Genomic DNA, 103344 nt, shown 5'->3' with positions numbered 1-103344 from the left:
TGTGGTTTCTTGGATTTGAACTCAGGACCTTCGGAAGAGCAGTCATTGCTCTTAACCGCTAAGCCATTTCTCTAGCCCCCACCAGGCTGCTTTCTATGTAGTGTGACTTTTTGTCTTCATCTGGTTCTAGTGTTTGTTTTTGTTTGGGGGGGAGTCATTGTTAGTGGTGGTGGTTTGTTTGTTTTTTTTTTTTTTTTCAAGACAGGGTTTCTCTGTATAGCCCTGGCTGTCCTGGAACTCACTCTGTAGACCAGGCTGGTCTCGAACTCAGAAATCTGCCTGCCTCTGCCTCCCAAGTGCTGGGATTAAAGGCATGTGCCACCATGCCTGGCAGATTTTATTTTTTAAATGTTATGTGTATAAATGTTTGCAGTATGCATGTATCTACAACACATGAGTGCCTGGTGCCAGAAGGCATTGGATCACCTAGGACTGGGGTTTACATGGTTGTAAGCCAGCATGTGGGTGTTGAAAACATGCTTGAGTCGCAAGCAAGACCAGCCAGTACTCTTAACTGATGTGTCATCTCTGCAGACCCTTTTAATTATTTTTTTTAAAAAAAAGATTGCATGTGTGCATGCACAGGCATGCACATATGTATGTGCACATGCACTTATTAGAGTGTATCTATGCCAAGTGCACGCAGGTAACCTTGGAGGCCAGAAGACTGCATCAGCTCACCTGGAACTGGAGCCACAGGCCCTTGTGAGTAGCCATAGAGTGCTGGCAATCAGACTCAGATCCTCTGCAAGAACAGTTTGTGCTCTCAACCACTGAGTCATCTCTCAAGCTAACACTTAATAATTTTTTTTAAAGTTTTATTTATTTATTATATGTAAGTACACTGTAGCTGTCTTCAGACACACCAGAAGAGGAAGTCAGATCTTGTTACGGATGGTTGTGAGCCACCATGTGGTTGCTGGGATTTGAACTCAGGACCTTTGGAAGAGCAGTGGGGTGCTCTTACCTGCTGAGCCATCTCACCAGCCCCCATGATTTTTTTTTTTTTTTTTAGTTAGCAACATTTTAAAAATCAAACAGTTCAACACATTACGATCCAAAGATAAAGTAATTTGATGCTTACGTGATGAGGAGTGATGGCAGAAAAATATTAAAGTTTTTTGTTCTGTGATAAATGTGTTATGTTCCTAAAAGATCAGAAAATTTGTTTATGATGTAAAATAGTCTCAGATTTAAGCTGAGATGTTTCAGGTACCATTCATTACCTTTGCATGGTGTAACAGCATGTACCATGCAAAAGTGCACTGTCTTAGTCAGGGTTTCTATTCCTGCACAAACATCATGACCAAGAAGCAAGTTGGGGAGGAAAGGATTTATTCAGCTTACACTTCCACATTGCTGTTCATTCTTGCCTGCGCCGACTCGACCAGCAAGAACAACGCTGCAACAGGATCTGTCTGCACACGTTAATTGGGAGAGCTTGATTGCAGAGGCAAAGAGACCCTGAGCCAGAACTGGTGCTGCTTATATAGGCCTAGGAGAGGCGTGTCTCACACCCGGATTGGTTATGCACTAAGCCTTATTTGCATGTTCCTCATCTGATTGGCTACTCTCTCTGTACCTCACAGAGCCTCATTATCATACCTTATTTGCATGTCTCACATCTGATTGGTTATACTCTCAAAGCCTTATTATCATGCCTGGGCCAGGCAGTGTCTTTGCAAAAAACTTTATTGCATATGTACACATTGGTTGTTTGTCCAAGCTTATGCGTGGTGGCCAGCAGTAGTCAGCGCCACTCTGCAATGGCACATGTGGCTTCCCACAGTTCATCACCAAAGGAAGTCAGGACTGGAACTCAAGCAGGTCAGGAAGCAGGAGCTGATGCAGAGGCTATGGAGGGATGTTACTTACTGGCTTGCTTCCCCTGGCTTACTCAGCTTGCTTTCTTATAGGACCCAAGACTACCAGCCCAGGGATGCCACCACCCACAAAGTGCCCTCCCCCCTTAATCACTAATTGAGAAAATGCCTTACAGCTGGATCTCATGGAGGCATTTCCCTAACTGAAGCTCCTTTCTCTGTGATAACTCCAGCCTGTGTCAAATTGACACACAAAACCAGCTGGCAGTACATACACATGTGCACAGAACCACAACTGGAGTGAAGTCCTGCGATGCAGCACAGGCAAGTCGGGCCAGAAACACCTTGGATGCATTTCGCATTTGATAATTTATGAATCTGCAGTTGTCTGTTCAAAACCCTTTTACTGTTGCCGAAGTTTCCATAACCTCAATCCAGTTATGAAACACTGTGTAGACTTACAATCCACAATTGAAGAAGTTGAGATTTAAGAATCATGGGCTGGGATTGCAGCCCTAGGAAGGCTGAGACAGGCAAGTCAGAAGGCCAAGGCCAGCAGAAGCAAGGCTCTGTCTAAAAGAGAGAGACGAAAAGGGTATATGAGAGGATATGCGTGAGTATATGCATGTGGATATGCATGCAGATATGTGTGAGGATATGCGTGAGGATATTCGTGAGGATATGCATGGGTTCTATGCAAACACTGCACCATTGGTACAAGGGACTTTGGCATCATCAGCTGGTGGGTGGTGTTCACAGGGTCCTGGGATGTGGAGAGCTCTTGGGACCGCTTCTAGAAATTTGGCAAGAATTTGACATTGAACTAGGACATGGAAGAAGGCTCAAGGTGAATACAGCTACGGAATGTGTTCTTTGTTTCTTGATGGCTTTTTGTTTGTTTGGTTGGTTGGTTTGGGGTTTTTTTGGGGGGGTGGAGGGGTTCAAGACAGGGTTTCTCTGTGTAGCCCTGGCTGTCCTGGAACTCACTCTGTAGACCAGGCTGGCCTCAAACTCAGAAATCTGCTTGCCTCTGCCTCCCAAGTGCTGGGATTAAAGGCATTCGCCACCACTGCCTGACTTGATGCCTCTTGTTAAGACCCTGAATGCAGTAATCATGGGACCTTTGTTTATGCCTTGTTTGTTCCTTGACTACTTTGTTTATGCCTTGGGACTGACCATATTTTTTGTATGTACCTAGAATGATATAAAAGCAGACTGGAAAAAATAAACCTGCTGCAGCCTCTGAACTGGCTGGAGTCCTGTTATAGTGTTGTCTAATTGCCTTTTCTTTTCAATCCTCGCTCCCTCCCTTGAGACCCGTTTGACTGACTGAGCTGGCTTGGTCACTGGGACCAATCTTTATTCACACCATACAGACACCAAAGAATGTCTGCATATGACACAGACTTGTAGACGTCTCTCTCCAGCCCAGAGCGTCTTCTGCAACTCATACTCATACACCTGCCTGCCCACTTCACATCTCCGTGCTGATGATTACTAAGCATTTCAAACTCAACATACCCCAAACTAAACTAGCCATCTCCCCTAGAAGCTTCACCACCCACTTCTCCATTACAGAGAAACCTTTGTTGCTCAGGCCCCAAACCTGAGTCACTGTTACTTCTCCATTTCTCTCAAACCTCCAACTGAAACTTGAAACCAGGAGGAATCCTGTTGTGCCTCTCTACCTTCAACACGTACCCACAATGCAACTTCTTTTATTTGTATGTGTGCATGCCACAGGACCTATGTGGAGATCAGAGAAGAACCTTTTGGCTCTCTCCTTCCACCTTTACCTGGACTCACACAGCAAGCACTTTTACCAGAGCCATCTTGACGACCCACAATGCTACTTATGACCCATCTACTGATAGCTGCTTGGCTGAGCCACGATCTCTTTAGTTATTTGATCTCATACTTGTATATCATGAGATTTAGTGGCTTTCCCCTCTCTTCCCTTCCTTGATTCTTTCCCTCTCTCCTCTAAAATGCTCCTCCTGACAAGTCACTCCCCACTCTCCTGTCTCCTCTACTGTTTTGTTTTTTGTTACCCATGGAGTTTAATTATAGTTGTTTGATGAACATGAGTGGAGGGGTGTTTTGTTGGTATTGGTTTTTGAGACAGCGTCTCATGTAGCACAGGCTAGCCCTCCTGCATCTACCATGTACTATGGAGCCAACGCTATCCTTGACCTCCTGATCTTCCCATCTCTACCTCTCAGGTATTAGAATAACAAGTGTAAACCAGTTCTAATCTCTTGTCTTAATTACTATAAATTAATTACTATGGTTTATGTATTACTATAAATTACTTACTATAAAAGGCCTTCAACATGGTATCTAAAATGATCTTTGGATGGGATGCAGCTTAGTTGGTAGATGCTTGCTTAGTACAAAGGAAGCCCTGGGTTTGACCTCCCCCCAAACCCAGCATTACATCAACCAGGGCTTGTTCACCTGTAACCCCAACACCCTAGAGTTGGATGAAGGATGATTAGAAGTTCAAGATCGTCCTCATTGGCATTGGGAGTTCAAGGACAGCCTTGTCCAGACAACTTGTTCAAAAATAGCACAATAATGTGACCTTTCCACCTTATACAGACTGTCACTTTTTTTGCCCAAAATACTGCATAACATCATTTTTATTTTTGGTTTTATGTGCATGTATGCAGATATGTTCACATGTGTATACATGTGTGGTGCATATTTATGTACCTATGGGAAGTAGAAACTTAAGGATTCTTTGGAAAGTCAGTTGCATGGTGTTTTGCTGGGGCAAACACATGAAGGAACGTTTTGCTGAAGTGGACACAGGTGAAAGGCTAAGGCAGACTTGCGAAGGAACATTTGGCTGAAGCAGGCACAGGAAAGAGGATGTTCTGCTAAAGCAAGCATGTGAAAGGACACGTGATGAAGGATTCTTTACTGACAAAGCACACATACTGGTCCACCTTACATTGTATAGCTGAGCTGCATTTGTCAGGGCTCCATAAAGACAAACACACCAAAAAACTTCAGTATTGTGCTGCAGTTTCTTGCTGTTTCTCTGGACTTGGGCTATTTGGCAGAGTGATGTCAGCTGAGACAGACACACACGCTGAGGCAAGACCCATGGAGGGCACATGATGTTTGAAGGGTATAAATAGGACTCGATGGACAATGGCAGAGGCTGAGCTAAGCTTACTTATAGAGCAAGCTGTGCAATGTTTGTGGGTCTCGAAACTTCTCTGATCTTCGCTTCCCTGAGAGAGGCACAGCTGAGAATTCTTCTGGCATCCCTCCTGGTCCTTCTTGCTGACTTGAGCCAAGGCTGAGGCCTGGATGACTCTGCTAGGCTGTGCCATTGCTGCTGATTTGTGTTTGCTATCCTGACTCTACTGATCTGGATTGCTGGTGTATCTGTGACGTTTTTGAGAGTGAAGCATGAGCTGGTACTGCTGCCCGTGAATGGAACTGCTGATTTCCAGACAACACAGACAGGAGACAAAAAAAATAAAATAATGACTTAAAACTATAAATCCTTGAAGAATGCATTGCACACTTTCTATTCTGGATTATATAAATCCTGATTTACTTTGGAGAGTGCTGGGCTTCCTGGGGCTCATCAGAACGGTGTCCTGGTATACTTGGGATGTGTTCAGATTCTACTGGACCCCCTCAGATGCACCCCAGATGGCTCTGCTTTTTTTTTTTGGTTTCATTTCTAGTTCAGCTGAATCCCAGGAAAATGGAGTGCTAGCCAGAGGAGAGTCAGCACCTCCTCTCCAACCTGTCTGTCTCCTCTGCTTATTTTTCTGTTTTCTGATGTCTGTGTCAGCATCTTCTGCCTACCCCTCAGTTTCCCTGAGGACACGGTTTGGCATTTTGACACAAGAACTCTGCCAAAATTTGATCCAACGGGGAGGGCACCTTCTGGAGGTCCTGGACTGGGGAAACAGAGAGCCACTTCCTCTCCCTGTAGTAGACTTCTCCCTCTGGGTTTGGAAACTAGGACTGCCCGAGCTGTACCAGCGCTCATAGGCTGTCAGATAAGGCTCGCCTTACCCACTGTGCCAAATGCTGGCGAGCCTCCGTTGGTATTAAAGCTTCACAAAGCCAAAAGACAAACAAACAAAAACAAAAACAAACAGAAGAAAGCACGGGGTTCTTACCTTTTCGCTCTGTAGGCAACTCAATAAAATAGACATGGAAAGGACCTCAGATTTCAAATAGCTCATCACCTACACAATGCAGAAGCTCTCTTCCTGTCTCCAGCTCTCCCCCCCCCCAACACCTCACATCTCCAGTGTTTGAGAAAAAGGAATAACACCAGAGTGAAAACCCTTCTCATATCCTCCTGAGTCGACCCGCCAGGCACCCTAAGACCATGGTCTCAACCTGCTTGTTTCCTTTTTCTACGATAGGTGCCTCTTCGGGGAGTGATGGATTCTTGCTTCATTTTCCTGATCTCATGCTCTCTGATTACAGATCTAACACTTCTGCTTGCCTCACCTATTAGTGTGCCTGTGTATGGTGTCTTAGTGTGCACGTGAGTGTGTAGCTGTGTGCACACAGTAGCACTCATGCAGAGGCCAGAGGAGTGCATTGCTCCCCACCTTATTCTTTGAGACAGGGTCTCTCACTAAACTGGAAGACCATTGTTTGGGTTAGAGTGGCTAGCCAGCAAGCTTTTGTGGTCTGTTTGTCTGTCTGTACCTCAGCAATGATGGGATTGCAGGCACATGCAGTCATGCCTAGCTTTTTGTGTGAGCCATCATTTAGCTTCAGATCTTAGGACAAAGAAGTGTGGAAATGCCAGAGAAGAAAAAAAATCAAAATGCAGTGTTGCACACATACAATCCCAGCACTCAGAAGATGAAGGCAAAGTGGACCAGGAAACAGAGGCCAGCCTGGGCTACATGAGACTCTATCTATCTATCTATCTATCACCTATTTATCTCATTAGGCTTTCTTTGTCACAGACAGATATAGAGTTTCTTTCTCTCTTGCGTGTGTGAGTGTGTGTGTGTGTGTGTGTGTGTGTGTGTGTGTGTGTGCGCGTGTGTGTATGTGTGATTTTCCCTCAGGAAACAGCAGAATGAGAACTATCCCTTTAGTGTATTGGAATTCCCTGTATTAGTTCCTTTCCTGCTGCTGTGATGAAATACCCTGGCACTCGCACAACTTAAGAGAGAAGGTTTCTTTTGGCTCTGAGCTCCAGGATACAGCCCTTTGTCCTTTGTGGTGGGGAAGATGTAGCAAGAGGCCAAGGCAGCTGGTCACACTGCATCCACTGCCAGGAAGCAGGGAGAGATACATGAAGCCTTTCAGCTGCCTTCCTCCTTCTCAGCAAGTCAGACCCCGAGACAAGAAGAACTTTTTTTTTTTGTTTTGTTTTGTTATCCGAGACAGGGTTTCTCTGTATAGCCCTGGCTGTCCTAGAACTCACTTTGTAGACCAGGCTGGCCTCGAACTCAGAAATCTGCCTGCCTCTGCCTCCCGAGTGCTGGAATTAAAGGCGTGTGCCACCACGCCCGGCAGAAAAGAACTCTTGAGTTTAAAGCCAGCCTGGTCCACATATCAAGTTCTAGGACAGTCAGGTCTACATAGAGAGACCCCGTCAAACAAACAAGCAAGCAAACAAAAACAAAACAGAAAATGCTAATCCTTTATAATCATATCCAGGGTCCTAACCTACGGAACCGCTCACAGACAAGCCCAGAGGCTAGCCTAACCTACAGAACCCCTCACAGACAAGCCCAGGGGCTAGCCTAACCTACGGAACCCCTCTCAGACAAGCCCAAAGGCTAGTCTAGGTGGTTCTAGGTTCTGTGAGGTTGACAATCCATAGAAACTACCACATTCCCACACAACTTTTGTTCTTTTGAGATAGGAGTCCCCTCTAACTCTAGCTAGCCTATAGCTCACTACATAGTACAAGATGGCTTCAGATTTTCTAACAGTCTTCCTGCCTCAGCATCTCCAGTGACAGGTTGCAGGGAGAACCATTACATCGGGCTTTATGAAGGGCTGGGGGTGGAACCCAGTGCCCTTTGCATGCTAGGTGAGGACTCTGACAGTCGAGCTACATGCCCCGCTTAGTGGTGACATTTTAATGTCGCTTCGTAAATCCCCAGAACTCATACTCTGCTACCATTTCTGCTTCCTAGAGGAAGATATTTCTATTCAGAGTTCTGTAGCTGAAGGTCTGCTGACTTTGGTCACAGAGGTTACTAATCAAGTCTTTTTGCTTTGCAAGTTCTGTGTTAGGCATAATGGGAAAAATATGAAATCTGTTATTTTTACCTTTTGTAGCTGTAGGTGATGTAATATTCGTACTAATTTAGTTTAGTCTAAAGCTAATTATGACTCTTTTTCACTCTTAGCAAAGTAAGTCTGGAATTGGAATCTCTTATACCCTGTACTTACAAACACACCGTGTGGGGAGGGCATGAGAGAGTCGCCCTGTTGGGAACTCTTATTTGCATTCAGTGAGAGACCCTGTGTCCAAACAGATGGAGCACAAGTGAGGAAAGTGCCCCATGTATGTAAGCCTCTGACTTTCACACACATGTGCACACACATGTAACATGTGCATACACACAAGGTGAGAATGGACTCACGTAGCCCAGGATGGCCTCAAAATGTACAGCGGAGGATGGATCTGAACTTCTGACCCTCCCACCTTGACTTCCAGAATGCCAGGATTACTGAAACAGTCTGCCATGCCTGTTTTACACAGTACCTGGGTCTGAACTCTGGGCCTCCTGCATGGTAGGCAAGCACTCTAGCCATAGCCCAGCCGCTGCTTATTCTTATTTAAGATATATTCATAAAGCTACTTTATAGAGCAGTTTCTTAATGTTTGGATGGCTCATGTGGGCACATTGTTTTATTTTGCTTTTCTGCTACTGTGATGAACACTGTGACCAAAAGCAATTTAGGAAAGGATGTTACACTCCCAGGTCACAGCCTAGTATGCAGGAACTGAAGCAGAAAGCACAGAGACATGATATTCACTGACTCATAAACTATGTTGTTGAGGATTGGTTGTAATGCTTTGTCTTTTTTTTTTTTTTTTTTTTTTCAAAGACAGGGTTTCTCTGTGTAGCCCTGGCTGTCCTGGAACTCACTCTGTAGACCAGGCTGGCCTCGAACTCAGAAATCCACCTGCCTCTTCCTCCCAAGTGCTGGGATTAAAGGCCTGCGCCACCATGCCCAGTGGTAATGCTTTGTCTTAATTCAGCTGCCAAAATCACATGGGAATCTGTATGTCCCGATGCTGAGAATCCATGTTCCCAATCAGTTTTTGATTAATCAATAAAGAGCCAACGGCCAATGGCTGGGTGGGATGAAAGAGGTGAGACTTTTAGGGTTCTCTGGTAAGAAACACAGAGTAGAGAAGAACGGAATTGCCATGACTCAGAAGCAGAGAGATCAGATTTAAGAGCTGCAGGAGAGAAATCATCCAGCAATGTGGGTGCAAAGGGAAAGCGGCCCCATGGGAGGGCTGCCCAGAAGGAAACAGGGCCGCAAAGATAAAATAGAGATGTAGAAAGTGCTAACTCAGGAATATCGGAAGGGAGTGTGTGCTAGCTGAGGGGAGGTTTGGAAGTGCTCAGCTATTGAGCTAGTTAGGCATATCAAAATATAAAGGTTGTGTGTGTGTATGCGTGTGCGTGTGTGTGTGGTTTCATTCTTGAATCCAGAGGGCTCTGGTGGGTGGCTAGAAATGCCTGCCGGGAGCTCAAAGTAGATTAACTTCTTCTGCTACACTGGGTCACTCATTTGCTCATGCTCAACTGCCTCTTAAAAATCGCAGGGCCACCTGCATAAGGATGGTGCTGTCCACAGTAGGCTGGGCCCTCCCATGTCCAATAGCAATCAAGACGACCCCTCACAGACATGGCCACAGGCCAATCTGATTGTGAAATTCCTTTGTTGGGGGTCCTTCTTCCCAAATGTGTCAAGTTGACAATAAAAATTTAGCACGCACCCTTGGACCTCCTTAAAACCCAAACTCTGGCTCTAAAGGCCGACAGTAGGACAGCAATTGAATTTTTATCTCTAATACACTTTCTGATGGAGAGCCATAGCTGGACCACAAGCCAACATTCTGAGCAGAAAGAAATAGGCGTTGTTGGTTTGCTTTGCTTTGGTTGCAGGATCGCACCAGGTAGCCCCAGGCTGGCCTAGAATCCAGTGTGTCTCACAGGGTGACCTTGAACTCTACTGTCAATTTTCCTATGTAGGTGCCTTAAACTCTGAGATTACACAGCAGCTATTGAGTTTATTTTTTTCTTTCTTTCTTTTTTATTATTTATTTATTTGAAATAAGGTCTCACTGTGTAGCCCTGGCTTCCTGTCTGGTCTGGAGCTTGCAGTGAGTATGGCTCATATAGTGGAGGGAATCACAAAACTTGCTAGTTTCTTTTCCTGTTACTGTGGTTAAAAAAACAAAACATATATATGTGTGTGTGTGTGTGTGTGTGTGTATGTATGCATGTATGTATATATATATATACACATATATACACATATATATATATATATATATACATCCAACAAAAGCAGCTTAAGGGAAAGGGGTTTGTTCTGGCTCAGGTTCAAGGGCATAGCCCATCACTGTAGGAAAGCCAGAGGGACAAACAGCTTGAAGCAGCTGATACAATGCTGCCCCATGTACAATCAGGCACAGAGAGGGATAGATGCACGCTGATGTCAGCTCCTTTCTCCATGGATACAATCCAGGATCCCAGCCAGGGAATGATGCCACCCACAGTTGGTCTTCAAGATACTCCCCCACAGCTACACCCAGAGCCCCTCTCCCAGGTCACTGCAGAGTCTGGCAGGTTAACAATCAACTCTAACAATCACAGAATTGAAGCAGCCTCATTGTTACTGAGATGAACTTGAATTGAAGCAGCCTCATTGTTACTGGGATGAACTTGAAATACATCATGAGGAAGTGCAGCCACCCAGGCTTGGGAAGTGGGACTAAACTGTCTCTCCTGACCTATAAGGATAGGACATTCCCCAATGAACTTTTGAGTTGTCAAGCACAGTGGTCTGATTTGTACAGCCCTGCATAGAATACGCATCATGTATTCTTAACATTGCACCGAATCCATGTTAGCGTGAGCTACACATGCATCCCACTTTGAAGGCTGAAGGACAGCCTCCTTCAGCAGCCTCTAATAATGCCCCTCGTGTGGTCAGTTTGCATTCAAGGTAATATCAGACATAAGAGATGTACCAAGTTTCCAGGCCTGTCTGCTTTACTGAATGACTTCAAGACCAACGCAGGAAATGAGTATAGCCCTCTCATAGTAAAAACTACAAAGTAGAGTAGGGATATCGTTCAGTAGGAGATCCTTTCTTGAGCCTCTGTCCAAGGTGAGAAGCTTTTGTTGGCCTTCGAGCTTGTGTGTCCCTGTTGAGCTACGGGGCTCCAAGGTAAACGTTGGAGATAGAGCTCACTGTCTTTTCCTAAATCTAGAATAAAAAGAAATGAATACTTCAGGAATTAACTGTATGCCAAGCACCGTACGCCTCTCAGATTCTTTTTTTTTTTTTTTTTTTTTTGGTTTTTTTGAGACAGGGTTTCTCTGTATAGCCCTGGCTGTCCTGGAACTCACTTTGTAGACTATGCTGGCCTCGAACTCAGAAATCCGCCTGCCTCTGCCTCTGCCTCCCAAGTGCTGGGATTAAAGGCGTGCGCCACCACTGCCCGGCTTTTTTTTTTTTTTTTAAAGATTTATTTATATGAGTACACTGCAACTGTCTTTAGACACACACTAGAAGAAGGCATCGGATCCCATTGTAGATGGTTGGGAGCCATCATGTGGTTGCTGGGTATTGAACTCAGGACCTCTGGAAGAGCACTCAGTGCGCTTAACCGCTGAGCCATCCCTCCAGCCCTCTCAGATACTGTATATCGTGTTAGATGTGCTTCATGAATTATCTCTCAAAAAATCCTCAAAGACTCAGATAATCTCTGGAAACTAGACCAGCAAACAGTAGAAGTTGCTGGGGTAAAATCCGGTCACTTCATACATAACTCTGCTGCCTTGAAAGTTTCCCTCCTCCTCCCATCCCCCACAGGAGTGCTGTGATGACAGGGACCCCCACCTCAGCTTCTCCCTCCTCCTCCCATCCCCCACAGGAGTGCTGTGATGACAGGGGCCCCCACCTCAGCTTCTCCCTCCTCTTCCCATCCCCCACAGGAGTGCTGTGATGACAGGGACCCCCCACCTCAGCATCTGGCTTTGGTTCTTCTTAAACTTGGGTTCCAGGGATTGAACTCAAGTCTCTCCAACTTCTGTAGCAAGCAAGCATCTTTTACTCACTGAGCCATCTCACCTGACTTTACAATATGATTGTCTCGTTTGCTTTCTATTGCTGTGATAAGATCAGCCTGTGGAGGGAAGGATTTGTTTGGCTTACATATGCTGAACTATGAGAGTCCTTCACTGAGAGATATCAGGGTAGGAACTAAACATTGAAGAACACTGCTTACTGGCGTGTTCCCTGTGGCTTGCTCAGATGGCTCTCTTACACCACCCAGGACCTCCTGCCCAGGGTGGCGCTCCTTCCAGGGTTCTGGGCCCTCCCACTGGCCAGTCTGATGGAGGCATTTTGTCAATGACACTCCCTCTTCCCAGATGAGCCTGGCTTGTGTCAAGTTGACCAACAAAAACCAGCCAGCACAACAATTTCATTTACTGTGGTCCTCGCGCTGTATTGAGATGCCATCTGTAGTTCATCCTGTATCCTTCCATTTTAACTTTCTATTGTCTCACGGTGGCCCGGGCGGACCAGGGATTCCGTGCAGCCTGCTGTTAATCCGTTGTTTATTCGAGCGCACACCTTCTGCTTCTGTCCTCTCCTCTCTGCCTTGTCCTCAGCCCTCCCTGTGTCACTCTGCTGAAAGCTTATCCCCCGCCTTGCCCAAGCAAGACAGCAAATCATTGCGTAATCCCTTTTCTTCAGGGCTCCTGATCAGCTGCTCCGGAGGTAGATGTAAAAAACCGGCCACCGCAGCAGCTTCCAACCCATTCTCGAGTGAGGGTGTTATTTTTAGGGCATTGCAATATAAAAAGCTCTTGCTAGACTGGCCCGGGGTTGGGGGGGGGCGGGGGGGCGGGGTGGTGGTGTCCCCAGCCCTCCGGGGAAATGAGGGATTTTTCTGTTCCACCCAGTAGACAGAGTGTCGCTTCTATGCAGGTTTTAACTGGTGCCTCAGACTCAACACGTAACTGAGAATGACATTTCATCCTCCTGCCTCCACTGGCCAAATGCTGAGATTTACGGGTGTGTGCCACCATACCTGGCTTCCATACCATATACGTTTATTTAGGAATACATGGCTTTAAAAAAAAACAAAAAACTTATTTATACTTATTTATAGTATGTGTATAAAAATATGATAGGGTCTTTTGAATCTTTTTGAATATTTACTTTATCTTTAATTATGGGCATGTACCCATAAATGCAGACACTCAGAGAAGAGGTCCCCTGTAGCCACTGAGCTGTGTCTCCAGCCCCTGAAGTAGGATCTTTTGAAACCCACTGTTGCTTTATAAGGTCTAGTTGACTTTAATTAGCAGTGATAGTTATTACTATGGGGGAAGGGGGAAAGCAACTTGTAATGGTGTCTTAGTTAATTTTCTGTTGCTCTAAGGCTTCTCATAAAAGAATGTTTACAGTTTCAGGGAGTTAGAGTCCATCAGCAGGCAGGCAGGCAGGCAAGTGCTTGAGCTAGGAGCTCAGACCTTGAAACTCAACCATGAGGCAGAGAGAGCTAACTGGGAATAATGTGGTCCTTTGAAACTGCAAAGCCCACCCCCAGTGACACACCCTCTCCTCCTCCTCCAACAAGGCCATATCTCTTAATCCTTCCCAAATAGTTCCACCAGCTGGGGACCAACTATTGAAACTAAGAGTCTCTGAGGACCATTTTTATTCAAAAGATCGTAAATGGCAACATTCTTCTCTTGGTTCCCACCCTCCACCCCCCAACTCCATGCTAAGAACAATGATGTCAGCCTTTCTATAGAGGAAGCAAGTCTGGGCAGATGCCAGCTTGGAAACTCCCCTGAAAACGGAGCTGGGGGCATCTGCAAGTCAAAAGCTCTGACTCCAGTGTCACAACAGGCAATGAGGGGGCAATGCTGATTCCCTCTGGCCATGCCAACTAAACCCAGTGAGTGGGAGGGGACGGTGCAGGCCCTGGTGCCCACAGAGAACTCTAGCAGACAAAAGACCCAGGTGGACACTGTTTTCATGTTTCCTCTGAAGAGACAAAAACATTTTTCCTACTTTTTTTTTTAACATGTATTTATTACTGTATGTATGTACACTGTAGCTGTCTTCAGACATACCAGAAGAGCGTCAGATCTCATTACGGATGGTAGTGAGCCACCATGTGGGTGCTGGGAATTGAACTCAGGACCTGCGGAAGAGCAGTCAGTGCTCTTAACCACTGAGCCATCTCTCCAGCCCTTTTCCTACCTTTTTGACTATATAAAAAAACCGGCCGGTAGTGGTGGCGCACGCCGGTAGGATTTGCTGAAGGAGGCAGAGGCAGGAGGATCATGAGTTCGAGGCCAGCCTGGGCTACACATTTTTACGGGCTGGAGAGATGGCTCAGTGGTTAAGAGCACTGACTGCTCTTCCAGAGGTCCTGAGTTCAAATCCCAGCAACCACATGGTGGCTCACAACCATCTGTGATGGGATCCGATGCCCTATTCTGGTGTATGAAGACAGCTACAGTGTACTCATATAAATAAGATATATTAAAAAATACCGTATGTCTCTTTGACATACAACACTTAGGAAATATGAAAAGGCAGGTGTGGTAGCCCATGCCTGTAATTCCAACACTCAGTAGGCAGAAGCAGAGAGAATTTGGCAGGTTTGAGGCCAGCCTGGTCTACATAAAAAGCTCCAGGCCATCCAGGGCTATATCATAAGACCCATTAAATAAATAGATAGATAGATAGATAAACAAACAAATAAATAAATGTAAAGAAGAGATAAGTTACAATTTGCTCTTGCCATATTTTATCAATTCATAAATAATATATACAAATACATTTCAGATTTTTTAAATTTAATTATTTATTTATTTATTTATTTATTTATTTTGAGACAGGATCCCGTGTAATCTAAGCCAGCCTTGAACTCTCTATATGGCTGTGGATGATCTTGAACTCCTGACCCTCCTGCCTCGACCTCCCAAGTTCTAAGGTGACAGCAGTACCACGCTTGACTAAATCTTATATAATATAATCGTATGTTGGAACCAGCTAGGATTCTTCTACATGTATGGCCTTATGTCCTGCTTGCCATGGATCAGATACAGTTTATAGGGTTCTGTAAGCTGGGGCTGGGGATGGAGCTCAGTGATGAAGTACTTGCCTGACATGGAGCTCAGTGATGAAGTACTTGCCTGACATGGAGCTCAGTGATGAAGTACTTGCCTGACATGGAGCTCAGTGATGAAGTACTTGCCTGACATGGAGCTCAGTGATGAAGTACTTGCCTAACATGAACAAGGCCTGGGTTTGATTCCCTAGCACCACAAAGAAAAAAGTTCTTTGAAATATTTCTGTCATTTCAGTTGTACTCCGGGACCTGGTTGTACTGTAAGTCATTTAGCCACTTTTCTTTGAGTTTTTATGACTGTGGCTAGTGCCTTTTTTTCTTTGGTACCTCACTCAACAGTGAAATGTTCCCTTAGGGGATTACAGGGTCAAAAGATGGTGAATCCGGGATGACAGGTATGGCTCAGTGGTTACTTCAGATCCATTTCTGTGGCTGTGAGGAAACACTGGTTAAAAGCAACTTGGGAAGAAAAGCTTCATTTGGCTACATGCCCATCATGAAGGGAAGTCAGGGCAGGGATTGAAGCAGAGACTGTGGAGGAACCCTGCTTACTGGCTTGCTCCACGGCTTGCTCAGCCTGCTTATACAACCCAGGAGCCTTGTCTATGGGCGACATTGCCCACAATGGGCTGAGCCCTCTGACATCAACCACTAAAAGAAAATGTTCCACAAACTTACTTACAGGACAAACCTTTAGTGGCATCTTCTCAGTTAACTTCTCTCTCCCCCAATCACTCTAGTTGTGTCAAGTTGACAAAAACTAGCACATTCCCCAGAGCTCGTGTCTCTAGCTGTATATGTAGCAGAAGATGGCCTAGTCAGCCATCATTGGGAGGAGAGGCCCCTTGGTCTAGCAAACTTTATATGCCCCAGTACAGGGGAACGCCAGGGCCAAGAAGTGGGAGCGGGTAGGTAGGGGAGCGGGGCAGGGGGAGGGTATAGGGGACTTTTAGGATAGCATTTGAAATGTAAATGAAGAAAATACCTAATAAAAAAATTGGAAAAAAACAAAAAACAAAAAACCTAGCACATTGGGTGAACAGCTTGCTGGGCAAGCATGAGGCCCTGAGTTGCTCTCTACCATGCAGTGGAATGTATAGTAAACCTTGTGTCTGGCTTTAAGGAAAATGTATAGCAAGCCTTTGTATGTGGCTTTGAGTGAAAAGTTTCAGCAAAGCCTTTGCTGTGTTTGAGCCCATCAGTAGAGGCTGAGAAACTGTTTTGAGACCGTTTGAACCTTGAAGGAATGTTGTCTCTCTAGAGGACCTGAACTTGGTGCTACGTGAGAGCTTGTACCAATCTTGGTCCTAAGACACTCCTGGCAAACCTGGACTTCTTACTTTTGATCATGGCTAGCCGTGGTCAGAAGGGACTGAGATTTGTGTGGTTGTCTGCTCTCAGGGGCAGCAAGGGCAAGATAACTTTGATAGCTGGAACCTTTCCCAGCCCCAATTAACCTTGTATAATGTTTGAACAAAGTAACTGGAGTGAGCTAGCTGGGGCGGGGGGGGGGGGGGGGGGCCAGTCTTTCCCAAGAAGGCTGAACCCTTCTGCTGCTCCTTCAGAAATGAAGGCTTAGCATCTTAGTGAGCTTTTCTTTCCACGGAGGCACCCAGACTGACATCAATCAATACAATCATCTACTTAAAAGCCAGGCATGGCCACACGTGTCTCCTACCACAGCACTGCGAAGTAAAGACAGAAGCATTCTAGGGGCTTCCTGGCCAGTCTGCCTCTAGGTGCAGTGAAAGACAAAGTGGAAAAGCCATTGAGGAATACATCCCAACACCTACTTCTCGCAACTCTACACACAATTGCACAGAGCATATCTACCTCCCACACATATGCTACATGTATATATGTATGTATGTATGTATACACACACACACACACACTAGTGAGTCCAAATGTCTGGAACATCTGGGCTAGGGATGTAGTTCAGTTGGTAGCATGCATACACAAAGCCCTTGGTTTGATCCCCAGCTCCACAGAAATTGGACATAGTAACACATGTGTATAGCCCTAGCATCTGGGAGGTAGAGTCAGGAAGACCAGGAGTTCAAGATCATCCTGGGCTGCATAGCAAACCTAGGCTCCATGAGACTCTGTGTCAAAAAAGAAAACGTCTCTCACACAAGATGACTTTCCTCAGCTGGAAACTGCAGGCCAGGCCAGTAACATTCAGTCCTAGAAGCCCCAAGCTTGCAAATGCCCTAGACGCTCTCCTCATTTCAGATAAAGAAACAGGATGGCAAAGGCACTAGGTCACTTGTCATTTCTGGCAATTCTCCATCACTTGTCCTAGACACCCGTGTCAGCCCTGAACAAACCTCTCTGAGAGCAGAGCCTCTGGTCCAGACTTGGCCAGGCCCTCAGACTCCAGGCCTAGGTTGTTTTTAGAAACTCAATGGCATCATAACACAGAAAAGGGACATGCCAGATGGCCAGCCAGCCAGCTGTGTTCTTCTGGTTCTCAGGAGACCAAAAGCCACCTCCTTCCTCATCAGCTGACCTTGCCTGGTAAAACAGACTGTCTTTTCTACGTTGGAATGAACCGTGAGGTTTGGAGGTGTGCCTAGGAGCCAATATCAATGTTCGGAAGGGAGCCCAGTCTGTTGCTCGGAGAGTCAGTAACTGCTCAGGAGGGGCTGGAGTGAGGACACGCTCAGTAAAGTGCTCTACATATGAAGAACTCAGTTCAGATCCTGGAACCCATGTGACAAAGATGGAGGTAGCAAGCAGTGCACGTTGTAATCCCAGCATTAGGAGGCAGACACAGGTAGATCCCTGGGGCTAGCTGTCTAGCTGAATGGGCTAGTGAGAGAGTCTATCTAAAAAACAAGGTCAGCGGGGCCAGACAGATGGCTCAGTGGTCAGAGTGCTGCTCTTACAAGGTGGACCAAGTTCAGATGCCAGCACCCACGTCGGGTGACTCACAACATTGTGTCGCTTCAGCTGAAGAACCTGCCAGATTCAAAGAGCTGAGAGTTCTACCTCGTCATCTGAAGGCCACCGGCAGAAGACTGGCTTCCAAGCAGCTAGAATGAGGGTCTTAAAGCCCGTACCCACAGTGACACACCTACTCCAGCAGGGCCACACCTTCTAATAGTGCCACTCCCTAGGCTGAGCATAGACAAACCATCACAAGCCCTAGTCCTTCCATGTTTCTAGAAGGCTAGACCTCCCAGGTCTGGGGTGTATTCTGCAGAATATCTTGTCAGAGCTGTGCTCACATTCCCTGAGCACACATGGTTTCCCAATAGACTGCTTCCTACTGAAGCCAGACCACCGGTGCCCTGGCTCTGGCTCTGGCTACTGGCTTGCTCAGGTGTGTCTGTCCCAGAGAGCAAACCAGGCCAGGCAAGGAGAGCCCCCAACAACGCACAACCAGTGAGAGCTGGGTTCCTGTCCTAGTTCTGTCATTTCCAGGCCCACGTGCCTAAAGCAGGAGTCTGTTCTTACTCGATCTTGTCTTCGCTCTCTGTTCTCCCCACTTCACTTCCAGTGCTCGCCAGCGCGCGCCTTCACCTACCAATCAAATCTTTGCATCAGAATCTGCAGTTGGGGCAGCTACAAAAGTCTCTGACTGCAGGGACCTTACACGGCTGATTCACATTCCAAGGACAGACTAGCAGAGATGGACAGGTGGGGGAGGGGGGGCAGCTATCCATCTCAAGACCAGCCTCTTAGAGGGCCATTTCCTCCAGTGTGGCTCCACCCATGAGCCTGTGTGTAATTTTAGTTTTTTTCAATCCTTTTTTTTTTTTTTTCGAGACAGGGTTTCTCTGTGTAGCCCTGGCTGTCCTGGAACTCACTCTGTAGACCAGGCTGGCCTCGAACTCAGAGATCTGCCTGCCTCTGCCTCCCAAGTGCTGGGATTAAAGGCCTGTGCCACCATGCCCGGCTCAATCCTTATTTTTAATGATGGCTTTTAAACATTTTAACCACCCTTGTAGCCCACCACCCACCAGAGGTAGTGGAAAAGAAGGATATTGGGGGAAGTGGAGCTGTTTAGAAAGATTCTTTGGAGCAACTCCAATCTGTGTTGTCTGAAAATCGGCAGTTAAGTTCATAGGTTAGCAGGCAGCAGCAGCTTGAGCCACCTGCATGGATACACTAGCAGTCCGGTTCAGTAGAGTTAGGTTAACAACATCGGTGATATGACCTAGCAGAGATAACCGGGCCTCAGCCTTGGTACGAGTTAGCAGGAGAGACAAGGAGGGATGCCGGCAGAAGTTCTCAGCTGTGCCTCTCTCAGAGAATCGATGGTCAGACCCACAAGCATTGCACCACTAGCTCTATAAGCAAGCCTAGCTCAGCCTCCTTCATTGCCAGTAGAGTCCTTTTTATACACTCTCCAAACATCACGTGTCCTCCACAGGTCTTGCCTCAGTATGTGTGTCTGTCTCGGCTGACATCACTCCGTCAATCAGCCCAAGTCCACAGAAGCAGCAAGAAACTGTAGCACACCACCAGAAGTCTTTTGGCCAGTTTCTCTCTATCAAGTCCTGACAAATGCAACTCAACTATGCAATGGAAGGTGGACCAATTTGTATGCTGTTAGCAAAGAATCCTTCATCACATGTCCTTTCATGTGCTTGCTTTAGCAGAACATCCTCTCTCCTGTGTCTCCTTCACGAAGTGAAACATTCCTTCACGAGTCTGCCTTAGCCCTTCACATCTGTGTCCACTTTAATGAAACACTCCTTCACGTGTTTGCCCCAGCAAAACACCATCCAACTAACTTTCCAAAGAACCCTTAAGTTTCCACTTCACCTGTGGGCTCCTTTGGTTGGTTGGTTAAGACAGAGTTTTTCTGTGTGTAGCTTTAGCTGTCCTGGAACTCTCTGCAGACCAGGCTGGCCTCGAACTCACAGAGATCCACCTGCCTCTCTCCCATTGAGTGCTGCCTGTGCCATCACCACCTGGTTCTGTGGAATACATTTTATAAACCAACCTTAACACCAACTGAAGACTACGGAGCCTTTGAAGAGTAATTGTGAGACAACCTCCTCCCTATAAGAAACCAGAGTCAGAAACACACACTGATGTAAATATTAAAGCTTACCGACATGGAGGTTAGAGAGATGGCTCAGTGGTTAAGAGCTCTGACTACTCTTCCAGAGGTCCTGAGTTCAATTGTAACCAACCACATGGGTGGTTCACAACCATCTATAGTGAGTTCTGATGCCCTCTTCTGGTATGTAGGTGTAGATAGAGAACTCATATACAGAGGTAAATCTCTTTTTAAAAGGCACACAGGTGCCAGGCATAGTGGTGCACGCCTTTAATCCCAGCACTTGGGAGGCAGAGGCAGGCGGATTTCTGAGTTCGAGGCCAGCCTGGTCTACAAAGTGAGTTCCAGGACAGCCAGGGCTATAAAGAGAAACCCTGTCTCGAAAAACAAAACAAACAAACAAACAAACAAAAAAGGCACACAGGCACACATCAGAGAGGGCATCAGCTGTTGGAGCTAGAAAATGCAAAGTTATATGGACATTCCAATGAGCTATTTTTCTCTCTTTCTTTCTTTCTTTCTTTCTTTCTTTCTTTCTTTCTGTCTGTCTTTCTCTCTCTTTCTTTCTTTTGGCTTGTTGCAATTTATTTACTTTTATTTTATGTATATAGGTATTTTGTCGGTATTTATATCTATATCTATGTACCACATGCACACAATATCCACAGAGACCATCACATCCTCTGGAATGGAATTACAGATGGCTGTGAGCCATCATGTGAATGCTGGGAGCTGGGAGAGGAACAGGTCCTCTGGAAGAGCAGTCAGGGCTCTTAACCACTGAACCATCCAGCCCATCAGTCTTCTAGTTCAATCCTGCTATTCTTAGTACATATTTCTCGCCATTAGTCACTTCATGGTGCAAGGTGACAACTACAGCTCCAACCAACATTCTAATGGAGGAAGGAAGAACAGAAGAACAAGAAAGAAACACTTTGTCGGTTAGCTCCACTTAGGGAGTCTCTCTGGCCAATCTCACAGAATGCTTCCGTTTAAAGCCTATTACACTTTCTCATTACAAAAGAGGTTCAGAAATAGCCTGCCTTTGTCAGGGAGATTGCTAAAATCAGAGCGGTGCTACGGGGAAAAGAGAATGTCAGGTCAGATCACCAACGGTCTGCCTCGCTGGAGACCAGAACGGCTGCTGCAGAAGACTGGGGAGATCATAGGGAATGAGCTAAAGGGATTTCTATTTTCAAAATTCTGCACCCCTTCACGTTTCTACTCCCTCCCTTACCCATGCGGCACGGTGGCAACCCAGATAAAAACAAACTGGAGAAGACTGAGTCTCCTACACATGGCTGCACAGCAAGCCATTGCAGAGGGCCACAGCCTAAAATAACAGTGCTGTAGGGGCTGGAGAGATGGCTCAGCCCTAGGAAGTTTGTGAAGTTATGAGCACGAGTTCAGATCCCAGTACCCAGACAATAAGTCCAGCATCTCGTGTAGCCCCTGTCTGAGGTGGGCAGAGAAAGGTGAATCACTGGGGCTTGCAGGCTTCTAGCCTAGCTGAGAAATCGTGAGTCCCAGGTTCCAGGAGAGACCTTGTCTCAAAGGAGTAGGTGGAGACTGCTGGAGGAGGGCATCTGGTGCCGCCTTCTGGCTTCTGTGCGCATGTGCGCAGGGGGTGAGGTGGGGGTGGGGCCGTGTGCGCACGCACTTCATGTACACAGTGCTTTGTTATTTCTCGTCTTGTGGACTAGCTGGACTCAGCCGTGTGGTCCCGCTGATCTCTTTGGAACTACTTATGCAAGTACAAGACACCAACAGAGTCACTGGCTCCAAAGAGGCTAGGATGAGCTAAGGTCTATGGCTAACTGTTAGCTTGCAGTCTCTCCACGTGGTTCCCCAAAGCCAGCAGTCTACCTGGGAGTTTCTGTCTTGGTAGGGAATAGTCCATGCATCAGCAGGTGGGAGCTACAAGGCCTCTCAAGAAAACGAGGCTCTATAGGAACAGGTTGCCAAGGGACGGAGGCAGAACATGCTGAGAGCTTCAACTTCTAAGCGAGTCCAGACAAAAATAAGCCTTTTAGGAATAACAAACAATCATGACTTCGATCTAAAGAAAAAAGAAAGAGAACAAGGCTCAAGATTTTGAAAGACATAGCTTCTGTCCCATTCAGTGGGCCAAAGTAAGTCTCAAAAATCATGGATTTAAGATGTACAGGAGGCAGACTACATCACATCTTGGGATGGACCTGCAATAAAGTCACACTGGGAAGGAAGCAAGGAGCCCATCAGGGAAGATACAACATGAGAACTGGCTGCCAACCTTCCCTGAATAAAGCAAGGGCTGGTTGAATAAGTCCTGCCCACACAAACAGCACCCCGTCTGTCTCAGGTAGGAGAGCTGTTATGAGAGGGGTGGGAGGGAGGTAGTACACACCTACAATCCCAGCACTTAGGAAATGGATGGTGGAAACAGAAAAATCAGAAGTTCAAGGTCACCCTCGGCTACATAGTGAATATGAGGCCAGCTTACTCAAAACAAACAGCAACAACAACAACAGCAAAAGGAGTTCTGGGGCTGGGCAGACAGCTCAGTAGACAAGAGTGCTGGTTGCTGAAACTTGAAGACCCACGTTTGGATCTAAGCAACATATAAAAAGCCCAGCATGGTGGGGGCTGTAGAGGTAGCTGGCGCAGCAGTTAAGAGCACTGACCATTCTAACAAAGAACCCAGGTTTGATTTCCAGCACCCGCATGGTGGCTCACAATCATCTGTTACTTAGGCTCAGGGCATCTGACATCTACTTCCGGTGTCAGATGAGCATAGCTCGAACGCGGTGCACAGATATATGCATAGGCAAAGTAACCATGCACATAAAATGTTTCTTGGTTTTGTTTTGTTATGTTTTGTTTTTTAAAGGTTCAGTGTGGTTGTGCTTGCCTGCGACTCCTGCCCTATGGGGGTGACGGGAACCAGGCGGATCAACAGAGGCTTTCTAGTGTCCAGTCAAGACAGGTCCCCTGTCTCTGGGAATAAGGCTAAGTGTGGTAGAGTGCAGAGCAGGACCCCTGACATCCTCTGCTGGACTCCTAATGTGCACACGGTCACAGAGCCTCTCTCACACTTGTATATACAATACATACACACACAAGAAAAGAAAATAATAAAATGTTTTCTTCAAGTCCTATATTGGAAATCTGATTCTACATTTAAAAAAAAATATATATTATTTTTTATTTTTTTAGTTTCTTTGATTCTGACCCCGGAAAACCGAATTCAGCTTCATCTTTCAGAGCTCTCCACAGAAGCTGAAATCAGCCCCTCTCACAGAAAGAGCAGCTCTTCCTCCAGGCCCCCTACCTTATAGCTCCCACTTCCTCACGGACAGAGGCTCTCCATCCCTAAAGAGATTTGTAAGCAGATGGCCTTTAACCCAGTGAGAATCCTCTCGCAATCTGTGCTAATCTTCTTACGTGTTAATATTTAGCATTGCCTAGTCCCGCCCAGGTGTGAGGCAGCTGCCCGGCTGCTTGTCAGCTAACGTTTTGGAAGGGCTTCCTTGAGTGACCTTTTCAGGATGGCGTGTTAGAAGAGCAGCATGAAGGCCCTTGCACCCACACATCTCCAGATAAAAACAAAAACAAAAAACCAGGATGCTAAGCATACAGGATTGTCCTCTCAAGGGAATGGATTTCAGAGGGCTGGAAATTGGAGGCAATTAACAGCCTGGTGATCTGTGTTATCCGTCGGGCCAGACCATATCAAGCTCCTACAACCAGGACTAAAGGTGGCTAGGAATCTAAATGACCCTTAGAGCCAAGGGCTCCCCAAGCTTCCACAACCAGGACCAAGGGTGGCTAATAGCCCAGATGACCTCCGTGCTAGCTGTGTGACTGAGACCAGGATAGACCCTTCCTTAGGCCCTAAGCTAGTACAGGTTGTCATCAATCACTAGAACCCATTTTCTTGGGATAAATGACATAAACCCTGAATTGAGTTTTGAGGTAATTATGCTTCCCTGTGCACCAGGATTGTATTACACCAGGGGACTTTTTTGCCAAAATTATACTGGGTTTAAATATGCTGGCAACAAACACCCTGGCACCAGATTCCCCAGAGTTTCCATCCAGGTTGATGGAGTAAAATTGCATCAGGCTCTCCTTCTCACCGCTGCATGGTTCGCTTCCCTTGCTTCTACAAACACCAGCAGGGGCCCTCTCAATGGCTCAGTGGAGAAGTCTGATAATCAGCATGATCCTGACCCTGGGGAACGACAGATTCCCACATTTGACCGCCATTTCTGACCAGCACATGTCTCCTCCCCCACACACAAGTAAATAAATAGAATTTTAAAATGTGTGTGAGAGGCACGTGTGTGCCCCAGTGCCATAGCTGTCAGCTTCATACAGCCTGAGAAGAGCGACCCTCAACTGAGAAACCATCAATCATCTCCAAGGAGCAGCCTCTGGCTGTGTCTTCTGGCATCTCTTCCTTGATATAGGAAGGCTCAGCCCACGCTGGGTGGGGGGAGTGCCGTCCCTACGCAGGTAGGCCTGGGCTATGTTAAAACAAAACAAAACAAAACAAAACAAAACAAAACAAAACAAACAAAAAACCATAGCTGAGCAAACCAGTAGGCAGCAGTCCTGTGTGGCCTCTGCTTCAGCCCCAAGTCTTGAGTTCCTGCCCTGACTTCTCCAGTGATGGATTGTGACCTGGGAGTTATAAGATGAAACACACTCTCTTCTCCTTGCTTTTGGACACGATTTCACCACTGGGCTTCATCAGAGAAGCACACACTAGGATACCTAGCAAGAGTGCTTCCTGCTTTGCTGTGGTCATAAAGATGAGTTTCTCGTTATCCTAGGACATCTTTTGTCAGGAATTCAGACACCTGACTATTCCGTAAAAAATCAAACTGACAGACAGCATCCTCAGAGAGACAGTTGCCTGGCAACGCAGGCCACAGACTTGCCTTTAGATCCTCTGGAAGCACGCGTGCCTGTTTTAGTTTTTCTGCTGAGCGCCTTTTCTATCCTTCTGATCCAGTTTGTCCCTGAACAGTTTTGGGAGAAATAGCCTTTCACTCAGAAGAAAGGCTTTCCTTCAAGAAAATATCTTTGTTAGGAAATACAGCTAGCTGTCTTTGTGTAGTCAAACTGTCCATATTCAGGAAGGTTGTGGGAACATGGAAGAAAGGAGAGCCGGCTGTGGCTCTGCTGGGCGAGCCATACTTGTGCTTGATGCCAGCACCACAGACACTGGCAAGGTGGCTGGCTCATGCCTGCGATCCCAACACTCGAGAGGGAGAAGCAAGGAGGCGCAGGAGTTCAATATCGTTCTCAAAACCACAGCCTGGGCTACCGGATACTTTGTCTCAAAAAAGAAAGAGGGGCAGGAGGAGGGGAAGGGGGAGGGGAGAGGAGAATAAAGCAAAACCAGCTAAGAGGCGGGTCAGGTGGAGATGTGTATTTTGAGCTTCAGCCAGACATAGTCTTTCTAAGAAAAAACACTGACTGAGTGTGCCACACAGGATTCCTCACAGTCCTCCACAGAGACTGGAGAGGCTGTGTCCCCTCCTCACAGGGACAAAGAGAGCTGTCCAAGTAGGTGCTTCTTCACCACAATTCGTAAGACCGGAGTTTGTCACCTACCCGACGTGTTTCTACTTTGCAGACAAGACACCTTAAATAGCCACTTAATTTATGACTCATTCAACTTTAAGTCATGCTGGGTAGGCAAGGAGTTATATAGGATGCAGCCAAAGGAAGCTGTAACTTAGGTAGTTGTGCCCTTTGGGGTTAAATATCTGTCTTGGTTAGGGTTCTATTGCTGTGAAGAGATACCGTGACCAAGGCAACTCTTACAAAGGCAAACATTTAATTGGGGCTGGCTTACAGTTTCAGAGGTTCAGGTCTGTTATCATTACGGCAGGAAGGGTGGCTGTGTGCAGATAGGCATGGGGCTGGAGAAGGAGCTGAGAGTTCAACATCTTAATCTGAAGTCAGCCAAAAGGAGTCTGTCTTCTGCAGGCAGCCAGGAAACTAAAATTCCACACTGGGCTGTACTTAAGCCTAGGAGATCTCAAAGCCCACCTACACAGTGAAACACTTCCTCCAACAAGGCCACACCTATTCTTATAAGGCCACACCTCCTAATAGTGCTACTTCCCATGGGCCAAGAGTTTGAACACATGAGTATGTGAGGACCAAACCTATTTAAACCATAATATCCCTGAAGCTACATAGGATGTTCCTGCTAGATCAGAAAATAAGGCTCCAGTAATTCTCCCACACATAAGACAGCATACAGAGCCTGGGAGGGATCCCCAGAGCTCCTTCTGCATTTTAGATGAAAATGTGCCCTCTAGGCATAGGCATTAGAGTACTTGGTCCCCAGTTGATGGTGCTACTTCCAAGGCTATGGGGACGTAAAGCCATACGAGAGGAAATACACCCCTGGGTGCAGGCTTTTCCAGTTCACACTGCTTTCTGTGGTTGAGATGAATTCTCAGCTTCCCGATTCTGCTGATTCTGCTGCCACCATCTCTGCTACTTACCGCTGGGCCTCCCCACCACGAGGAGCTCGTCCTTCCAGAGCTGTGGAGCCAAGCAAACTCTTCTTTCTGTAAGTCACAGTTGGGTGTGGTGGTTTCTGGGTTGTTTGGTTGGTTTTGTTTTGTTTCACATAGGATCTCACTGTATAGCCCTGGTTGTCCTGGAACTTACTAAGGAGACCAGGCTGAGTTGTACTAGAAGATGCACAGAGCACAGACTAACTGTACTAGGTTTCTCACTCTGTAGACCAGGCTGGCCTCGGACTCAGAAATTCGCCTGCCTCTGACTCCCGAGTGCTGGGGTTAAAGGTGTGCGCCACCACTGCTCGTCTTGACTGGTTTATCTATACAAAGCTTCAAAACTAATGAGATACAAGACAGATGATTTGTTTCTTGGTAAAAACAATGCTAACTTATGACATAAGAACTATTGTTTTAAACTTTTAATGAACTTACGGAGCTAGTAACAGATAATGAATGCTTAGTTAGGTACTAGTCTTAATGAAGGCACATGTAAACATTGATGCTGTGACTCCTTATCAATTCATGACTTGAATTAGTGTCTTGAACTTGCTGTAAACGTACGGAATGTAAAGATTCTTAGAACACCGTGTGATCAGTTCTCCTGAGAAACTATAAGAACCAAGAACTATAATAAGGAGGGGTTTCTTCAGCAATAAAAAGGTGGAAGCTCTTTCTTTTTCTGAGTAATAAACGTTGGAGCTTCAGATCTCGTTACGGATGGTTGTGAGCCACCATGTGGATGCTGGGAATTGAATAAGGACCTCTGGAAGAGCAGTCAGTGCTCTTAACCGCTGAGCCATCTCTCCCGCTTCTTCTCCAGGTTGGAGCTTCTTTTTCATCCAAAATGAGTGAGTTTTTTCCTTGTTGGCAGTTGCTCACTGGGAATTGCTCAAGGGAGCTTTTGCTCCATTCACCAAATGTGTCTATGCACATGTAAACACAGGTGTGTGTGTGTCATTATGCATTAGCACTTGTGGAGTTGATGAGACAGGTGGTTGGGCCTGACCAAAGTGTGTGTATGTGTGTGTGTATCTGTCTGTCTATCTGTCTGTGCATATTGCCTGCTGTGTAAAAGACTTTAGTTCTTTTCCTTTTTCATCTCCGATTCACAAAGAGTTAATGGATTCCTATTTTTCTTTCTGATTTAAAAGGGTTAATGAATTCCAAGTCTCTCACCTGGCCAGCGAGAGGTCCTTGAATCAAGAAAGAAAAGAAACCAGTGCTTATTAAAGCACAAATAGTAATATAAGGCCAAGGGTCATTAGTTAACCAAGCCAACTCACTCAGTCAACAGGGTCTCAAGGGAGGGAGTGAGGATTAAAGAGAGAAGAAAAAAAAGACAATTAGAGAACATTACAGTATGACTTCAGCCAGTACTGAAGCGGGTTTAATTTTTTTCCAGTCTGCTTTTATATCATTCTAGGTACATACAAAGAATAAGACCATTTCCAAGTCATTAAAAAAAGTAGTCAAGGAACAAACAAAGCTTATAGAAAGGTCCCATAATTACTGTATTCAGGGACTTAACAAGACAATCACAATACAAAAACCACATTCCTCAGCTGTATTCATCTTGAGCCTTGTCCTAGCCCAAAGTCAAATTCTTGCCTGAGCCTACTTCCTTATCTTAACCCAATGTAAATATTCTTGCCAATATCCTTGAAGTGGCACCAAGAGCTCTCCACAGTTAGTCCTTAGCTGTCACAGTGTTCCGCTTTAGCCCGTTCCCTAGCCGGAGCAGACCTCTGTCACCCCAGCACCTTAGATGGGTTCTGGAGATGAAATTTGGGTTGTCAGACTTGCTCAGCAAGTGATTTTACTCCCTAAGCTATATCACTAGCCCAGCCCTGGATTCATTTTGTTCTTCATCTTCCAGGATGGAAATGATAGGTATTTGCTTGTCTGCTGTCAAACACATCCCCTGCTTTTGCCCTTCTGGGCTCATATTACGTTTTACAGGGCTACTGTAAGCCAGGCTTCCTGGACTTTAATTATGGGTCTGAGGAGTTCAGCCAATGGGGTAGGAGTTTGGCAAGTTGCACGAAGGACAATCCAGGATGCTTCTCTCTCCTACTTTGCCCTGAACAAATGTTTCTCCTCTCTGTTCTAAGTTTCTGCTCTTCCCAAGCTACTGCCCAAGCCCCGCAAAGGGATAGCCTATCTGATCGCTGCAGTGAAGGGAAGTTGCTGCTGCAATGGTTTTAATCTTAGAGCTTCCTTTTTTTTTTTAAACCTGTACATCTCTCTAGGTCTTCAGCCCAGAAGTTCTGTTTCAGCACCACCTATGTTTTAGGTTGGATAATTTGTGTTGTCAAAGAAATCAAGTTGCATGGCCTGTGTTTTATAAGCCAGCTGGCACCACCCCTACATAAATTCTACCTGCACAGTTGTGACAACAGAGAATGTCTCCAGACGTGTTTGTCACTTTTCTCATTGCTGAAATAAACAAACAAACGGAGGAACGCTGCTTAAAGAAAGAAGCGTTCATTGTGGCTCACAGTTTGAAGATACAGTACATCATGACCAAGAGGGATTAGGGACCAGGGGAGCATGAGGCAGCTGGTCACGTGGCGTCTACAGTCAGGAAGCAGAAAGGAGGGATGCTGATGCTCAGCTGGCTTTCTCCTTCTTATTCATCCAAGCACCCCAGCCCAGGGAGTTCCACATACAGGGTGAGTCTTCCCATCTCAGTTAGCCCAGTCTGGAAAATCCATCGCAGACATGTCCATGGGGATTATAAATACCCTCAGGTAAGTAAGTAATCAAGCTTACCAAGTACAACAGACGTTGCCAGTGGGGGAGGGGCAGCAAAAAGCACCCCAGCTAAAATCATCGGTTTTTATACACTTACAGCTGTATTAAATTTCACTAACACATTATCGGGTGAGGGCTTTATTTTACACACTTACCTTGAAGCTGCCTGACTTCTAAGCCTACAAACAACCTTTTCTTTTTAAAGATTTATTTATTTATTATATGTAAGTACACTGTAGCTGTCTTCAGACACTCTGAAGAGGGTGTCAGATCTTGTTGTGGATGGTTGTGAGCCACCATGTGACTGCTGGGATTTGAACTCAGGACCTCCAGAAGAGCAGTCGGTGCTCTTAACCACTGAGCCATCTCTCCAGCCCCCTATAAACAACTTCTAAACTTGATAAATTAAACGTTCACTTAAGCATATATTAAGCACATCACCTCGGTAGCCAGGATGAAGATGGATGGGAGCCAGGGCTGATAATATTGAATATGTATTCTTCCTTCCTTCCTTCCTGCCTGCCTGCATGCCTGCCTTCTTTCTTATTTTCCCTTGATTTTTGAGACAGGGTTTCTCTGTGTAGACCAGGCTTGTTTGAACTCACAGAGATCCACCTGCCTCTGCATCCTGAGTGCTGGGATTAAAGACATGTACCACCACTGCCTGGCTCTTTTTTTAAGAATTTTTTTTAATGTGTCTCTGTACGTATCTCTGTGTTCATGCCACATGTGTTCAGATACCCAAGGTGGCCAGAAGAGGGCATCAGATCCCCTGGAGCTGGGGTTACAGGAGCACATGAGCTGCCCACAATGCTCAGTGCTGGGAACTGAGCTCAGGCCCTCTGGAAGAGCAAGAGCTCGACGCCTCTGAGTGTTCCTGCAGAATTTTCTGGTCCTCCTCTCTAAAGCAGACCAGGAAACCCAAAAATGCCACGCTGCAATTCTCTCTCTTCTCTTTTCCTTCTGCCTTGCAGATGCTGGTGTGATAAGTATGCTTTTCCATCCTAGGAGAGAGAGAACGTCTCTGGATGCCAGCACAACTCTGAACAAACAGCCTTGGTAAGCTCTCCCAGGTTAGCACAACGAAATCGACCCCTTTTGTCCTCCACACACCCCCTGCACAGCCATCTGTCCACAAGAACACAGTTCCCTGGAGAAACGGCTCAGTGGCTCACAGTCCTTACTGGGCTACCATGCCCACCTTGGAGTTTTTTATCTAAAAACTCCTCCTCTTTTCCCCTTAGCGTTGGTAATTGCTTACTAACGCAAGTCCCTTCGCATAAAATTTCAGTGTTGTAGTGTTTGATTAATCCTGATAATTGGGATTCTCCATGGAAACTGTAGAGCGAAATGGTATACCTCCCTAAAAGCATAAAAATAATGCTCTCCTTTTATTTGTTGCCTGGCAACAATACTTTTTGTTTTTATTTGCATGAAAATTTCTGAGCTATTTTACTGATCAGTGTAGTTTTGGCAAAAAAAAAAAAGGGGGAAAAATTCTTCTTTTTAGCATTTAAACATTGAAGGAGTTGTTTGATCTTTTTCATCTTAAAAACAAGGTCAAGCCTTTATAATGCAGAAACACATAGATGATAAATGATGTATTGGCAAAGAGGAAGACTATAGAGGAACCAATATCAAGAGTGTTTGGAGACACCTAAAATGCCACTTTAAAAATTTAAAAAGAGAGAGAGATTTATTTGGGGGTTGGAGAGATGACTTAGTGATTAAGAGTATATATTCTGGACTGGATGGATGGCTCAGTGGTTGAGAGCACTGACTGCTCTTCCCGAGATCCTGAGTTCAATTCCCAGCAACCACATGGTGGCTCACAACCATCTGTAATGGGATCTGTTGCCCTCTTCTGGTGTGTCTGAAGACAGCTACAGTGCACTTACATATAATTATAAATAAATCTTTGGGCCGGAGCGAGCGGGGCTGAAGGGAGCAGAGATCCTAAAATTCAAATTCCAGCAACCACATGATGGCTCACAACCATCTGCACAGCTACAGTGAACTCATATACATTAAATAAATAAATATATAGATAAATAAATAAATAAATCTTTTTAAAAAATAAAGCATATACTCCTCTTTTACAAGATCCAAATTCAGGTTGGGGAACGCATTCAGGAGGCTCACAGTTGCCTGTAACTCCAGTTCCAGTGGAGCTGAACAAGCCCCTTCTCTGAGCTTGGCAGTCACTGTAGGTTTGTACACAACCTCCCCCACCTCACACATATAAGCTCATAATTCTATTTATGTATATGTCTGTGTGTCTGCATGCATGCATGCATGTACTCCTGCACATGGGTACCAAGAGAAGGCATCAGATTCCCTCAAACTAGAGTTACACATGGTCGTGAGCCACCAAGGTGGCCCTACTTGATGCCACTTCTATTGTTGGTGAGAGGCATGCTTTCAAATAGAAGTTCTAAGACTCGGCGAGTGTGGTAGCCTATACCTGTAACCCCAACAGTCTTGCGGAGGATAAGGAGTTCAAGGCCAACCTAGACTACTTGAGATTCTGTCTCACAAAGCCCAAAAGGGATCTGAGCATGGTGACATTCACCTTTTAATACCCACATTCTAGAGGCAGACGCAGGTGGATATCTGCAAGTTCGAAGCCAGCCTGCTCTACATAGTGAGTTCCAGGACAGCCAGGAATACAACCAGAAACCAAACGAAAAGAGGGGCAAAGAGGGTGAGGGGGAGGGGGGAGGGAGAGGGAGAGGGAGAGGGAGAGGGAGAGGGAGAGGGAGAAAGAGATTGAGAACTGGGTTTGATCCTTAGTATCCCAAGCTTTTGTCCCCGCCGGCAAGAACACACTCAGGACAACCGGAATCTTCTGCGGCAAAGCTTTTATTGCTTACTTATCAGGAGGGAAGACCCCGAACCGGGAAAATGGTGCTGCTTATATAGCCCGCAGCATGACGTTTCAGCACCTGATGTGGCGTGACAGCTCCTGATTCGTTGCTCGCCCATCACCCCATTACTATGCCCGCGAGATGGGCAGTGACTAGGCGTGAGTTCACTCTTGCACTTGCGCATAAGGCTTGTTTACTAGTTAGGCGCAGTGGAAGCCAGCACCATCTTATAATGGTGATTGCTCACAGCACGCACGCGATTGCTCGCGGCACGGCTCTCCACACCTTAGTACCATATATAACTAGGCATGGTGACACATGCCTCTAATTCCATCTCTGAGAAAGTAAAGGCAAGGGAGCACTTGTTCAAAGCTAGCCTCAGTTTAGTGAGCTCAGGGCCACAAGCCAGCAGTCATTGACGAGTGTATTGTTCCCAACTGTCTTAGTGTGACTATTGCTGTGATGAAACACCAGGACCAAAGCAATTTGATGACCAAAGGGCTTATTTGGGTTACACTTCTGTATTGGAATGTATCATCAAAAGAAGACAGGACAGCAGCTCAAATAGGGCAGGAACCTGGATGCAGGAGCTAATGCAGAGGCCATGGAGGAGTGCTGCTTTCTGGCTTGCTTCCTCTATCTTACTCTTCCTGCTTTCTTCTTATTATCACCTCCAGCCCAGGGGTGGAATCACTCACAATGGACTTGGCCCTCCCCAATCAATCACTTACTACTAATTACAAACGAGTCCTACAGCCCAGCCTTTTAGAGGCACTTTTTAAACTGAGGTTCCCTCCTCTCATGACTTTTGCTTGGGTTACATTGCCATGAAACTCTCTAGCACATCAACAGTGCCTACCATGAGCACAGGGTTCACATAGCTTTGGCTGGCCTTAAACTCACTATGCAGTCAATGGTGACTTGGAATTCTCAATCTTCCTGCTTCCACACCCTGAGTGCGGGGCTGCTAGTTGTACACCATGATACCTAGGTTTGAGAAATTTTTGCCTAACTCAGGGTCAAAAGATTGTCTTCCTTCTCCATGAATGTGTTATAGGAAAAACTTACATTTCTCAAAATCTGCCAGCTCCCCTGGAGTAAGTAATGTGGCAGAGACCAGAGTGACCCTGCCTCAGAAAACAAGGTCAAAGTAAAAAAAAAAAAAAAAAAAAACACAACTCCTGAAAGTTGTCCTATGACTTCCAATCTGTAGCACATACACATGTACTCACACACATACACACACACAGATACACACACACACACACAATCAACCTGAAGTGGTGGCACAAGCCTTTAATCCCCGCATCCAGGAAGCAGAAGCAACTGGATCTCTGTGAGTTCCAGGCCAGCCTGATCTACAGAGCACAGGACAGCCAGGAGGCTGGAGAGATGTCTCTGGTTAAGAGCGTACTGCTCTCTCCAGAGGACCAGAGTCCCATTTCTATCAGCCCTGTAGGTTGGCTCACAACTACCTGGAACTCTAACTTGAGTGGGATTCATTGCATGGATTGCTCTTAACATGCTAATCAATCAAGGTCCAGCCTCTTGTTTGCATGGTAAGCACTTCAACTGAGCTATTTTTCCTAGCCCAGCTTGGGCTGAAAACACACACACATACACACACACACACACACACAAACATACACAAACACACACTTTCAAGTATGTATGCCTTGCACACTGACAACCACTCTCACTTCCTACCACCCACCTCCCTGTCACCCTTGACAAGCCTTCTTCAAAATTCTCTCTCACACATTCATATCTATTTGTTTCATTTTCTAACCACCAAGATTAACAAGGGCCATGTGTGTAACCATAGCTTTGGGGCCTAGGACCATTAATGGCAGTGACTCCCCCGCCTCCTGAATCTACCCATAGTCAATATAGTTCAGAAGCAAAGGGTAAAGTCTCACATGCAGGTCTTGTGTGGGCCTTGGGGCAGTAACTACAGTTTTAGCGAGGTAATGATGGCCGCAGGTGTACGACTCCAAGGAATAGCATCCCATAATCCTTCACTCTGTCTCCTAGCTCTTACACACTTTCTGCGCCCTCTTCTGCAAAGTTCGCTGAGATTTAGAGAGAGTGATGTCACAGACTGTTTAGGGATAGGACCTCACCCATAGCTTATTCTCTTCATTTTAAGCAGATTTAAGAGATTCTCTGAGTCTCTGAGTTCACCGCTGTTCATCGCACCGGGAGTTTTCTCCACCTAAGGCCAGCACTGCATGTGTCTCTCCGTATTCAGGAGTCGGTTCGCTGCTGTGCCGGTTTAGGGTTTACGTCACTGAGAGATACTGACCTCTGAGAGAACAAGCAGCATCCATGCTTTTCGGGTATGCCACTTCCTCCTGCAGATGTAGTCCCTCCTCCGTAGCCCCGCCCCAATTACGACAGCTCAAACCTGCCGAGCTTAGCAGTAGATGCTGCAGGTTTTTACAGGTAACCGAACCCACATCACAACGCATCTCTTGCCCCATTACACCTACATAACAATGAGCTGAATATCACCACTGCCCTACTTTCCAGAGGAGAGACTGAGGTTCAGGAAACTTCAGTTAGGGGGTATACAGGCTAGTTTTAAGTCAACTTGACACCGGCTAGAGCTATCTGAAAGGAAGGAACCTCAGTTTAAAAATGCCTCCATAAGATCCGACTGTAGCCGGGAGTGGTGGCGCACGCCTTTAATCCCAGCACTCGGGAGGCAGAGGCAGGTGGATCTCTGAGTTCGAGGCCAGCCTGGTCTACAAAGTGAGTTCCAGGACAGCCAGGGCTATACAGAGAAACCCTGTCTCGAAAAACCAAAAAAAAAAGATCCGACTGTAGGGCATTTTCTTATGTAGTGATTGATGGTAAGTAGTGCCATCCTTGGACTGGTGTTCTGGGTTCTCTAAGACAGCGGGCTGAGCAAGCCATGGGGATCAAGCCAGTAAGCAGTGCCCCTCCAGAGCCCCTACATCAGCTCCTGCCTCCAGGCTCCTGCCCTGACTTCTTTTGATGATGAACAGTGATGTGGAAGTGTGAGCCAAATAAAACCTTTTCCTCCTCAAGTTACTTATTGGGTATGGTGTTTCACTGCAGTAACAGAAACCCTAACTAAGACAGGGTTGCAGAGCTAAAAGCGCAGCCGCCATGACAGAAATCAAAACGGCAGGATCACTCGCTTTTTCAAAATGACTCCCAGACCACCTTACTGGAACACCTCACCTTAGATGTCTAGTGATGTGATGAACTTGTGATTGAAGAAAGGGTTTGTTCCATCTTATAGTTCATCTGGGGGAATACTTTTTACTGCCTTCCTCCCCGTTGCTAGATCAGCCTGCTTTTTGCTATTGTTGTTGTTTTGTTTTCAGAGATAGGGTTCTTCTGGGTAGCCCTGGCTGTCCTGGAACTCACTCTGTAGACCCAGATAGCCTACAATGAGCAAAGATCAAACCGTCTCTTCCTCCCTAGTGCTGGGTATAAAGGTGTGCACCACCACTGCCCGGTGAGCCTCGCTTTGTTTTTATACTGCCCAGGACACATGCCCAAGAATATCACCACTCACAATGGGCTCAGGCTGGGCTTTCCCACACCAAGAAATGACCGCAGCCTTGCTGTAAGCCAATCGGATGGAGGCAGTTTCCCCAACAGCCTCCCGTCCTCCTAGACGACTCCAGCTCATGTCAAGTTGACAAAAACCAAACAGAAAAAGCAAACAAAAACAACATCAAAGCTTGCCCAGCACAACCACCACTGTCGGGGCTCACGCAGCAAAGGGAAGCCAACGAATGGGACAAAGAAAGGATCTAAAACATGAGTGTACCTCTGCAAAGCTGGGTTTGGCCCAACCCAAGCTATTTATTCCGATCTGCATTTGAGTGGGAAGGAGAAAATATGGTTTAACCTCTTCATTAGTCAGACCTCCCCACTCTGACTCAGCCCCATAAACAATAGAAATAATTAGACTGAACAATTGTGTTTGTTCCCCTGGCTAGACACAGCCTGCATTTAGTGACAGAGGGAGCAGCCAGGAGAAGGCGGACTTGGCTTTTTAAATTCTTCCTGGCAAACATTTTTTTTAAAGACCTGTTGCTTATCTTATGGCCAATATTTGTAAATATATATATTATAAGTAATATATATGTATATATTATATATTCAAGACCATAAGAACTTGATTTGGCTGGGGGTGGGGTGGGGTTCAAGACAGGGTTTCTCTGTATAGCCTTGACTGTCCTGGAATTCATTTTGGAGACCAGGCTGGCCTCGAACCCAGAGACCTATCTGTCTCTGTCTCCTGAGTGCTGATATTAAAGGCGTGCACTATGACTGCCCCAGCTTATTTCTGGGTTTATTTGTTTGTTCACTTGCTTGCTTTTTTGTTGTTTGTTGTTGTTGTTTTGTTTTGAGACAAGATCACACTCTGCATAGCTGTATTGGAAATCACAGTGCAGACCAGCCTGGCCTCAAACTCACAGCATTCCACTTTCATCTATCTCCTAAGTGCTGGAATTACAGGCCACCATGGCAGCCTCGATCAAGACTTTTTACATTCATGTTGGAACAGGATCCACAATATTGAAAGTTGAAACCCTTGGGGAAGTTATTGGTGGCCCACGCCTTTAATCCCAGCACTCGGGAGGCAGAGGCAGGCGGATTTCTGAGTTCGTGGCCAGCCTGGTCTACAAAGTGAGTTCCAGGACAGCCAGGGCTACACAGAGAAACCCTGTCTCGAAAAAAACAAAAACAAACAAACCAACAAACAAACAAACATAAAAAGCGCGAACACTCTCCAGGCTGTCTCAAAATGCACACTCTGAATGTAGTCTGTGAGATGGTGCCCTCTAGTGGTCAATCATAAATTCAGGGTTTTTTTTTTTTTTTTTTAAAGATTTATTTATTTATTATATGTAAGTACACTGTAGCTGTCTTCAAACACTCCATAAAAGGGCGTCAGATCTTGTTACAGATGGTTGTGAGCCACCATATGGTTGCTGGGATTTGAACTCCGGACCTTCGGAAGAGCAGTCGGGTGCTCTTACCCACTGAGCCATCTCACCAGCCCGGGTTTTTTGTTTGTTTGTTTGTTTTTGTTTTGTTTTGTTTTGTTTCTGTTAGAAATGTGTAAGCAAAGTCACACAGTCTAAAAGTGATGCCACCGTTTAAGGCATGTGCTGCAGTCACACAGGAGGTAAGTGTAGAGACAGCCTGGGAGGGGAAGAACATCTCTGAGGTCAGAATTTGAGGTTCTGGGACACAGATGACAACATCATCTGTGGACATAGTTCATGGAGGGTAAGGTGCGACATCACTCAGGCTTGACCCCTGGGGGGCTTATAGCTAGGAACCTGAGATGATCTGAAGAGCTTTCTCATAAAATTCATTTTTCAGGGACTGGTAAGATAGCTCAGCAATTAAGAGTATTGGCCTCGTACCGAGACCGGCCAACATGGGCCACGTTCGCACCAAGACTGTGAAGAAGACGGCCCGGGTCATCATCGAGAAGTACCTACACGCACCTGGGTAATGACTTCCACACCAACAAGCGTGTGTGCGAGGAGATCGCCATTATCCCCAGCAAGAAGCTTGGGAACAAGATAGCCGGCTACGTCACACATCTGACGAAGCGGATTCAGAGAGGTCCTGTGAGAGGCAGCTCTATCACGTTGCAGGAAGACGAGAGAGAGAGGAGAGATAATTACGTCCCTGAGGTCTCAGCCCTAGATCAGGAGATCATTGAGGTGGATCCCGACACCAAGGAGATGCTGACGCTTCCGGACTTGGGCAGTCTCTCTAACCTTCAGGTCACTCAGCCTACGGTTGGCATGAATTTCAAAACTCCACGTGGAGCTGTTTAATCTGTTATGCCATATTTTCAATAAACCTGAAAACAAACAAACAAAAAAAGAGTATTGGCCTCGTCCAGGGGTCCTGAGTTAAATTCCCAGCACCCATGCATAAGGGAATCTGATGCCCTCTTCTGGTATGCAGGTGTATATGCAACAGAGAACATGTTAAATAAATAAAAAATTTTTAAATGCATTTTTAAAATATTGTATTATTTTATTTTACTTTATGTGTATGGGTGTTTTGTCTGGATGCATGTCTGCGCACCATGTGCATGCCAGATGCCTACGGAAGCTGAAAGGACTTATCTGATCCTCTGGAACTGGAGTTACAAAGGTTATGAACCACCATGTGGTTGCCGGCAGCCAAACCTAGGTCCTCTGCAAGGGCAAGAAATGCTCTAACCACTTAGCCATTTCTCTAGCTCCTTGGTCTGACAAGTTTGTGGTTGGTCTCCCAAATCCTAGGACACGGAGACTAGCCCAGGATTCCGGTTCTGGGCCAAAGTTTTGGGCCAGGCTGTTTGCCTGATCAGGAAGGGGAATAGATAAAGACTTTTCTGCTTAGGGTGGGGGAATGGTGCTCCAAAGTCCTACTGTGTTGTGTAACTCCTAGTAGTAGATTACCAGTCTGAGCACACACCCAGGCTCCTGCAGGAACCGAGAAGGAGGCGGGAAGTCAAGTTTCCTGAAGGCCTAAGGTAGCCTCTTTCTGCTAAGCTGTGATTGTTGCTTCTCGCTACAACTTTAACAATGATTCGGCGTCTTCTAGGAGACACATCTCTGGGTGTGTTTGTGAGGGAGTTTCCAGAGAGGGTGAACTGAGGAGGGAAGATCCAGGCTGAATGTGGGTGGTGCCATCTGTCTCCGTTAGGAATTCTATCGCTGCAACAATAGAAGCAAGGAAGCATGGCCAAGAAAGTAAGTCAGGGAGGGAAGGCTTTAATCAGCCCACATTTCCATCTTGCTGATCATCACCAAAGGAAGTCAGGACAGGAGCTCAAGCAGGGCAGGACCCTGGAGGCAGGAGCTGATGCAGAGCCATGGAGGGATGCTGCTTACTGGCTTGCTCCTGGTGATTTACGCAGCCTGCTTTCTTTCTTTTTGGGGGGGTGGGGAGGGGTGGGGCGTGGTTTACAAGACAGGGTTTCTCTGTGTAGCCCTGGCTGTCCTGGAACTCACTCTGTAGACCAGGCTGGCCTCGAACTCAGAAATCCACCTGTCTCTGCCTCCCAAGCGCTGGGATTAAAGGCGTGCGCCACCACTGCCCGGCTCAGCCTGCTTTCTTATAGAACCCAGGACTGCCAGTCCAGGGATGGTACCGTCCATAATGGGCTGGTCCCTCTCCTTAATAAATTGATCATTAAGAAAATGTCTTTACAGTGAGATCTTATCAAGGCATTTTCTCAATTGAGGCTCTGCTCTCTCTGATAATTCTAGCTCAGTGTTTTTCAACGTTCTTTTTTTTTTTGTTTGTTTAAAGATTTATTTATTTATTATATGTAAGTACACTGTAGCTGTCTTCAGACACTCCAGAAGAGGGAGTCAGATCTTGTTACAGATGGTTGTGAGACACCATGTGGTTGCTGGGATTTGAACTCTGGACCTTCGGAAGAGCAGCCGGGTGCTCTAACCCACTGAGCCATCTCACCAGCCCGTTTTTCAACCTTCTTAATGCTTTGACCTTTTATGGATCCCCACGTGGTGGTGACATGCTACTTATTCATGGCTACTCCATAACTGTAACTTTGCTACTGTTATAAATGGTAGTGTAAATATCTGATGAGCAGGATGTCTGATGGTCAGGTGTCTAAGGGTGTCTCAACCCACACATTGAGAACCGTTGCTCTAGCTTGTGTTGAGTTGATATAAAATCAGCCAGTGTACCATTCTGTGGCCTGGGCTCCCAGACCGAATAACTAGCAGGAAGGAAAGAGTATTCACACAGAGACCCTGCATAGTGGTGATGCCTGTAATCCAGGAACACAAGAGGCAGGTGGATTTCTGTGAGTTCAAGCCAGCCTGGTCTACACATTGAGTTCCAAGGGCAGCCAGAGATATTCAGTGAGATCCCACTTCTAAACACTTTGTTTGTTTATTTGTTTGTTGTTTTTTGAGACAGGGCTTCTCTGTAGCCCTGGCTGTCCTGGAACTCACTCTGTAGACCAGGCTGGCCTCGAACTCAGAAATCCGCCTCCCTCTGTCTCCCAAGTGCTGGGATTAAAGGCATGCACCACCACTGCCCGGCTCTAAATACATTTTTAAAGAGTATACTGACACATCTGTATGAAACTATCAGGAGTTTCTGAAAGGACTCAATAGGTAAAGGTACTTGTCACCAAGTCCAGCAATCTGAGTTCAACCCTGGAAGCCACATGGTGGCAGGAGAAAATTGACTCCCAAAAGTAGTTTTCTAACCTATACACACACACACATACACACACACACACACACACACACATACACATACACACATGCACACACACATACACACATGCTTATATATACACACACATACACACATACATATACACACACATGCATGAACACACACTTTTTAAAAAAATGTGTATGAATATTTTATTTGTGCACCATGCGCACTGTGCATGTCTGGGGCCTATGGAGTTCAGAAGAGAGCATCAGACCCCCTGGGACTGGAGTTACAGACAGTTGTGGGCTACCATTTGAGTGAGGGAATAGAACCCCAGTCCTCTGGAAGACCTCTGAGCTATCTCTCCAGCCACATGCAGTTGTTTTTTTGTTTTGTTTTTAAAGATTTATTTATTTATTATATGTAAGTACACTACAGCTGTCTTCAGACACTCCAGAAGAGAGAGTCAGATCTTGTTATGGATGGTTGTGAGCCACCATGTGGTTGCTGGGATTTGAACTCAGGACCTTCAGAAGAGCAGTCGGTGCTCTTAACCGCTGAGCCATATCTCCAGTCCCTGTTTTGTTTTGGTTTGGTTTTGGTTTTGGTTTTTAAGTAGAACTCCAGCTGAGCGCTCCAATTCCCTTCTCTTTGCTTCTCAATCCATAAAGATGTAAGCCAGCAGCTTCCTACTAAAGCTATGGAGACACCTGCAGCCAAGATCTTCCCACTACAACAAACTACACCCCTCCTCTCTCAAGTTCTTTATCAGCTGTTTGACACAGAAAGAGAAGTAGCCAATACATTAGTCTAGTACCGCTCCCCCATCACAAAGCTCACATACCCATAACTGGATTTTTATCAGTTCTGAAGCTTTGCATCTCTCTGCCTTCCAAAGAATACTGGTGATCCATTTGGTTTGTCTGTTTTGTTCTTGTTGTTTCTGACTGCACATTCCTTTCTGTCTCCTTTGGGTAGGCGGGGAATCTGCATGATTTACCCAATGGTGTAATTTATCCAGCCTGGCTTTTCCTCTCTGGGAGCCAGGCATTGACATTTGTCAATATAGTTGCCAATGAATGGTCTCTATGGTAGAGGCCATAAACACTCTCTTCTTGGCATGAAAGGTTCAGGAAAAGTCACAGCTCACACCAACAGTTCAGGGACATTTAACATCTTTGCTTACCCTCATCCTTTAACTTGCAGAGTCTCAGAAGTCATAGAGACATAAGAGACTTGAAGAAGGTCACTATGGAGAATGGACAGCTATTTCATAAACTGGGACTCTCCAAAGGAAACTGGGGAAAAGCAAGAGGGAGGGTGTTCCGGAAAGATGACTAACTAGATGAGGAAAATCATGTTTAATTCATCTAAAAGGCACTTGCATCTGCCTTTTCTTCAACCAGAATCCTTCACTGACATCCCTGCACAGTATGTGAAAGAGATGAGTTACAAGGCTAAATACACTGTGGCTGATGATATAGCTTTATTGGTGGGATGCTTGCCCAACGTGCGTGAAGGCCTGGATTCGATCCCAACACCACATATACCAGGTAGAGTGGTGCACGCCTGTAGCGCCGGAACTTGGAAAGTGGAGGCAGCCTGTTTGATTGTCTTTTCTCTCTCTTTCTTTGTGCACAAGTGATAATGTCAGTGAGTAGAGGTGCCCATGGAGGCCAGAAAATGAAATGGGATCTGCTGGAACTAGTTACAAGCTAGTTACTTGACCTGGGTACTGAGAACTGGACTCACGTTCTCTGAAAGAGAAGCAGGCACCAGTGGCCACTCAGCCATCTATCCAGTCCCTGCTCTATACACCCCCCCCCTTGTTTGACTTTTTGTTTTCATTGCTGTTGTTTGTCACAGGGTTTCACATATCTTACCAAGCTGGCCCTGAGCTGGCTATGTAGCCATGGTTGTCTTTAGATGTCTGGTCCTCCGGCTTCTCTGCCTTCCTTCCAAGTACTGTCATGAGAAGCGTGTGACGCCTTGGGTCTTCCGAGACAGGGTGTCACTCTTCACCTAGGCTTTTCTGGAAGTCATATTGATCCTCTGGACCACTACTTTCCAAATACTGGGATTAAAGACACATAACACCAAACATTCTGCTAGTTTATATATAGATTTTGAGAGAGAGAGAGAGAGAGAGAAAGAGAGAGAGAGAGAGAGAACATGTGTACATGCCACATTGCATGTACATGTACATGCCACATGTACCCATGTCACATTGCACTTGTGAAGGTTAGAGAACAATTTTCATGAGTCCTCTCCTTCTACAATGTGGATGCCAGGGACTCAACTCGGGTCATCAGGCTTGATGGTAAATAAGCCATTTCCCCAAGCCTTATATGTTTTTTTCTTTTTCCTTTCATTCCCTTCCCTTCCCTTCCCTTCCCTTCCCTTCCCTTCCCTTCCCTTTCCTTCCCTTCCCTCCCCTTCCCTTTCTCTTCCTCCTTCCCTCCCTCCCTCTCTCACTCTCTTTTTTACATTTATGTTTGTTTGTTTGTTTGTTTATTGGTTTTTCGAGACAGGGTTTCTCTGTGTAGCCCTGGCTGTCCTGGAACTCACTTTGTAGACCAGGCTGGCCTTGAACTCAGAAATCCGCCTGCCTCTGCCTCCGGAGTGCTGAGATTAAAGGCGTGCACCACCACACCCAGCCTTAAATTTATTTTTAAAGTTTTATTTATTTATTATATATAAGTACACTGTAGCTGTCTTCAGACACACCAGAAAGAGGCATCAGATCTCATTACAGATGGTTTTGAGCGACCATGTGGTTGCTGGGATTTGAACTCAGGACCTTCGGAAGAGCAGTCAGTGCTCTTACCCTCGGAGGCATCTTGCCATCCCTACAATAAAATTTTAATGATGATGTTGTCATACAGCTAAAATCCTCTCCATTGTTTGTATCTTAACAAATGGCCCTTAGCTCTGTAGATGCTCAAGAATGATTTCCATAGCAATGTCTTTAAACTGTAAGATTAACAATAACTGGGACTGGAGAGATGGCTCAGCGGGTAAGAGCACTGACTGCTCTTTCAGAGTTTCCCAGTTCAATTCCCAGCAACCACATGGTGGCTCACAACCATCTGTAATGGGATCCGATGCCCTCTTCTGGTGTGTCTGAAGAAAGCGACAGCGTACTTAATATATAATAAATAAATAAATCTTTAAAAAATAATAAATAAATAAATCTTTAAAAAATAATAAATAAATAAAATTAAATTAAACTTGAGATAAGATCTTGTTTCCAGTCTAGTTTGCTCTCAAATTCAAAATTCTCCTGCCTCTACCAGCTGAGGCTGGAATATTATGCATGTGTACATCTGACCTCTAAATTTTTTGCTCAAGATTTACACCAGCAAAGGACTAGCTTTAAAACCAGGAACCACTGTAAATATTTTAATAAAATATTTCATGACTTTTTTCTTCAGGCAGAGTCTGATCTTGCTTATATCCCTGATTGGCCTTAGAATAGAAATCTGATTTTGAAATCTATTGAATCCTGTGGAAGCCATTTCTTTCCTACTACCATTTAACTTCTGCAAATCAAATTCAGGTCATCAGGCTTAGTGGCAGGCATTTACCCTCTGATCTATTCTGCTGGTAATTGGCTTATTTTTTAAAATAAAAATAAAAATTTCAAAGTCTTATGAGGAGTACCTGGTGTGATGGTGCAGCCTTTAATCCAACACTCGGGAGGCAGAAACAGGCAGATCTCTAAGGTAAGCTACACAGAAAATAGAAAAATGTAAACCAAATAAATAGCTCCATGTGATTTATTTATTTACATACTTAACTATGCTCCCATCAAAGCACCATTTGGGTCACTTTACAATTCAGTGCTGTTGTCATTTATATATGAAGTTCCTCTCCCTCAAAAGCCTGCATATAGGAGGCCCGGCCCCCAGTCCTTGAGAGTGATAATAGGATTCCAACAGTTTGGAGCTATCCTTGGATTCATCCACTTGCAGATTCGTAATTTGGTGCATCATTAGGAAGTAATGGAAATTAAGGAGGTGCGGCCCAGTGGGGCTAAGTATCTCAGTTGCATGTGCCCTTGGAGACTATTTCTTCTCCCAGCTTCCTCTGCTTCTAGCACCAGGAAGGCAACAACTTTACTCTGTCACTTGTGCCCTGGCACAATGCACTGCTTCACTAATGGTCCAAAAACAATGGAACCAAGTGACCTGGGACTGAAAACTCTGATACACGAGGCAAAAAATCCATCCTTCCTCATTTAAATTCTCCTCTAGGGTATTTATCACAGAAGCAAAAAGTCTAACACAAATGCTTTTAATGTCTGTTTCTCTCCGTGAAATGAACCTCTGTTATTATAAATGCTGTTTGTTCTCTAGAAGGGAAAGGAAGAATGGAGTAGGTGCTTCTGGAACCCAAGGCTATGGTCATTGAGCAAAACCAGAACCAGTTCAGGGTTAAAGCCTTTGCCACAAAGACTGCCAGATAGGGATACATAGTGAGATTCTGTCTCAAAAAATTAAACAAACAAACAAACAAAAATTTGTCACGATATGGGCTAGAGATGAGATAGTTGGGAGCTGGGTAGTTGAAGAGTGGGTATTGTTTTTGCAGAGGATTTGAACTTGAATCTAAATCATTGTGCTTAGTAATCGTGATGCATCAAGCTTTTGTCTTAGACCGACCTACCATAGTAAGTTAATGGTTGCATGACTCGCAATCAGAGAAACCGCATGCATAATGCAGTCTGAATGGCTTTTTCAACTTGGCTACAAATAACAAAACAGCTCTGAAACTTTGAAAAAAAAAAAAGCCTTTTTTCTGGGGGAGGTGGCCTCCTCTAACAACACTTCTCTCATCCTCATTGTTATGGAAAAACAGCCCCTATGAGACTCAGAGCTTAGCACATAAACCTCAGGTGTGGTGCCTGCCATTTTGCTGAAATGCGGAACAAAAAGTCCTTCCCCTTCTGTGTTTCACTCAGGACCTACACTAGTGTACTTCCGGGTTTGCAGAAGGACGCGCTTCCGGGGCCGAGGCCAGCCCTAATTCCCACGCCCAGCTGGCCCCGCCCCGGAAGTAGCGTCTCCCTTGGCCGCTACGGGACGGAAGCTGTGGATGGCGGGGAAAACAGCCCTGCACCGGCGGATGTGTTGGCGCTGTTGCTAGACGACGAGCAGTAACTTCGTCACTTCCTCAGCCCGTGGCCCGCCCAGGACCTTAGCCGAGGCGACTGGAGCGGGCTTGAGCTGAAGAGTTGTCCCCCGCCGGTAGGACTCACCACCAGCCCGGCGGCGGGAGTCGGGGCCACGCCACCTACAGGGAGGAACTCGAGCCGAGGCGGGAAGATGGCTGCAGACAAGCCTGCAGGTGAGGCGCCCGCGCCGCGACCCAGGGGCTGACACACTGCGCGCGGGGACGGCAGGGCCCGCGTGGGGGACCCGAGGGCCACTTGACTTCGCTTGGGTACTTGTGCCCTTCACTCTTCTCAGCTGTCTCTACTGTGAGTCCAGTGGATTTTCTGCTGTGACACATCTTGATTCTACTGCACCCCATCTTGATTGCACTGCATTTGCCTTGCTCTCCAAGTTAATTCTGGCGCAGGAAGCTTGAATTTGTCACGCCGCTGTCCAGACGCTTTAAGGGAAAGTCTATCCGAGCACGCACGGTTGCCGTAAGGCCCCCCCAGGCTCAGCCACTGAAAAAGTTCCCTCTGGTCAGCGTGTCCAGTGGAGTCATTCTGAAAACTGTCTAAAGAGGCGTGACGTTTCACTGTGTCTCCTGCCTGCTCTCACTTACCTTGTTCCTCATCTGATTTTTCCCGAGCTCCTCGAGATTCCTTTTTAAAAGTCTTAATTATGTGTGTGAGTGCAGGTGCCTGCCGAGACTAGAAGAGGACATTGCGTCTACTGGAGCTGGAGTTACACAGTTGTGGGCCACCACTTGTGGGTGCTGGGAACCCAGTCTTGGTCCTCGGCAAGAGCAGCGAGTGCTGTTAACCGCTGAGCCATCACCTTTCCAGCCCCAAGATTAAGTTCTTTTTTTTTTTAAGTTATTTATTTATTTATTCATTATATGTATGTACACTGTAGCTGTTTTTCAGACACCCCAGAAGAGGGCATCAGATCTCATTAAGGATGGTTGTGAGCCACCATGTGGTTGCTGGGATTTTGAACTCAGGACCTACGGAAGTGTAGTCAGTGCTCTTAACCGCTGAGTTATCTCTCCAGTCCCAAGATAAAGTTCTTAATTTCTGTGGTTTTCTGTGGTACTCCATCAGGAATTTTTCCCATTAGGGAATTATGAGAGCCCATTTATTACCTGGAAAGTCTGCTATATTTCTTTGAAGAAAGTAATGTTTAGAGAGTGGGGCGGAATTGATTGGTTGATTGATTGATTGATTGATTGAGGCAGGGTCTCACTATGTATGTAGCCTTGGCTGTCCTGGAGCTCGCTATATAGACCAGGCTATTCTCAAACTCACTAGACATAAAGCCTCCTGAGTGCTAAATTAAAGTTGTGTGCCATTATACCCACTGCCATAGAATTTTAGCTAGGTGATCAGAGAAAATCTATTGTGAGGTGATTCCTTTTTTAAAGTTATTTTTAACTTTGGGTGTATGCACGTGAGGACAAATGCCTGAAGATGCTGTCCGAGGAGTTGGGTCACGCAGAGCTGGAGTTACAGGTAGTTGTGGGTGCTGGGAATCAAACTCAGGCCCTCTGAAGAGCAGTGTGTGCTTTTAATCACTGAGCACCAAGGTGATTTGCATGTCTTGGCTTTCAAGGATCAAATCCAATCATCAGGGCGCAAGTATCTTTACCCACCGAGCCCCTGCTGATCCAGCTCCTGCTGGGATAGTATTGAGCACAGATCTGAATAAAGTGAAGGGGTGATCCTGTTGGTGTGGGATGCAAGAAGGGTGCCAATTGCCTGCCCGGGTCTAGACGGGACCGGGACTGTCCTTGTTAATCAAAACAGTGCTGCTTCTGGAATCATTTCCCGGGAAGCGTCTCACCAGATCCAGGACTGCCCGGCTTGAGTTGCACCTCAGTCACGTGGCGTTCCTTCACTGCTTGCTTCCTTCCTTCACAAAGACACTGTGCAGGCATCCTTCAGATGATGAAGTGAGTGTAAGACAGCCTGCCTCTGAGGACCTGCACTCTGGACCTCTGCTGGGTTAAGTGGCATGGTTCTGGCTGTTGGGTCCTCGTAGTTGCTCTCTTACACTTTTCTTTTTGTTTTGTTTTGTTTTCTTTTCTTTTTTTTTTTTTTAGGTTTTTTTTCGAGACAAGATTTCTCTGTGTTGCCCCTGTCTGTCCTTGAACTCCCTCTGTAGACCAGGTTGGCCTCAAAAGCAGGAAATCCACCTGCCTCTGCCTCTGCCTCTACCTCAGAAGGCTGGCATCAAAGCGTGTGCTGACCCAGCTGCCAGCACCACTACCACCCGAGTAGTACTTTATCAGCACTTTACTCAGTGGGTAAAGGTGTTTTCTTTCAAGCCTGACACCTGAGTCCATCCCCAGGACTCATGCAGAGAAAACTGCCTTCTCCAGGTTGTCTCTGACACACGCACACGCAAGTAAACAGCACCAGCCAGTGTTTCTTATGGTAGTGGTGAAAGAGGCAGAAGAGACATGTTAAACTTATTTGGAAAGTGCCAGCCCAGGGTCCAGGAAGTGAAGGGGAGACACAGTGTATTCCATCCCTGCTCTTGATCCACCATGGGCTCTGAGAAGCCGTGGCAATCACTTCCTGTGGGAGTTTTTTTAAGGGGCCTCACCATGGCCCCCTCTGGAAAAACAGCCTCTGGAAGCAGTTTTTGAAAGTAGCACACGGGGAGAGGATTTGTCTGTGTTGCTTCCTCCTGCTTTCTTCTTCCGGTTGTTCAAGGGCATCTAAAAGGGAGGAACAGAGTCCTTGTGTGTCTCCTTGGCAATTGATCAGCAGGATCCTAAGCTCGGATCTTCCCGCCTCAGCCTCCCGCCTCAGCCTCCCGAGGTGCTGGGGTCACAGATATGTGTCATTACGCCCAATTTACCTTGTTAATGGATGCTAAGTGTCCAAGAGCAAATGGCAGCATTTCAGCCTTTGGTGAAGCCCTGTGATACATGACAGGAGGCAGGAATGCCTGTGTGTGAGAGAGATCCAGTGATCAAACAGAAGTCAGCAGGCTGTGGTGACACACGCCTGCCATCCCAGCACCTGGGAGTTGAGTCAGGAGAAGGACCCACAAGGTCAATCTGGGAAATTGAATTCCAGGCCTTTCTGGGAGATAGACTGAGACCTGCCTCAACAAAACCAAACAGAGAAAGAAGCCAAAGAGCAGAATGGAGGTGGGGCTTGCCATGTGCTTATTAGTATTCAAAGTGGGCCTTCAATTCAGTGTCCCAGCCTCCATGTGCCACTGTGCTCAGCTGCTCCGAGGACAGACAGTGCCTTGCTTTAGTCTCTGGAACTCGTGGACTCCCATTTTTTCCAACTCCTCTTGTTTGAGGGATTAGAACTATAGAATATAACAGTGTGTTTATTTCTCTCTCTCTCTCTCTCTCTCTCTCTCTCTCATCTGTCTCTGTCTCTTGGGGGTTGTGTCCATGTGTGTTGTGAGTGTGTGGTACATGCACATGAGTTGTATGGAGGCCAGGAAAGGACACATCTACTGTCTTATTCTCTTGATATAGGATCCTTCAGTGACCCAGAAGCAAACTCTTTGCTATGCTGGCCAGCTGGGCACTGAGCTCCTGGCACCCTTCTGTCTCCGTCCTGGTTGGGTTCTCCTGGCACCCTTCTGTCTCCGCCTTGGTTGGGTTCTCCTGGCACCCTTCTGTCTCTGCCTTGGTTGGGTTCTCCTGGCACCCTTCTGTCTCTATCCTGGTTGGGTTCTCCTGGCACCCTTCTGTCTTCATCCTGGTTGGTTACAGCCTGTGCAGCTGTTCCCAGCTTTGATGTGGGTCTGGAGAGTCAAACTCACATTGTCACACTTGCAGAGCACGCACTTGTGCCCACAGAACCGTCTTCTCAGCCCTTTTTTTTTTTTTTTTTTTTTTTTTGGTTTTTTGAAACAGGGGTTTCTCTGTATAGCCCTGGCTGTCCTGGAACTCACTTTGTAGACCAGGCTGGTGGGGTTTGGCTTTTTTTTGGGGGGTGGTAGAAACCACATCTGAGCTGTCCTAAGAGCTCCCTGGTAACTTCAGTGAGGGCTGTCATGTCAATGCCTGGAAGGTTGAGGGAAAAGAACCTTCAGGTTAATCCTTGGCTACATAGTGAGTTTGAGGCTAGCCTGGGCTACTTGAGAGCCTGTTTTTTTTTTTTAATATATTTATTTATTTTATGTGTAGGAGTACACCATAGTTGTCTTCAGACACACCAGAAGAGAGCATCAGATCCCATTACAGATGGTTGTGAGCCACCATGTGGTTGCTGGGAATTGAACTCAGGACCTCTGGAAGAGCAGTCAGTGCTCTTAACCGCTGAGCCATCTCTCCAGCCCGAGAGCCTGTTTTAAAACCCAAACAAAACAAAAGGAAAAGACATTGTTTAAACTCTGCCTTGCCAAGGCATTGCTATTTTGTGTCTGTCTATCTTACCCTTTCAGCATAGTGTTTTCAGTCTTTCCCTGTCTGTCCCTGGGACTGTGTTTGCACAGCACAGTTTGTAGTCATCCTCCAGTCAGCTTTGCAGTGTTAACATTCTGTGTTGGAATATGTCCGTGCTTTCAGTTAACTGACCTTCAGTTTGGAAGAGATGTTATGTTTCTTTTCTGTGTAGTTGAAATCTATAGGGGTGGGGTGTGTGCGTACGCGTGTGTGGTGTTGTTACTGTTGTTAGAAATGAAGTCTTTCAGTTTAAAGAGTGTCAGGGTTTGCACATCCGAGAGCTCCGTTGGCCTGTGTCCCCCATGTCCACTAGGCCAGGGCAGGAGGGACCTGAAGCCTCTGGAGGGGCGGTCGGACCCGCTCCCCATCGCCAATGGAGATGCACTGTGGGATTATGTGCGAACACTGTCTGGTAAGAAGTCAGTATCGACAAAGAGTGCTTGTCTCTTAGGACATTCGAAAGCCAGGTTCCAACTCTGCAATGCACAATAAATTAAAAAATTAATTAAAAAAAAGTGATCTCATTGAAGTAGTTTTGTTATCCTAAAGTAAAAGATGTAGGTAAATTATGGTTTGACTAATATGGATGTAAAAAAGTATTTATGTAACTGAGTTCTCAAATACACATAGAAGTGAGCTGCAGAGCTGGTTGCTTGACCTTGAGGTTGGCCCATTTCCTGGGGAATTTTGAGACTTTTTCTGTTTTCTAGGGATGATGACAGCTGTGTCCACATGAATCTGATTTTAGTGGTAGATGCTTAAACTCTTCAGTGTCCTAGATGGGCATTGTGGCTCATCCTTTAAGCCCAGCACTTGGGAGGCTGAGGCAGGAGGATTGCCATGATTTTGAGGCTAACCATGGGCTTCATAGTAAGTTTGAGGCCAGCTTGAGCTAGTATTAAAACCGTGTCTCGGGGTGTGTGTGTGTGTGTGTGTGTTGATTTTTGAGGCAGTCTCTCACTGTATTACTCAAGAAGGTCTCAGGCTCAGTCCTCCTTTCTCCACCTCCCCAGAGGTACAAGAGTTCCTAACTAAAATCATTGATGCTTAGGCCCAGGTGACTCATTAAAGAATGTCCTCTAGACCTGTCATTGTGCTGTACATCTGCAGTCTCGGGACTTGAGAGACAGAGATAGGAGAGTCAGCAGTTCAGAGCTGCCTTTGGCTGTATGGAGAGAATCCCGGGCTATCCTACCTCAAAAAATGGGCACACCAAAGTAAGACTAATTTATACTTAAATTTCTATTTTATGTGTGAGTATTTTGCATGCCTGGTGCTCTCAGAGTTCAGAAGAGAGTGTTGTATACCCTGTAACTGGATAGTCATGAGTTAGCCACTGAGCCATCTTCCTAGTGGTCAAGAGAATTTAAAGAGGAATGGGAAGTGGAGTGAAATCCTCCATCCCCAAGGTGATTATTTAAAGTGGAAAGTAGAGCCTTGGTTCTGTGCATATTCAGATGTTGTATGTATGTATGTATGTATGTATGTATGTGTGTGTTTGTCTTGTCTGTCTGTGTGCATATTTTTACGGTTCTACCCCTAGTCACTCCCCATCACCACTCCCTGTGGTTCTGGGGCTCAAACCCAAGGCCTTAACTGCCAGGCAAACACCTCTATCACTCAGCCAATTTGGATTGGTTTTGGTATTCAGTATGGAACACTTATAAGTCACCCTGTAGCTGGGATGTAAACCTGCTGTCAAATTAAATACTTTACTTTTAAAAACAAAACAAAACAAAACAAAAACCAAGGCATCCCTATCTTCCTTGGGTTGGTCTTGAACTCCTGAATTTCTAGCAATCTTCCTGTGTCAGCTTTCTGAACCAGCAACATTTTTTGAGTTAAGAGTCTCCTGTCTTAGTCTGGTCTTGAGCTTGCTAACTGAAGATGATTTTGAACAACTGAGTTTCCAGACTTTACCTCTGGAGTGCTAGGCACCCCAGTACTTGGTTTATGCAAGGCTGGGGATTGAGCTGAGGGCCTCAGGTGCTAGGCAAGCATTCTGCCACCTGATTCACCTGATTTCTGTCCTGTTTGCTTATTCATTTTTGGGAATTAAACCCAAGACCTTGTATGTAGTAGATAAGAGCTTTTCTACTGGGTCATTGCAGTCCCAACTCACTGTTGTCTAAACTCATACTCATTTGATGAATTAGGAGGTTGCATTTCATTTGCCTTGAAATAACTTCACAGGAAGCATGCATGGTGTGTGTGTGTGTGTGTGTGTGTGTGTGTGTGTGTGTGTGTAAGCAAGCATATAACTCGGTTTCTACTTAAACCACAGCCTAACCTCACAGCCCTGAAGTAGTCCTGAAAAAGTTATTAAGACTCTGTCCCTCTTCCCAATGGAGACACATTGAATAAATCCCCTTTCTACTTTTTACTGTTAATTTGGCTATTTTAATTACTTATGAGGGATGGGTGGCCAAATTTTGTTGGGGCACAGGCTATGACCTCAAGTCTGGTAAGCAGAGCAAGTGTTCAAGGTTCTAAGTCCCCAGAACATACACACACACACACACACACACACACACACACAGCTGTGTAGGGGCACATACACATAATCCCAGCTCTTAAGAGGTAGAGGGAAGGAAGATCAGTGAAGTACTAAGTTTGAGGCTGTCCTAGACTACATGAGACACTATCTCTAAACTTAATTCCCACCCCCAACCCCCGAAATACCAAAACAGATGGAGGAGAACAAACTCATTGTCAAGCTTCATTTCTTGTGTGTGGGCAGACATATGGTGAGCTGTGAACTCAGGTGGAGGTCAGGATAACGTGTGAGGTCAGCTCTCTCCATCCTGTAGGATTTGGGATCAAACACAGGGATCAGGCTTGCATGGGAACAAATATTTTTTCTTGCTGAACTGTCTCCAGTCCCCACTGCCATTTCTAAAGAAACCTTGTGTGTTTGCAGATCAGGGAGCAGAGAAGCATGAAGGGGCAGGCCAATCATCTGGGGTCACGGACCAGGAGAAGGAGCTGTCCGCCAGTGCCCTCCAGGCCTTCACGGTAAGAAGTGGCTTCCCTCTTCACCCTCTTCGTCATAAGTCAGGAGTTAACTCAAAGGAGAATTAGGGTTAATTTTATGTAAATATGGTAGAAAGATTAGAAGTACTTTTGGACTACCCCCAAGTTTTTGTTTTCATGAACATGTTTCAACTCTAGCAATGTTTGAGTCTTCTAAATTTAGATTTGTAAATGTGTGGTCAGTCAGTCTTTCCATTCCCCTGCTCTGTTCAGATTTTGTCTTGACTGTACTTGAAAGTGAAACACCAAATATTTGTTGTCAGAATTACAACCTTTCTGACATTAAACAATATGGAAAAACCCCTATGCTATATATGTACATACATTTGATATGCATTAGAAGAATCTGATTTGCATTCAAAGTATATTTGCTAGAATCTCGCCTTTGGAATGATTACATCCTTTTCTTGGCTGGCCTCTGCTCTCCATAGCCTGCCAGCGGTATGTGCACATCACCTCTCCTGTCTGGTGTGCATGGTGGCTCTTATCTGCAGATGTAGAAAATACCCAACACGCTTGCTGTTCACTGACTCGCCTATTGCTATACGTAGGGGACTTCTGCTTTAAAACGTGAGGAAAGATGAGGGAAACATGGAAAAGCTGTATTGTTCTTAAAGCTGATATGGAATTTTGTGTATATATGTGTGGTTTTGTTTGTCTTTTGTTTCTTTTTAGTCTGGAAATTATGATGCCTGTCTGCAACACCTTGCCTGTCTCCAAGATATAAACAAAGATGATTACAAAATTATTCTGAATACAGCAGTAGCTGAATTTTTTAAAAATAATCAAACAACAACAGATAATTTGAGACAAACACTTAACCAGCTGAAGAATCAGGTGATAATGAATTTAACTATAAAAGTTTGTTGTGTTAATCTGTGAAATACAAATAGTTAAGGAAAAGAAATGTTATTTCTTGCCTGATGTTGATGACAGAATTTCTACTGATCTGAATCCTTTGTTGCTATAGTTTTTGCATAGGTTTAAATGATATTCTAACCTCAACACTGAGGAGGCCTTGTCCAGCCAGCCTAGCCTATTTAGCAAGCCCAAGGCCAGCGAGAAAGCTGTCTCCAGGGAGAGGTGGAGAGCAACAGAGGAGAGTACTGATGCTGATCTAGCCAACGCAGGAGCTTCTCACACAGGGACACACAGCAAGAACCTTAAATAAAATAAAATAAATACTGCTACAGACAGAGTTACCTTCCTTTAGAAATGGAGTTTTCTCTATTTAAGACACTTCTTAGTATATCCATAGTGACTGAGTAATGAATGAAGAGCTCTCTTGAGCAGGTCCACCCGAGTCTTTCCTTCCCTGTGAATTGCCTGCTGTGTCAGGCTTACCACATCAGTGACTGAGATCTGATTATGAACCCCTGTGCTCCGTGAAGCTTTAGGTTCGATACCATCCAACACCAAGGTTGTTAAATCCATGTGTATTAAACCACTGCATGATTTAGGGGAAATGTCAACCTTAGAATTAATCTAATAACGTTAGACAATAGTTTTGTTTTAATTTTTCTTTTTGAAAATCTTTAAGATCTATTCATTATATATACAGTGTTCTGCCTGTGTGTATGTCTGCAGGCCAGAAGAGGACATCTATAACAAATCTTGTTATAGATGGTTATGCACCACCCCGTGGTGGCAGGGGATTGAATTCAGGACTTCTGGAAAAGCAGCCAGTGCTCATAACCTCTGAGCCATCTCTCCAGCCTGTGTCTTAATTTTTATGATGGCAAAGAAATGTTAGTTTTAATGTGGCTAGAATTTTAGTTACATGTGTTGTAGATAATTAGAGACTTGTTGTGAAATGTAAAGAGGTTCTAGGCCAGCCTGGTTTACAAAGCGAGTTCTAGGCTAAGACAGGGCTATATAATGAGACTGCCTCAAAAACACAAACAATAATCCAGGCATGTGGTGCATTCCTTTAATCCCAGCACTCAGGAGGCAGAACTCCTGAATTAATTTTAAGAATTAAGAATTAATTTTAAGACAGCCAAATCTATATAGTGAGACCCTGTTTTCTTTTTTTGTTTTTTGTTTTTTTGTTTTGTTTTGTTTTGTTTGAGACAGGGTTTCTCTGTGTAGCCCTGACTGTCCTGGAACTCACTCTGTAGACCAGGCTGGCCTCAAACTCAGAAATCCGCCTGCCTCTGCCTCCCAAGAGCTGGGATTAAAGGTGTGCACCACCACTGCCCGGCGAGGCCCTGTTTTCAAACAAATAAAAAATGATAATAAAATGCAAACCCGGTTTATAATCCCAGCACTTGATAAGCTAAGACAAGAGGATAACTGTGTTTTTGGAAGTCATCCTGGGCTATATAGAATGAGATCTATATCGGAAATGTATTTATTTTTTAAACATTGGGAAGCTGGGCTAGAGAGGGCTTAGCATTCAGAGTTAGAACACATACTGCTCTTGCAGAAGTAAGACCTAGCAGCCATGTGGGATCTGGCAGGCAGGCTTGTACCCTACACACATGCATGCAGGGGAAACAGTCATACACAAAATAAAATAATTCAACCTAAAAGTGGGCAGGGGAAAGAAAATAAATGAAAATATTGGGCCAGTGAGATTGCTCAGAGGGTAGACGCACTTGTGACACAAGCCTGTCCTCTGGGCTCCATATGTGACTGACACTGGTCCACCCTGTCGTCGTGTGCTGAAGAGATGCTCAGTGGTTCAAAGCACTGGCTACTGCTCTCCCAGAGGACCTGGGTCTGGTTCCCAGCATCTGGGTGGTAGCTCACAAGCATCTGTAACTCTAGTTCTGGGGCATCCAATGCCCTCTTCTTGCCTTTGAGGTGTACATGCATACCTGCAGGCACACACACGGGAAATAAAAACAAAATCCTTTTTAAAGGCTTATTCTAACCACCTACTGCAATGCAGCCGCTTGGGTTTTGTTGCTTGCTATTTTTTAAAACAGAATTGTTATTCCATGAGACTAGACCCTTAAATATACCCTGGTTTTGGACAACATAATTAAGACTAATCTCTCTCATTTATAAGATAAATATTTGTATTCTCACTATGTAGCTTTGGGGACTAATTAAAACCTGAAGGTACTATTTTGTCCTTGTTTTTTTTTTTTTTTTTTCAGACAGTTTCTCTGTCGCTCTTGCTGTCCTTGAACTCGCTCTGTAGAGTAGGCTGGCCTGGAACTCAAGGATCTGCTATCTCTCTCTGCCTCCCTCCCAGTGGTGGGATAAGGACGTGTGCCACCAGCCTGACAGAGGTATTATGGCAGTGTAGGAAAATCAAATAAGATGTGTTGGAGCCGGGCATGGTGGCACACATCTGCACCCACAGCTATTCAAAGGCTGGCCTGGAACTCACTGTGTAGCCTCAACTGACCATGACCTTGTGTTAGTTCTCCTGCCTCAGCTTTAGGTGCTGAGCTTATGGGGGTGTGCCACACACCTCGCTGAGTTCTTTGCCTTTTGCTGTTTGTTTCCTTGCTGTTGTTAGAGTGCATTCTGCCCGGATTGTTTCAGGTCCACTCGGCTGTTGAAGAGATGGATGGGTTAGACGATGTTGAGAACAGCATGCTGTATTATAACCAGGCTGTCATTCTCTATCATCTGCGCCAGTACACGGAGGCCATATCTGTCGGCGAGAAGCTCTATCAGTTCATAGAACCTTTCGGTATGTCCTCTCTTTCTTGCAAATTTCTCTATTGCTTTTATCTAGATGACCTAAATCTGAGCTATATGTTAGCATTTAAAGGGGGAGAAAGAATGGGAGAAATACATAACTCAGTAGAGTGCTTGCCCTGTGAGTGTGAGGGCCTGCATTCGGTGCCGAGTCCACATGAGAATAGCTGGGCCTGTGGACATGGCTGTAATCCATGGGGAGGGCACAGGCGGGTGTGTTGAGAATTCTGGCTAGATAGCCTGGCTTTCTTAGAGAGCTCCAGGCTAGTGAGATGCCTGCCTCAGACAACTAGAGTCAGGGACTGGAGAGATGGTAAGAGCACCAGCTGCTCTAGTGCATGAGTTCAATTCCCAGCACCCACACAGCGAGCTGCTCACTCTGACAAGATCTGATGCTTTCTTCTGGCTTCATCAGGCAGCCAGCATGCATGGCGTGCACAGACATACATGCAGATAGAACAACTAAAGTAAACAGTGCCTAAGGAGCAACAGCAGAGATTCCTCGTCTTCCACACACGTACACACATACTCAACTGCACACCTTTGTACACACATAGAAAATGACCAAAAACAACAGAATAAAGCTGTTTCCACAATTCTAAATTTGTTTTTAGTCTAGAGAAGGCCAGTTTTCCTTTAGCACTCTTTCCCACCTGGTGTTTAAAGGTCCCCCACATGCTGTCACATGCCTGTAATCCTAGCCTCCTGGACTCGGGCAGGAGGACCAGATGTTTGGGGTCATCTTCTGATACAGCCTAGGTTTGAGGCCAGCCTGGGCTTCGTGAGACTCTATCAAAAAGGAAGGATGGGACAAAGGGAAGGAAGGGTGAAAATGAACTGTTGGGTAGTGCAAAAACTTCTTGTCTCTTCCTTGCTGTTGAATACTCTCCTCTTAGGGACCTTTCATACCTTAATTTACATGAAAGATTAGGAGGGCTGGACAGTGGCTCAGTGGTTTGGAGTACTTTCTCTTGTAGAGGATCTGAGTTTGGTTCCCAGCCCTACTTGGCAGCCAACAACTGTCTGTAACTATGGTTTCAAGGGATCCAATGCCCTGTTCTGGTCTCAGCATGCATCAAGAATACACATGTATACAGGCAGGAATTTTGGTCATTTTCTATGTGAGTTCATGGGTGAACAGTTGAGTATGTGTGTATATGTGTGTAGAAGACAGGAATCTGTGCACACTTATAACACTCATGCACATAAAATAAGCATTCGTTCGCCTTTAATCCCAGCACTTGAGAGGCAGAGGCAGGCGGATTTCTGAATTCGAGGCCAGCCTGGTCTACAGAGTGAGTTCCAGGGATAGCGTGCTGCTTTCAGTCATGGCTTTAGTGGCATCCTTTGCTTGGGGGAAGACATGCTTCATTTTGCAGGGTGGTGTCCTGTTTGTGGGTAAGCAGAGATGTATGCTCAAGCTTGGACTGTAACTTTTCCTATTTGTGTGTTTGTTTTGCCAGAAGAAAAATTTGCCCAAGCGGTGTGCTTTTTGCTCGTAGACTTGTATATATTAACCCACCAGGCTGAGAAAGCTCTGCATCTTCTTGCCGTCCTAGAAAAAATGATTTCACAGGGTAGCGGTGGCAAAAATGGGAAGAACGAGGTGAGTTCCAGGCACTGGACTTAGAAGTGTGACCAGTGTCTGTTGTATGAGGTAGTATCCTAGCAGCTTATGAGATGGCATTCACAGAAAGTAATATCTGACTTACCCTTGTAAACTGTGTGTAAAATGTTCCATTTATTAATGTTTGCATGTTTCACATTTCTCAACCCAACAGGGTATGTTAGATTCCAGTTGAATGCTCTCAGCTTCACTCCTAAACCTTGTGTTGTCAAATATTTCATTTTCATAATATTTAGTACTGTTAATATTTGGTGAAATAGGCCTTAAGTTCAGTAGGGGTGTGTGTGGTGTGTGTGTGTGTGTGTGTGTGTGTGTGTGTGTCTGTGTGTCTGTGTGTGTGTGTGTCTGTGTGTGTCTGATCTGACAGTAGGAACACTGTATGCAATCCTTGTCCTTTGGGCCCTCTGCTGGGGAGGGGCGGATGGAGTACAGTGAGTTGAACAGTTTGACCTATCAGAAGAGGAGGGGTGGAGCCGAGGGACTTGTAGGCTGGGAAGGGAGCAGTGTCTGCAATGGGCAGTGGCTGGGGCATTTTCCCACTGCAGCCAAGGGGCTCTGCGGTCAGGACGGTGGGAGACTGAGGGCTTCCTCAGGAAGCTGGGCTTCAGTGGTGCTGGCTAGAAAGAGACAGGGTCTGGCTTGGGCTTTAGAGGCGTAGTCTTGAGTGGCACCTGTGATTTTAAATGGGTCCCTGGTTATGCTCATCTATGAGTTTCCTAAGTGTGCCACGTTAGTGTGCCACTCGACTCTCAGTCCCTAGAAGTGGGCTCTGCAGTGGCTTCAGTTTGCAAATGGCCTCTGGGTACTTGACTTGGGCACTCTACTTAGCTCATCTGGAACTGAGTTACCGTCATAACAATCCCATTGACTTTGTTTCCTATTTTATAGACTGGCAATAACAGCAGCAAAGATGGATCCAACCCTAAGGCTGAGAGTGCAGCTCTAATAGAGGCTGCCAAGTCCAAGATACACCAGGTACGCACGCTCACAGTGTGGGCGAGCGAGCGGCAGTGTGAGAGGCACGTGAGCACTAACTCAAGGCGGTGCGCTTACTCGGATTCAAAGGCTTGGAGTTGAGAGCTCAGTTAATCCCTCTAAATACATTTTGCTTGAAATATATACATTGTAACTTCTATAAATTACTGTATAGAACTTTGAAGTAGCCTGTAGTGTATGATAAAGTAATATATTGAATTTTAAAATTATCTTATGCAGATTTGAGTTTGTAGGTTTTGCTCAGGGGTAGAATGATGGCCTGCAATACATGAAGCCTTAGTTTCTATCCCCAGCACCACAAGAAAATAAACAGGAAACAGATACTTAAGATAATTTTAAAGTTGCATTTGCGTATGACTGGCTTTTGACTCTGTTGTATGCAAATGAGAGTTAATGTCCTGGACTGGCTAGCAAAGGTTGAGCCTGTGCAAGTGACCCACCCCTCTTACATGTTTCCATTCCTCATTGACAGTACAAAGTCAGAGGGTACATCCAGATGAAGTCCCTGAAGGCTTGCAAAAGGGAAATCAAGTCTGTCATGAACACAGCTGGAAATGTAAGTTCCTCCTGGACTTTCCTCTTGGTGGTCACTTTCTGGCTTTCTTATTGAGACTGTGAGGATTTGTCAGTTCGCAAAGGTAAAACACATGTCTGTAACCCCAGCTCTGGGGAGGACAGGATGGGCTTGCCGGCTTCCAGCCTACCACAGGAAACGCTCTCCAAGTTCAGGGGGAGCTTCAGCAGACTCAGCAGAATAGGAAAGGGTGGGATACCTGCTGCCGTTTTGTGGTCTCTGCACACAGGCACACACACACCTGCACACGTACACTCGAGTAAAGAAATCCTGGGCTTTCTTTATGGATGGAGGGGTTGGTGTTTGGTTGTTTGTGTGTGTGTGGAGGGGGCTGTTTTGTTTTGTTGGGGTTTTATTTTGGTTTGGGGGTGTTTATTTTTGTCTGGTTGGTTTTGTTTTTGTTTTTCAAGACGGGGTTACTGTGTTACCCTGGCTGTCCTGGAACTCACTTTGTAGACCAGGAATGAGTCCCAAGCACTAGATTAAAGGTGTGTACTACCACCACCCAGCTAATAAATCCTGTTTTTAAAACTGATGTTGTGCAGTTTACTGCTTGTACCTGAAGTACCTCTACCTAGAATAATCCCTGAGACTACAATTGCTTATTGACCAGATCTCTGGGCTGACAGAAGGCCCGACAGAGAAAGGACTAGACCATAGACAGAGAGTATGTTTATAAGTTAGCAAGTAAATCCTGGGGCGGAGATCCTCAGAGAACAGTGTCCAGACCTTTGTGTGCATTTGTATTCTAAATCAGTGCTCTCTGGAGGCCCCTCCAGTGTGAAGATTTAATGAGAGTGGTACGAAATCCAAGCCAAGGATTTTGGAATAGAAAGATTGGTGCCTGAAAACAAAACTTTGGAATTTCTTCTCTTCATATAGGAACATGGCTTCTTTTTATACTTGCAAGAATACTGGTTATTGGGAATTAACGAAAGGAGAACTTGAATCCTAAGAAAGGAGAAAGATTGGGGATAGCTCAGTGATACAGCACTGGCCTAGCACCACACAGTCAACCTTGGGTTTAGCCTCTAGCTCAGACAGACAGACAGACAGACAGACACACACATGGATTTAGTTCTATCATTTAAGAGGTGGAGGCAGGAGGAGCAGGAATTCAAGGCCAGTCTGGGCTGAAGTGTGACCATGTTAAAAACAAGGGCTAGAGAGATGGCACTCACTGCTCTTGCAATGTGAGTTTGATTCCCAGCGCCCACATCAGGCAGCTCACAATTGCCTGTAACTCCAGTTCCAGGGGATCTAAAACCCTTCTCTAACCTCCAATAGCCCTGAACACTCATATACATATAAATAAAAGTGAAAATAAAACCTTAAAAAAAAAAAAAAAGACATCCCTCCATAGTGTGCACATAAATAGAAAGCTTGGGTGTGGTGGCCCGGGCCTACACTATCAGCTTTGGGTGTTAGACTCGGGCGGATCTGTCGTTCAAGGTCATTCTTGGTTAGATAGCAAGTTCAAGACCAGCTTGGGTTCCTATGTGAGACCATGTCTTTAAAAAAAGCATGTGGGGAGGCTGGAGGGGTTGTTTGGTAATCAGGAATAAGTATTACTATTACAGGAAGACCTGCGTTTTATTCCCGTCAGCCATGTTGGGTGGCTCACAGCCTGTTATAAACCTCAGCTCCAGGAGATCTGACATCCTGTTCTGGTCTCCATAAACACCCATACTCAATGTGTCCCCCACTCCCACATACACTTACACATAAGCTAAAAAAATAAAGCTTTGTTTTAATGCCTTATTGCTGTAAAGAGACTCCATGACCAAGGCTACTTGAAAAAAAGAAAGCATTTAACTGAGGCTTGCTTACCATTTTAGGGAGAGCGGACAATGGTGGCACACGCAGACATGACACCGAGAAAGTAGCTGCAAGGTCTCTAGCAGGATCCCCAGACAGCAGGAAGGGAGAGCCTAGCTTGAGGCCACCCCCAGTGACATACTTCCTTAACAAGGCCACACCTCCTAACTCCTCTCAAATACTACTTGGGACCAAGCATTCAAATATCTGAGCCTGTGGGGGTCATCATTCTTATTCAAACCATATGATCTTTTTTAAAAACAAAAAGAACTACAGAAGACCACTCTCTAAGTTACTGTTCTACTGCTCTGAGGAGACACCATGACCAAGACAACTCACAAGATGAATTGTTTAATTTGGGGGCTCACGGCTCCAGAGGAATAGAGTCCATGACCATCATGTCAAGGAGCACGGCAGTTAGGCAGGCATGGCGCCATAGCAGCAGTTGCGAGCTTATGTTTGATCCTGGAGCACAAGGAGTAGAGAGCTATCTGGGAATGATATGGGCTTTTTAAACCGCAAAGCGTGGCCCCCGTAACACACCTCCTTTAACTGGGGATCAGGTTTTCAAATATGTTCATGGGGCTGTTTTCATTCAGAACACCATGACCATCAATTTTGCAATGACCATTAAAACAAAAGTCCTAGTTTGTGCTGTAAAACTGGCTTTTAATAAGCCAGACCCAGGGTTCTGTGCTTGTATTCCCAACTCCTTAAGAGGCTTAGGCAGAAGATCACTTGAACATAGAGCAGGCTGGGCGCAGGGAGGATGCAGGGAACAAAGACAGTCTTTTGATACTGTGTTATAGTGTTGTTGTTGTTAAGGTGGTCACTCACAGGCTTTTCTCTTTGAGACTTTGGTATTTTAAATAACAGGTCAGTGAGCATTTAGAAATTGTCTTCTGTGGCATGATTTAACCGATTGATTTATGTCCTAAACACTTCCATGCACAGCAGTATGTCACAATCGTGCAAAAGACAACTGAAAACAAATTTAAATCACTTTTATATTCCTTTACAGTCTGCACCTTCCCTGTTTCTTAAAAGCAACTTTGAGTACTTAAGGGGCAACTATCGAAAAGCGGTGAAGCTGTTGAATAGTTCAAACATTGCCGAGCATCCAGGCTTCATGAAGACAGGTAAAAGAAAACTGTAAAACTTTAGTTGATCTATTCCTTCTTGCTTGGGGTTCCTCCCACCTACACATCCCATTCTTCAGAGTGACTTCCATTCATTTTTAGGTAGAAGTGTTCTAAGCCTGATATGGTAGCACACTCTGATCCTGTCACTGGGCAGACTGGAGCAGAGGATTTTGAATTTGAGGCCAGCCTGGACTGTCTTTCAAAACTCTGTCTTACAAAAAGATTTTCATATTTCTTCCTGCAGAACGTTTACTGAGATTTTAGTGTATATATTATCTGCACATTGAAAGAGGGCTCATTACATCTTTGCTTTATTTAACCTTCCCTGTTCCTGCTCCGTTTTGAGAGGGAATGCTCAGGTGTTTGGTTTGGTTTGGATTCAGTTCAGATGCATACATAGCATGTACCTACAAACCTGCTCCACCTGGCCCTACTTTGCTGTCTTGAGTTCACTGGAGAGTGGAGAATGTCTGTCTTTTCCTATTTCACATTCTTTCAAGCAATCACTCTAGGCCTCCTGGGTTTGTGTAGCTTTGAGTCTTGTGTATCGTGTACGGATGACCTTGAGTTTTTGGTCCTCTGCCTCCTCAGGGTAGAAGTACAGGCGTGTACCACCACACCTATGAGTGTGATGCTGGGGCTTGATCCCAGGCCTGGTGAGGGCTAGAAAGCACCCAACCTATGAACCACATCGCCAGCCTGTTCCCCTGGGTTTTATTTCTGTTGTTTTTGTTGTGGTGGTATAAAATGATCTCTCAAATTACAAGTGTGCTGTGAGGAAAGTCAACTGCAGGTCAAGAGCCGGACAGGAAGTAGTCATTGAGTCAGTTCATTTATCTACGTTGTGATTTGCTTGCTCCTAGTGTTGAAATCCTTAATTTTTATCCATTTGTAAATTTAAGTTTTGTTGTTGATAAAATATGCTTATTAAAGAATATTTAGAAGATAAAAATGTAGCTTAAATTGCCTATATGCCATACCTAGAATGAGTCTGTTGACACATTTTAGCGTGCTTACTCTTGTCTCTCGTTTGCTTTTTCTTTGAGATACGGCTTTGCTGTACAGTCCAGGCCAGCCTGCCTCTTGCTGACTGTGATCAGACCCAAAGTCTGATTCAGGAAACGGCTTTCCCATCACTAAACTAACTTACCAGCCCCTTCTCTTCTTTTTAATGTCCCTGCCTCATTTAGAGCTCAGGGCATACAGCCTTGGGAAATGGGCATTGAATATCCTGTTACCAACTCGTATGTAAGTTGGTGTTGTGTGTCATGAGGGTAAAGTAGGGCATGCTAGTTAGTACATTTACTGTAATTTTCTTTTGTTTTGAGAGTCTCACTGTCTGACTCTAGCCAGCCTCAAACTCAGAGATCTGACTCACTCTACCTCCCTACTACTGGGATAGAACACCGTACTCAGATTCACATACAGAAGCTACCTTTGAACTGGCTGTGTAACCAAGGATAACCTTGAACGTTGATGTTGCTGCCCCCACTCTCAGTGCAAAGACTGTAAGCACATGCCGTCACCTCTGTCACTACACAGGCCTCAGGGAATGGTACGGAATGCTCATTCAGAAAGTGAAAGCTAAGCTTACGTTATTTTTGTTGAATCAAAGGGGGAAAAAAAATCTACCAACAGGAAGCATTGGAATGTAAAAATAAATAAAAGCTCAGTGGTGAGGAGTGCTGACTGGTAGAGGACCTGGGTTCAATTCCCAGCACCCACATGGCAGCCCACAATTGTCTGTAATTCCAAGATCTGACACCCTCACATACACATACATGCAGACAAAACATCAATGGAGATTAAACATAAAAAAAGAAATTGTAGAAGGAAACTGGAATGACTATTCTACTTTGTGGTGAAGAACGCTTGCTTGAACATTACCCACAATCTTGAAGAGATAACTAAACATTTGACCACAAAATACATTCAGCTTTTGTGATTACAAACACAAACATGTGTTAGCACACACCTTTAGTCCCAACTCTCGAGAGGCAGAGATCTATCTGAGTTCAGGGCTAGCCTGGTCTACAGATCCGAGTTCCAGGACAGCCAGGGCTACACAGAGAAATCCTGTCTTGAAACAGAAAAACAAAACAAAACCATACAAGATCAAGTCACAGAACAAATGATAACTGTTGGTGGGCATGAGTTTTCCAAACATGTGACAGGTGACAAAGGCTTCTGTTACAGTCTCTAACTTAATAGTCAAAGGGCAACTGATAGGCCAGATGAAATAATGTATAAGCTAAGAAATAATGCTCAGGGCTTGAGAGGTGGCTCAGCAGTTAAGAGCACTGACTGCTCGAGGGGCCTTTAATCCCAGCACTCAGGAGGCAGAGGCAGGCGGATTTCTGAATTCGAGGCCAGCCTGGTCTACAGAGTGAGTTCCAGGACAGCCAGGACTATACAGAGAAACCCTGTCTCGAAAAACCAAAAAAAAAAAAAAAAAGAGCACTGACTGCTCTTCCAGAGGTCCTGAGTTCAATTCCCAGCAACCACATGGTAGCTCACAACCATCTGTAATGGGATCTGATTCCCTCTTCTGGTGTGTCTGAAAATAGATTTTTTAAAAAACAAAGAAAGAATGCCCAGTTGGGTATGGCAGATGACACCTGCAATCTCTGAACTCTGGAGGCTGAGGCAGAGAGATTGCCAAGCAAGCCTCAGTTCCTTAGTGAGTTGTAGGCTACCAGGACCAGTGTGAGACCCTCTCACAATGAGAATAGTGCCAGGGTCCTACCAGATAGTAGAGTTCACTGTCATATGCAAAGCCCTGGCTTTCATCCCTAGCACCACACAAACCAGGTGTGGGATCCTGCCTGTGATCCCTGCACTGTGGGAGGTAGAGGCAAGAGAATTAGAAGGTCATTTTCAACTGCAGAAAGTTCAGATGAGGTCAGCCTTTTCTGCACAAGGTCCTGTCCGAGGTGGTTGTTAGTATGATGGATGGTAGGTGGATAGATGGAGTAGAGTGGACACTGAGGCTTAAGAGAAAGCAGGCTTTGTAGTCTCTGTTGTACCGCATACATTCTCCCTGCTATTCTTCACTTAATGTATTCTAGCTGCTTCTGTGTGTGTGTGTGTGTGTGTGTGTGTTCAACTTAAGACCTTGTACATATTAAGCCAGCTCTACCATTGAGCTGAACTCTAGCTCCCATGTTTAGGTGCTTCACGGTTTACAGTTTGCACAGGATTTCACTGTGGATGTGTGGCATATATATTAAGTTACTGTGTTTTATCACTCGTTAAAAAGAATAAGATCAATAAAAAAGTATCAGGGTTGTTTTAGAAATCCATCAAAACAGGGTTTCACTCAGCTTTGCCCTGTGCCTCATGAACTGTCCTGTGGGGACTAACTGACTTTCCAAATAGGTTAGCTAACTGACAGCAACTAGGTCTGCTGTCTACTTGAGAGACTGCAAAAAACAGATTATGTGTGTAAAGTAGTTTGTGTTGTTTCCAGGTGAATGCTTGAGATGCATGTTCTGGAATAACCTTGGTTGTATCCATTTTGCCATGAGCAAGCACAATTTGGGGATTTTCTACTTCAAGAAGGCTCTGCAGGAAAATGACAACGTCTGCGCCCAGCTCAGTGCGGGTGGCACTGATCCAGGTGAACAAGCACTGGGGACCTGCAGTGTCCTCCTTGACACACGTGGTTGAAATAGCAAGTGTCGGGGAGGGATCTGGGCGTGGGTGATACATTCAGGGCTTGGAGGATGAGACAAGATGTCCTAATCAAAGGAATAGCAGTCATCCAGTGGGAGAGTAATTCCGGCCTCAGAGAGCAGAGGTGAGAGGTCCTGGAGCAAGCTGACCAGCTCATTCGGGAAGCTGCAGCTTAATGAAAAGGTCCTGCCTGCAAGAATAAGACAGAAGGATGACTGACGAAGATTCTCGACCTCAAGCTTGGGCTTCCACATGTGTACACACACACACACACACACACACACACACACACACGAAAACACATAGACATAGCAGAAAAAAAGAAAAGACCAAAACATTACATTACCCTCAGTTTGTTATGGACTTGAATCAGTAGTCCTGAGTGGTATGCCATCCAGTTCTGATTAGTCATTAGGATTTCTTGACTGTGGGCTAATATTATAAATTGTTGGCAGAACTTCACAAGTGATGTTTTGGTGGCATCTCAGAGCCTTAAAGCTGGCTGGAGAGATGGCTCAGTGGTTGAGAGCACTGACTGCTCTTCCAGAGGTCCTGAGTTCAGTTCCCAGCAACCACATGGTGGCTCACAACCATCTGTAATGGGATCAGATGCCCTCTTCTGGTGTGTCTGAAGACAGTAACAGTGTACTCACATAAAATAAACAAACAAATAAACAAATAAATAAATCTTAAAAAAAAAGCCTTAAAGAAACTTGCTGAAGTTTGTCATTTACGTTCAGATTATATGGATCTTTGATCAGAATTTAAAATCAAGCATCTTTGTAATTTTTAAAACCATAAACACCTATTTAAGTGATGAAAAATGTATTTTAAATGGCAAGTGGTAGTCTTGTAGACTCTGAGTCACTGAGAAAGTGTAGCATATGGTAACAAAGTGGCCAAGCGGTCTGAAGGAGGGCAAGGTGCTGTAGTTCAGAAAGCCAGTGACTCACTCAGCTCTTTGCCTCCCTGAAGCAACACTGCCAGAAGAGCTGGCCCAATCCTGGGCATTTGTGTCCTTCCTAGTACAGACATCTGACATGAGTGTCAAGTACTTGGGGAGCTAGGCATGGAGAAACCACCTCAGAGAGAACCATTACAGTGTCACATTGGAGTCACTGGTACTAAATATGGAAGTGTTTACTTGTCTATTCTCCACATTTTATCACAAGGCAAAAAGTTTTCTGGAAGACCCATGTGTACATTGCTGACCAACAAAAGATATGAGCTGCTCTACAACTGTGGGATCCAGCTGCTGCACGTCGGGAGGCCTCTCGCTGCCTTCGAGTGTCTGATTGAAGCTGTTCAGGTGTACCACGCGAATCCTCGTCTCTGGCTACGGCTGGCTGAGTGCTGCATTGCTGCCAATAAAGGGGTGAGTGCTGCTTGAGTAGCTCTTTGAGTCTCTGTTTCTCCTCTTCTACACTTGGTACATGGAAAGCAGAAGATACTTGGGACTGGAGAGATGACTCAGCGGTCAAGAGCACTGACTGCTCTTCTGAAAGTCCAGAGTTCAAATCCCAGCAATCACATGGTGTCTGAAACCATTCGTAATGAGATCTGACGCCCCCTTCTGGTGTTTCTGAAGACAGCTATAGTGTACTCACATATAATAAATAAATAACTTAAAAAAAAAAAACCTGGGAATCTAAGACCTCATTTCCATTTTCACTGCCACTGAATGTAAGTCTTCTGCTCACAGTCACTTGCTTAGCTGTAATTCTTGGCAAAGGTTGATGCCAGTGAGGAGTCTGTGTCAGAACAGTGAGGCGTGGTGGCTCCTGCTAGGGCTGCGCTGTGCCGTCTGTAAGCAGGAGGGTGGGCTCTGTCCCAGGGGTCAGAGCACCTGGCTCTGATGGAGTGTGCACAGGAGTGCATTAAACAGCACTCCCTCCAGTGAGGCACGTGACAGTCATGCATCTTCTCGGACACACCGGTCCTCAGTGTCTGAAACTGGGCTGCCCTGAGCTGTTCTCTCTCGGTCGGTAGCAGCCTCCTGAGTCTCTGGCTGAGCGGGGTCGGTGTGAATTGGGTGAAATAAGAATTACCAGGTGTCTGAGTTCCCCTCACCTCTCTTCCCTTGGTTTGTGAGGGGTGGAGCAGTTGGCTTCCTAAGGCTTGCCCGGCACACTTGTCTGACATAGGCTACGAAGGATACTGAGGCTCATTATTGAGCAGCATTTTCTGATGAGCAGCAGGTGAAAGAGCCAAGGGTTTAGAAGAAGCCTGTGCGGGGCAGTTTCACATCCAGGGTTTCAGAAGTTGACGTGAATGCAGCAGAGAGGGGACTAATGCTCTCGGAAGACTTTGATGATGTATTGAAAGTTAGAAGGGGGAGGGAGAGGAGAGAGCCAGGGCAGGCATGCACACATATGGACGAGTGCTGGTTCAAACTCAGAGCCTTGTTCATAACAGGAACGTACTCACCCTCTGAGCTGCTTCTTTAGCTCTATGCTTGGGGTTTTCCTTGTTAAGATTTATTTTTATGGATAGTGTGTTTTCCCTGCTTGTGTATGTGCTCACCACATTCGTGCGCAGCCTGCAGAGGCCAGAAAAGGTCATCAGAGCCCCTGAAACTTGAGTTGCTGTGTGGGTTGCTGGAAACACTGGGATTCCTCTGCAAGAGCAGCGAGTGCTCTAAACGACTGAGCCAGCTCTTCTGTACTTCAGGGGGGTTTTGTTTGTTTGTTTTTTAAAATTTATTTATTATATTACGTATACCGTAGCTGTCTTCAGACACCTCCAAAGAGGGGATCAGATCTCATTACTGATGGTTGTGAGCCACTATGTGGTGCTAGGATTTGAACTCAGGACCTTCGGAAGAGCAGTCAGTGCTCTTAACCGCTGAGCCATCTTTCCAGCCTCTGTACTTTAGTTTTTAAAAAAGTTTTTACAAAAGGCTTCAGGCAGGGGCTGGTGAGATGGCTCAGTGGGTAAGAGCACCCGACTGCTCTTCCGAAGGTCCAGAGTTCAAATCCCAGCAACCACATGGTGGCTCACAACCATCTGTAACAAGATCTGACTCCCTCTTCTGGTGTGTCTGAAGACAGCTACAGTGTACTTACATATAATAAATAAATAAATCTTTAAAAAAAAAAAAAAAAAAAAAGGCTTCAGGCAGAAGATTCTGTACCACACTGGGCAGAGCTTGAGCATATATTACCTCAAAGCCAGCCTCCACAAAAGCCACACCCACTCCAACAATGCCACATCTCCTAATAGTGCCACTCCTTGTGGCCAAGCATTCAGCACATGAGTCTATGGGGGCCAAACCTATTCAAACTGCCACAGTTCTGTTGAGAGACTCTGCCTCGATAAACAAATAGGAGAAAAATCTAGCACATCTTTGTATGTTACCCCCAGGCCTCTGATTCAAAACCAGGCACATATGTACCACATACACAAATACACAGTGCAGGGGTTGGGAGGGTGGGGAAATGTAGTTTCACAAAGTGGCTATGATAGTAATCCTAGCACACAGGAGGTTGAAGCAGAAGGATTGAAAGTTTGAGGCCAGCTTGAGCTACAGAACAAAATCCTGTCTCATACACACACAAACACAAATTCTTAATTCTAAAATTTGGTGCTGGAGAGGTGGACACTTGCTTCTCTTGCAGAGAACCTAGGGTAGGTTTGTAATCACATGGTGGTACACAGCTGCCTGTAGTTCAGGGGATCCAAGCCCTCGTCAGCTTCCACAGGCACCAGGTGCACACGTGGTACATATTCATATCAACAGGCAAACATTTGTGTACATAAAATAAATACATTATAGAACATAATAACTGGGGCTGGAGGGATGGCTCAGAGGTTAAGAGCACTGACTAACCTCTTTTAGAGGTCCTGAGTTCAGTTACCAGCATCCACATGGTGGCTCACATCCATCTCTAATGAGATCTGATAATCTCTTCTAGTGGTCAGCTACAGTGTACTCAGAAATAAAGAAATCTTTAAAAAAAAAAAAAAAGGCCATAATACTTGTAAATTATTTGACCATATTTTATGCCATTTTTACTGTTTCTTTACATTTTATCTTAAATATTTTTTGTTTTCTAGACTTCTGAGCAAGAAACTAAAGGTCTTCCCACCAAAAAAGGCATTGTACAGTCTATTGTTGGTCAGGGATATCACCGTAAAATAGTTCTGGCATCACAGTCAATTCAGAACACTGTCTACAAGTGAGTATTTTGCCATGAGCCAGTGTGTCTCTGTAACAACACTGTCGGTGCCGTGCTTTTAGTGGGCAGTAGCTTGGGCTTGACCGTTTCACAGGAGGAATTGCTTTGTGGTGACAGTTTATTGCTACATCATTAAACAGGCCCAAACTGAGTGAGTCTGTAGTGAGTTGGTCTGTCTACTGTAATTATGATTTAGAGCTTCTGTGGATACAGACAGACCCTAAGGAAGCACACTACTCATTGCCATGAGTCAGAATGTCCAGAAGAGGGCATTTGTCTCCTTTTTATTTTAGCTCATGTCTGCTTCCTAGAGAATTGCTCCTCAGCCTTGTCTGTGAGTTCCCATCCAGGGATTCAGCCGACCTCTGATTAAAAATATTTACAGGCAAAAAAATTATAATAGTGTTGACCGTGTGCTGACTTAGGTTTTAAGTTTTGGGGGATATTTTGTGGGCGTTTATGTGCACCACATGCATGCCTGGTTCTCAAGGAGTTGAGAAGAGAGTATCAGGTCTCCTGGGACAGAGTTACACACAGTCCTGAGCCACCATGTGGGTGCCGAAAGTCAGATTCTACAACAACAGCTGGCGCTCCTAACTGCTGAGCTGTCTCCAGCCCAGCCCACACCCTGTGCATTCTAGTGTGCCTCCATTCTCATGGCTCCACCTACAGTTGTCTTGCGTTAGTATTGACAGTGCAGAGTCTCCTCCTGTTCTGATATATGTGCTTACAGTCCTTTGTAGTTTTATGTCTTGTGTGAGATTTGGGGTTGGATTTTTTTTTTTACCATTTGCTTATAACAGCTTTTATTAAACTTTTTGTACATGAGAGAAAGTTCAGTAACAGTTAATGATTCTGGTTTTTTTTTTTTTTTTTTAATTGTGTTGAGATAGGGTTTCTCTGTCTTTGCCTCTGAGTGCTAGGATCAAAAGCGTGTGCCATCACAGTTAATGATTCCTTATAGCAAAAAAGTCTGGCCGGGCGTGGTGGCGCAGCCTTTAATCCCAGCACTCTGGAGGCAGAGGCAGGCGTATTTTTGAGTTCAAGGCCAGCCTGGTCTACAGAGTGAGTTCCAGGACAGCCAAGGCTGTACAGAGAAACCCTGTCTCAAAAAACCAAAAAAGAAAAAAGAAAAGTCTGGTTTATTTTTCTACAGTCTGTAAAGCTATTTTGTCTTGTTCTTTGAAGTGATGGTCAGTCTTCAGCCATTCCTGTAGCCAGTGTGGAGTTTGCAGCCATCTGTCTCAGAAATGCCTTGTTGCTGTTACCTGAAGAACAGCAAGATCCCAAGCAGGAAAATGGCTCCAAGAGCAGCAGCCAGCTTGGAGGGAACACGGAAAGCAGCGAGAGCAGCGAGACGTGCAGGTAACCATCCGTCACCTGACAGTTTCAGAGGTTTAGTCCATTCTTGTCATAGTAGGGCATGTGGTAGCACACAGGCAGACATGGTGCTGAGTTCTCCATCTGGATCCAACCGCAGCAGGAAGAATGAGATGCTGGGACCTGGCTTGAGCTTTTGAACACTCAAAGCCCACCCCTAGTGACACACTTCTTCCAACAAGGCCACACCTTCTAATCCTTTTAAATAGTGCTACTCTCTGTTGGCTAAGATTCATATATATGAGTCTAAGGGGGCCATTCTTACTCAACTCACCACAGGACGGCAAGGTCTTGATCGCTTACTGTTGAGGGAAACTGGGACAGGAACTGAAGCAGATAGAAGCTGAGGAAGAACTCTGTTGCATGTGGTTTTAAAAAACACACCCCTGCCTTTGACCTAGACAGCAGCAGCCCTCTGGCCCCTCCCAGCTTAGCTCTGAGTGTGAGCCACTTCTGGCTGGCCTAAGAGCTGCCTCGCTCTACAGCTCGCTCTCAGCTTCTCTTGTGTTCCTCTTGGCTTAGCTTCACCAGGCTGCCATAACTGACCCATGTCTCTCTCTAACCCCCTTTGCTCCTCAGTTGGAAAACACTCAAGACAGTTTTATTACTTTAGAACTTGCCTGCTAGCACAGTTGCTGGGCACAGAGTCTCCTGCTCTAAACTTATCATCCTATCTGTACCAGCGGCCTCTGCAGACCTCCAGTGGCAGCGGCCGCTGCTTCTAGCTTCTCCAAGATCTTGCATGATTGTTTCATGCTTCTCCTTCCAAAGCCTTCTCCTCCTGGGACCCGGAAATCCCACCTGTCCCTTCTGCCCAGTGATTGGCTCCTGGCCTCCTTTATTGACCAAATCAAGAACCAATTAGAGAACCAGCTCTCAGTATCAGCACCTCCCCCTAGACAGGCCTATTCCACATGGCTTGCTTCCCATAGCTCACTGTGCTTTTTTACACAACCCAGATGCATCTGCCCAGGCTGGCACCACCCACAGTGGACTGGGTCTTTCTGTGTCAGTCAGCAGTCAAGAAAAAGCCCCACAGACTTGCCTCTAGGCCTTGTCTCAGTTGAGGTGCCTCTTCCCAAGTTACTCTAGCTGTGTCAATTTGACAAAAAAACTAACCAATGTACCCACCTTGGCAAAAGTCCTTTAGGACTTCTTCAGCAAACCTGTCTGTCTGTCTGTCTGTCTGTCTGTCCTTTAGATAGCTTCCCAAACTTCCTCCAGCAGTTCCAAAATTCACTCATACCAAAGGAGAGGCAAGCTGAGTGATCAGAGCACTTGAGACAAGATAGGCTCTTAAAGAGCGGCTTGGAGGCCAGAGCCAGGTATGATGGCACACTCCTGTGGCCCATTCTGGGAGCAGAAGGACAACAAGCTACTAGCCTGGGATATGTAACAGAACCCTGTCTGGAGAAATAGGAAAGAAGAGAAACACAGTTAGGATAACAGTGGGGATATTTGAAAGTCATGTGTGCCAGAGACAGCTTTTTTTTTTTTTTTTAACATTTGTTGACTATTAGGAGCCAACCTGGGGTGAGGTGGGCAGGCAGGCCACCATGTGTGTTCCATAGCACATCTACGACCACAGATAATCACATACACACATTTTAAAAGTGTGTATATATATATATATATATATATGTATATATATATATATATATATTTTTTTTTTTTTTTTTTAAAGTGCCAACTAGATGTGGTAGCACACACCTTTTATCCCAACAGTCAGGAGACAAAGACAGACAGAGGTCAGCCTGGTCTTCAACTTGAGTTCCAGGACAGACAGGGCTGTTAAGCAAAGAAACCCTGTCTCCAAAAATAAAAAATAAAAAATAAAATAAAAGAGTAAGCAAGAAAAGAAAAGCCTTTTTTTTTCCCCCCCAAATCAGCTTCAAAAGTGTAGTGAGCCTTCTGCCTCAGCCTCCCTGGTGCTGCTGGATCAGAGGTGTGAGCCACCATCCCTGCTGGAAGGTCTGCTCTCTCGTATCACCTGTAAACTGCATCTCCATTCAACACTTTCATTTATTTCTTTCTTTCTTTCCTTTTTTTTTTTTTTTTTTTTTGTTTATTTTGGTTTTTTTTGGTTTTTTGAGACAGGGTTTCTCTGTGTAACCCTGGCTGTCCTGGAACTCACTTTGTCCACCAGGCTGGCCTCGAACTCAGAAATCCGCCTGCCTCTGCCTCCCGAGTGCTGGGATTAAAGGCATGTGCCACCACGCCCGGCTGATATTAGACATTTTTAAGTATTCATTATAGAAATTTTGAGACAAGGTCTCACATAGACCAGGCTTACTCACTAGGTAGCTGAGGGTGACCTTTGGCTACTCCCTCCCACGTCTTGGGAATTAAAGACACACACCATCATGCCTGGTTTATGCAATGCCAGGAGGGAATGGGGGCTTTCATACTTGTTGGACGAGCACTCTATCAGCTGAACCACAAAACAGTTTATTTACTAAAGACATTTTGAGCTGGCCCATGGTGGTGCATACCTTTAATCCTAGTACCTGGGAGGCAGAAGAAAGTGGATCACTTGAGTTTGAGGCCCTAGCCTGGTGTACAGAGTGAGTTCCAGGACAGCCATGGATACACAGAGAAACCCTGTCTAGAAAACCCAACAAAAAAAAAAAAAGGAAAGGAAGAAGAAAAAGTTGAAGTGTGTGAATGTGCTTATGTAAAAGTGCTGTTGTGTGCTAGGGAAAATACAGTAGTGCAGTGAGATAGTTTGGAGTTAGCGTGTTTGTAGGGCTAGGCCTTCGTGCACTCATTGCTCCCACTTGCATATGTTGTTGTCAGAACTGGGTGGCGAGGTGCAGTAGCAACAGGAGAACAAATTGCACAGTGGTGTTTCTTTCCATACCTAAGAGTCTTTCTCTATTTCAGCAGTAAGAGCCATGATGGAGATAAGTTCATTCCCGCTCCACCGTCTTCTCCGCTGAGGAAACAGGAGTTAGAAAACCTCAAGTGAGTACCTGAGGTGGAGCGGCCACTGGGAGGAGCACCTGCCCTTGACCCCGTCACACCACTGCATATATACATGGTGGGCCCCACTGTGTGGGTCTGCACAGCACTGTCTTCTGCCTGGGAGCATCCTACAAGACCTAACAATCCAGCCTCCCCTCCCCTCACTGCTAAAGCTCCAGGGTGTGCAGCCACACCCACACAGCAGTGCTCTTACCCACTGTCAGCTGCAACCCCTGTAAGCTTATCTGAACAAACTGGGGTGGGGAGGCCGTAGTGCTGGGGAGGTAGGTAGTGCTGGGGTGGGGCAGGTAGTGCTGAGGGGGTAGGTAGTGCTGAGGGGGCAGGTAGTGCTGGGGGGGGAGCAGGTAGTGCTGAGGGGGCAGGTAGCCAAGGACTTGTGCATGATGGGCAGGTGCTTCATCGCTACCATTGAGCTAAGCTCCACCCCAAGTTATAAGATCCTGGTTGGCTCTTATTAGACAACACTTCTCTGAAAAAGTAAGTTTTCTAGTGAGCTGAACAAAGGATGTTGGCTCATATGCAAAAAAAAAAGGACTATAAAAAACAAAGATAAAAGTCTCAAAACTCGGAGCTGAAGAGACGACTCAGGGTTTAAGAGCACTGAATCTAGCAAATACACAGTCAGTCAGGGAGCCAGGCGGCCTGGCAGAAGCCTGCCTCTGCCTCTGCCTCCTAAGGGCTTTGCGGTTGGGATTTTATTGGTGGTAGTGGTTTTTGTTGTTGGTTTTTAATTTTTTAATATCGCTGGGCCGTCAGGATGATTTAGCCAGTGAAGACGTTTCCCCACCAAGTCATGTCCTTGTGCTCAGTAACACTAAGGCACCGTACAGGGGTTCCCTGTTTCCAGCAGAGCCGACGCGGGAAGTCATCCGCACCAGTTTTTAAGATATATGGTCAATCTCTTGAGTTTCCATTTTTCTTTTCTTTCCTTCCTTCCTTCCTTCCTTCCTTCCTTCCTTCCTTCCTTCCTTCCTTCCTTCCTTTCTTTCTCTCTCTCTCTCTCTCTCTCTCTTTCTTTCTTTCTTTCTTTTTCTTTCTTTCTTTCCTTATCATATATACAGTATTCTGCCTGCATTTATGCCTACATGCCAGAAGAGGTCATCAGATCACAGTATAGATGGTTATAAACCACCACGTGGTTGCTGGGAATTGAACTCAGGACCTCTGGAAGAGCAGTTGGTGCTCCTAACCCCTGAGCCACCTCTCCAGCCGAGAATCAGTTTTTCATGTGCATATAAAAGAAAACAAGTCTAAAGCTCCGCTCTACGCAGGCGAAAGCCAGGTAACAGATAGTTGAGGTAGCTAAGAGACTCTGTGCTAAATCAGACTCTCAGAAGCATCCTGCAGGCTGGGGATGTAGTTCAGTTGGTGAATGCTTTCTTGGCATTTACAAAGTCCTGGATTTTTATCCCCAAAGCTAGCCCTGGTCACACAGGCCTGTAACCACAGCACAGTGAAGGTGGAGACCGGAGGGTATAAAGAATAGATAGCCGGGTAGTGGTGGCACACGCCAGTACTTGGGAGGCAGAGGCAGGCTGATTTCTGAGTTCAAGACCATCCTGGTCTATAGAGTGAGTTCCAGGACAGCCAGGACTGTGCAGAGAAACCCTGTCTCAAAAACAAAAAAAAAAGTCAGGCTTGGTGGTTCCCACCTCTGATCCCAGCAGTTCAGAGGTAGAGAAATACCTGGTTTACACATAGTAGGTTCCAGGACACCCAGGAGTATAAAATAGAGAAATACTATCTCAAAAAACAAAGAGAAATAGAATCAGGGCCTGGCTCCTTGTTGAAGGGCACTTGCTATTTTTCCAGAGGAGACCCAGGTTCAGGTTTAGCACTCACAGTCAGTTGGCTCATGGCATTGTTAGCTCCAATTCCACAAGTTAATGGGAGGCCATCTTCTGGCTTCTATGGACACAGCACACACATGGAGCACATTTATCCACAAAACCATTCATACATCTTTTAAGATGTCAAGATACATCTTTTTAGAAATACTGATTTCCCCCACTTGGGAAGTGTTTCACGATTAACTGATGGGGCTGGAGGTGTGGTTTTGGTGCTTCAAAGCCCACGCTGGGGTTGGAGAGTTTTGTGAGGACCTGGGTGGGATTCCCAGCACTCATAGTTACCCACAACCGCCTGTAACTACAGTTCCAAAGGATTGCATGCCCTATCTGACCTCCATAGATACCAGGCATATACATGGTACATATACGTACATGTAGGCAAAACATTCATACACATGAGATAATGCACACAAATCTTTAAAAATCACATGTTATGGGCTGGAGAAATGACTCAAAAGGTAAGAGTTCTGGCTGCTCTTTCAGAGGTCCTGACTTCAGTTCCCAGCAACCACATGGTGCCTCATACAATCTATAATGAGATCTGGTGCCCTCTTCTAGCATGCAGTCATACATGCGAACAGAACACTGTGTGCATAATAAATACATCTTTAAAAAAATAAATAAAAACAAAAAACGTGTTGCTCTTCCCAAGATCTGGTATTCCATTCCCGGCGCTCAGGTCAGGTAGCTTACAGCCTTCTGTGATTCCAGCTCAGAGATCTAGTGCCCTTCTCTGATCTCCAAGAGTTCCTGCTCATATGTACCTGACAACACACACACTATTAAAAATAAAATTTAAAAAACGAAGAAAGAATGTGAGCTCAGGGTGGCACTAGGACTCAGTAGGCAGAGATAGACAGCTCTGAATTTGAGACCAGCCTGTTGTGTATAGCAAGTTCCAGACCAGCCTAGGTTGTATAATGATGACACCGAGTCTCGGAGAAATAAAACTGCAGAGCTGGCTGCCCTGCTAGAGGACCTGGACTCCATTCCCAGCACCCATGTGGTAGTTCACAGCTGTTTATCCCAAAGACGTGAGAAAGAGCACCTACCCAAGTCGTCATGGCCAAATTCATTAAGGCAAGCTTTTTCATTTATGTACACGAGCTGCCCCCCTGAAGACAGGGCTCAAGAGGTCAGCATTGAACATGGCAAAGACAAGGTTTTCATAGCTCAGGGGTAGGAAGTTCCTGAACGGGGGATCTGGCTGACAAGTTGGTCATAACCTTCTGGACAAAGACATGGTTGTAAGGTAGTCATGACAGCAGGTGGGCATAGTAACATTTTGACACAAAAGTTGAATTGCAAGATGGTTGTAACAACCCCCTGGAGCAAAGGAACGGTTGCAGGTAGACATAGCACCTTCTGAAACAGAGATGTAACGTTTTCTTAGAGTGGATACTTTGAGAGAACATATGATGTTTAGAAAGGATATAAGTATAGTCCAACCAACAGTGGATGGTGCTGGATGGTACTGGTATGCCTTGCCATTCCTTACTGGTCACTGTTGGGCTTGGCTGACGATGCTGGGTGAAACTGGCACACCTTACCATTCTCTTGTCAGTCATCATTTGTCATGACTTCATAGAGACCAAAAAACATCTAGTGGTGTTCTGGCGGCTTCTTGCCACTTCTGCAGATTCATTCTTATTAGCAGAGCCTTACAGTTTCTTCTAGGTCAAACTGCCATTACTAATTCGTAAATGGAATTTTTGAGTCCTGCCATTGCTGATTCGTAAATGGTGTTTTCAAATGGATCGAACTGCCGCTACTGATTTGTGTAAAGTAAACTGCTAATATCCTGACAGCACAGATTAGATTTGCTCCAAAAAATATTTCTAAATGGTCTACATCTGTCTTTGCTCTAGTAGTCTTTCCTTTCCACTACTTTGGCGGGTTTTTAAAACATATAAGAACCCTTATTTTAAGTAGGTTTTTTAAACCTACAGAGATGGTTTCTGTTTGTCTTTACTGTAAAACGGCCTTTAAACCCAATGTGAATGCAAGCTGGTTTATCAACCATTGTTCCAGTGTCAGGTGATCTGATGTCCTCTCTGGACTCCATAGGCATGCACATGATACACACACACAGTCAGTAAGACAACAACAAAGGATGCTGTTATCATAGATAATAGATCAGGACTAGTTGAAACTTGGTGGCCTTTATGTCCTAGCTTTGTGTTCTATGCCCAGCACTGCCAAGAATTTATTTGATGTTAAAAATAAGGTGCTAGAGAGTTGGCTCAGTGGTAAGAGCACTGGCTGCTTTTCCAGAGGATCTGGGTCAAATCCCAGTACCCACAAGGCAGCTCACAACTATCTATAACTCCAGTTCCGGGGGTCTGATACCATTACAAAGACATACGTGCAGGCAAAACAATGTGCATAAAATAAAAATAAATCATTTTTAAAATAAAAATAAGCTGGGCGTGGTGGCGCACACCTTTGATCCCAGCACTCAGAGGCAGTGGCAGACAGATCTCTCCCTGAGTTCAAGGCCATCCTGGTCTAAACAGTGAGTTCCAGTACAGCAAGGGCTACACAGAGAAACCTTGTCATTTACAAAGGGAGGAGAGTGACGTGTGATGATGTATTCATGTAGATTTGTTCATACAATCTCAGCCCTGTGGAGGTAGAACCTGGGAGGTGAATGGTTGAAGGTCACCCGTAGCTACATAGCAGCATAGAGTTTGAGGCCAGCTTGGTATACAGGAAACCCTGGCTCAGGGGGCCTGGGGGCATTGATGAATACAAGGTCATGGAGGCTTACTGTATTTTCCTTTCTTATGTGTGTATGGATGTTTTGCCTGTACTCAGTACACATGCACATGATTTAGGATTTCAGAAAAGATGACAGCAGTGCTAGGGAGGTATAGGAGCCAGTGCTGGAACCAGCCTGGGGAACATCTGTACAGGAAGTTAGAAAGTTGTCTCTTTTAGTAAGAGGTTCCAAATTGGATAAAAGGAAATGTTCAGGACAAACATACTTGGTTAGCCCCAGTGTAACTATTGTACAAACATAAATCATGGAAGGTTAGGTAATTCCCTAGCTCCTGGTGTGATACCCTTTGAGTTCTTCTCCATTGATTCATGGACCTCCCAAGAATTGTTCAGAAAGGAGTCCACCTGGTAACTGACTGATAACATGCACAGTGCAGGAGGCAAGCGTGGTTAAGGGTTACGTTTGTCTTGAGGTTTGTCCCAGGGCATGGCAGGTGAGACCTGCTGGGTGCTTTGCCTTGCCTGGTCTTCTCTGTATTGTTCTTCTTAGGACCCAGCCTACCCTCCCCATTTCAATTGACTTTTAGGCTTTTTGTTTTGTTTGTTTCTATTTGATACATAACCATACTGTGTAACCCATAGTGATCCTCCTGCCTCAGCGTCTCCAGTGCTGAGGTTACAGGTATTTTATGACTTAAGTATGGTCTGCTAAAGTCTGCCTATCTGGTAAGTTCTCTAGAAACGAGCCTGCCCTGTCCTGCACCTTATTTGCACTGTGTCCACCTTAGCACCATTCCATGTGCCTCCAAGGAAAAAAGGAATCCTGAGAATGTGCTAGCTCCAGCACTAGTGTGGCAGAGGCAGGAAGATTTTATGAGTTCAAGATTAGCTTGGACTACTTAAGTTCCAGGCTGGCCAGGGTTACATACTCCTGAAGGTGCTATAGCCACATGTAAGGTCCGTATTTGTAATCCTAGGACCTAGGAGGGAGAGCGAAGTGAATGAAAAGGCCAGCTGAGGCTACTTTAGCAGACCTCTTGGGGACTGCAAATGTGGCTCTTTCCATAGATTGCCTATCAAGTGCTAAGCCTTTGTTTCTGATCCCCACCACGGCATAGAGGACATGGTGGTCACACTCTGAGAATCAGGAGTCAGATTATAGCTGGCAGGTATTTTTTTTTTTTTCAGGATTTCTTGTAGAGAAGTAAAATAAGCTTTGTAGTGTGGGACTAATTTGTTCTAGTTTTGTTTCTTTGAATTCTTACATTTTTTTCACTTTTGTCGTGCATTGGTTTTGTTAGCCAATTTTTCAAATGATACTTGTTGTGAAATTGCATTGTAAAAACATTTTCTTTTGGAAAATGGTGATTTTGGCCGTGTCAGCCTCTTTCCCTTTGGTTGGAGTTTGCAGTATCTGGACTGCTTTCCTTTCGTCCCCAGGGCATCCCTCGGACAGTGCTTAGTGCCTCGGCTTCTGCTGCTGATGGTGGCTGCTGCTTAAGGAGACGTCCCCTTCACCTTTCCTTCCTTCCTTCCTTCCCTCTCTAGTGGTTGTCTGAGGACTCAGCTGACTCCTTGGGCATGTGCTGTCGAGTGAGGGTTTTGTCAGATTCTCCACAGGGGGCAGAGGCTCGAGTGTCCGTGCCCTTGCCTCTTCCATCTTCCAGTCCAGTGAGCTGTCAGATCCACTGAGCGTCAGGTAAAACGGATCAGACAGTGACTCCAGGGTGTAGTGTGTGTTGGGGATGGGGAGTATTTTAAGTAGCAATGATCAAAAGTAAAATGATTTCCTGCGAGGGCTTAGTAGATAGAGCGGGGCATGTTTCTTTTTGTTGTTCAGAGCCTGTGGGAAATAGTATTTTCTAACAGGAAACTGAGTGGAACGGGTGCTAAGAAGTGATCTGGAGTGTATTATCAGGCCCCAGGAAGAGGCATCATAAAAGTTGGTTCAGGGCAGTGAAGCTGCCTTAATCCCCTTGACCTGGACGCCAGCCAGCTTTGTTGGGTTTTGGTGCTGAGTGTTAGCTAAGGTATCTACTACCGAGCCATCCCCGGCCCCCAATTTTATATTGACATATTTAATGTTTTAGGAGGTTGATTTTACTAATAGAATCTTTTCTTTTTCCCCGAGACAGGGTTTCTCTGTATAGCCCTGGCTGTCCTGGAACTCACTTTGTAGACCAGGCTGGCCTCGAACTCAGAAATCCACCTGCCTCTGCCTCTGCCTCCCGAGTGCTGGAATTAAAGGCGTGCGCCACCACGCCCGGCACTAATAGAATCTTAATGGTGCTGTGGTAAAGGTTGGGGAAACATTGACTCTCTTGTGCACAGGTAGGGTGTGGGCTTGCTGGGAATCTGTCCTGCTACAGAGCTTCCGTGATTGACTTCTGGACCCAGAGTGACTTGACAGTGGGCTGCAGCAGTAATAGCCACCTACTGTCAGGAAAGCCTGCCTCCTGTGGTCCTGTTCTGGGCACCAGGAGCTACAATGTGCTATGGGAACCAAAGAAAGAGGGGTCTACTGCAAGCTTTACTTTTGTTATTTTTCTTTTGCTTTTTGGGTTTTTTGTTTGTTTGTTTGTTTTGTTTTGTTTTGTTTTGTTTTTTTGAGACAGAATTTCTCTATGTAGCCTTGGCTGTCCTGGAACTCTCTCTGTAGACCAGGCTGGCCTTGAACTCACAGAGATCCACCATCCTTTCTGCCTCACAAGTGCTGTGATTAAAAGCCTGCACCAACACACCCAGCTTGTTGTTTTTCTTGAGACAGGGTCTTGCTGTGCTGTCTATCCTGGCCTTGAACACTGTCCTCCTGCCTCTGCCCCCAACGTCTTGGAATACAGATGTGTACCACTATGCTTGGCATAGCCCATATTCTTTAACAGTACCTGTATACCTCCTAGAGAATAGTGCAATATTGTATAAGTGTAGAAAATTGTGCTGCTGCTCTTAAAGAACTTACTTTTTGCCTTCATTGGAAGAGCCACAGATAAAACTGGATTTAAAAAAGGATTAAACTTTGTGAGCATCATTTAAACCCTGGTGGACTTCTTCCGCTGCTGGAGACCCTCATCCTCAGGCTGCAAGTGCAAGGGTCTGCATTCAGTCCTAACACTAAATAATTTTATTCTCCCTTCTAACAATACAGGTGTGACTGTTACATTTTTTTTCTTTATGTGTATGTGTGGTTTCACTGTTTGTACCTGGGGCCTATGAGGAACAGAAGATAGTATGCTATCCCCTGGAGCTAGAGTTACAGACAGTGCTGGGAATCGAACCCAGGTCCTCTGCAAGAGTACCCCAGTACTCAGCTTCTGTGCCACATCTCTAGTACCCCCTCCTTTTTTAATTTTATTTTTCTAAATGTAACCAGGTGCCCTAAAACACACTATGCTTTTGCTTCTGTCTTGGTGCACTGTGTTCTTGGAGAATGTATAGCATTGCTGTTCTTAAATAAAAACACAGAGGGGTTTGGACCCGAACTAGAAGGTAGCTCAGACATGCACATTACTTTACTGGGTAAAAGTGCTTGCCGCCAATAAGACCTGAACTCAGTCCTCAGAATGTACACGGTAGGAAGAGAGAACCACCCTGACGAGCTGTCTCTGGCCACTCTACGTGTGATGTAGCACACGTACATGTTCACACACACCCAAGATAATTTCATTCAAGTAAAAAGGCTTTAAAACAAAATAGGAGTAAGAAGATTGGTGTGAGCCGGGCAGTGGTGGTGCACACCTTTAATCCAAGCACTTGAGAGGCAGAGGCAGGCAGATTTCTGAGTTCAAGGCCAGCCTGGTCTCGGGGGAAAAAAAATGAAAAAAAGTAAGGAGAAAAAAGAAAAAGAACATAAAAGGATTTCCATCCTTTAGTTGACAGCATATATACCATAATTGGATCAATGCAGAGATTAGCATGGCCCTGTAGAAGGATGACATGAAAATTTGGGGGAGAGGTAATGAATATGAAAGGGAGCAAGGAAGGCAGTATACATGGGAGGCTGTGGAGGGAGAAAAGGAAAATGATGCAATAGAACCTAGATGAAAATATATGTTAAAAAAAAATAGAGCTCACCATGCAGCCCCTGCTGGTTTCAAGCCTGAGACCCTCCCATCCCTGTCTTCTTCCTAGTGCTGGGATTCTAGTGTGTTACCAAGCATGAAAATACATAGATACATATTTGAAGTGTATTTGGGCCAGGCAGTGGTGGCACATGTCTTTAATCCCAGCACTTGGGAGGCAGAGGCAGGCAGATTTCTGAGTTTGAGGCCAGCCTGGTCTACAGAGTGAGTTCCAGGACAGCCAGGGCTATACAGAGAAACCCTGTCTCCAAAAGAAAAAAGAAAATGAAAAGTGTATTTGGAAACATGTGTCCTACATGTCACTTCACCCTTAAACCTTTGTGTTTTAGATTACTTTTTGAGATTTTGGTATAATTACATCATTTCCCGTGCTGTCTCCTTCCCTTCCCCCTGCTCTCAGATCGTACAGTCTGCTCAGCCCTTACACCCTTACTTGTTTTCACAGCCTTTCAATATTGGACAAAGGCACTATTGACATCCGTTTAACTTGCATCTGGCCTCCTCTCTTTGTGTTGTAGGTGCTCCATCCTTGCTTGCAGTGCTTATGTGGCTCTGGCCTTAGGTGATAACCTCATGGCTTTGAACCATGCAGATCAGCTCCTGCAGCAGCCCAAGCTGTCTGGCTCTCTTAAGTAAGTATGACTTCACCTGCACTCTTGCTTGTTTCAGAGTTTCTCATTGCTCTCTGCATGGCTCACTCTACTCCCCAGTGGGATGTGTGCCAGTGAAGAAAGCATGTGGGCAGGTTAAGACTCTTAATCCTGGGACTTAGGAGTGGGGACAGGAGGATCAGGAATTCAGAGCCAGTCAGATATTTACCAGGTTACCCTGAGCTACTTGAGGCCCTGTCTCAGGTTAAGAAAAGAAGGGAAGTACTACTCAGCTATTAAAAACAGTGAATTTGGGCTGGAGAGATGGCTCAGTGGTTAAGAGCACGGACTGTTCTTCCAAAGGTCCTAAGTAAAAATCCCAGCAACCACATGGTGGCTCACAACCATCTGTAATGAGATCTGACGCCCTGTTCTGGTTTGAAGACAGCTATAGTATACTTAGATATAATAATACATAAATCTTTTTTAAAAAAACAATGAATTTATGAAATTCTTGGACAAATGGATGTATCTAGAGGATATCATCCTTAGTGAGGTAACCCAATCACAAAAGAAGTCACTTGATATGCACTCACTGATAAGTGGATATTAGCCCAGAAACTTAGAATACCCAAGATACAATTTGCAAAACACAAGAAAATCAAGAAGAAGGGAGACCAACGTGTGGATACTTCATTCCTCCCTAGAATAGGGAACAAAATAACCATGGAAGGAGTTACAGAGACAAAGTTTGCAGCTAAGACGAAAGGATGGACTATCCAGAGACTACCCCACCCTGGGATCCATCCCATAATCAGCCACCAAACCCAGACACTGTTACATATGCCAGCAAGATTTTGCTGAAAGGACCCTGATATAGCTGTCTCTTGTGAGGCTTTGCCAGTGCCTGGCAAATACAGAAGTGGATGCTCATAGTCATCTATTGGATTGAACACAGGGCTCCCAATGGAGGAGCTAGAGAAAGTACCCAAGGAGCTGAAGGGGTCTGCAAGCCTATAGGTGGAAACAATATGAACTAACCAGTACCCCCAGAGCTCGTGTCTCTAGCTGCATATGTAGCAGAAGATGGCCTAGTCAGCCATCATTGGGAAGAGAGGCCCCTAGTCTTACAAACTTTATATGCCCCAGTACAGGAGGACACCTGGGTGGGTAGGGGAGCAGGGCGGGGGGGGGGGGGGTATAGGGAATTTTCGGGATAGCATTTGAAATGTAAATAAAGAAAATATCTAATTAAAAAAAAAAGAAAGGAAAAGGAGGGAAGAAGGAAGGACAGACAGACAGGGGTAGCTCATAACTGTAAGCCTAGAACTAGAAGCTGAGACAGAAGGATTAGTTGCTTTTAAGTTCAAAGGGCTCTATCTTCAAAACAAAACAAAGAAAAACAAAACAAAACAAAAAATTCACAAATGTGGCTTAGTCCATAGTGTTTTTGCCTCTCATGGGTTCCGGTATAGTATCCATATGGCATGTGCCACATGAGCTTGTCATCCTGGCAGTGGTGGTCACGGAGTATGGGCACCAAAAGCTGAGGGTCTCCTTGGAACAGTACTGCAAATTTTATTTCCTTTTAGACAGGACTTCAGTATGTGGCCCTGGGTGGCCTGACTGCCTACCTCTACCTCCTGTGCTAAGACCAAAGCTGTGCTCCACTGTTCCTGGCTTAGGACGTGGGTTTTGTCTGTCTGTTTTATTTTGTTTGAGGGGTTGTAAATTTAATTTATTACTAGCACGTGTGTGAATGTAAGTGTACAATACCACAGCATATGTGTCACACTCACAGGGAAAAGTCAGGGGACAACTCGAGGCAGTTCTCACACTCCACCTCTTGTGGGTTCTGCTGTGGCACTGTGATGTCGGTGGGCACGACATCCTAGATGGCCAGTCGATGGCAGGCATGGGCCTTCCCATAATGCCCATGTGGAGCTTGGAAGATGGCTGTGCTTGGCGTTAGTTCTGACTTCATGGGGATTGGACTCAGATCCTTCAATGTTTTTGTTCTTGGATGTTGTCGGTTTGGTTTTGTTGGGGTTTTGGTTTTTGTTGGCTTTTAGTTTGGTTTGGCTCAGTTTTCAAGATCGAGTTTCTTCTGTAGCCCTGTCTATCCAGGAACTCACTCTGTAGACCAGGCTGGCTTTGAATTCAGACATCTGCCTGCCTCTGCCACCCAAGTGAGCATGCAGCAACCATCACCACCACCCAAACTGTTGTTGTTTTTTAACTGTATTACTTGTTTGTCTATCTGTGGTATTTGTACGGATAGTGATTGGGGTGGTACATATATGTCATGGTATGCATGTGGAGATCAGAGAACAGCTTACAAGACTTAGCTCTTTCCAGCACACGAGTTGGATTCAGGAAATAGGCTTGTTGTAAAGAGTTAGCCCTCTTGCTGGCTAGACTAACCTAAGTCAGCTTAGCTTTCAGGTCAGGAGCATGAAGTATAGGACATGCATGCCCAGTGTCTCTATGCATTAAGCATTTCTGTGATGACCTGTTACTCAGACTGGAATTTGCATTTTCATTTCAGATTTTTGGGCCATTTATATGCCGCAGAAGCCCTCATCTCCCTCGACAGGATATCTGATGCCATTACACACTTGAACCCAGAGAATGTCACTGATGTCTCCTTAGGGATCTCTTCAAATGAGCAGGACCAAGGTTAATGAGGACACATTGATGAGAACTGGTCTCTGTTGCCACTCCCGAGCTGTGTAATTCAGGACTTGTAGGACCGGAGGGTGTAGCTGTGAAGGGAAGGAAGTGAAGCTGGCTCTCCGCGCTTACAGCTGGTCTTACTGTGTAGTAATTGTTGGCTACAGAAGGCTGGGCACTGCCTGTCTCATGGCCTAAGTTCTCACTCAGAGGCTGAGATGTCAGGATTCTTCCCTTCCATTCCCTCCTCCCTTCTTCCTTCCTTCTTCCTCCTTACCTTACCCTTCCTTCCATCCGTCCGTCCTTCCTTCCTTCCTTTCTTCTTTCCTTTCTTCTTTCTTCCTTGCACCCCACACACAACTCCTTCCCCTCCCTCCCTTGCTCCCAGTTTTTTGTTTTTTTTGTTTTTTTGTTTTTTTAAAGAGATGTAATCTCACTGTTTGCCCAGGCAGGCTTCAAACTCCTGGGCTCATGCCATCCTCTGACCTGGCTGGACCTTTTGAGTGCTAGGATTGCAGATATTTGTGCCAGCTCACGAGCTTAAGATTTATTTTGGTTTGGTTCTGACACTTTTTTTCTATGAACTGATTCCACTGTGCAAGAGGGAATGGAGACATGGTTTTCAAACAATTTTCAGTAATTTTTAAGTATCTGAAAATCACCCATGTGAATCAGACATGGGTGATTCCATGTGGTCCCCTCTTGATGACTAACTCACTCAGGTGGGGTGGCAGTGAGGTTGCATCCTGATACCTTTAGCAGAGCCTCCACAACTCCAAAAGCAAACACTTGCTCTTGTTAAGTTCCTACTTGGTAAGAGACTTAGGTGTTAGAAGATGTGCTGTTGTCCTGCCTCAGATCTATTTTCATGTATTTGTAGGATCAGACAAGGGTGAAAATGAAGCAATGGAATCCTGTAAGTAAGAAGTTTTGTAAATCCTTAAGTAGCCTGGCCTGCATCCCAAAGACTTAGACCCTGCATCTCTGTGTCCTGCGTGTATCTGTCAGCCTGAGGAGTAGTGCTTTGTCCCAAGTGCTCAGCGTGGAGCGGTGCTCTCTGTCCTCTGCACAGCCCCTTCATCCGTATCTACGCTCTCTCCTCAGCTGGCAAGCGCGCCCCTCAGTGCTACCCCAGTTCTGTGAACTCTGCCCGGACTGTGATGCTCTTCAACCTGGGCAGTGCCTACTGCCTGAGGAGCGAGTACGACAAGGCCCGAAAGTGTCTGCATCAGGTGAGAGGGCACGGGGAGAGGGCAGCCCTCATGCACACCAGCCATGAGAGGACCTGGGAGTTTATGGAGTTTGTGACTTTTGATTGAGGTTTATGGTCAGTTTATTAAACACCTGAAATATTTTTCCAGGTTTAAAATATTCTTGGGAGCATGGTGGGGCACATTTTTAATCCCAGCATTTGGGAAACAGAGACAGGTACATTTCTGAGTTCAAGGCTGAGCTGACCTACAAAGAGTTCCAGGCTATCCAGAGCCTCCTAGTGAGAGCCCGTGTGCTGCCTGGTTTGTATTAGCTTTATAGAAGCTAGACTCATTTAGAAAGAGGGGCCCTTTAATTGGAAAAATGCCTCATGAGATCTGACTGTAGGACATTTTCTTATTTACTGGTTGGTGGTAGGTGATGCCATCCCTGGGCTGGTGGTCCTGGGTTCTATAAGACAGCAGACTGAGCAACCCATGAGGAGCAAGCCAGTAAGCAGCACTCCTCCATGGCCTCTGTATCAGCTCCTGCCTCCAGGTTCCTGCCCTGTCTGAGTTCCTCCCGACTTCCCTACATGATAGGCAATAACCTTCAAGTGGAAATAAACCCTTTCCTTCCCAAATTGATTTGGTCATAGTGTTTATCACGGTGCTTGCCTTTCATCCCAGCACTCAGGAGGCAGAGACAGGCAGTGAGCTCGAGGCCAGCCTGGGCTATAGAGCTAGTTCCAGGACGGCCAGAGCTACACAGAGAAACTCTGTCTCAAGAAACAAAACAAGACAAAACAAAAAGACATCATAAGAGAACCTGCATTCTCACATTATTAGGGAGACTGTCACTGAGACTGATCCAACTCCCAGGAGACATGGCAGCTTCCATACACTGCTCATACAGGTAACCTTGGTGTGTGTACAAGTGACGGGCTTTATCATGGGAAGTAACCATCTGAGAGCTTAGTGGTATTTAGTCAGCATTTCAAATACAAAATCAAAACATGGATACTGATCCATGGAGACTTGGAGGGGCTGAGCAGGTGAGCTGTAAACTGCAAAGAGGTGAAGTGTCTTGTCAGTGATGGAGCTTGGTATGTACCAGCCCTCTGATGCTCTCTGACCCCAGGCCCTGTGGCCAGCAGGGCTTTGATCTGCAGTTAGTGTGTTAGTCCCATTCAGGTTCTCGTACGGCAGGTGGTCGTGGCTGCTGCCTTGCAGGAAGAGACAGATGAGGTCAGCTCTGTTGGGGTCTCTCTCAGGTTTGTTTTTGGTCTCTGTTCTTTGGGTTAATCCAGTGGCAGGGCCATTGTTAATTGGGAGGCCCACCGTGTCTAGAACAACAGAACAGTGACTTGGAGAGTCAGAAAGGGCTCTGAGCTGATGTTTCCAAAATCCCCCCACCCGTGATTCTGAACAGTCAGCAGCCACGTGCCATTAAGTCTCAGGAAGTTGTTACCTTGAAGTCTCTTATTCAAGGCTAGAGAGAGAGAGACTGGTCGATGCAAGGAATAACAGCAAATGACCTGTGGTTACTAGCCCTAAGAGAAAATTGAATTAAAAAAAAAAAATGTGCACACGTGTATGTGTGTAAGTTAGAAAACAACTCAAGGTTATTAACTTAGTTATTTCCTTTACCCCTGATCATCTCAACACCTCCTTCCCCCACCCCAAACAAAAATAAAGATGTAAGTATCCACAAAGTGTATTGGTGCTGCCCACATAAAGCCCCACGTGCAGGCATTACCTTCCAGAACTGTTAGCCGCCTGTGTGGGAGAGGCATCTTAAGAGCGAGTCCAGTCTCTGGGGAAGGCATAGTGGTGCACTAGGAGGCAGAGGTGGCACAACTCTGGGTGAGATGCGCAGCAGTCCTACGCATCTGTGTCCACCCTCAGCCTTCCTTCCATGCATTTCACATTCTGTCAATGAGGTAGGTGTCTGCCTCACAGAGCAGCCATACAGAAAGAAATTTAGTCTCAGCTTGTATTCACGTACTCACTTGCCTCTCTTCCTTCCACTTGAGTGAACTTTGCTTGTTTAACATTAGGGAGTCTCCTGTCGTAGCTGGGCAGAGTAGCATGCACCAGTATTCTCACTAAAATTTTAAGGCTGGCCTGGGCTACAGTGAGAGACCTTGCCTCGAGTAAATTGAAGGGGGGAAAGCATATTTGTACAAGAATATTTCCCTACTTACATTAAAGAAAGAAGCAAAGCGGTGGGGAAACAGAGCACTGAGACTCCTGAAGAGGACAGCCAGGACCACACAGAGGGAAGGACCCTGTCCCAAACAAAAACAAAGTAGCCAGGCCTTCTGAGCACACCTATAGTTCCAGCACTCAGGTGGCAGAGGCAGAGGCACGTGAAACTCTTGATTCTGAGGCCAACCTAGTTTACAGAGTTCTAGGACAGCCCAAAGAAACTCCCAGAAAATTTTTGTTCTGAATAGACAGGAGCAAACCTGGCCGTGTGACCAGAATATAGACTCAGTAATGTGCAAACCAGCAGAGGCGTAGTAAGAGCTCCCAGGAAAGGAGAAACACAGTCCGTTAGTGCAGCCCTGTAACCTTCCACCTGGGGAGACAGAAGCAGGGCCATTGAGATGTTAGGGTCAGCTTGAACAGCTTCATGACCTACCATCTCCAGACAGTGAGAAGCTGGCCATGGTGGCCTTCAGTGGAAGGCAGAGACAGGTAGACCTCTGAATTTAAGGACAACCTGACCTGCATAGCAAGTTCAGACATTCCATGGCTGTGCAGTAAGAGACCCTTTCATGAAGAAGAGATGTAAGATAAAAAGTCAAATTTGTGGTGCTGCTGAGGTGGCTCAGCAGTTAGAGCATGTAGAACACCCCAGTTAGGTGTTGACAGTCACCCGTTGACTCCAGCTCCAAGGATCTAAAGAAGTAGATCTGACTTCTGAGGAAAACAGGACCAGAAAGATGATTAGCTGGGAAAATTCTCGCTTTCGAGCCTAATGGCCTAAGTTCAACTCCCCCAGGACCCATTGGTGGAAGCAGCTTGTACAGTTGTCCTCTGACCTGCACCATGTACTGTGGCACATGCACTGCCCCACACTTGCACGAGTGAATAAACAGGAGAGAAGGAATTAGGGACTGGGAAGAGTGCTCAGCTTCTTCTGTTTGTTTGTTTTCAAAACAGGATATCTCTGTAACTCTGGCTCTGGCTGCCTCGGAATTCACTCTGTAGACCAGGCTGGCCTTGAACCCACCTGCCTCTGACCCTTAATCTGCTGAGATAGCTCAGCTATTAAGAGCACTTATTCTTGCAGAGAACTCAGGGTTGGTTGCCAGCATCCACCTGGTGGCTCACAACCATCTGTAACTCCAGTTCTGAGGATCTGAGGCTTCTTCTGACCGCCTCAGTTTGCTGCCATGGATGTGGTGTGCGTGCATGCATACATGTAGACAGGCAAAACACATACACATAAAAATAAGCTGATCTAGTCACACAGACCTGTAACTCGGAGCCAGGTAGAGGTCAGGGTTAGAAGTTCAGGGTCATCCTTGGCTGAATACCCTGGGGTTGCTGTCTCAAAAAAATAATTAAGGGGTGGGGAGCCAAAGGCAGTGCTGGGGAAATGGGTGGAGGCTGCATAACCTACGTTTTCATCCATACACGGGGAAATACTTAGTGAGTTTAATAGTCGTTAGGTTTTCAGAAAAAAACAATGCTAAGTGAGATGGTATGTTCCTGTACCCAGCGTATGAGGCCAGAACATCACCCTGTGTTGAAAGCCTATCATCCCCTTTTGGCCATAAATAGCCAAGCGTAATAGCTCCAGGCACAAGACATTCAGTGTAAGAGCAAAGGCAGCTGGAAGACAGCATAGGCACCAAGGGGTCTTGAGAACAGGACTCCCGGAGTCAGCCTGCCAGCCTCTCATGGAGAATGTCTCTGGGGACTTTGTGTCTGTTTCGATATCTTGGAGTTGTGTCTTAAACTGTTGGTTCTCACTGGTCTCTCTCGTGGGCAAAGGCGGCATCGATGATCCATCCTAAGGAGGTGCCCCCTGAAGCCATCCTGCTGGCTGTCTACCTTGAGCTGCAGAATGGTGAGTGAGTCTCTTCAGGGTGTTGACTCTCAAAAGTGCTCAAGAGTTTTGGTGTAGCTGCCATCTCTTCAAATTCAAGCTCAGGACAAGGCATGTTGGTTTGTAATTAATAATGAAAGCATTTGAGAGGTAGAGGCAGGAGGTGATCAAGACTCTTCTGTCTCTAGGGCTGGAGAGATGGCTCAGTGGTTAAGAGCTCTGACTACTCTTCCAAAGGTCCTGAGTTCAAATCCCAGCAACCACATGATGGCTCACAACCATCTGTAATGAGATCTGACACCCTCTTCTGAGTGCTGTGTGAAGACAGCTACAGTGTACTTAGATATAATAATAAATAAATCTTAAAAAAAAAAGACTCTTCTGTCTCTAAAAGAATACAGTGTAAAGCTTCACCGTCCTTGTGAGCATGACCCATGATTTCTTTTTTTTTCTTTTTTCTTTTGTTTTGTTTTGTTTTTCTTTTTCGAGACAGGGTTTCTCTGTGTGCCTTGGCTGTCCTGGAACTCACTCTGTAGACCAGGCTGGCCTCGAACTCAGAAATCCGCCTGCCTCTGCCTCCTGAGTGCTGGGATTAAAGGCATGAGCCACCATATCCGGCTAAAGTGTAGGGGTTTTTTGGGGGGTCTTGGGGGGGGTTGGGTTTTTTTTGTTTCCCATGTTTTCTAAGTAAAAAGTATAGCTAAGAGTACCAAACCTCAGCAGATAACGGGCATTGAGCTTTAGTCACAAAGTTGTCCTCTGACCTTCACACACATGCCAGTACATACACACACACTCACATGCCTGTGGAGCTGCACTGATGGAAGGGAGGGGAAGAGAGGAAGGCTTTGATATACAGATTCCTGCTCACAGATGAAAGTGTACCCTGTAGTCTGTGATGAAAAATGCAAAGTATTAACTCTGACTCTCAAACTGAGTCCCTGAACAGGAAGCTTTTCTTGAGCAGCTGACTTGACTATCAGAGACCGTGAATCACAGTGCCACTTCTTCTTCTTCCTTTTTTTTTTTTTTTTTTTTTTTTTTGGTTTTCTGAGACAGGGTTTCTCTGTGTAGCCCTGGCTGTCCTGGAACTCACTTTATAGACCAGGCTGGCCTTGAACTCAGAAATCTGCCTGCCTCTGCCTCTGCCTCCCGAGTGCTGGGATTAAAGGCATGCGCCACCACGCCCGGCATTTATTTATTTATTTATGTATTTATTTATGTATTTATTATATGTAAGTACACTTGTTGTCTCAGTATGTTGCCCTGGCTGGTCTGGTATAGACCAGGCTGGCCACAAACTTATAGATCCACCTGCCTCTGCCTCTTGACTAATATATATGATTAAATGTATATGCCACTGCTCCAGACCCATTTGTACAAGAACTGTCAAAACAAATCAAAGCCAGGCACTTGGGAATCAAACCTGGGTCCTCTGGAAGGGCAGCAATGTTCTTAACCTTTGAGCCATCTCTCCAGCCACTTCTGTCTTTATAGTTGAAAAGACATTAAATGCCTGGCACCCTGAGGGCTTGGCTGGCTGACAGCCAGGACATCTCTGAGTTGGTAGTCCTGAACCCCTTCATTTGTACAGTCTACATGTATATAAAGACTTGTCTGGGCATTGTTTCCCTGTGTTCATGTGCAGCCAGGGCGGCAGGGCAGAGCCGTCTAAGAGGGCTCCTTCATCTCCTCTTTAGGGTTCTGGCACCTTGTTCTGTGCAGTGCTGTGTGCCTGGTTCTCCTTAATGGACTGTTTTTCTAGGTAATACACAGCTGGCCTTGCAGATGATCAAGCGGAACCAGCTGCTCCCCGCAGTAAAGGCGCACTCTGATGTGAGGAAGAAGACAGTGTTCCAGCCCGTGCACCCCATCCAGCCCATCCAAATGCCAGCGTTCACCACCGTGCAGAGGAAGTGAGAGCTTGCCTCGGGAGGCCAGGGTATGTTCAGGAGCCTTTCCGTTGTCCTGCAGGACAGTGGCAAAGGTGCTGGCATGGAAGACAGTTTGAGACTATTGTACCTGCTGGGTTTTATGCCAGAGAGTTACTTAAAATTAAGGACTCATAACCCACTTTCAGGTTTTATTTAATATCTGCAAGTCTTTTAATTGTGAACCATTGTGTTGAAATGTCTGTGTCTAGGCTTTAAAACATGTTCTTATCAGAACAGTTTCGTAGTCTGTTTTGGAATAGTTTAGCAACAGATTTATTGTCAAAGTTGAAAAAAAGAAACCTAACAGAAAGAAACATCAGCTCTAACCCTTTCAGAAGTTGACCTTGGGGTATAGGAGGTGAGGTAAATTGGTTCTCCCCTATAGGTTCTAGTCACTGCTCTGTTGCTGAGAAGAGATGCTGTGAACAAGGCAACTTAGGAAGGAAAGCATTTAACTGGGGGCTGCCTTACAGTGTCAGAGGGTCAGTCCATTATCATTGTGGCAGGGAGCTTGGTGGCACATGAGGCGCTGGAGCTGAGAGCCATATCCTGTTCCATAGGCCAAGAGAGACTCTGGGCTTAGTGTGGGCCTTTGAAACCTCAGAGCCCACTCTCCACATTGCCTCCAACAAGACCACAACTCCTAATCCTTTCAAATAGTGCCTCTCCCTGATGACCAAACATTCAAATCTGCAAGCCTCTGAGGCCATTCCCATTCAAACACCACAGGATACGATTGAGTCTAAAGGAGAGAACTAATACGATAGTACTCATTTACTGGAAAATTCCTGACAGTGCAGCTGGACAGATGGCTCAGTGTTGAAGAATATGCTGGTCTTGTAAGGAGCCAGAGTTCTGTTCCCTCCACCCAAGTGACGCACAACTGCCTATAGCTCCCAGTCCAGGAGTATCTGAGAGCATCTTCTGGTCTCTGCAGGCACCTGCACAGATGAAGTGCATATAAGCTTAGTGCATGCTCACACATGTGGAGGGGTTTCCATCCAGCAGCATTCTGATGAGGGATCACGTCCAAAGACCTTCTGGGTCTATGTGATCCAGCCAGAATGCAGACATGCTCTGGATTACAGCATGATCTGGCTGGAATACAGACAGGTCCTTAGTACACACCTTTAATCCCTAACAGTGAAGGTAGGGTTAGTCTATAAAAGGAAGCAGCTGTGTTTGAAAGTGATGTCTAAGTGAAGGGCTGACAAACCTGAGAAAGATTTAACTGAATGAGTCAGATAGGACCCACCTAGCTCTTGGGAGAAGAAACAGAAAAGGTTTTTTTGGTTTTTTGGTTTTTTTTTTTTTAGAATTATTTAGTATGTGAGTACACTGACACACCAGAAGAGGGCATCGGATCCCATTACAGATGGTTGTGAGCCACCATGTGGTTGCTGGGAATTGAACTCAGGACCTCTGGAAGAGCAGTCAGTGCTCTTAACCACTGAGCCATCTATCCAGCCCAAAAAGGTTATTTTTAAAGAGCAGCACAGAGGGGATGGGGGTGGGGTGCAGTTTTACAGAGACAGGTTACAGGTGCAGACAGAATGAGCCAGAGAATAAGGATCCAGGATCAGAACAAATTGCCAGAGTTTGAGGCCAAGCACAACAATTCAGTGAGAAACTGAGAGAAACCAGATCGAATAGTCAACCTGTAGCGGAGTTTGAGCCAGAACAGCTGAGTTGAACCAGCCTGGCAGTTTAGAAAAGGTGAACTTAGTCAGTAGTAACCCTCTTTGTTGTTGTTGTTGTTAAAGATTTATTTATTTAATATTGTAAGTACACTGTAGCTGTCTTCAGACACTCCAGAAGAGGGCGTCAGATCTTCTTACGGATGGTTGTGAGCCACCATATGATTGCTGGGATTTGAACTCAGGACCTTTAGAAGAGCGGTCAGTGTTCTTACGCCAAGCCATCTCTCCAGCCCCAGTAGTAACCCTCTTAAGACAACAATGACATCTGTCAAATAAAAGTTACTTTTACACACATACATAAACACATAGACAGACAGACAGACAGACAGATAGATAGATAGATAATCTGTTACGGTATGGCCCTCCTTTAATCCCAGCAATCAGGAGACAGGCAGGCCAATTCCTGTAAATTCATAGTGAGTTCCAGGGCAGCCAAAGCTACATAGTGACACCCTATCTCAAAAAACAACAAAAAAGAAACATACTACAGCAGCAACAAAGAGAAACAATAAAAGTCAAAACCAGAGAAACAGGCACATCCCTGATCTGGCCTGCTTCAGCCTGTTCTAGTCTTAAGAACCTTACCAGGCAATTCAAGGGTCATTGCAGATCCCTTTACAAAGGAGCTGGCGCTGTAGCCCATTTGTACATTAGCAGAATGCTTACCAAGATTAGCAGCATGCACAAGACCTTGATTTCATCCCCTGCACTGCAAAAACTTGGATGTGGTGGTGAATGTCTGCATGTAGGAGGTGGAATAGGAGTTCAGGTCTGCATTGGCTACCTACCAAGTTCAAGATGCAAGCAAGAAGCCGGGCATGATATCTCACACCTTTAATTCCAGCACTCAGGAGGCAGAGGCAGGCAGATTTCTGAGTTCGAGGCCAGCCTGGTCTACAAAGTGAGTTTCAGGACAGCCAGGGCTACACAGAGAAAACCTGTCTCGAAAAACCAAAAAAAAAAAGAGAGAGAGAGAGAGAGATGCAATCAAGAATTTAAAAGTTTAAATGCTTTTTCACAAAATAAGGTGTGTGTGTTGTGAGATTGCAATTCTGACAATTTGTTGGTAGTCCACACACTAACTTTAAATTGGAAAATAATGTAGCTATCCTTTAGAAAATATAAATGCCTCCGCTGTTGACCAGGTGTGGTGCTGGTTTTCATTTAGGGGTGTTCTTGGTGTCCTCCCTCCCTTCAGATCCCTGGTTCAGGGACCACTTTACCATGGGAAGTGTATATACCAGCTGACTTAATTATTTTGGCAGCCTGTTTGGGTCTCATGGTCATCATAGCAGGGAACAGGGTGTTGGAGCAGTAGCTGAGAGCTCATATCTTAGTCACAAGCACAAGGCAGAGAGTGGAAACGTCACATGGCCACACCTACCCTTCCTGAGCAGTTCTGCCAGCTGTGGTTCTGAGAGGGCTGTAAATCATCCCAGCCGTACCTTCTGGCTTCTCAGGCCCAGTCAAAGGCAAGTGGACAAAGAACTTCTTCAGAATGGGTCTCATACTTAGCAGCTCAGGTGAGCTGCACGCCAAGTTTAGCCAGACTGCTTCAGGGACCGTGGGAGAGGAGTGTTATCTGCAGAGGCTGAAAACTGCACGAATAGGTGTTTTTCTGGGGTTTCTGTAACTGGAGTTACAGGTGCTTGCGAGCCACTATTGCGTATGTAGTAGGATGGAACCCATGCCCTCTGCAAGAGCAGACAATGGTCTTGTTCGAAACGGGGGTCTCTGTAGACCAGGCTGTCCTTGAACTCACAGAGATCCACCTGCCTCTGCCTCATGAGTGCTGGGATTAAAAACCCTCCCTGCCCAGCCTCCAAATGCTGAGATTACAAGGTGTCTACCGTCATGCCCAGCTTTCCTAACTCATTTGTAAAGAGGGAGTTTCTTCTGTTAGCAGCCGGTGTGAAAATTAAAGTAGGATTCTGAAGGAAAAAAAGGCCTGAAGAACTTGACCCACAGCTGACCCCAAGCTGCACCCATACACCAAGAAGGACTTGACTAGAGTTACTCCTAGCTACTTCCTAGCATCAGTCAGTCAAAGATAGTCTGGTTGTCTCAGATATACTTTCAGACTGTTTGCGATTGTTCATGGTCTTGCTTCAGAGCACCCACCCACCTGTCGGCTTACAATAGTCATTCAGTTAATTAGATGCTTGCCAGAGTAGTCACCCCCTCATGTGCTCCCATTTTCTATAAAACCTTGTCCCAATGAGAGTTCAGGGCTGCTTCACCAAACCATCTTGTGGGTTGGTGAGTAAGCCCAAACTCGAGTCTGTAATAAAGAGACCCTAATGTGATTGCATCAGAGTCAGCTCCTGGTTGGTCTTTTGGGCTCACGAACAAGGCACGACAAGGCCAGACTGGGCTAGATAGGGCTCCATCTCTTAAAAAGGTAGATGAAATAGTTCAGTGGGAAGGGAGTTTACCAACAAGCAGGATGGGCTGAGGTTAGTTAGTCCTGAGGGTCCACGTGATGGAAGGAGAGAGCCAGGTACTACAGACTGTTCTATGGCCTCATTCCTGTGTTGTGGCACAGTAAGTAAGAAAGTTAATATACAGTTAATATACTAATAAAAATAATTAGTACAGTTGGATGATGGTAGAGGAGAAGCCTGGCCCACAGACTGGATGAATCCATTGGCCTTCTGCTGCCTGTGGGCCCTGAACATTTGAATTCACACTGCTCCCCATCCTGTGCACAAGTCTCTCTGGACCCTTCTTCTTGGAAGCCAACAGGAAAAACTACTGAAAATGTCATGGATCCCATGTCAGTCTGGCACTTGATTCTTTGTGCCTGAGCTTTGCTGAGTGGCAGGGATGCTATGGTCCATGGAAAGAAAGGACCTGTGTTGGTTGACGCCACACAAACCAGTCACCAGTCACCTGGGAAGAGGGAGCATGACTTGAGGAAATGGCTTCCCCAAACTGACCTGTGGATAAGTCTGTGGGTCATTGTTTTGATTGTTGATGGATGTGGGCTCAGCCACTTCTGAGCAAGTATAAAAATGGTATCCCAAATTAAACCTGGGAGCAAGCCCAAAGCAGTGTTTCTCCATGGTTGCTGCCTCTGCTCCTGCTTGAGTTCCTGCCCTGATATTTTATTTATACATTTTATATTTATAAATTATTATATGACTTTATTATTTATATTATAATTTATATAATATTTATATTATTTATACACACAGGTATATAGATATATAGTTGTTGTTGTTGTTGTTTTTTCATTAAAAAAGGGAGTGGGACAGTGGTTGCACAAACCTTTAAGCCCAGAACTCAGGAGGGAGAGGCAAGTGGATCTTTGAGTTTGAGGCTAGCAAACTTTTATTTATTTAGCTATTTTGTGGCAGTTGTCTTAGTCATTGTTCCAGTTGCTGTGAAGAAATACCATGACCACAGCAACTTAAATAAATGGAAACATTTAATTGGGGCTGGCTTACAATTTCTAAGGTTCAGTTCATTATCTTCATTTCAGGGAACATTGTGGCAGGAAGACGGAAGTAGTGCTGGAGAGGAGACTGGAGAGAAACACTGGGCCTGTCCCTGTGATGCACTTCTGCCAGCAAGGCCACGCCTCCCAGTCCCTGAAGTGTCACTCCCTGAAGATGAAGCATTCAAATATGAGTCGATGAGAGCCATTCTTGTTCACGTCGCCATAGTTATGGAGGTTGGACCCAGCACTCAAGACTGTTATAAAGAATTTTTGCTTTGGTTTTTGTTGTTGTTGGTTTGTGTTGTTTTTGTTTTCTGGGGGGCGTGGGGTAGAGACAAGGTGCACCCAAGCCTACCCTCAATGACTCAGTGGCTGAGCTGTGTCATCACCAGACCTTTGAAAAGGTTTTGGCCATCATTCTAGCTCTCTCTTGGTGTCTCTGTCTCTCTTTCATGTCCCCTCTCCAAGACTGCCTTTCCCCCTCCCCGTCAATCAATCTGTTGCAGAAGATATGTTGCATGGTGTGATCTTTCCGGTAAACCTTGCCTGTAATCTGCCAAGGTACTCCCATGGCATAAATCCTAACAGTAGTAGTGTTTGCTTTTGAAACAGGGTCTCTATTCCTGATGCCCTTGAACTTGCTATGTAGACCAGACTAGCCTCAAACTCACAAATCCACCTGTCTCTGCCTCTCAGCACACCAGAAGGCAGAGAATGACAGATCTCTGAGTTCAAGGCCAGCTTGGTCTACAGAGTTCTTCCAGGGCTAAGCAGAGAAACTCTGTCTCAACCAAACAAAAAACAAAAATTTGCAAAATTTGAGTGACATTGAAATATGTGAGATTGGCCGGGCGTGGTGGCGCTCGCCTTTAATCCCAGCACTGGGAGGCAGAGTCAGGCGGATTTCTGAGGCCAGCCCGGTCTACAAAGTGAGCTCCAGGACAGCCAGAGCTATAAAGAGAAACCCTGTCTCGAAAAACCAAAAAAAGAAAAAAAAGAAAAAAAAAAAAAAGAAATATGTGAGATTGAAGCCATTCTGGACAGTATAGCAAATTCCAGGCCAGCCAGGGTTTCATAATGAGACCTGTCTCAAAGGGGAAGGGGAGAGAATAAGAAGTAAATTATGAAGATGGGTGAGAGGAGCTGAAGGTATGCAGAGGATGGTGCTCGATTCCCAGAATCCACACGGTGGCTCGAAACCAGGTAGCTCCAGGTCAATAGAGCTGATGCCCTCTTCTGGCCTCCGGGGGCGCATAACCTGCTGGTAAAATACTCCCCATGTAAAGTAGAGTTTCATGCTATTTTTCTTTCTGGGCTTAGCAGTGTTCCAAGGGGCCTGAAATGGGGTGGCCTGTAATAGCCCCAAGGTCCCAGGGCCCTCAGTATTTGTGTCCCTCACCCCTTGTGGAGTAAAGGTTGAGCAATGGCCCAGGATAGGTGCCTTAGTTAATGGTCAGACTGGATCCTAGAAGCCAACAGGCCTGGCCTAAAGTAAACACAAAGTAAACACGCCCTGACACAAAGCTGGGAGGCGGGCGCAGAGGCTCGGCCAGGTGCGAGTGGGCTGTCACGGAAGGAGGCAGTGAAGTTCATTAGCCTCCTCATTTGGGGCAAAGCGAATCCGTGTGGTGACACACAATTGTCTTGGAGGATTTAAGGGGATTTGCCTGAGTGTCCCGGTGGGCCCCTAGCCTCCTCCTAATCCAGTCCACATTTCAGACTACTTAGGAACGCATTAAATGTCAAAGCCGGCGTTTAGGAAAATATCTACATTTCGTATGCAACGCCCGGGTCAAAAGAAAAGCCAAACCGACGAACCTTCCAGCTTTTGGCGCAAGAGGCACTCTGTGTGGTCCCCAGTGTGAATGGGGAGGGCCGCGCTCCCCTCCCAGGAATGCAGTCCTTTCTCTAGGGGAAAATGCTAATGCTTTGTTTCTGCCTTGGCTCCCCCAGGCGCGGGGGCGCCCCCGCACGATTGTCACCGCCACATTAGCATGTGAGCAGCCCCTATCCCCACCCACACCCACACCCCCCCCCCCCCAGCTCAGCCCTGATTGGGGACTTCTGGGACCCGGGCAATGGCCAGCTGCCAACAGTCTTACCACAGTCCATATCTCCGCTGAGACCTCAGGAAGCTAACAGGCAACCCTGCAGGTGGGGAGTTTTCACTCCATACGCGTTGATCCTTTAATATACGAGAAAAAACTTTATTGTAGCTGTCCCACCAAGGAAATCAAAATCATTGGAACAGCTGTGGTCCCGCTGCGATCTGTGTCCTTATCACCAGGGTATCCTGCCCACGATGTGACTCTTCACACGACCTCCAAGCTATTCCCAGCGGGGACAGCCGGGAAGGGGTACGGCCAGCCCGCGGGATCCCTCTGGAAAGCAGCAGAGAGGCAGAGTCTCGGGACGCAACCGGGAATCCGCGTGGAGCCCGGGGCGCCGAGCGCCACCTAGCGGCAGCGCGGAACAGCCCAACAAATTTCTTCACTGATTTCTTCCCGTCATCTGTTCCTTTCCACTTTATTCGATTCTATTGATTTTGTTTTAGTTATTTGACTAGTTTGTTTTATACAGCTTTATTTTACTCCTGTCACTTCCGTGGTTGAGTAAATGTATAAGCCATTTCTATCTTTGGCTTTTTTTTTTTTTTTTGGTTTTTTTCCCCATTGTTTAGATTTTAATTTTTACCATAATAACATTACTCAATGTATTTCATTTGCTTCGGTTCCTTGACTTATCTTTGCTCTGTGGGTGAAGGTTTAAGATCCTCTGTACTCTTCTGGCTCTTTTCTGCCTGAGTTTTTGGGGGTTTTTTTGTTTTGTTTTTTTGTTTGTTTTTGTTTTTTGAGACAGGGTTTCTCTGTGTAGTCCTGGCTGTTCTGGAACTCACTTTGTAGACCAGGCTGGCCTCAAACTCAGAAATCCGCCTGCCTCTGCCTCCCAAGTGCTGGGATTAAAGGCGTGCACCACCACCACCCGGCCTGAGTTTTTAAAGAAAGGAAAAATACTGCTTTAGCTAAGTACTCCCAAGTATTGGACAAGGATGATATTTTATGGCTTTATGCCGAGGCTGGGCCAGGCAAGCATCTATTTGGATAAATACCATTGATAAGTATTTCAGCTGGCATTGTGACAAAGGACTGTCTTGCCTGTAGTCCCTGACTAAGGCAGAAGATTGCTCAGAAGTTTAAGCTTGACTGCATGAAACAATGGAGTGAGAATTTGTCTCAAAAATCAAACGACAGGGACTGGAGAGATGAATCTACAGTTAAAAACACTGGCTGGCTGGCTGACTGCTCTTCTAGAAGAACCGGGTTCAATTCTCAGTGCCCACACATCGACTCACAGCCATCTGCAATTCCAGTTCCAAGGGATCCAACGCCCTCTTTTGGCTTCCTCTGGGCACTGGAAGTAGTGCACAGAATACATGCATGCAAAACACCCATACACAAAATATAAATAAAATAAAAATCAAACAAGGCCAGAAAGATGTGGTTGGTTGCCCGTACCTTTAATTCCAGCACTCAAGAGGCAGAGGCAGACAGATCTCTGTGAGTTGCAGAACAGCCGGGGCTACAAAGAAAGACCTTGTCTTCAACAACAACAAAATCAAATAACAACCATAACATATACTTCTCCAGTTGCTGTAGTGTAAAAATAATAATAATGATAATGACGATAATAGAAAGTCAATTATTGGTCAGTTGAAGGTCAGTCAGCCTTTTAAAGCCCATCTAGGAACCTGCTCTTGGCAAAACACAGCGCCCAGTTCTAGAAGGGAAGCCCCAGAATGAGATTGGTAGGTAGGGTAGTGTAGAGAGGAGTCCAGGGTGAGATGGAGAGTGGACTGAAGGTGTATATAATTGAAGTACGTGGTGAACATCCATGAA

General features: G+C 45.7%; 1 protein-coding gene, 1 long non-coding RNA gene and 1 pseudogene across 8 annotated transcripts; 2 read left to right on the top strand and 1 right to left on the bottom strand.

The window, feature by feature from the left end:
• Positions 1-26540: 26540 nt before the first annotated feature.
• Positions 26541-38240, top strand: Gm7780 (annotated as a pseudogene).
• Positions 38241-45609: 7369 nt separating this feature from the next.
• On the top strand, positions 45610-99956 carry Cnot10 (CCR4-NOT transcription complex, subunit 10). Of its 7 annotated transcripts, XR_003948060.1 has the most exons (21): positions 45610-45911; positions 53059-53153; positions 53847-54008; positions 56673-56823; positions 58295-58437; positions 59347-59433; positions 59927-60010; positions 62868-62985; positions 66458-66607; positions 67836-68038; positions 70720-70841; positions 72030-72206; positions 75105-75185; positions 84375-84488; positions 86995-87125; positions 88000-88035; positions 88224-88351; positions 89159-89225; positions 92318-92393; positions 94138-94314; positions 99491-99734. XR_003948060.1 is itself a non-coding variant. In XM_006512399.3 (20 exons), the coding sequence occupies exons 1-19, from the start codon at positions 45890-45892 to the stop codon at positions 94290-94292; spliced, it is 2232 nt and encodes a 743-aa protein (XP_006512462.1). In that variant the 5' UTR covers positions 45612-45889; the 3' UTR covers positions 94293-94314; positions 99491-99735. The 7 variants fall into 7 exon arrangements, 4 of the variants coding, with proteins under 4 accessions (XP_006512462.1, XP_030100587.1, XP_017169188.1 ...); XM_006512399.3 differs by lacking the exon at positions 89159-89225 and having other exon boundaries at positions 45612-45911; positions 75108-75185; positions 99491-99735; NM_153585.5 differs by lacking the exon at positions 89159-89225 and having other exon boundaries at positions 45630-45911; positions 99491-99956.
• On the bottom strand, positions 47821-50746 carry Gm51659. The gene is made up of 3 exons (XR_003948085.1): positions 50130-50746; positions 48584-48673; positions 47821-48440 (listed from the first exon to the last, which is right to left on the bottom strand). It is a non-coding gene; the product is annotated as a predicted gene, 51659 (long non-coding RNA).
• Positions 99957-103344: the final 3388 nt, after the last annotated feature.

The sequence above is a fragment of the Mus musculus genome, chromosome 9, assembly GCF_000001635.26.
Source record: "Mus musculus strain C57BL/6J chromosome 9, GRCm38.p6 C57BL/6J".
Taxonomy (NCBI): Eukaryota; Metazoa; Chordata; class Mammalia; order Rodentia; family Muridae; genus Mus; species Mus musculus.
Note: the sequence above shows the minus strand (reverse complement) of the source record. Positions and strands in the feature narration are given on the sequence as shown.

Excerpts from the sequence above, each read along its gene's own strand:
- Cnot10 (NM_153585.5), top strand. The coding sequence starts at position 45,890 with ATGGCTGCAGACAAGCCTGCAG. Across the intron at positions 56,824-58,294 it reads TCAGTTCATAGAACCTTTCG|AAGAAAAATTTGCCCAAGCG; the intron begins GTATGTCCTCTC and ends TTGTTTTGCCAG. Across the intron at positions 70,842-72,029 it reads ATTCAGAACACTGTCTACAA|TGATGGTCAGTCTTCAGCCA; the intron begins GTGAGTATTTTG and ends TGTTCTTTGAAG.